Raw genomic sequence first — 144,179 nt, 5'->3', positions numbered from 1 at the left:
AATCATGCTCCCTTACGAAATACGTCATTCAAAGCTCTCATAGTATCACAATGATTCCGAAAAATATGAGCGTTTCTCAAAGTACAGACAAAATACAGTTTCATAAGTGTGAAGTTACCCAACTGTGTATTGCGTAAACATGTGTCACTGATGTAGTAAAAAGAATGTTTGTTTCTCTGTCAAATAATCAGATAGCTGTGTAATTCTGTGTTAGAGAAATATGGTACCGATGTGTAAAGTTGTATAAGCAAATACCATATTAGCTAGGGTTCCTTGTGGTTGCCACACACATGGTACACAAAGTAAGCGTGTACCCCCCTGAGGATTAATGTAATTATACCCTCAGGTGTTACAGATTACAGCAATGGAATGAAATGTATCACACAAAACTTTCTTTGTAATTCAAAAAATATTTAAAAATAAGTGTTTTAAGTATAAGATTAATCACTCAAATGCGTGTACTGTAGCGCGAAACTGTGCGTCTTGTAACATAATCTCTGTGGAAGTGTCGTAGTTATCGTCCTCCGAAAGCTAAGTTCTGCAGAAGTCAATGTACTTACCTCATGATAAACAAAAGTGAAATGCTTTGCGTATAGATATCATAGTTATTATGGTTATTGGCGTGATGAAGAAAGTACTGTACAGTAACGTATTGTTGTGCCACAAAAAGGCTGTCTCATTGTTGCTATACCACAAAAGTTACTAATAAAACATGTTTTGATTTCCAGAAGAATTCAGAAAACTGTGCAGATATAAAACAGATACACCGCAAAAGCAACATTGTAAATTGTCACTCCTTAGTAGCGTCGTGATAAAAATCGTGTAGCTGTCATATAAACTAACTATTGTCTCATCTGGTATCTCACAGAAAGTACTTTAAATCCGGAATGTATTTTCAAGTAAACCAAAATGTTGCATTAAAATCTCATTAGCAGTACTGGTAAATGTTCTAATCGTACAACTAACAAGCAAGAATGTACACACACAATTACACTGTGTCGTCCGTTCGCAATAACAATGCATTCGTAATTTCTGTTTAAATAATTTCTCTTGGTTCTTGGCTGGATATTGAACTTCAAACATTGTTGCATGGTAACAGTTTCTAAAGCATACTAGTAACGTGAAGTGAAACGTTTTATGGCAAAGACAAAGTTAAAAGGCAGATTATCTGTCAATAAATGGTTTTACATGAGAAATGTGGTGTAAACCTTTACTCTTCCTAGTACGCAGAGTTTCAACTTCAACGCAATTATCATGTGGTATACGTCGGATTCTGTAAGGTCCATTGTAAACTAGAAAGAATTTGTGACTCAAGTGTTTCTTCTTATGTGACAATGAATGAGCTTTAATGAGAACTTTCTGACCAATATACAATTTCTTTGCATTTGCTTTACCGTGTAGTTTTCTCCTTTTGTCTGCTGCAGATTTTATATTTTTAAGAGCCAAATCAATTATGTCTTTGTGTCGAAGTTTACGTGTATTTGGGAAAGGTACAAGCTCTCTGATTCTGTTCGGTGGTTCTTCATTCTTTAGTACAAGAGTAGGTGGTAAAGCAGTGGAATCATGAGGCATTTCATTCAGCACATTTTGAAATAAGTGTAAATATCTGTCCCAATGCTGATGCTTTCTGTGACAATAAAGTCTGCAAAGCTTATTGATTTCTTTCATAATCCGTTCAGACGGGTTACAATGTGGTGAGTACAATGAAATAAAAACAGGTTTGATTTTATGGTTGCGAAGCATGCGTGACCAAACAGCAGATCTGAATTGCGGTCCGTTATCTGAAATGACTTTGCTAACGTGTCCAACTTCACGTAAGAAATTTTTAACAAAGGCGTTGGATACAGACCGTCCAGTGGCTTTACGTAACGGTGTGAAAGAAACAAATTTTGAAGTAAGTTCAACAGCGACTAGAACGTACGAAAATCTATTAGATGTTCTGACAAGCGGTCCCAAGAGATCAACAGCCGCAAATTCTTTTAATTTAGAAGGAATAATAGGAAACAACGGAGCACGATGTGAGACAGTAGATGGTTTCGCCTTTTGACAAAGTTTACAAATAGACAAGACTCTTCGAATTCTTTTTTCCATATTGTTAAAATAACAAGTCGTTCGAAGAATATGATAACATTTTCGTGGGCCAAAATGTGCGTAGCTGAAATGAATGTACCAAATGAGCTTATTAACAAAATCGTCAGGAATGCAAAGTACCCATAGCTTGTCATCAACAGTGCAGCGTTTGAAGAGTATGTTGTTTCTAACCAGGTAATAATGCCGAATCTGTGTGTGTGTCTTTTCATGCCATTTGCTCTTGATGTCTTTCCAAATCGGATCTTTATCTTGTTCATGAGCAATGTCCTTTAAAGATGTGGTGATGAAGTTTTCAAAGGCGACTTTCTGAATGTAAAGAATACTGAAATTTTTCTCGAGGTTGCCTTCTGTGGTACTTTTCTCAAGCCCAGCCGGTGCGCGTGACAGTGCGTCCGCAACAATGTTCTCCTTGCCGGGAATGTAGACTATTGTGAAGCGGAATTCTTGCAGAAACAATGCCCAACGTTTTAACCTGTCATGATTTAATTTTGAAGACATAAGAAATTGTAATGCACGATGATCACTGTACACTTTTACGTGCTTACCAGAAAGAAAGAAACGGAATTTGTTAAATGCCCAAACGATAGCTAAAGCTTCTAATTCAGTAACGGAATAATTTTTTTCAGATTTTGTTAGCACTCGGCTAGCAAAAGCAATGGTTTTCTGAATGGTAGTGTCATTTTCTATGGCTTCTTGAAATAAATGGGCACCAAGACCGACTTTAGAAGAATCCGTGCTAAGGCAGAAATCTTGTGACAGATCTGGATGAGCTAAGATTGGCGCGTGAAGTAACGCTTCTTTCAAAGAATTGAATTCCAACTGTGCTTGTTCGTCCCAGTTCCAAATAGTATTTTTTTCAGTGAGAGAACAAAGTTTTGGTGTAACAAGAATTTGCATATTCAGAAAACGACGGTAAAAATTTACGAGACCTAGAAAACTGCAGACTTGTCTTTTTGTGGATGGAACTGGAATGGCTCTGATTGCTTCTAACTTTTCAGGATCCGGCTGAATGCCTTCAGAAGAAATAATATGTCCCAAAAACTTCACCTTTGTCCTACTGAATTCAGACTTTTCCAAGTTAACTGTAATTTCAGATTCTGCAAAAATACGTAACAAACTGTTGAGGATGCGATTATGTAGTTCCCATGAAGCTTCTGCTATTAGAATATCGTCCACATATAAGGTGATGTGACGTTTTAAGAACTCAGGTAATATCGAATTTAGCCCGCGAATGAATGCTGCTGAAGAAATGTTCAAACCAAAGGGAAGTTTCCGAAACTGATAACAAACGCCGAAACAAAGGAAAGCTGTGTATTTTCTACATTCTGGATGAAGTTCGATCTGATAAAAGCTGGATCGGAGATCAATGGAAGACAACACTTTTACACCATTAAAATTTTGAAGAAGTTCTTCCAACGTTTGCGGCCTGTCGGTTTCAGGAATAATGATCGTATTGATTTGTCTCGAATCTAAGACAAGCCTGATCGATCCATTTTTCTTCTCAACAACATGTAATGGATTGTTGTATGAGCTTACTGCAGGCTCAATAATGCCCTCATTAAGCATAGATTGTATTTCTGTTCTAACACGGTCCCTATAATGCGCCGGAATTACGTATGGTCTAACACAAAATTTAGTATGCTCACGAACACGAAATTGGTATTGAAATCCCTTGATTGTTCCTGTTTTATGAGTAAAAACTGTGGAATGTTCTTGTAAAATCTCAAAAAGGTCCTGCCTATCAGTGTCATTACAATTCTCAATTGTTTGAATTTTATTCTGAATTAACTCATTAATTTCAAATATGCCGTCGATATCATCCCTGTCAGTTCTTGCAGAGTGATTGTTAGTGTCTAGTTCCGTAGAAAATTCCGAATTGTTGTCCAACAGAAGGTAAAGCCGATTGATTTCTTCGTCATGGTTTGAGAGCCAATCTTCAAATTTCAAAGCTATTGACTTACCTTCCTTCTCTAAACCTATTTCAGCATCGTGAAAGTTTAAGATTGCTTTGTATTCATTCAAAAAGTCTACTCCCAGTATAATTTCCGTCGACAATAATGGAACAATAAGAAAGTTCATAGAGAAGCTGTGGCTTTGACAAAAGAATTCTAAGTTGGTTTGTTGGCGTACATCTACACTTTTTCCAAAGATTGCACCTTGTAATTTAATCTTACGTAACGGAAGTGTGGGGCAATCGTTCGATTTGTTGCATTTGCTAAAGGCTGTTTCACTGATTACTGAAATGGGACTGCCAGAGTCAAGTACTGCCGTAAATTTTATGTCATTTACTGTAATGTGAATCACAGGATATGCAATGTTGTTATGTTTTACGTCGTGTTCCTGGAGTAAGATGTCCCTAATGTCTTCCATTTTTACGTAATTACTAGCTACGGCAGCTGCGTCGTTAGTTTCATACGTGCGTTTTGTGGCTGCCTGCGGTATGAGTCATTGCCTATTGTCTCTTTGTTGGCGCGCGTCGTTATTGGGATTTGGAGACCTAACTTCTACAAATTCACCGTGACGAGAGGGCCCTGCTCTGTTTAAATCCCGCCAGTTCTGATGCAATTCAGGTCTGTCGTTACGATCACATCGTCTGTCGTCATGTCGATAGCTCCTGTAGTTTCTTTCTTGTCGGTTAAGTGGTGGAGAATTTCTCCCTGAATCGTAACTGCGCGCTGGACCGTTGCGTCTAAAGTTATTCTGTCTCCCTTGATAATAATTGTTTTGGTTCCCATATTGTCTGTTTCTCTGATTGTCTCTGTGATAGTCATTACCACGGAGAGGTGATCTTTCCCTGTAATTATTACTACTCTGCCAACGGTTGTCATACGGGTGGTGTCTGTTTTGGTCACGATATGTGTTGTGAGAATAGCCTTGTCGTGTCCAGTTATTATTTCTTTCATCGTGGAATTGTGACAGATGTGACCTGTAATTGTTGTGCTCCTGTTTCCGCGTTCCCCGATTGTCAGTGTCAATTTCCAATTCTTGTAACAGACCCTGAAATGCTTCAATGTCGTCTTTGCAACGTCCTGCCAAAATAATATGTCGTAAATGTTCAGGCAGTTTGATTAAGCAAATGCGGATGAGTTCTGAGGGGCTGTATGGGTTTGAAAGATACTGATTCTTATGCAACATGTCTTCAAAATATTTGACAAGACTGGAAAATTCAGATTGTTCAAAGTGTTTCATCATCATGATGCTATGTTTTACACGGTCTTGTGTAGCTTGAGACCAATATGCTGAGAGGAAGGCATGGTAAAACTCTCCTTCACTGTGGCAATCGTGAATTACCGATCGCATTCTTACAGCTGGTTCATTCTCTAAGTAGCCACACATAAATTCTAATCTGTGTTCTAACGACCAGTTGGGAGGAAAACAATGCGAGAATTGATGGAGCCATGCTTGTGGATGAATGTCGTTGCCAGAATTCTTAAATGTTTTGAATTTACGGGTAGTAATGAACAGCTTATAGTCAAAATCATCATGTCGGCGAGTCGCATATCGGTCATTGTTAGGTCGTGTCGGCCGTTCCATCTCAAAATTCGGTGCACATTGCCAATTTCTTTCATAACTTTCGAAATGCCCTGTGTTATTATTTTGTGGTTGTTCCGTATTTCTAAGTCCCTCTTCCCGTATTGGGGCGCGAGTATCCTCTGAAATACGTAATTCTTGTATTACCTGTGTCAGCTGATCTTGTACTTCCCGGATTTCTCTTTGGTGTTGTGTATTAATTTGATTCTGATTTTGTTTGAATTTTCTTATTTGTTCATACTCTTCTGTGTCAGTGAAGGCTACGGGTCTTGTGTCATTCAGATCATCATCTACCTTTGTAGATAAGTTAGTGACCTGATCCGAAAGTTCGGCTACTTTCTCCGATAGTGTACTTATTTCTTCAGTGTGTTTTTCTGAACCAAGTTTCAGAGTATCTACTGTGTCTTTAAAGTTTTCCTGAGTTTTTGCAAGTTGCGTAACCGAATCGGTAGATGCAACTGAGTCAAATTTAGCTTGCAAGGTCTCATGATTTTCATGAACAATAATTTGCAGTTCTTTTATGGCTGCTTCGTGATTCTGTAATGCATTTTCATGCCGCGAAAAAATAGGTTGAAAATGCTCACAAATTTGTGTTTTTACGTCATTACAGACTTTTTGACATTTCGATTCAATGTTATGTAACTCAGTAGTTAAATCTTCACGTGTTTGTTCAAGTGTTTGTTCCAATGAGTCTAACTTTTTAAGATTTTGTTCCACTGTGTCTAACTTTTTGAGATTTTGTTCCACTGTGTCTAACTGTTGCTGTGTTTGTCTCTGATTTTGTTCCAATGTGTCTAACTTTTGCAGCTTTTGCTGTGTTTGTCTCTGATTTTGTTCCATTTGTTGCATTAGTTGTAATAACAATGCATTAGTGTCTGGAATCTGTTCCTCTACTCTTTTCGGCAGTGCATTTGCACCGGCAACATTCACATTTTGACAAGCTGAAAATGTGTCTTGACTTATTTGAGAAAACGGCGAGGACGCAAAACCTGAATCTACAGTATTTGCAATATTGTGTTCTGTCATTCCCGATTCCTGAGGCGAGCTGTTGCCGACCAATTGATCGATAACGCTTCCCTGTTCACTACCTGTTTCACTGTCTACACCATTGTTTGCCGCCCGCTCCATTTCCCTATGCGCAATTACCAAATTACTACTTTGAACATCAGTTAATTCATTACTCGGTGGCGCTAACACACTGCTTTCATTTTCACTGTCATTTCTCAGTTTACTTTGGAGCCTAGTATTACGTTTTTCACACGCCATTATTGTCACAGTATTTCACACGACAACACAGAAAAACACAATTTGAAGATCAAAAATAAGAGAACACATTAACATAGCACTGAAAATAATATCTAGTTAACTGCAAGCGCAGCTGCGAAATACTTGGTGCAAATCTACATGCATGCCACAACTGTTTTACTGTACAACAATGAAAGACTGCAACTACAAAGGAGATTTTCTCTACAATTACGCGCTAGCAATAAACAAAATCTACACTAATTACACAAACTACAACAAAAAATCAGAAGATTCCAGTGAGGTATCCTCGGCTAAGGGTCGACATATGAAACTTCCCCTTTTGAACAATTATACAGGACTGTGCTTAACCTGACACACAATATTTTGTTAGCGCAACGCAATCTGACTATCAAAGATCCCTACAAAAGAATGGCCCTGACTAACATTAAACTATACCTTTCACAAATCACTTACCTCACAAAAATCTTCGCTGCTCAAGCTACTGCAATACAGCGAGCGCCACTACTGCCAGCTAAATAAAAGATTCAAACTATGGAAGGCACTAACTACTGATACGGATAGTTAGCAAATGAAAGATATTAGTAGAGAACAAATAGTGTATTTACCTTGATATCATCATATATAAATATAGCAGTTCATGCCAAATTACAAAACTCCGCCATCTCTCTCCCCACATCCACCACTGCTGGCGGCTCACCTCCAACTGCGCAACGCTACGTGCTGTTCACATCCAGCTGCCGCTGCCCAACACTACAATGGCAGACAACAATGCAAACTAGCCACAGACTGCACACAGCACAGCCAGTGATTTTCATATTGAGCGCTACGTAACGTTGCCAATAAGAAAACATAAACAGCCTACTTACATAGAGAAAACATAAACAGCCTACTTACATAGAGAAAACATAAACAGCCTACTTACATAGAGAAAACATAAACAGCCTACTTACAAGGTGAGGAGGTTGTTGAAAAGAACGTATTAGTAGATTGATTTTTCGAGAAGAGTTTGTGAGTAATAACTGTGGTCATACAAACTATAATGTAGTTACTGAACAGCGGAATATTTATCAACACTGTCGTTACAATTAAACATTACAAATACCTTAATGTGGTTTCATGTTTCATTGCCCTGAATAGCTTGTTCAAAAAAGAAAATAATTGTAATAATAATAATAAATTTATTAGATCTAATTTGCTCTATCGTAACTGATAAGTCGTTGTGGCTCTTCAAGCTTCAAGCGGCAGCCCGTGAAGACTATTTACGGTATGTCGGTGTTTCATGGCAGGAACTACTACGTTCTTTGCGTTGTATTTCTGCGTACGTGTGAGCAAATGTCTCTCTCTCCAACGCTATGTGTAGTGTAATGATTCAGCTTTGTTGTGTGCTCTTACTGCGTAGTAATCCGGGAGGTAATTACAAGTGCACAGTGTTATTTGCCTTTGTCTATGTGGTACTTCATTATTAATGTACTTTAAAAGTGTTTTAAATGTATTTTGGAGTTGACTGCTGTTGATTACTGTACGGTACTCGTATAGGCAATATCCTCTCTAACAGTAATCTAGCTAGTTTGGTCAGCAACAAGTCCGATCACAGGTAATTAAAACTAATTCTCTTTCGCAATGGTGCGATTAGCGTGAAAGCGTGTTAATACGCTGCAGAATAAATTCCTTTCAGCATACTAGTAATAAGGATCCCTCCATGTATGTTAACTTTGGAACCATTTTACACAGTATTCACACTGTCTTATGACTCTACGTGAATTTCGATCAGAAGCCATTTTCTGTAAACATATTCAGTTTTTGCGGGTTAAATTATGTGTAAACCTAACTGAGTAAGTCCATCAGGAATTTTCAGAAAGACTATGAACAGACTTTTGAAAGTATGAGAGCGTGTTTTTCCAATTCAATATACATACAATTTTCAGTAACTGATCTGATGCCGGGCATGTTCAGTACATTATCATAAACACAACAAAGAAATACTAAAATGTAAACTTTCACGGCCGGAAATATCGTGTCCATTATAATTATCCGGGCTGTTATGCCGTGGTCGGTTGATGAATTTTGAGGTGATTCCCAACGTTTCGTCTCCGACTGCGGGAGACATCTTCAAAGGGGTCCGTAGCTTGATGGAAGGTCCAACACACACTGGCTCAGTCAGTAGCGAGCCAGTATGTGTGTTGGACCTTCCATCAAACTACGGACCCCCTTGAAGATGTCTCCCGCAGTCGGAGACGAAACGTTGGGAATCACCTCAGAATTCATCAACCGACCACGGCACAACAGCCCGGATAATTATAATGAACATGACAACAAGAAAAGCAATAGCGAAAGTTTTTAGCTGATAAGAAGTTCAGTAAAAAAATTGTTGAATCGTTTGCGGTTCTGTTAAATTCGATGTGCTGTGAACTGAAGACCTGTCTCTTCATAAGCTATTTCTTATACAGTGAGATGCTGCTCTGGTTTTTAACAGTTGAATGTAATGTATACAACATATCAATTCCAATTTCAATACCATGAATTCTTTTTCAAGAATCATTATCGAGTTCTGGGTAATCAATCGCCTTGAAATTACACAGAAAATTTCATTTTATTATTTAGTTCATATATAGAAAATTTAGTAGGAATAATTGTGAAACTGGGCTAGCTCAGAAAATTCTCCTTAGTGGTATAATCATCTACTTTTGAGTATGGGACGTAGGCCTTTGTGTGAAATGTAGTGTAGCTATGGCCTCCCGTCGGATAGACCATTCGCCTGGTGCAAGTCTTTCGAGTTGACGCCACCTCGGCGACTTGCACTTCGATGGAGATGAAATGATGATAATAAGGGCAACACAACACCCTGTCCGTGAGCGGAGAAAAACTCCGACCAAACCTGGAACAGAACCCGGGCCGTTAGGTATGACATTCCGTCCCGCTGACCACTCAGCTACTAGGGGCGGACACCTAGGCCTATAAAGGAAGGTAACAGGGCATTATATGACATCTGTAATTCATCGTAGCTTTTCGATGAATGCCTGTTACAGAAATGATAATAGTGAAACTAACATAATTGTTAATTATCAACATCTGACTGATGAGGGTTCTAGTAATACACTGAAGGGAAAAAATTGCAACACCAAGAAGGAGCTGTGCAACATAAACGGCAGTTAACAGGCGTGGTTTTACATCTGAAATACATCAAGGTAAAATTAGAAAAGAAGCGGAAAAAGTTGCTCCTTGGTGGTTGTATCTATTCTGTAGTAGAATTTTTATTACTCAAATATGTAAAAGGTGACGGATAGGAATAACTAACTCACATCTGTATATTTAAAAACAAAATGAAGGAAGGAAAAGGAAAAACCCTAGAAATGTTCAGCGAACATGAAAGTAACACATTAACTAATTGACTCTTTTCACTTCACAAGAGAAAAGAGGTTCAAGAAATGTAAATTTATTGGCCTGTCAGCCTCCTCTTCATGCTGCGCAAGATGTTCACTAAAATAAGCATCAATAGACAGAACGAAGTATTATATTTTAATTAGGAAAATTGACAAAATACTAACTGAAGAGTATGTAGCCCAATTGACTAAGTAGCCCAGTTGACTATTAGCAAGTGATGAATGAAAATGGATAATGGAGGATTGTGAATGAATTACCACTGAGTGAAGATTTCGCAGATATTTTAGAAGATTTTGATTCGTCACAATAAAGGATGGCAGCCAAAAACAGTTGCTGCTGCAGCCATGTTTAAAATCTTGATTTTGATTCGCTTTAAACCGTATTGTGATACCTCCAACCGCGGCCGCTACCACCAACTCGCAGTGCCAGCGGCCGAGAAGGCGGAGAGAGCTGGGCACCATGCGGCGAGTGCACGAGGAGGAGGACACTGCTGCCATTCTGCGAGCCGGGCGGACGTCCTCGCCTCCCTGAGGGAGGGACACGCTGCGGAGGGCCTGTCTGACAACGAGGAGCGTGCCGAGAACTGCTGGATACCTGCAGCCATTGTGACGGAACGTCAAGAATGTACACGCGAAAGCATGTGAGTTCTTCTGGCCTGGCAGCAGCCAATTTAGCTGCCTTAGAAAGCAGGAATGTGCCGACAATTTCAGCACGCGACGGGAACAGGAAGGAGCGTACACGTAGCACGGGGAATTCGCAAAGGCAGGCCTATAAAAGAAGTCAGCGTTATTAAGGGGCTCCGGAACGCCCTATACTTGCAATGTTAAAATAACGCTTATACATTACATCTTTCCTCACAAAGTATTTGAGGTAGGAAGTTGAACTTTTTACAGATTATTTATTGGAATATGGGCTACAACGTAAAACAGGGATTTTACAAAATTTTAGTTCAGTTATTAAAGATGATTTTTTTTTCAATTGTAATGAAAATTCACAACATTTTTTTTTGCAATTTTTTATTCATATATTCAAAAATATACAGTTTTTTGGAAAAAGGCTGTGGTAAATTATGCAGAAGGTACTGTGTAACATTTACTGAAAGTTTGAAACAAATATGTGTGGAAGATCCTTAGAAAACATGTAATTAGTATGAGAAAATAAAAGTTTTGGGAATCGAGCGACAAAGATTGGATTAACTTTTTAGTGCATTCCAGGTCCATAGGAAGGATTATCTTCATCCTCTGCAAACTCCTCCTCCAGCTTCCTCTTGTTCCTCCTCCTGTTTACTCTTGCTTGTATTTCTAGACTCTTTACAACCCTGTCTGCAGCCCGAAGGCGTTCCTTGTCTAAAGCAAGCATCGCTCGTTGTTGTGTTCGTAGATTTTGCTACCATTTTCTTCAGTTGCAGTTACTGCAACACTGTTCCAAAAGGTGGTCATGTATGAACACTTATCACATTTCAGTTGTATTTCACTAGCAAGTCTTACGTGCTTTATTGTGGAGAGTTCCAGACCAACTTCACTACAATGAATACATCTTACACAGTTTGAAAAAATTCCTTTGAGAACCGACATATCAAATATTTCATTCACATCCGATTCGCCCGTAAAACATTCATAGTTTTCACTCATTGAACCAAGCTTCTTCTGTGAAGTATTTTCTTTCCCACTTTGACTGCTATGGGCAGGTGTACTTGAGAGGTTACGTTCACTCACTTGGTTATCGTCTTTATTGTTTACAGTAATCACACATACCTTTGGCTTTCCAACATTTCTTCTTTTCTTAAAAGCCTTCAGAGGATTTCTAATAACTTTACTTTTACTCATTATTATACTTCAACAAAACAGAGACTCAAGAAACAGAATTAATTACGAATATTTTCGGGATAACGACAGAGTAAATAAACATGAAACAATCGACAATCACACCAGCGATATATATTGAACCATCACAGGTTAGCCAAAACACATACTTTATCTCACATCACTAAAATGTACCTGATGAACACGGACGTTAATAATAACACCATTTGACAGCAGTTTAACAGCGTCACAGTGGGTCACGCCCATGTAGAACACATTTCAAAAAAAATTTAAAAATAGTTGTAGTCTTCGGAATTGAATAAATTATATATCTATTAAAAGGTAATAGTCTGCAGATTCAGAAAACGCAAAAAAGTAAAAATTGAACTTTTCATGATTTTGAGCCTTTCCCGAGGCCCTTAAGAGGGTGTTTTTCTCGACAGTAAGGACGTTTCTCATAAATCACGAAGGCCAGCAGAATCTGACACGAATCCCAAATACGAGTTTGTCCAGGCCTCATGCAGAGATAGCTGTTACAAAGAAGTGTTGTTTAGCTGCTCTCACAACACCGTCGGAATGCAGGAAAACATTGTAAGAACGTGAAATCGTGCGAAAGATGCGAATTCCCTACACACACACACACCAGCTCACACAAGTTAAGGTATTTCCACCATCCACTGGGATAGGCGTGGCCATGAAACGGCGATCTACCATTCGCCTGCATCGCAAGCTGTGGCCGCCAACGTCACACCGCGGGAGGAGAAAATTTCGAAGAAGAGTTAAGTTGAGAAACGAGTGAGAATGAGATCACAGTCGACGAGACAGCACGGAAGCGAGAGGACATGAGCGCTCTTCCATTCATAGTCAACCTCTGCCTTCCGACACTGTGATACCACAGCTTTCACCACGCACCTGACAACGGTCCGATAAAGCGAGAGATCGTACCTGGGCCTTGCCACTCCGTGACGACTCGCCGTGGCGACGCAGCGACTGCCGCCGATGCCACTATTCGACGAATGATCACGAATAATGGTGAGACGATTCATTCCCCCCTTTCCTTCTATAAGTGAGTCATGTCCAAGTCCAGTCAAATCCACCTTGAGATTTGGTTTGTGGAAGCAGCAGTGATATAAATATATTTTTTTCAGGTTTTAATCACCTATTCATACATCAACCACTTTTCAAATGGTTCAGATGGCTCTGAGCACTATGGGACTGAACTACTGAGGTCATCAGTCCCCTAGAACTTAGAACTACTTAAACCTAACTAACCTAAGGACATCACATACATCCATGCCCGTGGCAGGATTCGAACCTGCGACCGTAGCGGTCACGCGGTTCCAAACTGACGCGCTTTAGTATCTTATTTCATTCAATTACTGATATCAATTATTTGTTGGCTCCCAGTGGGAGGCGATCTCATTGCTAATTTTCATGTTGTGTAATAGAACGGAGTTGAATTTCTGGAATTAATTACGTTTTTCCGCCCAAGTGGGGTAATCTCATTAGTCATCTACCCGTCATTTCATGTCCGACAGCAAAGAACACTTCTCAGTTCACAACAGTATAGCATGCACTAACAGTTGTTGCGAAACAAGACGCTGATTTAGCCTATATTACTACAGTTAATTATGTTTCAATTCTATACCATCAAGACAGTGAGATGTTCAGAATTTAAGGAAGGATCAGGTGAGGGTATTCCGTACCACACAAAATTCTCATAATTTCTTCAGGAAGTTTTGAAATCCCTAGCCAGGGAAACCGAAGGAATGGAACATTCGTGAACTAATATTGCTTTGATAAGACTGTTTGCCTTTAGTGAAAATAAACGTGAACGATTCACGAAATATCAACGTACGAGTTCGAAAGTGAGTCTAAAAACAACTAGAATGACACTAAAATAATGTTCAAAGAACGCTCTGCACAGAAAGGTACACGTGTAAGATATTAAATCCGTTTCAGGAGTATGTATTTTGGATAGTTAAAGATGACTGGATTCGTAGTGAAGGATGTGAAACGAAGAACGAAGGAAGCGCGGAGTTTTCTTAGCAAATTAAACAGAGATTTTAGAACAGAGCGTCCCAATATGCAAATTTATACACGGTGTGTATTACAAAATTTACCTTACGGTTCTGGGAAATGGACTTATATCGTGTAAAACCATTCAAAAGCTGTGGGTTGATCAGTGAGAAATCGAGAGGTCTAAGTGGAAGATTAACAGGAAAGACAGGAAGAAAGGGAGAAGGCAATTATTGCTTAGCATCCCGTCGACAACGAAGTCAGTAGAGACTGAGCACAAGCTCGGATTATGGAACGATGGGGAAAGAAACAGTGCCCTTTTAGAAGAACCATCATGGTATTTGGCGGGAGAGATATAGAGAAATTACCGAAAATCAGAATCAGGATGGGCGGATGCAGTTTTTAACCGTCGTCCTTTCGAATACGAGTAAAGTGCGCTGACCACTGCGCCACATCGCTCGGTCAGATGGAGGAACACATAGTAATGTCAGGCATTATTACTAACGTAATGAAATTGAAGTGGAGGTAGACGGGTCACGTAGCCAAGCGAGTGAGCCATAAAAGGAGCAATGACGTTTTCATTTTAATATTCCACGAGAAAAGAGAAGACCGACTGGACGAAATAACGGTACATTAATCGGTAATATTATACTGCATGCAGGAATAGAGTGAATGAGCGCTATTGACATCATAATGCGTTGCCTATAGCCTACCCAGTGCCAATGTGTCGTCAAAAAGACCACTCTGAAACACCAGACTCAAGGCAAATGCGTCACGAAAATTACCTCTTGCATTGTGACCGCCGAATCAAACTCGTGAAACTTTTTTTTATAGAAGCCAACAAATACCATTAAGGAGTATTACACTACCTGATCACAAGTATCCAGCATTGTGCTGCCACCTACTCCCAAATACACCATATCAGCGACCGCAGTAGTCAATAGACGTCGTAAGAGAGAAGAATGAGGCGCTCCGTGGAACTCATGGACTTCGAACGTGGCCAGGTGACTGGTTGTCACTTGTGTCATACGTCTACTCGCGAGAGCTACACACTCATAAACATCCCTAGGTCCACTGTTACCAATGTGAGGGAGAAGTGGAAACATAAAGGGGTACGTACACCACAAAAGCGTAGAGGTCGACCTTATCTGTTCACTGACAGAGACCGCTGACAGTTGAGGAGGGTCGCAGTGTGTAATAGACATACATCTATCCATACTATCACACAGGAATTCCAAAGTGCATCAGGATCCGCTGCAAGTTGAAAGGTGGCTACAATGAGGCACAGCGCAAGAGATTACGTAGCTTTTATAGTTGCAGGGGACTTAATTAATCAATTGTGTTAACGAAAATTTCTTGTCATTCTTTATTTTTATTTTATGCAGTCAGATTGGGAGCTAATACTACTCAGGGACAACCGGTTACGAGACTTCGCAACTAGTCACACAGCTACTAAATTTACTGCATTTTATTTAAGCCCCATGTAAAGTACTCTGACAGTTAGACGGAACGTGAGAAAACTTGGATTTCGTGGTCGAGAGGCTGCTCATAAGCTACACATCAAGCCGGTAAATGCCAAATGAAACCTCACTTTGTGTAAGGAGCGTAAGCATAGGACGATTGAACAGTGGAAAAATGCTGTGTAGAGAGACGAATCACGGTGCAGAGTGTGGCGATCCGATGGCAGGGTGTGGGTGTGGGTATGGCGAATGCCTGGCGAACGTCATCTGCCAGCGCGTGTAGTGCCAACAGTAAAATTCGGAGGCGATGGTGTTAGACTGTGGTCGTGTTTCTCATTGAGGGGACTTTCACCCCTTGTTGTATGGCGTGGCACTATCACAGCACGGGTCGACATTGATGTTTTAAGCACCTTCTGGCTTTCCACTGTTGAAGAGCAACTCGTAGATGGCGACTGCATCTTTCAACACGATCGAGCATCTGTTCATAATGCACGGTGCATGGCGGAGTGGTTACACAATAACATCTCTATATTGGACTGGCCTGCACAGAGTCCTGACATGAATCCTATAGTACACCTATGGGATATTTTGGAACTCCGACTTCGTGTCAGGCCTCACCGACCGACATCGATACCTTTCCACAGTGCAGCACTCCGTGAAGCGTGGGTGCCACTCCCCAGTAACTCTTCCAGCGCCTGACTGGACGTATGCCGGCGAGAGAGGAAGATGTCATCAAGTCTATGGTTTGGCCAACACCATACTGAATTCCAGCATTACCAATGGAGGGCGTCACGAACTTGTAATTCATTTTCAGCCAGGTGTCCGGATACTTTTGATCACATAGTGAAGGCCGCGAATGTAAGACTTCGTAGATCCTTGAAGACTCCTCTGCAAGGTGCCTCATGCAGTTTCTTACTGTTCGCTTCTTCTGCATCAAATTTTACTTCTCTTCATGTAAAATGTTTCATAAGATAATTGTATAAAACAAAAGGGATGTAAGATATATAAAATGAGGCAACGTCTTTGTAATGAAGTAAACACCATCACAATTAGTGCCCGTGATGACAGGAATGCCCATAAGAAATATGCGGGAACGAATCAGTAGGGCATTGTGACGCAATACAGCAGAACACAATGTCCTATTAGGAACATTTGCCTGACTGCGTACATGTGGACATGGTAATTGTGACAGGGAAAAACATTTTTTTAGCATCACCAGTCTTCTGACTGGTTCTGTAGGGCAGGATATGAATTCCTCTCTTCTACCAATTTAATCTCAAAATAGCACTTCTAACCTACGAGTATAATTATTTGTCGTGCGTATCCTAATTTTTGTCTTCTCCTACACTTTTATCCCTTACAGCTCCCTCTAGTACCACGGAAGTTGTTCTCTAATGTTTCGAAACGCGTTTCATTATCTTGATCCTTCTTCATGACAGTGTTCTCCACATGCGAGTTTCTTCGCCGAACTGCAGTGAAACTCCTATTTCTGTATCAACCCCCCTCATTTTTACTTTCTTTGCGTAACGCCACATCTCAAACGCCTAAATTATCTTCATTTCTGTTACTGTCACAGTCTATGATTCACTGGCATACAATCTTGTACACCAAACGTACTTTCTCGGACGTTGAGTCTTCATTTTCAATACTGGGAGACTTGTCTTTGGCAGGAGCGCCCTCTTTGCCTATGTTAAACTGTTATCACTATTCTCCTTGCTCCATTCACCATGCGTTATTTTGCTTGCAGTGCAGTAGAATTCTTGACCTACGTCTACTTCGTGGTCCGCTAATTTGATGATTAGTTTATCGTTAATCACACTTCTGCAGCTCCTCGTTACTTTCATTGTCCTTCGGTTTGTTCTCAACGAATATTCTATACTAATTAGATCATTTAATTCAACACGGCCTGTAGCTCATCTTCACTTCCACTAAGAATGGCAACATCACCAAATCTCATCCCTGGTCTCATTTTAATTCCACTGGTAGAATTTTCGTTGATTTCAGTCATCCTTCTTTGACGCGTATACGCAGAGCAGTAGCAGCGAGAGAATTCATCTCTGCTTACAGGATTTTGAATCCGAGCACTTCATTCGTTGGCTAATCTTCCTCTCGTCTTTACAGTCCTTTGACAGACCCCTCCCGGAAATCCGAAATGGAGAGTACTCAGGAACGTTTGGAGGGCTCATCACGGCACATATTCAGTGTCAGGTCTCATGTCCTGTGGATACGCATAGTGTGTCTTTAATGCAGTGGTTTCCTCGACGTACTGCTTCCCCGTGTCATCGATCATTGCCCCAGAAAGGCTGAAGGATCAGCAGTTTCCAACCCCAAAGGGTTAGAAGTTGCCATGAAACTGTGTCAACTCTTCCACCCTCTTTGAGAAGACCGTGAGCAGTACGACAGTACCCCTTGTACTGGGAGTCTTTGGCTGCCATTGCTGATAATTTTTATTCAGAATAGAAGCAATGACTGTGCTGGAACCCAGGACCCATGAAGCTTTCATTAGTAGTTAAAGACTCATCTGGGAATTGATAGTCGAGGTGACCGGCCACCAGCTCCGACTTCCGCACCATCCGTGAAGAACGGTAGGTATTATATAGAAAACAGTTGCTGGTTGCAGAATGCTCTTGATTAACTTAACGACGCGTTTCGCCCGGATAGGGCATCATCAGGCTATGTTACAAAGTCATGACGATGCCCTATTCGCCCGAAACGCGTCGTTCTTAAGTTAATGAGTAATGTTCTACAACATACGACTTGTTTTCGAATTGTACCCATAGAAGGTTGCTCTACCAATACTCCAAGATGTACTGGAATAATTTTTAGAATGGTTGGTGTTGTTTCAGATACATTATAATGCTTTTCCATTACTTTAGGACATTTACTGTTTAATATTTTTTTTTTACAAAAAGTAGCGTGCTGTCTTAGATTTCACTTGTTTCATAACTTACGCGATATAAGATTTATGTTCGGTAAACACCATGTGGTGTTTATATTTTCGTGTGTGTACCCGCCCGACATTTGCAATTTGGCAGCGCTTTTAATTGGAGTTCTTACGTTATTACAGTTTAAGCGTGTGTTAGCGTTTGTTTAGTTTACTGTAAAGGCGCGTCACATCTGATAAACGTCGATTTTCTCGTAGATTAGTTAGTATATAAGGTGGGTCGATTGGACTTTGGGGGGTGGGGGGGGCAATAAAGTATGGTATGGGGCTCTCCCGTGGAGTTCTAGAGTTTTGGGCTGAGATAGGTAGATCATGGAACAAGGAAGAATAATTTGCACCCTTCAGGCAGAATTAGGAATGGCTTATTTTGAAATGGATAGGTTGAAAGGGTGAAGAGAGAATGGGAGTTGAGGAAAGGTGACACATAATAAGCGAAAGAAGAAAACTTAAAAAATCGCCTTTCAGGTTCCGGTTGTCAATTAGTTTGACTTGTTACCTGAAATAGGAGGAGAGCCTCAACCAGCTTTTTAGAAAATCAGAGTGCAGCAGTCTGGTTGGAACAGCTTTAAGGCTCGGTCGATAGACAAGACCAGTAGAGATAAAAGTGTCTTGCTGTTAGTTAGCAAACACAGGAGAGAGGTACGCCAAATGCTACAGAGAATGCTGGATGTACAATACGAGGTCACAGGCAAAGTGATACCTAGTGCCAAACTTAGCCAGGTGACAGAGGACACAGGGGCTTCGTGCAGAGATTTTGATGTAAAAGATCAGATTCTTACGGTGGGAGAAACTGCAAACAGTCTGGATAGCAGCTTAGAGTACAGTACCATAGGTGACGTCGAGAACATAGCCGCACCAACAGCACTTATTCATGTGGGGTCTGTGGTGATTTTGCAGCACCATGGCCATACCCGGTTCTACACATTTGTCAGGCACGTACAGAAAGAAGTGATACAAAGTCTCATAACTGTGCTGTAATTGTTGCAGCAATTCGGAGATGGAGATACACAAATCACGGTCTGCACCTTACTATGAGAGAGAAGGACATATTACCCGCGCTTCTTACAGGAAATGTAACGGGGTGCGCAATCACACAAAGCAAATTTCTATGATTATTGGTGCCAGAAGCGCACGTTTATTAGGGTAGATAGGTTGTAGATAGACAGTCTTGAAAGAAATTAGAACAGAACAGGACCATTATATATATATATATATATATATATATATATATATATATATATATATATATATATATATATATGTTTTCAAAATATAATGATAGTTTGTTCCGTCAAAACACCAGTAGACGAAAAACAAAGTAGACGAGCTTCTCGTATGTCTTGAAGACGTGAAAAATTCTGAAGTGACAGATTTTCCGTACCTCTCTGAATACCGTGTAACCACGGCGATAGACTAATTAAATATTCATATAAACGATTATGAACTAGCATCTGTATTGTGTAGAGCTAACGTGGAAATTGGAAGAGTAGCAACATCTGTAAAAGATAGACACAAAGTAAAATATACTGAAACAAGAATTTTTTATGTAGATTAGAACGTACAAGCATGTTGTTTTTTTATAATTGCCTCGGGTTCAGCGGCCAGAGTCAGTCGACATAAAAGTCTTCTGGGTAAGGTACCGCGTCATAGTGCATAAACCTACTGCTGCTGGACAAAATACCAACGTTTCGGTCACGGTTGCACGGTAGACCCAGAAAAAGGCCACTGCAACCGTGGCCGAAACGTTGGTTTTTTGTCCAGCAGCAGTAGTTTTATACACTATGACGCGGTACCTTACCCAGACAAGTTTTAGGTAGGATGTTATTTTCAGTTGTTACTGCAAACTGTTCCTCATGTAATTGTAACAATATATAGATCCCCCTGCACCAAAATTACCGGTATGTATTAGCTCGAACTAGGTATGTAGTAGCTCATATTAAAAATCTAGATGAATTACTAAGCAACATGTCAGATAAGTAGAGACAGTTAATACTATATGGAGATTTAAATGCAGGTTTCTTAAGAGAGTCTAACAAACAAAATGAATGGGAATAACTATTTGGCTGTTTCAAGCTGATTTCAGTGGTTAATTTTCCAACACACATGCAGCAAGACAGCATTCACTTGGTGGATGATATTTTTATAGACAGCGCTCAGAATGAAACAATTTATATGTATTCCATTATTAACAGTATACCTAACCATGGTGTACAATTAGCTCTTTGGAATGTTCATAAAGACAGGTCAGGCTTATTTATGAGAACTCGATCTAGTGGTTTCAGAATACCATAAAAGTGGCGATGTGATGAGGTATATATAGGAAAAGAACCTAATGTGAAATGTAAGAGGCTTCATAAAAAATTTTAGTCAGTATATGAAAGTAGCCTTACTAAAACTTAACTAGGGAGTCTACTAAAATAAATGTAAGCCAAGGATAACTGAAGTTAACACAATTTCATGTATGAGGAAAATGGAAATTTATAAAGTGACCATAATAACTGAGACCTCAGCAGTAATTTCATTACAGAAATAATGCTGTACTGTTCGAAGGAAGCTCATTAAATATCCAAAAATAAGCACATTCTGAAAGTAATTAATAATATAAGTACTGAGATTAAAACTGTATGGAATATTGTGAAACAGGAGCCAAGACAACCAGTCATTGTGAAAGATTCCATTGCTATCAAACTAAATGACAGTGTTGTGATTCGAAATTCGCAATGTGCCAGTATTTTTACAATCACTTTTTAAGTACTAAAGGGAAAATAGAATTAAATGGTATAGCTGAACAGGCAAGACCATAAATTTGAGATGTTATTCCACAAAACATTATACAATCAGATGTATCCTTCTCTGAAATTAATAGAAGTCTGAAAATTTTAAATAATAGAAGCTCACAAACCCTTGATGAGACTTTGAAAAGTGGTTCTAGCGTAATAAGTAATGTCCTTCGCTACACATGAATTCCATTCTTAACACAGAGAAGCTTTTAACACAGATTGAAATTTGTAATTGTAAAACTTCTTTATAAGAAGGGTGACAAGAAAAACTTGAACAATTGCTGTCCAGTTTCCTTACAGACAACTTTTTGCAAAATATTCGAGAAAGTAATACAGAGTAAAAAGAGTAATTTCACAGTTATGTAGGAACAATTCACTTAGCACATCACAGTTTAGATTCGAGATGGGTTACTCTATTGAGAAAGTCATTTGTACGTTCAACAACCATCTATAATGAATTCAGCAAAAATTACGAGTCTTAAATAATGAAGTTTCGCAATCTGGTACTTTTCGTTATCTTTACAAGGCTTTTTATTGCACAGACAAATTTACTCTCTTTAAAAAAGACATGTTTCATGGGACTGACGGCTTTACACATAATTGGTTTGAATCATATTTAACAAAGAGAATGTAAGAAAATTGTGCTGAGTAATGAAAACAATATTGGAAACCGAAAAAATCTTAGTGACTGTGGATATATCATAAGGGAGTCCACAAGGATCAACTTTTGGTCTACTCCTTTTCTTTATACGTGTAAATAATTAGCCACTTAACATTCATCAAGCAGAATTTGTCGTTTTGGGTGGCGATACTTGTGTTAAATAAATCCCATTGGAGAGAAAGCAGCAGTGGGGATTTTCAATGATGATTTTGGAAGAAATGTTAAGTGGTTCGCAGAATATGGACTTCCCTTTAATTTTGAGAAAATATCCTGCATTTTGTTCTGTGCATGAAATAAAGTCATATCAACTACAGATGCAGCATGTGAACAGAAATCAGTAAAGAGTGCAGAATGCTCCAAATTTCTGGGTGTATGTACTGATGAAAACTGCAACTAGGAGAAGCATGTTACTGAACTGCTCAAGAAATAAAGTTCAGATGCATTTGCTCTACAAGCAATTGCTAGTGTTGGTAACAAATGAATCAACCTTCTAATATTTACGAGGGTCATTCAATAGCTAATGAGACAGATTGGTCTGGAGAAAAAAGCGTTTATGTTTACAAAACAATACTTCTTCTGCTTTTCAACTTAATCCCCTTTAACATTTATGCACTTGTTCCAGCGGGCTACAGGCTTCATATTCCAGAAGCAAAGAACTCTTTATCTTGATGTTTGAACCAATTCCTCACAAACTTTTTCACGACCTTGTCCTGGAACCTCTTCCCATGTAATGCCTCCTTCAGTGCACCAGACAAATGTAAATCACTGGGTTCTAAATCAGGACTCTAATGGGGATAAGGTGGTACTTCCCAGCATATTGTGTCGATGGTTTCACAGGTTAGTTGACCAATATCAGGACTTGCGTTGTCTTCCTGGGGAATCACCCCTCTCCTCTGAGATCCACGGCGTCTCTCTCTCATCGCTGGCCTCACCTCGTTTAAAATCAAATCTGAGTAATATTGGCAGATCATTGTACACTGCTCTTCGAGATAATCACAAAAAACTGGATCTTGAACATCCCAAAGCGCCGTCAACATGACTTTTCCTAGTGATGATAGGGTTTTGAATATTTTGTTGACAGGTGAGTTAGTGTGCTTCCACTCCATCACAAGTTAAAAATTGGTTGAGGAAGTGCTCACCTTCTCTTTCAAAACGTTCCTTTAGCTCTCTGCACACTCTCAAACTTGTTTCCTTGTGTAGCCCTGTCAACTCCTTCTGGAAGCATCTTGCACATGTTTTGTTGCACTTCAGCTTGTTAAAGATAAAATTATGATCTAGTACTAGTACTAACTAGAACCTTATCAACTGACATTTCCATAGTCACAACGGCGGTCGGCGCGAATAATGTCATCAATTCGACTTTCAATCGAGGGAGTTGAAATTGCAACTGGTCGGCCAGAACAATGTTCGTCAGTCGCTGAGTCGAGACGATTTTTGAACTGCTCCACCCACTCGTAAAAATTTGCATGACGCATACAACCTTTACCATAAGCTTTATACATTCAACAGTAAATATTGACTGGTTTCTCGCTTCAGCAAGTAACAAACTAACAACAGAACGTTGTTCAACTAATGTGAACGTTTCAAGCAGACTAGCCATCTTCCAATGTAATTTTCAGGTTATTAACAAAACAATGTTGATACATCAGCTGATCAAGCCATAAAGTACCAAACTTGCGCTAGTAACAGTTTTTTCCTCCGACCAATTTGTCTCTTTAATTACTGTATGATCATCGTATATTCCAAATTTCCACACAGTAATGTCTTACTGAACTATTTTCTGGGTGAATTCACCAATTAGAAAAACAATGCTGATTGCACAAGAGTGAGCAGACCACTTTCTTTTCCACCCTGTAAGAAATTTTTCTTTCTATTGTGATTTCCGCGTCAGTGAGGCCATTTCCCACTACGATCTGAACAACCAAGTCAGCTCCCTTCTGAATCCCATTTTTATTGCAACCTAGCTTAGCCACCCGATAAAACATTGATGTAAAAAGAACATGTTTTTGAGCTGGTAGGTGGCATGAATCAATTGGTGGCTGTTGACTTAAGACATATATCAGTTTTGTAACAGTAAGTCCTCCTCCGGTGATTGGTAAGTGCAAAAAATTGAGAGGATCCTCTACTTTGATTTCATGAGTGAACTCGATATTTTTAAGTAAAAAGTTATGAATATCCGCTAGATCCTGAACATCATTTTCACAAGTATGAAAATGTCATCGAAAAATCTGTAGTAGATTGTAATCTTTTCGCAAACTCTAGTGTACTCTATAAAAATTACGAAAGGTTCTGAAAGAATGCCTGAAAATCTTAAATCCAATGCAAGGCTGTCTTTCCAGTCATAAAGTTTCTTATTAAATGTAAAATAAGTAAAAGGTAAGGATACGTTAACTAACTGCAATAGCTCAACTGCATACCAGAGATCTACTTTTCCGAATTGCATAAAATTATTATACATTATTTCTAAAGGTTCATCAACTGGGACTTTCATATAAACATTCTTAATGTGAAAGGATACAAGAAATACATTTTCAGGCAACACTGTGTTTTCAAAATATTTACCATCCCGAAGCGATTTTGGACGCTGTACGATTTTAAAACGTAAAATATTCTTCAATTTTAGCTTGACAAAAACTATTAACAAGGTAATCCGCATTTTTGCAAGGGCTAACTACAGGGCCAAAAGGTGTTTTCTTTATGGAGCATGATTTGCGTTCTACTTCCGTAAGACAATTAAATTATAGCCTGGTAAAAAGTAAGGTGTTGCTCTCTGAGGGTGACAAGAGTTCCACCTTGTTCTCAATATCGTTGCAAATTACATTTACAAAAAATAAAAAAAAAAAGACAATGAAACCGTACAGCAAATAAGCAACCACTTGCGGCTTTTGATAATGATGTTAGGAATGTTATTGATAGTTCTCCTGCATTTCTATATACTAAATGGGTAAAGAAAAGTGCCAATGTTACGAGCACAAATCAGTTCCACAAAGAATACCACGCTATTCGCCTTGTAACTAGCGTTTGCAAAAGTCCAAATTATTTCGAAAATAGCTTTTGTCAAGATAAAATTTGAGAAATGTTTACGTTTCAAAAATTGTACAGTGTAAGAAATAGGTTTGAGATGGTAAAAATTTTACTAAACACAGTGTTCCCTGAAAATTCACTTCTTGTATCCTTTCATATTACGAATATTTATATGAATGGGACAACTGATGAAACACGAGAAATAATTTATAACAGTTTTATGCATTTCGGGAAAGTAGATCTCATGTATGTTTCTGAGGTATTGCAGTTAGTTAACAAATCCTTATCTTTAAATTGTTTGACGCATAATAAGGAAACTTCTGACCAGAAGCATGATCTTCAAAGCGATCAAGTACTTCAGATAACTCTTCAGAAACTTTTGTAAAAGTATTAGAGAGAAAATTGGTTGTTTTGTACGCTACAGTATGCGAAAAGGTTACTGCGTATCGTGGGGATGTCGACGACATCTTCATAGTTTAGTCAGGCGACGAAAGTGACGTTCATTAACTAGAAAACACTCTTGATTCCTTACACAACAATTAGGAGTTCATTCATGGAACAGAAGTGGAGGTTTCAATTAAATTTTTAGAATTACAAATCACCTAAACAATAGACAGTGTTAAAATTGATCAAATCGTAAACCAACTGCTACGAATTTGACTATATCGTAAGATTTATGCCATCCACAAGCTCAAAGTGTGCACTTTTTCCATCAGTGTTTTATCGGGTAGCTTAACTACGTTGCTCTAAAGATGTGATCCAGAAGGAAACTGACTTGATTGTACAGGTCGGAGTGGTAAATGGCTTCACTGGCGGGGAAATCACGATAGGAAGAAAAAACTCTTAAAGAGCAGAAAAGAAAGTGGTGGTTAACAAGGAGGCAGGAAAATATATTTCGTTGTCATACTACCCACCCATGTATGGTGAGATTGCAGATGTCTTCCACAAATATAATACAGGGTGATTCAAAAAGAATACCACATCTTTAGGAATTTAAAACTCTGCAACGACAAAAGGCAGAGCTAAGCACAATCTGTCGGCGAATTAAGGGAGCTATAAAGTTTCATTTAGTTGTAGATTTGTTCGCTTGAGGCGCTGTTGACTAAGCGTCAGTTGATGCTAAGATGGCGACCGCTCAACAGAAAGCTTTTTGTGTTATTGAGTACGGCAGAAGTGAATCGACGACAGTTGTTCAGCGTGGTGTTAAACCTCCTGATAGGTGGTGTATTAAACGTTGGTATAAACAGTTTACAGAGAATGGGTGTTTGTGCAAAGGGAAAAGTTCTGGACGGCCGAGAACGAGTGATGAAAATGTAGCACGCATCCAGCAAGCATTTGTTCGCATCCCAGGAAAATCGACTCGCAGAGCTAGCAGAGAGCTGCAAATTCCACAATCAACTGTATGGAGAGTCCTACGAAAAAGGTTAGTTATGAAACCTGAACATCAAATACCCGAGGCGATGGATCGGCCGCCAGGCAGCCTGTGACAGAGCACTTCATCATTGGCCTCCAAGAAGCCCTGATCTTACCCCCTGCGATTTTTTCTTATGTGGGTATGTTAAGGATATGGTGTTTCGGCCACCTCTCCCAGCCACCATTGATAATTTGAAACGAGAAATAACAGCAGCTATCCAAACTGTTACGCCTGATATGCTACAGAGAGTGTGGAACGAGTTGGAGTATCGGGTTGATATTGCTCGAGTGTCTGGAGGGGGCCATATTGAACATCTCTGAACTTGTTTTTGAGTGAAAAAAAACCTTTTTAAATACTCTTTGTAATGATGTATAACAGAAGGTTATATTATGTTTCTTTCATTAAATACACGTTTTTAAAGTTGTGGTATTCTTTTTGAATCACCCTGTATTACAGGGGACTTCGAACGAATAATAAATTGGGACATTGCTGCGACATAGATGCTGTAGAGTAGTTATAAGATTTTCTGGAGTTCCTGCAAAAGTATTACACCCGGCAAACTGCAAGGGATTTTGTGTTAGATTTCGTAAACGTGGATACGCAAGTAGTGGAAATGCTTGAAATATCATTTAGAGGAGAACCAAAATCAGCTTAAGATATTGAAAACGGCATGGTAATAAATGTATAGTACTGGGCATTTTAGAACTAACTGAAATATGTAACTAATCAGGTAGGGCCGCAGATTTAAAGCAATCGTAGGTGGTTACTTGCCTTTTTGCAGTGGTTTTTTGCGTGTAAGAAAGAACTATGAGAATCCTCACCCGGCTATTCCTGCTTTTAACATTCTCTGCCTTTCATGTATTTCTTAGTAGCCACACGTAATTTTATTAGCAAATACTTTCGCTTAAGACATGCTGCAAACGTGAAGATGACCTGTTTGTCTAATCAAACCTGCAGTATTACATTGTGTTTTACTGCTGACTTTCTTGCACAACTGTGCTGGTCAAAACGAAATGATTACTTTAATAAATTTTCTTTTATTGAAAAATAGTTATTTTAACTGTGTATCGCATGTAATTCTCTCTAATGAGGTTATTGACAAGTCGTACCGAATGTGGTTCTATATGACGCTGTTGTTAATGGAATGTCTTTTATTATTATACTGTTTCTACAATTGACTTTGTTACATATCAGTGCTGAATGAGCATTCATTATTTTATAGTAGCGTTTCGATTTTACACGTGATCAAGAGTGCTGTCCTCTAGCGATATGAGCTTAGGCTATAGTTCCTTTAGTGGTTCCTTGGCATTGTAAATTCAGTCACCTACTGGTTACGTCTGCTGCTTGTATACGACAACACATGTTTTGCTTGACATTTATACAGGCATTATATAATGGTTATGTCAATGCATATAATTACTTTAGATGGCATGTACTTGGTTTTTTAAAAATTGTGTATAATTAGTTTGATTAAAGGTTTATACAACTTCATTTATTTAGTAAAGCTGTGTTGTATGATCTCAATATTTGCATCCGATGGTGGACTATACCCAAAACGTGTCAGGAGCACAGTAAAGGAATGATTACGATATGTATCTGTATTACGTACGTGGCCTACCAGCAATTTAAATTCACTTTCATAGCTACCCTTTACTGTATGTAGTTTGTAAAACAAAAATGCACGCAGTTTCTAAGACGTAGCACAAACTTGAGCCCGGCCAGGCCTCACGCGGAGGCAGTCGTTTCAAAAACGAGCTGTGTGTCTGCTTTGACAGCATCTAAGGGACTCAGTAAAACATCGGAATAAATTGCTACCAATGCTGCGAACAACATTGAGAGTAAAAACTTGAGGCAGACGCTAAATGTCGAGCTACACACCACTGCCCACAAGAGAAAAAAAATACATCCTTCACTGAGAGGCATGATCGACCAGTCACTGACGAGACAGAAAGATTCGCTTCAGAGAGAGGTTCGTAGTGAAGAAGTTCATTCGGTGAGACAGCGTGGAAGCAAAACGTAATGCGGCCTCTTTCCATCCACCACCTACATCCACCGCCCGAAAGATCAGTATTGCGGCCCCGGCTACAAAACTCACGGCGATCTGTCTACGCGGACGACGTTCCGATAACTCGCTGCTCATCCACCGGGCACCGTGGAGAGAGGCCAAGGCTCCACCTCAGAGCTCCGTGACAACTTGTTATACCGACCCAGCGTCTGCAGCCGACACCATCACAAGATGAATGATCACGAAAAACGGTGAGATGATTCATCCCACACTCCTTCCCCTTAATAACTGAGACGTATATACGCCAAATCAAAAGTGCCCTGATATTTGTATACTACTGGCCATTACAATTGCTACACCACGCAGATGACGTGCTACACACGCGAAATTTAACCGACAGGAAATAGATGCTGTGATATGAAATGATTAGCTTAACAGAGCATTCACACAAGGTTGGCGCCGGTGACGACACCTACAACGTGCTGACATGAGGAAAGTATCCAACCGATTTCTCATACACAAACAGCAGTTGACCGATGTTGCCTGGTGAAAAGTTGTTGTGATGCCTTGTGTAAGGGGGAGAAATGCGTACCATCAAGTTTCAGACTTTGATAAACGTCGGATTGTAGCCTATCGCGATTGCGGTTTATCGTATCGCGACATTGCTGCTCGCGTTGGTCGAGATCCAATAACTGTTAGCAGACCATGGAATCGATGGGTTCAGGAGGGTAATACGGAACGCTGTACTGGATCCACAAGGCCTCGTATTAGTAGCAGTCGAGATGACAGGCATCTTATCCGCATGGCTGTAACGGATCGTCCAGCCACGTCTTGATCCCTGAGTCAACAGATGGGGACGTTTGCAAGACAACAACCATCTGTACGAACAGTTCGACGACGTTTGCAGCAGCATGGACAATCAGCTCGGAGATCATGGCTTCGGTAACCCTTGACGCTGCATCACAGACAGGAGTGCCTACGATAGTGTACTCAACGACGAACCTGGGTGCACGAATGGCAAAATGTTATTTTTTCGGAAGAATCCAGGTTCTGTTTACGGCATCATGTCGTTTGCATCCGTCTTTCGCGACATCGCGGCGAACGCACATTGTAAACGTGTATTCGTCATCGCCATACTGGCGTATCACCCGGCGTGATGGTATGTGGTGCCATTGGTTACACTTCTCGGTCACTTCTACATCGACATCTACATTTATACTCCGCAAGCCACCCAACGGTGTGTGGCGGAGGGCACTTTACGTGCCACTGTCATTACCTCCCTTTCCTGTTCCAGTCGCGTATGGTTCGCGGGAAGAACGACTGTCTGAAAGCCTCCATGCGCGCTCTAATCTCTCTAATTTTACATTCGTGATCTCCTCGGGAGTTGTAAGTAGGGGGAAGCAATATATTCGATACCTCATCCAGAAACGCACCCTCTCGAAACCTGGCGAGCAAGCTACACCGCGATGCAGAGCGCCTCTCTTGCAGAGTCTGCCACTTGAGTTTGTTAAACATCTCCGTAACGCTATCACGGTTACCAAATAACCCTGTGACGAAACGCGCCGCTCTTCTTTGGGTCTTCTCTATCTCCTCCGTCAACCCGATCTGGTACGGATCCCACACTGATGAGCAATACTCAAGTGTAGGTCGTAAGAGTGTTTTGTAAGCCACCTCCTTTGTTGATGGACTACATTTTCTCAGGACTCTCCCAATGAATCTCAACCTGGTACCCGCCTTACCAACAATTAATTTTATATGATCGTTCCACTTCAAATCGTTCCGCACGCATACTCCCAGATATTTTACAGAAGTAACTGCTGCCAGTGTTTGTTCCGCTATCATATAATCATACAATAAAGGATCCTTCTTTCTATGTATTCGCAATACATTACATTTGTCTATGTTAAGGGTCAGTTGCCACTCCGTGCACCAAGTGCCTATCCGCTGCAGATCTTCCTGCATTTCGCTACAATTTTCTAATGCTGCAACTTCTCTGTATACTACAGCATCATCCGCGAAAAGCCGCATGGGACTTCCGACGCTATCTACTAGGTCATTTATATATATTGTGAAAAGCAATGGTCCCATAACACTCCCCTGTGGCACTCCAGAGGTTACTTTAACGTCTGTAGACGTCTCTCCAATGATAACAACATGCTGTGTTCTGTTTGCTAAAAACTCTTCAATCCAGCCACACAGCTGGTCTGATATTCCGTAGGCTCTTACTTTGTTTATCAGGCGACGATGCGGAACTGTATCGAACGCCTTCTTCGCATTGGCAACCTTTCAACAGTGGACGTAACATATCAGATGTGTTACGACCCTTGGCTCTACCCTTCATTCGATCCCTGCAGAACCGTACATTTCAGCAGGATAATGTACGACCGCATGTTGCAGGTCCTGTACGGGCCTTTCTGGATACAGGAAATGTCCGACTGCTGCCCTGTCCAGCACATTCTTCAGATCTCTCACCATTTGAAAACGTTCGGTCAATGGTGGCCGAGCAATTGACTCATCACAACAGGCTACGCCAGTCACTACTCTTGATGAATTGTGGTATCGTGTTGAAGCTGCATGGGCAGCTGTACCTGTACACGCAAACCAGTCTCTGTTTGACTCAATGCCCAGACGTATCAAGACGGTTATTACGACCGGAGGTGGTTGTTATGGGTACTTATTTCTCAGGATCTATGCACCCCAGCTGCGTGAAAATGTAATCACGTGTCAGTTCTAGCATAATATATTTTTCCAAAAAATACCCGTTTATCATCTGCTTTTTTTCCTGGTGCAGCAATTTTAATGGCCAGTAGTGTATTTCCGTTTCTATGTAAAATGCATTGTAATAAACGCAAACATTTCAAATGATAATCATATCGAAACCCTTAGCTGCCGGTAGGTGTTGTTGTATACATCAATGGAGACAGCTGAAAATGTGTGCCCCGACCGGGACACGAACACGGGATCTTCTGCTAACATGGCAGACGCTATATCCATTTGAGCCACCGAAGGCACAAAGGATAGTGCGAATGCAAGGACTTATCCCTTGCACACGTCCCGTGAGACCCACATTCCAAACTGTCTACAAGTTACATTCGTAGTGTTCCTAATATATATTTGCCCATTCACTCATTACCCGCGCCAGAGTAAGCTGACGAGTCCCTTAGGAGTTCGGGCAAAGCGTGCGCATTCGCAGAAAAGAAGGCCAATGACCGGGTAGTCTTTAATTATATGAAGATAGTATCTCTGCATGTTATAATACTATAACGAATCTATTCCACTCGTACATCAATCGTCTTTTCTCATAACCTGTTGATATTTTACTTCACTAAGTTACTGATGTCTCTTAAGTAGTGGCACCCTGGATGGGGGGATCGCATTGGTAATTCACATACCATGTGGTAGCACCGAGTTTTCGAAGGACTCTCTACGTTTTGACGCCCAACATAGGGCAAAATAATCACTAATCCGCAATTCATTTTATTCAAAGGAATAAAAGAATTCTCAATTCTCTATATTTGTGGCTCCCAGCGTTAGGCGATCTCATTAAAATCTGCGTAGTGTTTTAAGCAAAAGATCAAACAACTTTCAGTTCACAACATTGTCCATTTTTAAAACTAGCAGTGGGTCAAATATGAGTTCAATTTGCACGAATAAATTTTTTCATCATTTGGCCAATAACTGTTGGACAGACAAGAAAGCCAGTTTTAAATTTAACTTAAAATCATTTTTTCTGGACAGCACCTTCTTTTCCGCGGACGAATTTTTTTTAAACAACTGGTAACCTGTAAAATAACTTGGTTGTTAAGTGTAGTTTTATGAACGAGGTAAAAGAATAGGTTTTTCATTAATATCAGCACCTATCACATACACATTATTTGTAAGCTGACTCGTCTCACATCTTGTCGATAAATGGACCGTTCAAATGTTTTATAGAACACGTAAGAAACTAACCAATATCATGAGCCCGGTAGCTGGATAAGGCTAGAACAACTTAAGTATATAAAACGGTAGTAGCTCTTTAGGGCAATGATATTTCCTTAATAATATCTGTCGGACGCTTCATTTTTATGTCTACGGTTTCTACTGTGCAAATACTTTATGAACATTGACACTGTAAAACAACCAGAGCAATTCGTTTTTCTTTTTCTTCACGGTACTCGTTTTCTTTTATTGAATAAAAACATCGCAAGTGGTGCACTTTTCTCGTAAGTTTGATGCTTCCAGTGAGGTCCTGACATTTGTGCACCCGTTTCACAGGAATTTCCTCTGTGGAACAGTTCCAATATATATATATATAAATAGTACAGGAAGATAGACTGCGCGTGATGCACAGAAAAGATAACATAGTTGACAATGAAGTCTTATTGTGTGGCAACACGATATGAATGGCCAGTAATACAGACACTGAGCTCAGGAGGTTCGCCGAGAAGTGAGATGAAATTCTGTTTCTTTAACATTCTCCTTACTCTTTGCAGGCATTCTTCTGAGTTGCTCACTATACAAAAAGTAAACCATGTGAAACTGAACTTCTTCAGTGTACTGTCTGTATGTTGACACTATGAAAACATCTTATCCAGATGACTCACAACGAATTTGACAAGTTGTATATTATTGACTGTTTCACCATTGCTGTCTGCTTCAGGTTGTATTAGACCACTTCCCACTGTGGTTTCAAATCTTTCACATCGGCTGCCAGTATCATCCATTCCTTTCTGTTGTTATGCCAGGAACAGAAAACACGCAAGATGGATGCCGTTAATGCAACAACATATAAGTATTCGATTTGAGTTCTGCTGTCTATACAAACAAAGGCTCTGTAGAAGGATCGTGATATTAATGATTTGAGATGGTACTATCATATTCGAGTAACGAGCATTTTTACTTCTTTGTAGGGGCCGGCTGGAGTGGCCGAGCGTTTCTAGGCGCTACAGTCTGTAACCGCGCGACCGTTGCGGAAGCAGGTTCGATTCCTGACTCGGGCATGGATGTGTGAGATGTCCTTACGTTAGTTAGGGTTAAGTAGTTCTAAGTTCTAGGGGACTGATGACCTCAGAAGTTAAGTGCTCAGAGCCATTTGAACAATTTTTTCTTTGTAGGCTAAATTAATTTGGAAATATGACGCAGAATTAGTTTATTTGAGAAAACCGTTTCACTGTGGAAGGTCCGCTGTAGTACCCTCCTTAAATAGTCGTACGAGTGACAAAATGGCTGCCATCGAAATTAGTTACCATGGAATCCAAAAGCAACTGAAATCGTTCAAAGAAGGGAACGCCACAGAACTTGACAACATACCGGTACGATTGTACACAGAGAATGCCAAAGAAACTGCCACTCTTTTAGGAACAGCTTACCGTAGGTACCTGGAAGAGGGAAGTGCTCTTGATGATTGCAAAAATGCAATGGTCATTCCCGTCTTGAGGAGGAGTCGTTGAACAGACGAAAAAAGCGATAGGCCTATAACATGACGTTAGTCTGTTGGAGAATTTTCGATCGTGTTTTACGCTGGCATGTTATAATATTTCTGGAGGCCGAAATTCTCTGGTGTAAGAATCAACATGAGTTCTGAAGACTAAGAAACCCAGCCCATTCCGCACGTCCACGAGGTACAGAAGGCCGTAGATACTGGACTTTAGCTGCCGTCTTGATTGACTTTCGGAAGGGGTTCGATACATTTCATCACTGCCTCCTTACGAACAAAATACGTTTATGTGGATATCAGACCAGCTGTATGAATGGATCGAACTGTTTCTAGCAACCAGAACACAGTACGTTGTTTCCAGCGAAGAGAGGTCTTCAGACGTAAAATTAACTGCGGCCGTACTCCAAGGGAGTGTCATAAGTCCTTCGCTTTCCATAATACATAATAATTACATAGTAGACCACGTCCGGAATTCAGTGGAGTTTTTCGCGAATGATGCTGTTGTATACAAAGAAGTTGCAACGTTACCAAATTGAAGCGTAATTCAGGAAGAGCTGGAGAGTATCGATGATTGGCGCAGAGAGTGGAAGTTGACCCTAATTACAGACAAGTGCAACTTACTTCGAATACATTGGCAGAAAGGCCATTGTCAAGGAATATTTGTACGGAGGCATTTAAAGTGGAAAAAATCCATAAAATTAATCGCTAGTAAGCCAGATGCCAGACTGAGATTCGGTGGAAGAATCCCTAGGAAAGCAACCCCTCAAAGAAGAATGTAGCTTAGAAATCCCTCGTTCGAGCAATACTTGAATATTGCTCGTTAGAGTGGGATCCGTACCAGACAGGATTTTAGAAAGATGAGAGAAGATCGGAACAAGAGCAGCCCATTTTGCTACATTTTTATTTAGTAAGCAGGAAACGTTACGTGGATGATCAACCAGCTCCAGTGGAAGACGCTCCAAAAGAGGTGTTGTGCATTGCCGTGTAGTTTACTGTTGAGGTTCCAAGAGTATGCTTTCCTAGAAAAGTGAATCAGTATATTGCTTTTTTCTACATATATCTCACGAAACGGCCGAGAGGAGAAAATTAGGGACATTCGAGCCACACCGAGGCTTAACGGTGACGTTCTACCCACGAACCAGTCGTGACTGGAAGAAGAAATAGGTGAAGTTTCAGTAGTACACGAAGTAACCCCTGCCACACATCGCAAGGTGACTTGCAGAGAGCAGTTTCTGCATTTACATTTATACTCTACAAGTCACGTTGTGATTTGTACCACTGCACTGTCACTTAATACACATCCACCCATCCTGTCGCGGTCGCGAATGATGGATAGGAAAAACCATTGTTGGTAAGCTTCCGTGTGAGCTTCTAATCTCTAAAATACTACTTTCATGGTCTTTTCGATGGATACACGCTGATGGAACAAATATGTCGGTTAATTCTTCTAGGAACGTAACCCCTCGGACTTTTAAGTGTAAACCACTGGGTGATGTGAAACGTATGTTGGAGCTGGCTGCCCATCTTCTTGACGGTTACTACACGAGCCTATGACGAAACGCACTGCTCTTTGGATTTTCTATATTTGCTCAACCAGCTGTATATATTAACTTTTCAAATAGATAAGTAATAAATATCGGTCTATCGATAGTTTCACAAGCCACATCCTTCGGTAGCAACTGCGTTTCATTAGAATTATTCCACTGAATCTCACTCAGATATCTCTACTACAATTAGTTGTACCTTGCCGCTCCATTTGAAATCATACCGTCGGCGTACACCCAGATATTTAATATATGTGACTGCTTACAGTGCGATTGTACGCCAATCGTGTAATCGTATAACAATAAATGGTCTTTCTCTTCGCCTATCGGGAATACGTTACACTCACACTCACACTCACACACACACACACGCAGACACACACACACACACACACACACACACACACACACACGCACGCACGCACGCACACGCGCACTTCCCTTGTTACGTGTGACCTGCCAATCCCTAAACGAAGCGTCGCTCACCTGCATGTATTCCTGCATTTCGCTATAATTCTTTTACCGCGCGCGGCGGAATTTGAATCCGCGCCAGACGGAATGGAAGTCGAAGACCGCTAGAGGTCTCTGCACCACCGCGCCGTAAGTCGTGGCGACGCGCGCCACCTGACCCACATTTAGTGTGAGGGCGCCACAGTGGAACACCTGGTCCCGGAGGCGAATAGCGGCGCCCCCGATGATGTATTTAAGCGCCTGTCTCTCACTCAGCCAGCTTCTGTTTTAACTTTCCGCATTTTTCCGCCATTTTACACTTTAGGTTGCCGTTTCATCGCCTGTTTTTCTTGTTTCTTTTCTTCTTCTGTTTTTAAAATAAAAGTCTGTAGGCTGTAGAGCAGCGTACTAGGCTGCTGCTAGCCCGCCCCCTTCGGGGGGAATTGAAAATCAATAAAGGAAAAAAAAACTCAGCCAGCCAGTCTAATCTTGCGTGCGTCTCTGGACATATCGCCTTGCATTAGACAGCGTATTTACTTTCTTGTTCGGTATACGAGTGGACGTGGTTTTCTTCTGATTCTGTTGCTACGGTCTTGTTGTTGTTCGTCAGGCCCTTCACTGGTCGTGTCCGTCCTTTTCCGATTATATTTCTGTTCGCTGGCCGCTCCGTGGGTCCTGCCGCACTTTCCGTCACGTCAACCCCGCGACCGTTCCGGAACAGTTACGACAGTAATTTTCTAGCGTTGCGACTTCTCTATATACGACAGCATCATATATTATCTACTTCATGGAATTTCCAATGCTCTACACAAATTCGGTTGCCTTGTTTGTTTCACATAAGACATTTTACATTGAAAATACCTCGATAATTAAGACATCCCTAACACCCTTACGTGTCCGGGCGGAGAGTGTGGAATGGGTGAGGTCACAAAAATCGAGTACGAGCTATGTAAGTCTCGAATTTACAGTTTTCGCTGTTAGAGGAACAATCACGAGTACCTGTAACAACAGAAATGTGATTGCCAGTAGGAAGCTTAGACATGAAATTTGTAACGTAGAAACGTTGGGAGAAGTTTCTACTAAACTTGGTACACATGTGTCAACACTTCATAAAAGAAGGTGAAAAGCCCAGAAGACATGGACGGATGACAAGGTAACTTCATCCAAGTACTAAAAAACACTAATGGCCAACGTTTGAATGATTAGAGTTCCAATTTCCGTGACAAGTAGAACGGTCACAAGAGTGCTGTATTGTTGTTCGTTTTTAGTGTTGTTAACAAGCCTGATAGGGTATATAAGGGGCGTGAATAGTGTCAAATATTGACTGATCACCGTGAATAATATGGAGATCTCGTAGACTCGTGTGATCCAGTATTATCCTTATCTGACGGAGTGACTCTCCAAAAGTCCGTGGGAGGAAGCTCTCACGACTCGTTTTTGTGGAGTTACAGAATACACATTGCTATTCTATACCGGTAAAAATACTAGTTATGAGTATTGTATTTGTGTGCATCAGTGGAAATATATGTTAACTTTTAAAATGAAGGCTATGGTTTAACAACGGACGATGTAGTCCGAAACTTGTCACTATAAATAAAAAATAATTGAACCCAACTGTCATGGAAATGAAAAAAAATACGTACACTTTTATCACAGTGTGTTCAGTCTGTTCTGTCAGGGTACAGTACAGCACAAATGCATACCTGTTTAACTGCTGTTAGCGTTAAAAGTTTCGACCACCATTTCACGACGGTCAGTAAAACGATGCAGCATCGACTGTCCTACGTTTTCTCTTATTCCAGGAGTTCGGAGTACTACTTCCACAGCTGCGACAGTCCAAGCAACCAGATCCATTGGTGTCATGTCTGGTGACGGAGGTAGCCGTGGAACAACATCCCCGTGACCAGTCGGTTGTCGTCCGCACCGTGCCTCAGTGTGGATCCCTAACATTGAATGTGCGGGGGTCCCAATCATGTTGAAACCACATAAGATAACTAATTATCAGCAACACATCTTCTAGAACATATGGGAGCACATCTTGGAGAACTTCTGTGCACGACTCCGATCAGTGTCACAGGAAGAAGTAAAGGTCCAGTCACAAACTCGTTGACATTATCAGTCTATTCATTCGCAGTAGTTCTGTTGATAGGCTCCACACACCAGTGTTTGTGGATTTTAGTCATCCCATTCATGGTTATTCCTACAATTGTGCCTGCTCCTCTTGTGCATCATCTATATCTGCGTCTACATAGATGCTCTGCAAATCCAATTTAAGTGCCTAGTAAGAGGGGTCATCGAACCACCTTCACAATAATTCTCCGTTATTCCAATCTCGTACCTTTCCGTGCGAGCTCTGATTTCCCTTATTTGATTACGATGATCGTTTCTTCCTATGTAGGTCGGCGTCAACAAAATATTTTTCCATTCGGAGGACAGTGTTAGTGACTGAAATTTCGTGAGAAGATTCTGCTGCAACGAAAAACGCATTTCTTTTAATGATGTCCAACCCAGATATTGTATCATTTCAGTGACATTCCCGCCCCTATTTCGCTATAATACTAAACGTGCTGCCCTTCTTTGAACTATTTCTATCTAATCCGTCAGTCCTATTTGGTAAGGATCCCACACCGCGCAGCAGTATTCTGATAGAGGACGGACAAGCGTAGTGTAGGCAGTCTCCTTAGTAGAATTGTTACATTTTCTAAGTGTCCTGTCAATAAAACTCAGTCTTTGGTTAGCCTTCCCCACAACATTTACTATGTGTTCCTTCGAGTTTAAGTTGTTCATAATTGTAATTCCCAGATATTTAGTTGATTTACGGCCTTTAGATTTGACTGATTTATTGTGTAACCAAAGTTTAACGGATTGGTTATGGCACTCATGCGGATGACCCCAGACTTTTATTTATTTATTGTCAACTACCTATTTTTCCACCATATAGATATCATTTCTGAGTCGTTCTGTAATTTGTTTTGATCTTCTGATGGCTTTAATAGTCGATAAACGACATCATCATCAGCAAATAACGTAAGACAGCTGCTAAGATTACATTTTATAGATAAGGAACAGCAAAGGGCCTATAACATTACCTTGGCGAACGCCAGAAATTAAAATCCGTTTTACTCGATGACTTTCCGTCAGTTACTACAGACTGCGACCTCTCTGACAGGAAATCACGAATCCAGTCACATAACTGAGACGATATTCCATAAGCACGCCATTTTACTACAAACCGCTTGTGTGGTACAGTGTCAAAAGCCTTCTGGAGATGCTGAATCAATTTGAAATCCTTTGTCAATAGCTCTCGACACCTCATGTGAGTAAGGAGCTAGTTGTGTATCACAAGAACGATGTTTTCTAAATCCGTGTCGACTGTGCGTCAATAGACAGTTCTGTTCGAGGTAATTCATAATGTTCGAACATTTGTACCCCACAAGCCACCGTAATCTACACCTAATAGGCATGAGAAACGAAGCGAGAACGAGTATATCGTTCGGGGTGCATGCTTGACAAACGAAGGTAGCGCTGTTACATCTGTGCTCCCACCCCCCCCCCCCCCCATTCCCCCCCCGCTTCCTTCGTTACTAGTCCTTTCTTACCATTAATACCGAAGATGAGTACACGATCTTGCTCTTGTAAAGTGGCACTGACCAGGTTCAATGACGTATTGCCGAGATCAAATGGCTTTTAACGAGGCTGTTTTTTGTGAGATTGTAGACGGTGTGAGACGAAAATCAATTGATGCAAAACACACAATTGGAAATGTGTCCCATTAGAGGAGGAGTGATATCTCAAATAAGTTTCACGATCCAGTTCACACTTCAGACAAAAGCATAAGAAATTTCGTCCAGTATAAATAAAATGGTTGCATTCTTGTCTGCTCCTCCTCCACCATGGGCAGACGTATGTGCTGCCTCTAACGAGACCTGGGCACAGAGCAAAGTCTCTGTTGTATCACTGTGACGAAAATGCGCAATATTTCTGTACTCATTTGGTTATGTCAGCTTGCGTTTATGAGCTAACAGCGAGTTGTGTAGCCTATTACTCGTTCCTATAATTTATTTTAATAGTTAGTCACCATTTAGAGATGTATTTCATCCTCATGTCAAGTTGTCTGTCGTTGCAGACTCGGTAACGCCTCGGGAATGTCTGTATGTCAACGTAGTTCTTAGACATTCACTAAACAGATATTAAGCATTAAAATAAATTTAAAGCTGTCTTCGAAACATGTATGTGTAAACATAACAATATTCACTGCTAACCTATCAGTCGGTGAATTGGTACACAACCTGCTTCTTTCGTTTAGGCAAGCCGGATGTTTTGTGACTTGCACTTGAGGATGGTTATAAAGCCGAAATCTTGACTATGTGAAACAAATTATAGTAGTTTACACGTTAATGGCTCAAAATTCTTCCAGAGTGTATGTAGCGGGAATGCCGCGAGTCCGCGAACTCGTTTTCTCGATCTCCTTTCTGAACGAATGGAGACCAAGTGTACCCACCGACAGACTAAGGTGGCGAGTGGATTGCGGTGAAGACTCACGAGAAGAGTAGTCTACGGACACACGGAAGCGGCGAGTTCTCAGATAACACCACAGGTCTCACTAGCGAGTTTAAAGTGAGTAGAAGAAGTTCGTTTCTGATCTCTACATTTATATCGTAAAATAAAATATGAAGAGTCAGAGAAAGCGTATGAGGCTATTGAAAGGGTAATACGATATGTGAAGGGCGATGAAAATCTAACACTCCTGGGAGACTGGAATGCAATTGTAGGGGAAGGAGCGGAAGAAAAGGTTACAGGAGAATATGGGCTTGGGACAAGGAGTGAGAAAGGAGAAAGACTGAGTTCTGTAACTAGTTTCAGCTAGTAATAGCGAATACTCTGTCCCAGAACCACAAGAGGTGGAGGTATACTTGGAAAAGGCCGGGTGAATACGGGAAAATTTCAGTTAGATTACATCGTGGTCAGACAGAGATTCCGGATTCACATACTGGATTGTAAGGCGTACCCAGGAGCAGATATAGACTCAGATGACAATATAGTAGTGATGAAGAGCAGACTGAAGTTTAATACATCAATCAGGAAGAATCAATACGCAAAGACATGGAGTAAGGTAGTACTATGGAATGTCAAGATGCGGTTGAAGTTCTCTAAGGATAGCGATACAGCAATAACGAATAGCTCAGTAGGCAGTACAGTTGAAGAGAAATGGACAGCTCTGAAAAGGGCCATCACAGAACTTGGGAAAGAAAACATAGGTACAAAGAGGGTAACTGCGAAGAAACCATGGGTAACAGAAGACATACTTCAATTGATTGATGACAGAAGGAAGTAGAGAAATGTTTCGGGAAACTGAGGAATACAGAAATACAAGTCACTCAGGAATGAAATAAATTGGAAGTGTAGGGAAGCTAAGACGAAATGGCTGCAGGAAAAATATGAAGACATCGAAAAGGAATGATTGTCTGAAGGACATACTCAGCATACAGGATAGACAAAACAACCTTCGGTGATATTAAAAGTACTGTGCGATTCTCAAACGACGAAATGTTTGTACGATTCTCTTATGTGAAGGATTTCTTAAATGAGGGATTTAAAACTTTTGCTTTCGTTTTGATGTCTTTAACTGCCACACCAGACTGGCCGATGGAGGCCTCAGACCTGCTTAGTGATTTTTCATAGGACCAGAATTTTCTCAGGTTCTTGGCCAGACGGTGGTAGTGGTTGTATGCTTCGCGCATACATATGTTCACAGACGAGCGAATATCTACTAACATTTCCTGTCGTCATTTGCAATTTCTCTTTTGGTCCGGAAGTGCGACAGCTTTGATTCCTGAGCACTTTCCGAATTTCGTTGCTAAACCACCGTGGGTCCTTTCCGTTCTTAAACCACTTACTAGGCACTAAACTGTCAGGAGCACGATTAGCTTTGTGCATAACTCCTCTATTTTCATCATACTGGAACTAGGTGACTACAATTCATTGTCTTAGTGAGACGCTAACAACTACGTATCAGCTCTTTGCAGCAGATACACTCTCCTAGCCTTCATGACTGATTTATTAACTTCCGTAACGATAATCGCTACGGTGACCTCATGATCATTAATCCCGGTCTTTATGCTGACATCATCGGTAAGGTCCGGGCATTGTAGCTACAATATCTGAGATATTCCCATTGTGTGTGGGCTGCTGAACTAGCTGCTCAAAACAGTTTTCGGAAAACGTGTTCAAAAATATTTCGCAAGACACACACCTGCAGTGAATCAGCAGACGTCCTAGTCTACACTCGGTAGTTTAAAAGTCGTCTCCAACCAGCACAGTGTGATGTGGCTATTTACGCGCTACTTGCTGTGGACTTTCTTTGAATAACTTTAGAATTGTCACAGCGGAGTCTGGTGACCGCTAAAAACATACAACAACTGACTTTGTTTCACCTATACCTGTTATACGCGACCAGATAACCTCATTGTCACTCTCAGTATCAGTCTAAATAGAGACATTATTTTTGTCAACTGTAATGAATACTTCTCCCCCTATGGCGTCTAATCTGTCCTTCCGCTAAAGGTTCGATGACTCGCTCAATATCTGTGACTTTTATGTTTCGGGTTTTAGACACCTATCGGTCCCAAGAATGATATGATCGTGAGAAATTTCCTGGAGGGCAGTATAATGGGGAACTTTGTTACGAACAAGTCAACAATTTACTGATAACATTTTTACAGTCGAATTAACTTTACTCTGAACGCGATCTGACTTCCCTTTCTGCAATCGCTCGTGGCAACCTATTTGTACGTTCACTATGCTCTGTTCGTCCTATTTGGTACGTTTCCCCCACACTTGAACGATTTTGCAGGCTGTGTTGCATGAGTGATTTGTAACTCTCTCATCTGCATTCTGACTGGTTTATCCTGATGTCCTGTCTACGAGCTGCTATATCCCCCATACGATACGATATTTCTTCGGTGCTTCTAGTGCAAAAACTTACATTTTTGAACATTTAAGGAAGTTGCCAATCTTAACGCCACTTCTAAATCTTCTCAATGCCTGACTGAAGATTGGTGCAGATTGTTTCAGTCTCTTATTCATTACAGATAAAGTCTGGCGTAACAATTAATGTTGTCTACCAGGTCATTAATATACCACTAATTGCCCCTTCCTCAACACAACGCCCCCCCCCCCAAACACACACACACACATCAAAATATTCTCTTATCAGCTAGAGGCGAAAAGTATGGTGGAAGACGACTGTCTGTTTTTGCTGACATGGTCAATTCGTGAGGCTTACGGGGTGATTCGGTTAAGACGCAATACACCTTTACTCTCCAGAAGAGAATCAGATTTCAGACAGTTACAGAACCAGAACGTCCTGTTATCGTGATACACTCTCGTATCACCCAAGATATTGAAGCAATTATCGTATTCTAAAATTTAACGGAGTTATTTTGAATGGAATCCGGAAGCTCGTGAAATGATGCGTACAGTGATTGAACGCTTGTTAAAGGATGCTTCGAAACTTTTTGAAAAAGCATAAAAATTGGGAGGTCTGATGGGCGAAGCTCTCTACTGCAGTACGAACACCGCTAAGCGGATGTCGCAGGTAACTATCTATTGTACTACAGCGGAATTTTGAAACGTGAGTCCTCTACTACATGGTTGACATAACAAGTCCTTCTGGGTAGTAACCACCCCTTTTGATTTCCGTGAGTTCGCCAGCTGTGGAATGTAAACGTATAGTCTTGCATACCAAAAAATTTCAGAATTAGATCGTGCTCCATCTTCATCCCGAAAAAGCGTAATTACGAAGTTCCAAGAAGCGACTTTGCCTTCCACGTTGAAACGCAAAACACTGAATCAAAAATTTCTCTGACGATTCGATAGCACGTAGTGCTCCAGTAGAATGTATTGCTGGGTGTCCGCCCGATTTGACTCCTTTTCCGCTAACATTCTCTGTGTTTGGAACACTCAAAGACAAACGCACCAGACGATACATACCAGCTGTAACGAAACGTGCCCTGCTATGTTTCACACAATCTCATTTTTTCATCTATCTATGCTGTATGAAGTCGTGTTCAGAGCAAATACGCCATATTCTAGTAATCTCGACTTTTTCTCGTGATTCCCCTTCTTAGCAGTTTCTGAAATTCAATTAAGAATTCTTGCAGTCTTATCTCTTAATTTTAGCCCACTTCGTAGATACTTTTGCTGGAAGCTGCAGTGCCAACTTCACAACAATCGTCGTATTACTGCACTAGACTTAATATGAGCTTTCGAATTCTGTCAAAAAAGACTATTAAATAAAATACTTCCTGTAGCATACCAACTGATACAAGAGAGAAAAATATTTGCTTTTAACGTAGACGTAGTCCTTAATATTTTCGGTTGGCAGTGAGTTCAGTGATTAATCGCTGTTGGTGTAATGAAACGTAATTAGTGTTTCACCAGCATCTGCTCTTTCTGTGTATTGCTATTTCCTTTGTGTTGCGCTGGAGATAGCGTCACTGTGCATGAAAAGATTCATGGATTTACCCATATTTTATATAGTAGCTGAGGCTCCAGTGTTGCCGTGGTGTTTATATATTTTAACCTTGTATCTTCTATTAGTCCTTCTCCTCCTTCCTCTCTCTCCCCTGTCTTTCTCTCTCTCTATCGCTCTCCGCTGATTCTATCTCTCTTCTCTTCCCTTCCCCCTCATTATCCATATCCTCATCCTCCCTTCTTGTCCATTAACTCCTCCCAATTCCTCTGTCCATCACTCCTTCATAATTCGTATCCCTATTCTAGGAGGCTAATGGTTCATACTAAACTCCATCCGAACGGGAGTCGGAAGGCCCAACGGTACCGACCGGCCGCCGTGTCATCCTCAGCCCATAGGCGTCTCTGAATGCTGACATGGAGGAGCATGAGGTCAGCACATCGCTCTTCCGACCTATCAGTTTACGAGACCGGAGCCGTCAATACTCAATCAAATAGCTCCTCAGTTTGCCTCACAAGGGCTGAGTGCAACCCTCTTGCCAACAGCGTTCGACAGACTGGATGGTCTCCCATCCAAGTGGTAGCCCAGCCAGACAGCGCTTAACTTCGGTGATCTGACGGGAACCGGTGTTACCAGTGCGGCAGGACCGTTGGCCCGTTAGTGGTTCATACCACCACTGTATTTCTCTCCAGACAGTAAGCAATATGTATACCAAGTTTGCTTGGAATCGATCCAGAGGGAGATGTGAAACATTCATACAGACACACACACACACACATACACATATGTGTATATATATATATATATATATATATATATATATATATATATATATATATATATATATATCGTGTGTGTGTGTGTGTGTGTGTGTGTGTATGTGACGCATACCTCTCAAATTAGGAACGGATCTGTACAAATAACATAATTGTAAGAAAGTGAGGTATAGTAGTCAGTCAGTTCTCCGTAAAACGTCTCAAAAGTCAAAAAGATCATTTGTTTCAAACGTTAAACAAAATAGTAAGCTACGTAAGAAGTAGGGCCAAGAGTTGGGCAAGTGTTTTAGTTTTTGCAGTAATGAATTATCTAGATTATTAATAAGTAAAACGAGTTCTTGTAACCAAATAACAAACTAGTAGCATGCATGTCTGTTGAAATTACGTTTTTAAAAATTAAGTCTGACTCTTCTGGGCGAAAACAAGTCTAGTATCTCTCCAAAAAACAAAATTTTCAGATATAGGTTTTAATATATTATGGTATTATGATTTGCATTTAGGAAGATACAGGTCTTACTTTGGCTTTTATTTACATTTACTATAATCTAAACTACAAAAAACATTACTTTCCAAATAATTACACACACAAAAAAGAAACAGGATTTTAATTACACATATCATTTACTGAATATTAAAGTCACTTATATTTATAAGGTAACGTCTTTGGTTTTCTCCTGTGCGAAACTTTAGCAGTATTTGAGCGACCAGTTCTTCACTGAATGAATTTCTTTTGTGTACATTTTCGTTTATGTAATTGTATAAAAACTCTATTACCTCTATTTCAGTAGTGGTTTCTTAGTGGTCTTAATCTTCTTTGCGTTTCATTTCAGTTATTAACGAATGATTGTGACATATTTTTTTCTGTACTTACTGTGGTTGTTCAAACATTATGAAATGCGAACCGAATAACTCCCAGTTGCTTTAGGTAAGAAGTTGCTGGCGAAGGTCAGAAATGTAAATGAAACGTTGCATTGCTTGAAAGAGTACAGAGACATTGCTGAAGCCTAGCATTATGCTGTATGTTCTTAAGTTCATAGTCACGGTGCTTAGTGAACTAAATACATTATGAGAGAGTTTTGAGGGTATCATAGAACAGCAATAACTGGGAAGTACGTATGCGGAATATCCAGGTCAATCAGGAAGTCTCTCGCGTGTCTAGAGACTTGACTTGTTTAATCAAACGTTATCTTTTAAGTGCTTCTTTTATGAAAATATGCATAATGCATTTTATCCATAAAAATTTAGGTATATATTTGATCAAAGAAACACACAAAAATCTGTATTTTTACATGCTTCAGATGTACATTTTTGATTGGAGAGCTAGGAACATTTTTATGGTTACGCTCAAAACTTGGTGATTGTAATAGAAATAAATGCCACATTAGATCAGTCAAGCCATTCATCTGTCGACTTACAGAAGTAATTATGCTCTGTGTCATGAACAAAAAATAACAACAAGTACACAACAACATTTTCTTACAAAAAACAACTGTGTTATTTGTAACAACTGCAAAGAAGTAACATTCATGTTGAAGACATTTGTACAAAAACACAAGGGAAACACATTTTATTGAAGTCTTTCACTGCTACAATTATTAAATATACATGGACGCAGGGCATTTAAAACTAGGGTGACTTTGGGTATGGCGCTCATTTACAAGTGCAAACCTTTAACGAAACCCGCATCCCGACTTCTCTTCTCTCACCAGTCTGCAAATCGTACGTTCTCTTTCGTAGAAAATATATTCTGTTTACAGTCAAAATTTTATTTACACTTACAAAACATTCAATACATTTCATTATAAATGTACTGGCAAACACAGTTTGTACAAAAGGTACATTTATTGCACTGTGCTACATGCATTATAAAATAAGGACTGTCATGTATGGGATCCTGACTTCATACCACTATGTAAAAAAAGATTTCCCTTTCCTCGTTAGTGTCAGAAAATTGTACCCTGTGTGACACTGCTACGTCCTTTTTTGCAAATTTATTTCGAGAACAAAACGGTCTGTTCCGAAGAGAGTCAAAGTTGATCATCGTTGTCCCACAGTGCAGAATCCTTGCTTATTTTAACACTTTTCCTATGTTTACATTCATATCAAGTCTGTTATCGTATATGTCAGATTCAACACTTCAAAGACTCTAGTACATTTAGCCTGTTCTACACATGAACAAGCATCTTACCAAAGATTCGTGTTAATGTCAAAGAATATTTACAGGGTAAAAAACACAGTTCAGTATTTAGATGTTAATACGTACACAGGCTATCACAGATGTGATTAATACCTAGGTACCATTTCTATATTAGACACTCATTTACACACAGGTGAGAGTAACGATTTCCTTCGTATTTTACATTTGTGATTAATAGAAAAGTCTACAGTGACAGAAAAGTTCGTCCTATATAGGGAAATGACACAATCTTACGCACAACACTATTTTCATAGCAAGAAATTTATCTTTGGCGTCAGTGTATGACATGAGTTGAAAGCATAGTAGCTTAAATGTTTGCCATTGAGAAGAAAAAATCAGTCACCGTCATCTTGATACTGGTTACTCGCAATAAATTTTCAAAAACTCAAATAAGACTAATAATACAATCTCCAGTTATAGAACAGACGTTATTTCTCCACTGCTGTCTCTGGTTGACGACTGCTGATAAAATCTTTTTCCTGTACATCGCGTTCACTAAAAACGCTATCTCCAAAATCTCGATGCTTGTTGCATACGTAAAATTGTACCCCACACTATATTAAAGCAGTTACACACTGTGCAAAGTTTTGTTGGTGATGAATGAAAGTAAGAGCAAAATAAGTCGACGGGGTTGTCATGTGATTGAACAAACAAAGTTATGGAAAGATGAATCCAGTGTTAGCTCCTAATATTAGACCGTATTTAACGAAGATACAGGGAACGCAGATGTTTCATTACACATCTCACTACAGAGAACTGGGCGCTAGTTCGTCTTATGAAGCGAGTGGAATGCTACATTTGCACTTTAACGGGTTAGTAACAGCAAAATTATTTCAGCACAACAAAAACAAAACTATAATGTTGCCTATTAATTTAGTTGGTAGCTGTCTGGAGTAACGACTGAAAACTATGGAACCTGATGCTATAACTATAACGAAAACGCAAGTTCTTAACAACCTTCCACATGTAATAATTTCCCTGAAATTAGGCGAGGAAAAATAACCTTCTTCGTAATGTTAATTGGTAAGTGTTTCATCCAAATAACGAACGCGAAAGAATTAATGTGGTAGTGCGGTGCGACGCAACCAGTTTCTTATAAGCAATTCCTGACAAATACGCCTTTTACACAGCAAAAGGAGACAGCATTGGTGGAGACTCTACATCATTAATCCGCCGCATATGTGGTGAGATAGATAATGTTGTGGAATGAGTTGTTGCGAATGAATGCTATTTACAGCTATTGCCCTCTCGTTCAAATAGAAAATAAAACTTCAATGCTGGACTTAAGACCCTCTCAAACGAAAGAATGATAGTTAAGCAATATTTCGGATATGTCATGTAGATACTAATGAGGTTCTTGGTAACAGTCAGCGATGATGAATCAGGGTTTTACCGACAACTGTAGGAATCCGAAAAGTTGTCTTGACATGGTAGTTGTCTAGCGATGGAAATAATGAAGCTAGTATTATTTGGCAATACTTACATATTTCACAGCTCCATTTCAGACAGAACAAAAGAGCAGTCTCCAGTTCACATCCACACCTTCCTATTGTCTGTTACTGAAATCAGCAACTACGTGTCAGCACAGAGATGGAACAATGTTACGTATTTTACCACTACTGAGTAACAGATGAAACATGAACACAGTCAACAAAAACACTATAAGTTTCAAAGAGTTTCTTCTCAGTTTTTTTTTAAGATTTTTCTTACTATTGTCTCTCCGAGGAGCGTAATGTTACCTGTTGATTGAAAACTGTTTCAGATTGAAATTTATTACTGAAGTTTTAGATATGAGGAGGTTTATGTTCGCAGGTAGGTGAAGGGTAGCGCAACAATGCCAAAAGCAATGGAACGAATAGAAGCCGGTGGTGCCTCATTATTTTTGCAAAGAAATATAGGTGTTAGGGTCTCTTTCTAGATTTATCCATTACAGAAAAGTACATGAAAAGCAACATTTTCGTTATTCATAAATGTGAGTGGAACAACAGCATACTGTGAGAATAACAGGACATATAATAAACTGTATCAAATTATCTGATCCACAATATTTAAATGGTGAAGAAAGTATGCTCTTCATGTGCGCATTACTGCTGACAAATGTAAGTAGAAAAGAAATGAGGTGGAATATCGGATAATTCGTGAGATAACTCGATGACGTGGTTCTCAGGATATGAAGAATGTTTGATATTATGACAGTGTAGACCCCATTGGAAGCGTCAGCGGAAGAAATTACTAGCCCTGAATTTAGTAAGAAATGTTAAGTTCAAGTTATCTGTTGTGCTTCGAATGTATCACATTAGTCAGTAGCAAGTAATCTCAAATGTAAGGCTAGAGAGTACTGTACAATACACAAACTCTTTTGCCATATTGCACTCTGAATTTAACGTATAATATCATAAAATACGCTCTTGTTGGTCGCCAGTCTCTTCCACCGACCGCCTCAGATTTCTCATCACTCTCACTAACACAGTGTATTCGAAGGGAGGGGAAACGTAACCCCATGCCTAGATATAAGACGACTATGCAACGACAATCGACCAGTCGAAGGCGGTGCATAAAGGGACAAGTGAGATGTATCCTCAGGACACGACTCTTGCGGCTGTTGATGGTGAATTTCCATAACTGAATTATGTGGAACGACCTCTGTACTCCAATAGAGGAAACCTCTGTGGTCATAACCGAGGGCAAATGAAAGTTAACGCCATGGCAGTCATTCGGGCGTACTGAACGACTAGGGAGGAGAAAGACGCTTGAGAGACACTGTGTGATTACTTTATGTCGCCTCCAGCTGCTCCCCTGTCAGTGTCAGAGACGGTCATCAGTGCTATGTTGCGTCGGAGGGGATGTCTCTGCGGTAAGTGATCACAGGGCGACGTTGTCCCCCTTGCAGAAGTCGACGGCGTCGTCGAAGCGCCAGCGTAATTCGCCGGCCACCGGCACGCTGGAGCGACGCCTCGCCGCCGCTGCCGCCGCCGACGCCGCCCTCGGCTGCTGACGTCACATATCGGACCCGTCCGCGCCGTCGCCCACGTAGCCCTCGTCAGGGGACTCTGTGAGACAGTGGGCGGCGGTCACTGCCCTCTGCAGGGGCGGCTTGGCCCCGGCGCCGCCCCCGGTGTTGTTGGAAGCGTCGCCCACGGCGGTGGACGACGAAGTAGCCACCGGGGGCGGCACCACGACTCCCGCCGCGTCGGGGACGGAAGGAGACACCGTCGGAGACAGAGTCGCGCCGTTGGGCAGCTCGCCGTTTGTCTGCGAGCCGACGCAGTGCGTCGTTTCGCCTTTGTAGGGCGCCGGCGGCGAGGGCAGGTACGGAGCGTCCTGGTACGATCTGCGAGCACCAGGAAAAAGTGTGTTTCATGACTGCGCCGAACAATAAAAAACTATGCTACAGTGCAGTTATGGTGGCCACGCTTCTTCCGTAGCATGCTGCTATTGACAATTCGCGTACCTACCCGGATATAAGATGAACATCAACAAAAGCAAAACGAGAATAATGGAATGTAGTCGAATTAAGTCGGGTGATGCTCAGGGATTTATATTAGGAAATAAGACACTTAAAGTAGTAAAGGAGTTTTGCTCTTTGGGGAGCAAAATAACTGATGATGGGCAAAGTAGAGAGGTTATAAAATGTAGACTAGCAATGGCAAGGAAAGCGTTTCTAAAGAAGAGAAATTTGTTAACATCCAGTATTTAAGTGTCAGGAAGTCGTTTCTGAAAGTAGTTGTATGGAGTGTAGCCATGTATGGAAGTGAAACAAGGTGGATAAAATAGTTTAGACATGAAGAGAATAGAAGTTTTCGAAATGTGGTGTTACAGAAGAATGCTGAAGATTAGATGGGTAGATCACTTAACTAATGAAGAAGTATAGAATAGTATTGGGGAGAAGAGAAGTTTGTGGCACAACTTGACTAGAAGAATGGATCGGTTGGTAGGAAATATTCTGAGGCATCAAGGGATCACCAATTTAGTATTGGAGGGCAGTGTGGAGGGTAAGAATCGAAGAAGGAGACCAAGAGATGAATACACCAAGCAGTTTCAGAAGGATGTAGGTTGCAGTAGGTACTGGGAGATGATGAAGCTTGCACAGGATATGAGTGGCATGGAGAGCTGCATCAAGCCAATATCAGGACTGAAGATCACATCAACAACCAGTACATTCACAACCTCGGCTTTAAAGTCGAGTGTCTTTTCCGTATCGGGTACATTACATGAGATTAGCCTTGCTTTTAGGGTATTAATTTTAAATAGGTTCCTTAATACGTAACTATTACGGGGCCCTTAATTTGGTTGGTACGCTTTAATGTCTACGCAAGGCATAAGATATATAAGTGATGCATTGTGGCTGATGATCAATATTCTATAAGAACTTAGTTATTCAACATTTTACGTCTCAGTTTTACACCCACACCGCCGTTTCTTAGGGGTGAAGCAATATTTTAAAGTTTTGCCTGAAATGTACTGTTACATTATTATCCTAATATTTAATACTGACATTTCCTTTAACTTAATTTTGAGACGTAAGACAATCGAGTTCCACAATGTGATAAAAGCCATATGTGTGCACAATAATATACAAACTGTGTCAACATATGGGCTTTCTGTGAATATAGAGCTTTGTTACCAATTACTCAAAGACATGTACTTCTAATATGTATGCGTTACCTCTAATTTATGTCCGATTGTGTACAGTGGTTTTATGCCTGTCTGTGTGGTTTATCTGATTTTCCTATACGTGTTTTAAACCTGCCTGTGTGATTTTGTTCATGATGAACTTTCGTGTCTTGCATATTGTATTTTGTTTTCTTTGATTTGCGACTTTATGTAATGGATTGCACATGACTGTGTAGTTTACTACTATTTAGTGTCTCACTTCATGTAATTTTTTCATACCTGTATGCCCGGTTTTATTAAAGTTGAAGTTAATCATCTATCGCTTTAATAATGTCGGAGTTCCATATCTCGCAGTATCGTATTAAGTTGTTTGTAAAAATATTTGTCTATGGAGCTATTTGTTGGTGTCTCGAAACTTTTTTTTTTGTATTACTAGCGTCGTAGAGACGTTCAAAGTTTGTTTCATCGGGTTGCCGAGTATGGCGCTGGAATGATGACATATAGGCGCCTTTCGTCTTCCGCTACAAGTTGTAGCTTGAATATCTTCGTGTAAATATTTTTGCTTGTATTTGAAATACGTATTATGTAGGGTTTGTTACCATATGTGATAAACTGAAAAAAGAGAGGCAAAATGTGAATTAAAGCTGCTGCTACAGGGGGCACTTCCGATAAGCGCTCCCAGTTCTACTCTTCCCAATACCTTACGCAAATACGATGTCTCATTTGGGTGCAAAAGTTAAGCCCGGCAGTGCTTTACAAGACGTGTTTAACTAGAATTAACAGTCACGTGGCCGTCGTAATGCATACGAGGGCAGTTCAATAAGTAATGCAACACATTTTTTTCTGAAACAGGGGTTGTTTTATTCACCGTTGAAATACACCAGGTTATTCCCCAATCTTTTAGCTACACAACACTATTTTTCAACGTAATCTCCATTCAATGCTACGGCCTTACGCCACCTTGAAATGAGGGCCTGTATGCCTGCACGGTACCATTCCACTGGTCGATGTCGGAGCCAACGTCGTACTGCATCAATAACTTCTTCATCATCCGCGTAGTGCCTCCCACAGATTGCGTCCTTCATTGGGCCAAACATATAGAAATCCGACGGTGCGAGATCGGGGCTGTAGGGTGCATGAGGAAGAACAGTTCACTGAAGTTTTGTGAGCTCCTCTCGGGTGCGAAGACTTGTGTGAGGTCTTGCGTTGTCATGAAGAAGGAGAAGTTCGTTCAGATTTTTGTGCCTACGAACACGCGGAAGTCGTTTCTTCAATTTGTGAAGAGTAGCACAATACACTTCAGAGTTGATCGTTTGACCATGGGGAAGGACATCGAACAGAATAACCCCTTCAGCGTCCCAGAAGACTGTAACCATGACTTTACCGGCTGAGGGTATGGCTTTAAACTTTTTCTTGGTAGGGGAGTGGGTGTGGCGCCACTCCATTGATTGCCGTTTTGTTTCAGGTTCGAAGTGATGAACCCATGTTTCATCGCCTGTAACAATCTTTGACAAGAAATTGTCACCCTCAGCCACATGACGAGCAAGCAATTCCGCACAGATGGTTCTCCTTTGCTCTTTATGGTGTTCGGTTAGACAACGAGGGACCCAGCGGGAACAAACCTTTGAATAACCCAACTGGTGAACAATTGTGACAGCACTACCAACAGAGATGTCAAGTTGAGCACTGAGTTGTTTGATGGTGATCCATCGATCATCTCGAACGAGTGTGTTCGCACGCTCCGCCATTGCAGGAGTCACAGCTGTGCACGGCCGGCCCGCACGCGGGAGATCAGACAGTCTTGCTTGACCTTGCGGCGATGATGACACACGCTTTGCCCAACGACTCACCGTGCTTTTGTCCACTTCCAGATCACCGTAGACATTCTGCAAGCGCCTATGAATATCTGAGATGCCCTGGTTTTCCGCCAAAAGAAACTCGATCACTGCCTGTTGTTTGCAACACACATCCGTTACAGACGCCATTTTAACAGCTCAGTACAGCGCTGCCACCTGTCGGAAGTCAATGAAACTATACGAGACGAAGCGGGAATGTTTGAAAACATTCCACAAGAAATTTCCGGTTTTTTCAACCAAAATTGGCTGAGAAAAAAAGTGTGTTGCATTACTTATTGAACTGCCCTCGTAGTATTCCATAGCTTAGTGGCAAATACTAATTACCATCAGTTATCTTTGTACTGTGACACTGTTTTGTAGAGTACAGAGTACTTACTACTTGTTTTCCCTTCTTTTTAGGATGATTTGGTAATGAGCTTAGGCTCGAAACAAGTCATGAATAAAGAAAGTTAACATTGTATCTTCGATGGTTTTTTGCAATTTGTTGTATAATTTGGAAAATTCGTTGCCGTTGGTCGTAGCCAATCGGATTATATGCGCTAGCCATTGACAATCGCTCAATTAAATAATCTTGATTGTCACAGATATTTGGTGTTCTTACGAATATGTCGCAATTTCCGTGGTGGTGGTTAGGGTGGGACCTGAGATCACAACGAGCTACAAATGAGTTTACAGTCACTTTTAACACAAACTTTCACAATTTTTCCGTAATATATCACGATTTCCGAGATGGAGGTTTGGTTGGAACCTAACTGCTTTGGTTGCATAAAATGACATTTATCTTCATTTACAAAGCATAGGAAACGACGAATGAGGAAAGTGATTGGGTATCGACATCCGAATCACGATTTCGCGTGCTCACCTCCCATCATTCATCACGCAAACCGTTACTAACGCAATGGAAAAGTCACAGACGCCGAATGTGGACATTTAATGAAGTGTCATATTTGTCGCAAACAGCTACAAAGCACTACTTTCTTCATATGTTACTTTAACTATGTTCATCATCAGAACGCTGCATTATATTTAAAGTTCGAACGTAAATCAGCAGTTGAATGCTGGGAAAACCATAATGCTCAGCGGTGGAAACATTAAAAATGAAAGTTTTTTTAAAGGAAATCAAAATCGAACATAAATTCCAGTTGTGGCTGTGTAATAAACTTACTTACTTATGTACTTTTGTATATATGTACTATATACTTATAGTAAATGTGATCAAGCTGCTTTGAAGGCTTCCGTTACATTTATGTGTAGCATGAAGTACTGAATACACACACCTGTCTCACTATTTTGCATGGTTTTTAACCATAGTCGCAGCTGCACAGAGTTAAAAGTGAATCACCATTTGCACTAACGAACTGAACAGCCAGACTTCACGCTAATGCCACATGTTCCACCTGCACTAAAGGCTATCAAACAAGCTAAAAACGTGTTGTTTGCATTTTCTATCATAGATGAGTTGAAGAGGGAGAAAATAATATCGATAAGCTACCGGAAATAAGAAATGAATAGCCGAAATTTGTTAATATTTAAGTTTAGTTTGATACTGACAGAATTTTAATCCATACCTGTTACATATCAGAAAGAAGTCACCTTGTATCTTCATACTATAAGTGCTAAATTGATGTCTTTTTCGGTGTTTTTACTTGCATTTGGTATTACATATTGTTGAAAATAGTGAGTATTTAAAAATAAGGTAGAGCAGTAAGACGTTACGAGGGTTCCGCTATTGTATGACTGGGTACGTCATAAGTCCCACTGCATTATTAAATACCCATATATTTAAGCGCTTTCACGGTAGTGTACCACGCCATTCAATGAATTCAAAAGCCAATAAACGATAGGTACTGTAAATACTATTCAGATATGTGACGATGAACAATACGTTAGAAACCTGTACTGGACAGGAACGGAAAATCTATGAAAGAGAAATGTCGAGAAGTTAGTAGTTGGTACTGACTCTGTAACATATAATACAACGATGAAATCCTCATAATCTCATCAACCGCCAAGACTGACAACACAGCTACTAATATGCACTGTTACATATCTTTCGCGTGCGTGTGAGTGAGTGTGTGTGTGTGTGTGTGTGTGTGTGTGTGTGTGTGCGTGGGCGTGTGCGTGGGCGCGAGCGCCCGCGCGTTTGTTGTGCATCTGTGCTTGCAAAGTCCTGAAAAGTTTAAATACTGTCCGGCGAAATACGCAATTTTTCAAAAGCAGCGTACAGTGCAAATATATATTTCAGATGTAAGTAACACAAAACTAATTCAATTCTTATCTTAGGATATTGTTTACGGTATTGCAAATCCATGTTTGGTATATTTACAAAAAAAAACCAGTAAGTTTTCTTACATCGTTTTCTGTTATAGAACTTTCGCCACAGCCGGTGAACAACTATATGCGAATTAACCTGTTGGTTGGAACTAGTAGTGGCACTGTTCATCGATGATAAATAGCATTTTAATAGTAGCTGGTCGATGTTTACACTTTATTGTATGAATCAACCAGCATTTTCAAACAGCCACGGTCTCACCATCTTGATTGTCGGCAACTTGCAAAAGTATGTTATGAAGAGCCAAACAAGCGAAAAACTGGAAAACAGTTATGTTGAATTTCTTGCGCTGCATTACATACTGAAGTGACAAAAGTCATGGGATACGTCTTAAAATAGTGTCGGACCTTCTTTTGCCAGTCGATGTGGCATGGACTCAACTTGTTAGAAGTCCCGTGCAGAAATACTGAGAATGCTACCTCTATAGCCATTCATAATCGCGGATTTGTTCCAATGTAGCATTTTGCTCACAAACTTACCTCTCGATTACGTCCCATAAACGTTCAATAGGATTCATGTCAGACGTCTGGCTGGTGAAATTACTCGCTCGAACTGTTCAAACCAATTGCGAACTACTGTGGCCTGGTGACATGTTTGGAAACATGAAGTCCATAAATGGCTTCAAGAGGTCTCCAAAAGGCAGAACATAACCGTTTTCTGTCAATGATCTGTTCATTTGAACTAGAGGACCCAGTCCATCCCACGGAGCCATCACCAGCTTGCAGAGTGCCTTGTTGACAACTTGGGGCCATGATTTTGTGGAGTCTGCGCCACACTCGAACCCTACCATCTGCTCTTATCAAATCAAATCGGGACTCACCTGACCAGGACACGGTTTTCCAGTCGTCCAGGGTGCAACCTAGATGGTCAATAGCCCAGGAGAGGCTCTGCAGGCGATGTCGTGCTGTTAGCAAAGGCACTCACGTCGGCCGTCAGCTGCCACAATCGATTAACGACAAGAATTCACGGCACTGTCCAAACGGATACGTTCGTCGTCCAACATTGGTGTCCGCGGTTATTTCGAATACTGCTTCTTGTCTTTGAGAACTGACAGCTCCACGAAGACGTATCTGTTCTCGGTCGTTAAGCGAAGACCGTCGGCCACTGTGCTGTCCGCGGTGAGAGGTAATGTCTGAAACTCGTGTATGGCAGATGTGTTGCCAGTGCAGGATTTTGTGCGCGAACTGACCTTTCGATTATTTCCCACAGCTGTTCGATGGGATCCATATCAGGTGGTCTGGGTGGTTAAATTATTCGCTCCGCTATGGCGGAGTTCCCTAACGATTCCCGAAATGGCGTATCCCAAGCATCTACCTTCAATTACCATTCCGCGTTCAAAGTCTGTTAATTCCTAAGGTTTTGAACACGGCTGCGTGATCAGCGACCTTTTACAAACTAAACTTAAAGCAAATAGCAGTGGTCGGTGGTAAAAAAGGAGTCTTTTGACCAAGGTTTCGGCACGGCTATAAGTGCCTTCATCAGAAGTATAACACTCAAACTCGCATGTCACGTATAAAACTATATATCAAGCGATAAAGTTTTAGTCACAAAACTTTTAAAGCAGAATACATGCAAGGAAAGCGACTATGGGCTGCTTATACGCGTCGAGCTACGGTAGTGTCAGACACTGATGGCAGTTTGAGTGTTTTGCTTCTGATGAAGGCACTGATAGCGGTGCCGAAACTTAGGTCAAAAGACCCTTTTTTTGCAACCGAGGACTGCTATTACTTTAATATTATTCTCTTAATTCCAATTATGCGGCCATAATCACATCAGATACTTTTCGCAAGCATAACCTCCGTACAAATGACAGTTCCGCAAGTGCATTGTCCGTTTACACACTACTGGCCATTAAAATTGCTACACCAAAAAGAAATGCAGATGATAAACGGGTATTCATTGTATAAATATATTATACTAGAACTGCCATGATATTACATTTTCACACAATTTGAGTGCATAGATCCTGAGAAATTAGTACCCAGAACAACCACCTCCGGCCGTAATAACGGCCTTGATACGCCTGGGCATTGAGTCAAACAGAGCTTGGACGGCGTGTACAGGTACAGCTGCCCATGCAGCTGCAACACGATACCAGAGTTCTTCAAGAGTAGTGGCTGGCGTATTGTGACGAGCCAGTTGCTCGGCCACTATTGACCAGACGTTTTCAGTGGGTGAGAGATCTGGAGAATGTGCTGGCCAGGGCAGCAGTCGAACATTATCTGCATCCAGAGAGGCCCGTACAGGGCCTCCAACATGCGGTCGTGCATTATCCCGCTGAAATGTAGGGTTTCGCAGGGATCGAATGAAGGCTAGAGCCATCGGTCGTACGACATCTGAAATGCAACGTCCACTGTTCAAAGTGCCGTCAATGCGAACAAGAGGTGACCGAGACGTGTAACTAATGGCACCCCATACAATCACGCCGGGTGATACGCCAGTATGGCGATGACGAATACACACTTCCAATGTCCGTTCACCGCGATGTCGCCAAACAGGGATGCGACCATCATCATGCTGTAAACACAACCTGGATTCATCTGAAAAAATGACGTTTTTCCGTTCGTGCACCCAGGTTCGTTGTTGAGTACACCATCGTGGGCGCTCCTGTCTGTGATGCAGCGTCAAGGGTATCTGTCGACTCAGGGATCGAGACGTGTCTGCACGATCCGTAACAGCCATGCGGATAAGATGCCTGTCACCTCGACTACTAGAGATACGAGGCCGCTGGGATCGAGCACGGCGTTCCGTATTACCGTCCTGAACCTAGCGATTCCATATTCTGCCAACAGTCATTCGATCTCGACCAACGCGAGCATCAATGTCGCGAGACGATAAACCGCAATCGCGATAGGCTATAATCCGACCTTTATCAAAGTCGGAATCGTGATGGTACGCATTTCTCCTCCTTACACAAGGTATCACAACAACGTTTCACCAGGCTAAGTCGGTCAACTGGTGTTTGTGTATGAGAAATCGGTTGCAAACTTTCCTCATCTCAGCACGTTGTAGGTGTCGCCACCGGTGCGAACCTTGTGTGAATGCTCTGAAAAGCTAACCATTGGCATAACACAGCGTCTTCTTCCTGTAGGTTCAATTTCGCGTCTGTAGCACGTCATCTTCGTGGTGCAGCAATTTTAATGGCCTGTAGTGTACCTTATGCACGCGATACTACCGCCATCTGTATATGTGCATATTGTTATTCCATGACTTTTGTCACCTCGCAGTAATGAGCACGGTTATCTGGGCGGGTTGTAAGAGGATTGAACAATTGATACGGAACCTGTAGCGGTGCTAATTATCCCTCAAAAGTATCACTATAAACAGTGGCAGAAAGGTATTTCCACTTTGTTTTAAGAAGCAATCGCCATTTTCACACATCCACGATCTCACCATGTTCATTTCCGACAAAGTTGTTGTTGTGGTCTTCAGTCCTGAAACTGGTTTGATGCAGCTGTCCATGCTATTCTATCCTATGCAAGCTTCTTCATCTCCCAGTACCTACTGCAACCTACATCCTTCTGAAACTGCTTGGTGTATTCATCTCTTGGTCTCCCTCTACAATTTTTATCCTCCACGCTGCCCTCCAATACTAAATTGATGATCCCTTGATGCCTCAGAACATGTCCTACCAACCGATCCGACAAAGTATCACTTGTAAAAGTATTGATCCAAGAACCAAACAAGCAGAAAAGAGGGGAACTCTTGGGTTGAAGTTGTAGCACTGGACTGCAGGTGGCAGGCAGAGGAGCGGCAGTGAGTGTGTGGTGAGCAGTAATCAGACCCACCCTGCGGAGTCCTGCGCGGGGCCTGGGAAGGGCGGCAATGCGGGTGCCGGCGCCGGGTACCCCTCCAGCGTGTAGCGCACGTCGGGCGGGCTGTAGTGCAGGTCGTAGGCGGTGCGCGCCAGGAACTCCGCCTCGCGAGAGAAGCGCGCCGACGGCGTCGCAGCCCCCACCGACCTGTACACACACAGCAAAAACGCCGACACTGGTCAAGCACTGTCTACCTCAAGCTGCTCCACAGGCCTTGGCTCATGCATGGTGGAGTGTGACCAACACCTCGATAAATTTCGTTGTTGAAAAGCTGAATGGCGTATGCTGAGTTTGTGTTATATTGAGGTACTGGTAATGCCTTACGTATGCTGAGTTTGTGTTATATTGAGGTACTGGTAATGCCTTAAACAAACTTATTCATAGTAGTGAATGAAACCACATAACTGTGATGGTTATGTGTGTTTCCTGTCACCGAGTGCGAGCTGAGGTGACCAGCGTTGTATACACTATCTTATCAAAAGTGTGTGGACACCTGTAGGTGAAACAAGCGCTGTATCGCTTGCGAGATACAGAGGCGAGCGAGCGTTCCGGGACCTGCCCCGTTCACTGCTAGTAGCGCCACGTCACCATAACGTGTCTGCGCGTAACGCACAAGTATTGCACCGTAATTAAGTAGAAAATTAATGTAATAACGTTTTAATGTCAAGTCTTAAAGTAATTAAATCTATAGTTTTCACAATAACGCCGTTTCAATAAAATGACGCAAAGTAATTAAATCAATAGTTCTCATAATAACACCGTTTTAGGAAAATATCGCTAAATCATAAAGCTAGAAGGCCAGAATTTGGTCATAATGAGAAAATGCATATCAAAAATAGATGGTGCAAGTTTCAACAAGACAGAATAAAAATTATAGTCTGAATCCACGTTTTTAAGAAAAATTGAAGGAGCTAAGTATTGGGCTTAGAAATGTAAAAATTTGTATGATGCTTCAGTTCAACGTAAAAATAATAACCTATAGACCTCGTAAAGCTGCCTCTAACAGTTTTCGAGTAATTTAATGAAAACCAAATTTTTAGCTAAAACATACAAATTCCTAGTAGATTAAGTAACTGTAATTTTAATGCTAGAAAATTTTGGCTACAGCACACGGGAAAACTTATTAAGTAATGAAGCTATAACAAACTTCAGGACAGATATATTTATAATAACCAACACAAGGTTTTCTGAAGTTATAGTTCAGAGGAAACAGCCTACCATTAGTACCACTCTAAAAATTCTAGAAGGCAAAGTTTTTATGCAAGAGAAGTGAAATTTATTCTGTAATTTCAACCAACTTACCATAAAGCATCTAAAAATTAAGAAAAATCTAAATTAATTCTATAACTTTGTTATTAAAGATTATGTGTCCGAGAAAGCGGCCGTTTAGGGGCTGCTGCCGTGTGCATAAGGCCGATGACAGCTTGTGTTCTCTTGGACGTCCGCGAAAAAGGTTCGCTTCGCATTCAGCCCCTTTACGTTCCACGTCTGTTAAACGCAGGATTGCGCTCTGCCTCGGATGACGTCAGAGACGGCCTATGAAAAAAAGCGTATTTTCTGTAATAATACAAATACTTTCAGAAACGACTTCCTGACACTTAAATCTATACTCGATGTTAACAAATTTCTCTTCTTCAGAAACGATTTCCTTGATATTGCCAGTCTACATTTTATATCCTCTCTACGTCGACCATCATCAGTTAATTTACTCCCTAAATAGCAAAACTCCTTTACTACTTTAAGTGTCTCATTTCCTAATCTAATTCCCTCAGCATCACCCGATTTAATTTGACTACATTCCATTATCCTCGTTTTGCTTTTGTTGATGTTCATCTTATATCCTCCTTTCAAGACACTGTCCATTCCGTTGAACTGCTCTTCCAAGTCCTTTGCTGTCTCTGATAGAATTACAATGTCATCGGCAAACCTCAAAGTTTTTACTTCTTCTCCATGAATTTTAATACCTACTCCGAATTTTTCTTTTGTTTCCTTTACTGCTTGCTCAATATACAGATTGAATAACATTGGGGAGAGGCTACAACCCTGTCTCACTCCTTTCCCAACCACTGCTTCCCTTTCTTGCCCCTCGACTCTTATAACTGCCATCTGGTTTCTATACAAATTGTAAATAGCCTTCCGCTCCCAGGCTTCCACTAGCCAGAAATAATCAACACTTCAAACTACCGTGGCACTGACATCCCGAGTGGCAAAATGTAGTGTGTATTCGGACGAGCCCCGCTTCATCTTGTTTTTCACTGTGCGCCGCCTACGCGTTAGACGCTACCGTAGTGAATTCAATCGGGCACATTGTATTATTGAGCTGGTTAGCGCGAAAACCTCACGTATGATGATTTCGGATGATGATGATGATGGTCATAGGTGAGAGCGCTCAACATCACGATCATCAGCGCCCTGACGAAAAGGCAGCATGCCAATCTCATGGATGGGAATGATGGCTGCCTCCACATGAGGAGCAGTTTAATATGCATTAAAGTCTGCCCCCCTTCACCACCTATTTAGGGATGAAGCCTGACAGCTCACTAAATGTCGCAATTTTTGCAGCACTAGAATCAGTTCGGCGAGGATGGTGGCCGGATATCCATCGAAACTGAGGGCTGCTCTGATATCAGTATACAAGACATGCGTCGCCAAAATATGCTGGACTGATAGTGGCATACCAAAAGCCTCACAGAGTTGTCGATCCTCCCGACAGAGGAGGAAGCCTCGTGTTAATGTGACATCAGATGCGCAGCGTGGTAAGCAGAACCTCCTTGCAGCGGTGAAGCTAACATTAAGTCCGCCATGGCTGTGTGGTAGATTTGGACAACCGCAGTTTGTTTTCTGTCATCTTCAACCATTCAGTCTCCCATGCGTGATTCTCCTGTCAGAAAATAAGATGACGGTGTTCAACGGGCTGGGACATTGACGGCAACACCATCCCTACATCCTTCCTTGTCCGCTTTGTGCCCATGTCGTTTTCCTGTATCCCACTGTGGCCAGGTAGATAGCAAAAGCTCACATCCTTGCCACGGTGTTGGAGCAGCTGTAGGGAGTCATGGATGAGCTGAATCAACTGGTCTACTGGATACATTTGGTGAAGTGCCTATAATAGACTGAGCGTGTATGAACGGACAAGAAAACTCGTATTGTGATGTCTGTGAATCATCTCCATTGCCATCATAATGCCATAGAGTTCTGCATCATAATTTAAAAACGGTGGCTGAAGACGTACTTTGAAAACCCTAGCAGGGAAAACGGTGGAACAACTGATGACATTCTCTTGCTGGGATCCATCTGCAGAAACAACAATAAAACTGTGGTAAGTACTTAAAATGGAATAAAATAAAGTTGTAGAAACGTAATCTGCAGTATATGTTTTCTTGTACCGCGTCAAGCTTAAAATCACTTTGCACTTCTGAATACAACAAAGCGTCAACGCCTTGCATCCATGGCTATGTATTCAGACATCTGATAAAATACAGCTGATTTGGGACATCTCTGCCTATAATATGCTACTCGTATCTCCCCAGCTCTGTACTGAGAGCAATCTGAATAGCAATCGCTATCAGTGAGGTTTTGGAACCGAGACATTGTCTCCCTACGCAGGCAGCTCTACATGCCATATTTCAGCAGGTGATGAAGAATGTGTAAGACTTCTTCGATGAACGACACGTACCACTTCTTCCCTGGCCAGCACGTTCGCATGATATGTCGGCCACCGGACATGCCCGAGACAAGTAGTATGTAATAAGGGCAGGACAATCAGTTACGTTTACTGGTTTTATTCGCATGCATAAGGTTTCAGCGTTACCATCTTCAGGCGCCTCTAGGACTCTGGGTGATCACTTTGATACCGGGAACCACCATCATACTTTTTGCAGAAGGTCTAAAGAAAGCGGCGTCTGCCAAACTTCTGATCAACCGGGGTGACAACTGGCTTAAGATTCAAATAGGGACCTGAATATGTACTGTAACCCCGAAACCGGTACCATATGAACAAAACTAGTAAATACAGCTAATAGTTCAAGTGGCTCTGACCACTATGGGACTTAACATCTGAGGTCATCAGTGCCCTAGAACTTAGAACTACTTAAACCTAACTAACCTACAGACATCACGCACATCCACGCCCGAGGCAGGATTCGAACCTGCGACCGTAGCGGTCGCGCGGTTCCAGACTGAAGCGCCTAGAACCGCTCGGCCACACCGGCCAGCACACAGCTAATAGTGTTAGCCTTATTACACATATGACACAATAACAGTAACTATTGTCCAACAACCACCAGAGGAAGGATGTACGGAGATTGTCTGGGATATGGTCAGTAGGCAATATTTCGTCCACAACAGTCTGTAGGCACAACCGAAAGTTTGTGGATGCGTCTACAAACCACGTGGAAGTCTGTTTGGAAACGGTGTATCACTAATAGTTAGACTGCCTCAAGAGGAACGTCTGTCTATGCAATTTATTGCCGCCACCCCAGAAAAGTCGCCCGACCTTAGATACTCGAGCAAAGCCATGGCTGTTTGATAGCTACACATGATTTCAACAAGGAGCTAGCGGTTTCAGTCGTCATCAGCCATCTACAGATGATAATTAGGAAGATGTAGTTTATTTCAAAATACGTTCGAGAGGGGCGGAGTCCTATTTCATGTAGTTTACCTCTAGTAGCCACTTTAGTACACTGTTTTACACCGCTGAGTTCGTAGTCTCACACACTGAGAAGACCACATTATCAGTGTTCTTTCCTCAGTGATTGGGACTAAACTGCATTTTCCTTTTCATGACCTGAAGATGGCCTGTAACGGCGGAAACAGATAATTTCTTGTTCAAATCGTACTAAACTGTGTCGGAAAATAAACGAGTATTAAGAAATCATTTCAGCGGTAACTGACGTCTTCATTACATTTTCCTAAACTACTGTATATGTTTGACGTATTCCAACAATGAGCAATATGCTACCTATTTGAGAGTGTTATCACTCCGTCTTCACATATCCATTTAGTTATCTAGTCAATTAGCTACGGAATCCAGGTAGCAAAAGAGGAACTTTCTCAGAGAATGTATACTGTGCAACCTCACAACAGATGTACTGACTGGAAAGAATGATACTGACTGGAAAGAACGACATTTATGTCTAGGTGGAGACAGTTTATTTTCGATAATAGTTTAATTAGGCGTGACAATCATATTTATATCCAACAGATTTCGTCGGAAACAAATGTGTTTGTAGTGAACAATAACACTGTATTCATATACATTGGCGATCACCTGTCTTATAAACTGTCTGTTGAGTTACATGCCTCGCAACACCGTTTGTTTGGCGGACATCAATAACTATCCTGACATCAGTGTATCTGTTGTCGTCTAGCACAGTATAAGTTCCTTGTGTATGATTTGATCGCTGAATTCCATAGCTGATTGAATGGATTGTAAAACTTATATCTGAAGATAGAGCTATAAGACTCGGAAGTCTGTGACACTGCAGACGTAAGCAGCAAACATGAAGCCAGCTGACTGGAAGACGTCATCCACATTTTATTAGTAAACTGAGATGGAGGCCCTAGAACTACACCTGGACGACAATGGATTACTTAAAATTACTAATCAGTCGGAAGTTACAACGACACTGAAGTATTCATGCGAGTTTCGTCCTAAACAGAGTTTTCTACTTATTAGCTATCGTCTCTTTTAGTGTGATCATAGTATCCGCTAGAGACTACCTTGTTATCGGCAATAATAATCGAGGCTTCGCACCGAATATTACATGTAGTTCACTAGTAACCAAAGTAGCGAATTATTTTTCATATTTGTTTAATAAAATGTGTAGTATGGCAACAAAACATCACCTTGGCTGTGGTTGGCTAGCCATTTCCGTGACTATTAATTGTAGCATGTTCCAACGTTCAGTACATCACAACATGCAGTTTGATATAGTCTTCGGGAGCGGCAGAGTAACATTCGATATAGTGACGTTGTAGTAGCAGCCTTTGGGCGCAATTTTCCATACCACACAGATCATACACGAATATGCCACAACCCATATTCTTTTCGTGTAACTGCCGCAACGCTCGGTCTCGATTTCAGTAGAACTCCACTGAATCCTAGGGTTAAAGCGAAATAAAATAAATTGTTACAGCAAAGGGGAAACCTGACTTATTACACTAGGAGTCAATGCGGGACCCATTGTCCTCTATCTTGAGGTGTGTAATAAATGGCAAAAGAATGGAAACCGCCCAAAAAATGATTTAAAACAATGACAGTACCCTGTTAATTATAACTTGTAAGATGTTCCTTTCATTTCAATAGGTTTTGAAACTACAGTATTAGGTGACACCTGAAATTGTTAGTAACACTCCAATGCGGACAGCAGCGTTCAGTTATAAGAAATAAACATTTATTATGGAAAATGTTCCTCAGTAACCTGCGAAGGGAGGACTTCGGAAACATCTGACTCTCTGCAGTCAATTGCGCCTTGTTAAGCGAAGCTTTTGGACACTGGAAAAGACCACGCACCATGTTCAGTACTCGCTATTGCAGTGTCGGTCATCCTGTTAACGTGAGAAAGTTTTGTGTAACCGCAGCAGCAAGTACATTTTCCATATTGTCTGGTTCCCAGGCGCTGTATCCAACTTCTGTCGTCTATAACAAACTCTGGTGCTTGGCACTGACCCTTGACATTTCATCCGAACTACAGTGAACGTGAAACACTTTAAAACAAATCTGTTATGTTAGAGAGGCACTCAGACAGGAATAGCGTTATGAAGTTACCAGTGGATGCGCTCGAAAAATTACACATGCGTACTTCAAAACGTGTGCATCAAACATAATATAAGAGGCAGCTTATTCGCACGTACTCAGCCTTTTAGTAAATGACAACAGTCATAATCATTCTCTTTTTTCTGTATCGAAAGCTAATTTTTCTACTGTGTTGTCTACAGACGCATGATACGATTCTAATCCCAGTCGACAGGTAAATGTTTCCGTATGCATGATGTGTTTTTTTATTAAAAGTGTTGTAAAAAATTTAAGGAAAGAATTATTTTCAACAAGGACATAAACCTACAATTTGTTTCATAAAGAAAGACCTGATTTCGACAATTTATATTATTGATGGACACATGTTACAAAAGAATGCACATTACAAAAGATCACAAAATTATGTAAAAAGAATTCCTACATTGTTATTTTCTATGTCAGTGACATTACCCGTTCGAGTACTACCAATACCCATAGCTAAATCTTTGTGAACCTGTATATGGGATTGCTTCATGGACAGAAATCTGTTTTTGAGCTAATGGAGTTACGAAAGTACATTTCTTCATGCATTCTTACATAAAAAAGTCGTGTTAGTTCTTGTCTGTAAATACTGAATGTCGAGGATCTAGGGGTGTCTCAGGATTATACGTACCCTACGTAGTGCTGAGGCAGTACATAGTAGCGATATTATCGTGACTTACTTGAGATTGACTACCAGAATACTTAATACTTTTTTAATACATTTAACAAGCACTTAGGAAAACGTTTGTAATATCGCTTCTTTTCTTCAGTTGGGGTGCTACATATATTGTAGTGTTTGCGCAAAGGTTGGTTAAAAATCACGTAAATACCATATCCGTCTAGTTGTACCAGATCGGTGGTTGTTAATCAGTCACATGGATGATATTTGTGTCGCCCAACTGCTTGTCTTGCAAACTACAGTACTGTGCGGTAAGCAATACGAACATTAGGCCTATTGCAGGTACGTCTACTGGACATACATTGCTTCTAAATTTAAATCGTTGCTTACCTAGAAAATTGGTGAGTTGCTTCTTCTTCGCCGGCAAAGTGAGATTATAAACTGTTTCTTCCCACTGACTTTTTTCGACCTACTGATTTGAATTTAAATCGAATACACAGCCTCTCACGGTATCAGTTTCGATGTTCTGTATCAAACGCCACGTTGTGAAAGCAACTCACAAACTCAGTTCTGAATGTGGTTGCTAATGTGAGAGTGCAATCATGACTTGCACCAAACCATCCGACTGGTTCCCTCTTTGTTGTTCAGTTGTTCACCGAGAGTGCACCTCTTGCATTTCGGTTCTTGAAAACTCACTTGTGGCAATTAGATGTGTAACCAGCCATACTACACAAACTTTAATGTTTCCTGGTTGTTGTCGACTAAATTATTACTAACCCGTCGACAGCGCATGAGAGACCTTGCTATTGGTTCGAACTCTTCAATACCATGCGTTGTGTCGTCCGAACAAGACACAGCCAGGTAAAAAGAACCACAGGCGCAAAGATGCGAGCTGTTGCCAATTTCGCGAGTTCCACCAGCACCAAGGGCGTTGAGGATGAAGAATCGACTTCGCTTCGGGCAGTTGCTGGCGAGTACAATCCGCCAATGACCGGACGAAATGGTTCAAATGGCTCTGAGCGCTATGGGACTTTACATCTATGGTCATCAGTCCCCTAGAACTTAGAACTACTTAAACCTAACCAACCTAAGGACAGCACACAGCACCCAGCCATCACGAGGCAGAGAAAATCCCTGACCCCGCCGGGAATCGAACCCGGGATGACCGGACGACAACGGACAGAAGCCTACTCGGAAGATAGGAGAGCAGCTCTCGCCCACTTGGTTATATATCATCGTCCAGGGCTGACATACAAGGGAATGGTCCATTAAGACATGTCGAAATCTACCCTGAAATTTTTACACAGAAATAAGACAACGAATGAAATACACTGTTAAAAGTTTAGCTACTAAGACGCACTGCAAATATTAAAATGAAATCTGAAAATTGTCAGTTTCGTAGCGCGCCTGGCGGCGGTAGAAATGTAGATGTAAAGGACGTTTCAGCTTACTGTTCGTTGATAGTTTCTCTGGCACTACAGAACGCAGTTACTATTTTCTCGAATTAACCACTCAAGTAACATCTATCACACATTATCAGTTGCTTTTTTCCAGTATTTCTAAGTACTGACAATACCGATAAAGCTGAATTAATATTATTGTGCTTTCGAAATGCATGCCTGCTAATTATACCTTTCTCTTCTTTAAGTTTCACAGTACTGTAGAATCCAATTAACGTTCTCAATTTAGCAGTGCTGCAATGTGAAGAACGTGGTTTCCAGCCGAAATCACCTACTTCTCCTGAGGACGAGCATATGTGTCATTTGTTAGTTGATTTCCTTGACATTCATTCGAAAGGTATCGCCATTTCGTTTGAAATCGGGGATATGATAGAAGAAACAGATAATAACTGTCACGATTCCATGAATTAAGGTTTGGACGACGTCAGTTGTGCCATTAACAGTTCTGAAGAAGAATACCTTCCAAGCCTAAGAAAACACATACTACAACAGCTTTCAGTGACAAAGAAAAGTCAGTGAAATATTGGTTAAACGAGGGAGGGAAGAAACGCTTGAAGCTACGCAGTGTGCAAACGCGTTTTTGCTTCGTAAAATCGTAGCGTGAACTGTACAAGTGGAAGAATAAATTACATGTATTAAGAAATATGCACAAAAAGGAAACACGAGACCATCAGAATGTAAAACTGTTCTAAAGATTTAGAACTTCTCGGGGAATCTGGCATGATTATTGCTAATTTCCAGGCTTCGTCGACATAGCTACGCAGGTTCAAGAAATGGTACAGAATAGGAAGTCTAAAAATTACCAAGCATACGTCACGTAAACATGTACAGCGGCTGCCAGTGATTGACAATGCTGTAGAGAAATTCATAGATGACTAAAGACGAAACTTGCTGTTATCCCCGCAACTGCTGTTTACAACGATTTCGTGAGAGAACTCCGTGCACACAGCACCACAGCACTTTACCATTTTCGGCTGGAAAAAAGACGGAGTCGGTTGGCCAATCAATGAAAGAAATGACACATTCATATACCATAATGCCAGTGATACGTATGAGTGGTTTACTGTTAACGCAGCTGCACATCTGTCTTGAAGAACGGCAAGGCAAATTAGAACAAAAAAATGGTCTATCTAGTTGTAAAAATCTTGTAATCAAGTATCAAAATCTGGAAAAATGCGAAAGAATAATTTTCAACATTTCGTTCGAAACGTGTCCTACCTTCTGCAGAAATTGATTCATTGCTTTTGTTGTATTCACGGTCTGGACATAACAGCGCCTCTGTTTTTGTGGAGTACGACGAAAAATCTATAGATTTAATGTGGATTCCACCTGGAACTGCTAGTGCGATTCAACCTCTCGATAAAGAATTTTTTCCAACGTTTCAGGAAAATATCAGACAACATAATTTCCCATACCTCTCTCTCATTTCAGGTTCATCAGCGGAACAGGATCCTTAAGTTCCAGTCATGTGTGCATTATCAATTTTCTTCTTCACGCTTTACGAATTTGATCAGGTATACCTGGTATGCACCGCAGTATGCAGAACAACGTCCGGGTAGCAGTTACTTCTGTAAAATATCTGGGAGTATGCGTGCGGAACGATTTGAAGTGGAATGATCATATAAAATTAATTGTTGGTAAGGCGGGTACCAGGTTGAGATTCATTGGGAGAGTGCTTAGAAAATGTAGTCCATCAACAAAGGAGGTGGCTTACAAAACACTCGTTCGACCTATACTTGAGTATTGCTCATCAGTGTGGGATCCGTACCAGATCGGTTTGACGGAGGAGATAGAGAAGATCCAAAGAAGTGCGGCGCGTTTCGTCACAGGGTTATTTGGTAACCGTGATAGCGTTACGGAGATGTTTAATAAACTCAAGTGGCAGACTCTGCAAGAGAGGCGCTCTGCATCGCGGTGTAGCTTGCTCGCCAGGTTTCGAGAGGGTGCGTTTCTGGATGAGGTATCGAATATATTGCTTCCCCCTACTTACACCTCCCGAGGAGATCACGAATGTAAAATTAGAGAGATTAGAGCGCGCACGGAGGCTTTCAGACAGTCGTTCTTCCCGCGAACCATACGCGACTGGAACAGGAAAGGGAGGTAATGACAGTGGCACGTAAAGTGCCCTCCGCCCCACACCGTTGGGTGGTTTGCGGAGTATAAATGTAGATGTAGATGTAGACCATTTCTGACTCCACCCCAGTTCTGCGTAAATAAAACTAGTGGTTACTACGAAATGCCTGAGTGCATCAGGTTTTCCTTCGTACAGTGTGCCTGGTTCAAGAAAAAATGTTTGTTTTTGTCACTCAATAGACACTTCACATTTTTGTTACGACTACAGGGAATAAACAAGGAACTGTTTCACTGGTAGTCAAATGTACAACGTTCAAACATTATTATAAGGAATGGTCTAGAGGAATTGCTGTAAAATTTTGTACAACAAAGCACATTTCATTTCAACAAATTACAAGTCCTCAGTGGTGGAAGTCGTCTGTGACATCAGACTCTGCCATGATTTTATTTTCTCTCCTAGCCACATTCGTCACAATTACATGTGGAAGAATTGAACTGCGGATATGAAGTTATTCAAAAAAATGTTTGTATAGTTTAATCTAGAAAACAAGCTTACAAGCTGGAGCAATAGGGAATTCAGTCTGGTGTAGCCGGTAGGCCTCTTGCGGCTCTTTCAATTGGACTCTTCTGCAGCTACCTTCCCCAGTTACCTAATCGGAAATTGGAAACCTGGAGCTTAGCGTGGAATCCGAACCACACGTCTTTAGTGGCCACTCCAAAATCTGTGAGAAGTGAATGCGGTTAAAAGTCATAGTGAAAAAGTTTTGGTCGGGATGGGATTTGATCGCACGCTATCTGGATCACGAAGCTTGCGCTTTGCCGCTAGACAATTTTTGTTTTAGAGAAAACAAAAACAAAAAAGAGGATGACCATTAGACCTTACACACCTAGTGGAAACGCTAGCTGTGTAACATCTTGATATGATGCCCGACGTCAGTAATTAGTGTTCTGTTTATACATTTCCCCTCAATGGTAATTAAAAGCCAAGGAAAAATGGCAGCCGACATACTAGGGACGTTGTGGACCAGTGCTAAGGAGAGATAGCGTTGCAATTCCGTGTAGAGTGATTCGCCGAATCGCACGGTACGCGGGTAGGGCTGTACAAAACGTTATTATAAGCTGCCCTTAGCGTGGCAAGAATGTGTAACTCCAATATTCCTTACAAAATACTTGCTATGCTTCTTAGCAGCTAAGATTTTGGCAGCATATTTCTTTCGTTGTTTTTTCACGTAAAGAATTTCAGGTTAGGTTTGGCCATGTCTTGTAGGCCCATTCCCTTGTTAGACAGTGATCTCTTGAAGTGAACACACAGTAGTCGTAAATTGCATTTGCTATGTACTGTGAAGTTTACCTAAGATTATCTGCACTAAGCAATTGAGGTCCTCTTTGTGTTATATTACTAGCAGTGTTCTAGACTTTATATTTCAACTAGATAAGTAGATCTTTCAATTCATTTGTATGACGTTGTTACTAATTTGATGGAGTGTTGTAAAAACCTTCGTTCTCCTAACCTGTTACCTGATCTGGGGATACAGCTGTGTAATAGTGGTAGGGAGAAATTCTCTCAGCGATGGACTGCTCCGAAAGCCGTTTCAGGAGCTCACAAACTCGGTCTCCACAGAAGCAGCAACGAGGCCTTTACAAAACTGGCGACGAGGGTTTACAAAACCATGTACGTGACGGACGTCACGTGGCTTCACTGGACGTTCGCACTCTTGTGGTGGAAATAAAGGCAACTGAGTGGTTCGCAGCAGGATGCCCTCTTTGCTCTAGATGTGTGGCAAATATGGGAACATTGTCCTGGTTGAGTATTTAAATAACTTGGTGAGATGAAACTTCCTGGCAGATTAAAACTGTGTGTCGGACCGAGACTCGAACTGGGAACCTTTGCCTTTCGCGGGCAAGTGCTCTACAAACTGAGATACCCAAGCACGACTCACGTCGCGTCCTCACAGTTTACTTCTGCCAGTACCTCGTCTCCTACCTTCCAAACTTTACAGGAGCTCTCCTGCAAACCTTGCAGAACTAGCACTCCTGAAAGAAAGGATATTTCGGAGACATGGCTTAGCCACAGCCTGAGGGATGTTTCTAGAACGAAATTTTCACTCTACAGCGGAGTGTGCGCTGATATGAAACTTCCTGGCAGATTAAAACTGTGTGCCGGACCGAGACTCGAGTTCGAGTTTTAATCTGCCAGGAAGTTTCATATCAGCGCACACTCCGCTGTAGAGTGAAAATTTCATTCTAGAAACTTGGTGAGATGAATATTTTAAGATTTCGAGTATACTTCTACCCATATTTGTAGGCAGGATAGTCAATGTAGAAGTTAGAAAATTAAGGAAGACTTTCAGAACTACAAAAAATTGAAACTACTGAGCTGCTGTGCTGCTTGAGACTTTCCAGAAGGAATAACTGCTTTAGTAGTTCAGGAGCGTCGCGTTACAGTGTGTATGTTTTGTGTAATATACATTTTTTTAGATTTTTATCTCCATTTTTACAGTCACCCCCTTCTGTACGCTCTTTTCCATAATGTTCCCCCTTTTTATATATATGTTCAGCTATATTGTCTCCTTCATGTTGTTTGAAATGTCTTCTTGTTATGTACTTTCTGTCTCTCGGCTGAAGAGCAGCGCCTATGCTGTTGCCAGCCCTTCCAGGATGGGGAATTGAAATTCAGTAATGCGAAAAAACCAGCAACACGTCAATAAGCACCTGAAGATGACGACAAGTGGTCTTGTTGAAATATTTTGCAGCTTTCACAACTTTATCCGACGCGACGACCGTCAACCAATGAAGCTCATGAACTGCTGAAACTTTCAGCGTACCAACTTGTAGGCCGCTATTCAGAAGTCTACAATATGACCCACTTTGTGCCACAGTGTAAAAATATGCATGTATTTGATGCTGTCGCTAAAAAGTCAATTAGTCAGCCCTATTTAACTGAGCAAAACTGGCACACCTTAAGGCTATCTGTCTCTTCGTAGATATTCTGTCTTTTCAGACTGGTGCTACTAGTGCGAATGTGTTGCGCCATCTGGGGGAATAATCCAAAGATACAGACAAGTAGCACATTTGATGGCAATCAACCTCTTTCTCCTTTTTTTTCTTTCTTTTTTTTGAAATACGCCGCACACAGTTGCTTTTGCGGAGCGGGTGTTATCGTACTTTACACTGTAGATATAGAAACGATAAATGCACAGACTGGCATCTAAGGGCGTTTCTCTAAGACTGAAGGCTACGGTCGATCTATCGACACATACTTCCTTCCCTGAGTGCTCTTTATTTCGTAATTTATAATGATCTATGGACAGGTCACAGAGCACTTGTAATTACATAATAAAACATGGGCAAATAGCACGCTAGAAAACGTTTAAGTTTTATAAAGATTTTTCAATTTGCTTCCATTTTTACCATATATCTACTTATAGTTAAAATGACGTCATTCCTCGTGAAATACATAAACTTAAAATTTGGTGTACATCCTGTCACACAAGGAATGTTACTAATGTCAGGCCAAGCAATTGTAGATTGGAAATGGGAAAAGCTGACACTGCGAAAATGTCAAAATGTAAGAAAACAGAAGCATACAATGACGGATTCAAATTACAAACAGCGTTATTCGAAGGAATGCCATTTATGACAGCTTTACATCATTTGTAACGTCTGACAGAAGACGCATTGCAAAATTTATAACAAGTTTGCAAGTAAAAAGTAATAACCTAAAAATTTATTTAAAGATGTAACTCCCATGCTTCACTTCCAAAGAATCACTGATTGTGCGGGACATCACCTCACATATTTATGAACACTACCAAGGAATACAGCATTGACATCACTGGCACAACGAGAAATAAAATTGGCTCTGTTTAAATCAGCTGCCGTCCTTTTCTTCAGCTTTTAATTTATTGGTCTGTGGAAGTCGAGGAATATTCCCTGGAATGTGAAGAGCATGCTGTTCGGAACCCAAAATTAAACGATTTTTTTTTTTATTATGTCACTGTGTTGCACAACATCTAATTAAATTCAGAGTTCAACTTAGCCTACATTGTGTTGTGGCGGTTGTTTTTGAGCAAAGCATTTCCTTTCCAGAACGAGATATTCACTCGGCAGCGGAGTGTGCGCTGATATGAAACTTACTCCTGTCAGATTAAAACTGTGTGCTGGACCGAGACTTCAATTCGAGACGTTTGCCTATCGGGGGCAAGTGCTCTACCATCTCAGGTTTTTTTTTATTTTTTTTTTTATACAGAATGCAGCTAACCCTCTGACCGAACACGCTGAGCTACCGTGGCGGCACGTATTGATGTTATTAGTCGGTTAATATCATCTTAATATTTGAGCGTTTTGTCACCCAAGGTGGTACACGTTGCACCGATGGGGACAATACGCTGAAGTCCATCTGAGCTACCCAAGCACGACTCACGCCCCGTCCTCACAGCTTCACTTCTCCCAATAACTCGTCTCCTACCTCCCAAATTTTACAGAACCTCTCCTGCGAACCTTGCAGAAATAGCACTCCTGAAAGAAAGGATGTTGCGGAGACATGGCTTAGCCACAGCCTGGGGGATGTTTCCAGAATGAGATTTTCACTCTGCAGCGGAGTGTGCGCTGATATGAAACTTCCTGGCAGATTAAAACTGTGTGCCGGACCGAGACTCGAAATCGTGACCTTTGCCTTTCGCGGGTGGGTGCTCTATCACTTGCCCGCGAAAGGCAAAGGTCCCATATTCGAATCTCGGTCCGGCACACAGTTTTAATCTGCCAGGAAGTTTCAGCATTTCCTTTGTTTCTTACATATGGCTTTCTTTGACTTGTAGCTCATTACCCTTCTTTATGTTTCTAATCTTGCCTGTCCTTCGCATCAAAACACTGAACACAAAAGTTTCACGTCGGTGGTAACGAAAATGACGTAAACTTGAGAAAAGCTGTTTATTATATGTTTGCACTGCAGTTAGAACCGTGCGGAAATTCATCATTGGTCGTGTCACGAACAAAGCAATTTACCTGCGCCAAAGATAGTGGAGATATTTCATAGTACAAGCAGGCTCATCTGGTACGGGGTTCCCGGGTTCGATTCCCGGCGGGGTCAGGGATTTTCTCTGCCTCGTGATGGCTGGGTGTTGTGTGCTGTCCTTAGGTTCGTTAGGTTTAATTAGTTCTAAGTTCTAGGCGACTGATGACCTCAGCAGTTGAGTCGCATAGTGCTCAGAGCCATTTGAACCAACCATCTGGTACGTCCAACGTACCTCAAATTATTAGCCATGGCAAGTAGAGCCGAAGTTGCACGTTGCAATACAGGCTTAAGACGAGGTATCAACAGTTACAAGATAGAAATAATACTGGCAACTGCGATGCGTTTGCACCGTGTGGCGCACTGACCTGCTGTGCGGCAGCGTGCGGTACATGAAGGGGTGGTGCGGGGGCGGCACGGCGGCGGCGTGCGGGGGCGGCGGAGGCACGCGCGGCAGCCCGAAGTCCAGCGGGTAGCCGTCCGGGTCGTGGTAGGGGTCGAGCGCGCCCGGCGACGGGTGCACGTCCGCGGTGTGGTGCTGGTGCGGATGGCCGTGGCCGTGAGGCAGCTGGTGGTGGTGGCGCAGCGGGTGCAGCGGCACCACGTTCTCCATCGCCTCCTGGTAGCTGCCGCTCTCGCCTGCACACGTCCCTGTCCACGTCAGGGGTCACCTTCACAGTCAGCGTCTAGAGCTAGAGTCAAAACTACTGTTCTTGCAATGCCAGAGTGTCACTAAACACTCAGTTTTGACAGTGAAATGGTGAATTCGTGGTAACTATTGTTTATGGGACAGGTGACTGACTAACAAGGCAAGTAACTCCAGAAAATAACGGTAGCCATCACAGCTGGTGAAGTAAAATCCCGGCTGAAAGACCTAGGTATTAAGCAGGGCCGACAAAAACATATTTACCCCCCCCCCCCCCCGCCCCCCTCCAGTAGACCTCAAACTAACATCGCTTCTAGCCTCAATGATGAAGGCAGTTTGGCGAGGAAGAGTCTGCAAAATCACGGTATATTGATAATTTTTACTTATGGATCGTCTGACGGCAACTGAATAAAACACAATTTTAGTTCCATACGTGCTTCGCCTTTATTTTCTGTAAGGCATCATCAGTGGCAGGTTGCGTAGATAATTTATTACATATTACGCTCCTGTTGCATTTTTGTGTTGCTCTTCTTCTTATGAATGCCAATTTGAACTGAACGCTTGTTTCAATGCAATGTCCATAAGTAAAAATTATCAATATACCGCGATATTACACGCAACTGCGGAAGACAGGACAACAACAGTTGGAGAGTCTGCAAGTTTATCCAAGTAGGCCACATCCAAGTTAAGGCGTTCATAGCAGATTTGGTCTTGTACAAGTACCAACGTTAGGTGTTGTTGATTGCTGCTTTTGATCTATTGTTAGACGAGGGCTATTCGGAAAGTAAGGAACGATAGGTCGCGAAATGGAAACCACAGTGAGAATCAAAACTATTTTACTTACAACGGTTAGCTACACCTTCCAGCTACTTCTCTACAAAGTCGCCACTCAGACTTAGACATCTGTCATAGCGGTTTGCCAACTTTTAAATTCCCTCGATATACAAGACAGCCGCCTGTGCTTTTCGACAATTTTCTACTCTAGATTGCAGCTCGCTGTCTTCATAGCCAGCGGTACATCTGAGCAGAGATGAACCACAGGGGTAGCCAATTACGGGCTGTATTGTGCGTGATCAAACACTTCCCATAAAAAACGCTGCAGGAGCACCTTCATTGCCCCTGCAGAGTGCGGCCGAGAATTGTCACGTCGAACGAACCGCATGACAGTTATGTTTGGCGGATTGCATGGATTCAGGAGAAATCTTTCGCCAGGCCCTCATACTTGGCGGGAGAGACTAATTTCTAGCCATCTTTACGTTCTCTCTGTGATCTCAGAACTGAAAAGAGCGACATGATGCGATCGACGGGAGTGCCTAACGCATCTGTGCAAAGCTACATCAGATTTTCACTGTATTTTTCAATTCGCAACCGATAGTTCCTTACTTTCCGAATAACCCTCGTAAGTAGTCTCAGACATTTCTATGGGATTAACATCAGGTTATTTGGTGAGCCACTGAAGATGCGATAACTTACCAAAGATGTGGGTTAATTCAGCAACATACACTTTGCAGACCCGTCGAAATCTTGGAGGACAAAAGTGTTCACAGAACACATCGTGAAGATACAGAACAGAGAGTAACTGATGGTCACTGATAATGTTGAAATGAACATGCGTGAGCTCATATCGAGGTACAAAAAACACCTCAAAAATGTGACAACCACCTGTGGACTGAACAGTAACCTTTCACAACCTGTTGGTTGAAGGACCGCATGGGCTACCATTGCTGTCGATGCCTTGCATCGATTGAAGAGAAACAAAATCGTGACTCGTCGGATACATCTGCAGGCCTTCAGTCAGCTGTGTGGAGTTTTTGTTTTGACCGTTTGAATGAGAATGTACTCCTTAAAACGCCATTGTCAGCAATGTTCTTTTGCGAGACAGTACAATCGCGACGTTTATCTCGAAATATTCAGAATTTTTCTCGGGAACTGAATGATATAAACGACAACACGAGTTCCTGTCTCGTGCGAAACGGACAGTCAATGACAAGGCATAACACTTTTCTCCAGTCCCTGTCGGTTAGGATATTTTTACGACCACTGTTCTTATGCAGCGTTACATCGCTACGAGTGGTACACAATTCTCTGCAGACTCGTTTGATAGTCTTCACTGGTACACCAACAAATCGAGCTAATCAGTCACAGTGTGATCATCGGCACGTCCAAATACATTACCTCTTTTCTACAATTTTTTCACGTGTTCATGCGCTTGTTCCATAAAACTGACTGGCACACGCTTATCACCTCTCTGCTACGACTTACATGGGCAGTGAAATACCATCTACAGTGCTAGAATGTGAAAAACGAGTTCTTTTAGGAGGGAACTAACGTTTATTCCGATGGGTTCATGAAGGCTAAAGCTTAAGTTCTGCGTAACCCTAACCGCTACGTACAGTAATGGTGGAATTCATCTGCTTAAACTTGTTTGAGATACCAGTTTTTCAGAAGCGTGGACGGGAGATTATTTACGGCATCTCGTTGTCGAAGCACTTATTACAGAAGGATGGTAAGCTTCGTTTCGACGTTCGAGGGAGCTAAACCGACCGGTTTCTTTCCCATATATTCATAAACGTAAGACTGCCTTCAGAGAATGTTGGAAGGAACGTTCGTGGTGAAACCAGAAGTATCATTATACAAACAGGATCTCGCAAAGACGAGGTTTCTGTTAGGCAAGCTTCTAGTGAATCTCGATGACCGGATGACTTTCCGGTACAAGTTACTACACAAAGAATCTAACTAATACTTCAACAGAAATACGACTTCTTAGTCGCAATATAGGCTAATGAAAAACCTTGTCTAAAGGACTGCTTAAGAATTGTTGTTTTACAGGTAGGGTGAAGCCTAACATATCTCCCAGCGTACCTTATCAAATGCACTGTGACGAGTTTATACTATCTCTGCCAAATGAATCCACGCCAGCCAGTTAATGTGTCCTGAGGCCATCATAGCTTAAACAAAAATTCAGAGAACTTGAATGCTGAGTTTATATGTTATCAATACATCTGCTTCAGCTCTTAGAGATTGTATAACGCTCTATCCACGCTGTGTTTCTCCCTCCTGAATGATTTTCGTAAGACCACAGCAAAGCTGTTGTCATACCTAACGGAACAGTTTGGAGGTATATAACTAAAACTACATTCTTAATGGATTGTATCCAGCAAATAAGTTATCCGCTATAGCATGACAATTATCTACTAAATCGGTGATGAAATTTTCAACAAATTTGTAATCAACTCTGAGGGATCTTCTTTACACAGCAACTAAGTTTGCGGCTATGGATTTTAATATAATTTATACAAATTCAGAAGAAAAGCTATTGGGAACAACGGGTGTAAGTAACGACACATAGTCCTGCGCTTTGAAATCGAAGGATTAAAGCTTAAGAATTGGTAGCGGCGAGCTGCGGGAAGACGTACGGACGTCGGGCATAACCTGGTCCGCAAGTTCCCGGCATAATCTGCAAGCTTAAATTTTACTGCAGCTCGACGATAGCCTGTACGGATTGGAGGCAATATCACCCTGGCTGGAATTCTGTAAGTCACACCTCCTTCACACCTGAGTAAAGTTCAGTGTTGTTTTCTTATTTTGGGTTCTTGACATCCTAAGGCCAATTCTCTGTTACATAGTATTTGACGTGCTATAGTAACTTGCCTATGAGTGGTTGAGTACATGATCATCGGTTAGTGTACGGCTCCAGGCCATATGTCGTTCAAGTGTACGAGTATTCCCTGTTATAAGTTCCATGGACGGAATTAAATTATAGCATAATTTGTGTGGGATGCCAAGCAACCTTTGTAGATGAGTATGCTTGAGTTATTGCATCAGATAGCGCCGATAATTTCGCTTCTAAGTTATAGTAACTTCAAGGAGTGTTAAACTTATAACTTGTATCGGTAGTCCCCACTCATTGTGAAACTTGGCCGCTCGTTCCCTGTTCGCTGGGACAGCCGTTTGCTGTAGCTCTCAGCTTACATTGAATTTTGGGCAATTGTATTTTTATTAAGGGTCATTGTCAGCTTTCCTGCTGGTCTGTACCGGTTGGGACTTACATTTAAATCGCATGTATTCTCAACTGAACTTGTATTTTGAACAATTGTAATTTTATTTAAGGGTCATTTTCAATGTTCTGTTGAAGTGTCTCGTTTGGGATTTATATTTAAATTTTATACTTTTCCAGTTTGTTTTACGAGACTGCGTATTTTATTGATTAAGGGATTTTCTGATCAAATTTTATATATTGTTAAGCAGCCTTCCAACAGTCACAATCAGTGGCGTGACTTGTCATTCTCATATTTATTTGTGAGGTACCACAGTGGTAATCACAGTTTGTTCGCGGATTTTCTTTCTTAGGAAAAGAACGGGTTCTACTTATTTTCCTTTGAATGGGATGTACATAGTCACAAAAGAAAAATGTAATCTATCTGTCAAGGCTAACTCTACATTTTGCAGATCAACAATTTATAACATCTACTTCTTAATTTATCATCAAAATATAACACATCTGACTAAGGACACACTCCACTATTGGTCAAAGGAAGCGACAAGATAGTATAAAAATTCTTAACAAACGGTAAACACCATATAGCAAATCAAAAATGTGGCATGTATATTAAGCCACTTTGTGGAACTAGATGCAAAGCGTGAAACAGAAACTTGATATGATGAATTGCTAAATAAAATGAGCGCAATAAAGTTAAGAAAAGAAAGTGTGTTAAAATTTTATAAAACAATTTCCTTACCATATTTTGTGCAAAGAAATGTGACATGGACATTAACAAAATTTAACACTTCAGTACAAGAAATTTCGAAATGCATTTCTTGAGGTATCTTGTAGGATATAATCAGCATGATAAGAAAAGATATGATACAATGGGCACATTATTAACAATTTTCGCAATAACAGAGGGAACAGCCCGTCTTTAGAGTAACGAGAGGGAAGAGGGTTATCACGATTAACATGATAGATTACCAAAGAAATTTCACAATTTTAACTCGCAGGGAAGAAGGAATATAATACAACTGAAGACTAGATAGAAAGATTTATCAATGTCTTTACATGAAGGAGTCGTCCTGGAGGAAAAAGAAAAGTTCGGTTAGGCAGGAGAATTTAGAGGAGTTTGTATTTGCATCGGTTCCACTTCATCGGTACATACGCAGATCGAACACGTTTAACAGGTTTTCGCATAATAACGACTGCCAGCACCCTCTGTGAACATAGACGAAATAAAAAAAAAACTTTCTAATATCCTGTTCAGTGCCACCCTTCAGGAGTGGAAAACATTTAAATGTAAGAAAGGGCTGACAGCAAAAACGGCGTGGGTCCACAGATGCCACGCTGTTTGGTACGACACAGAAAATATGATAATTACAAAACCTAGTCAAACCAAGCTATGTCTATACATAAAAAATCGATTTGTCTTGCATTCTGGTAAAATAGATAACGTAATTCTAACATTTCCTGGACGATGAATATTCTGTACTGATCGCATTCATCACTTACCAGTGTCACCCTTACTATTCCATTCGCCATCACTAACTAGGGCGCTGTCGACGGAACGTTATACTCTAATTCAGTCCTTCCTTCCTTACGACATTCGATTGTTGCCTGTCTAAGATGAAAACTGAAGTCTGCCGAAAAAAGACCTCTTTATATTTGAGTTGCTCGCTCACAGTATCGATAATGTTAATCTCAAAGAAAAACGTATCACTGTGTACCAGAAGGAGGGGAAGTTTATTGGTCCAATTGATGGGGTTTTCTACATTTAAATTAAATTATTCAAATTTATTGTGAATCTAAATCTATAAATCGTTATGATACGCTATGTCTGAGATCTCTATTTTCTTGTGAGGTTTTTTCATGATTGATCTCAATACAGTACCACAGGAACCCACGGAACAACCTGACACATCGACTCTATGCAAAATCAACTCAGGATTATCAAATTTTCGTATAATAGATGAAGTATTTAATCGACATCTTTGTTCATGCTTGCGTTACGATAATACTTTAACCTACACAAATCTAGAATAGCTTCAACAGAATAACTGGCAGAGTTAAAATCACAAAGTAATAAGTCGGTATCCACCGAAATGATTAGCCATCTCCACAGTCAAATGACAGTCGGACGCACATGATATAAACGTCAGGAAGTTAGTTGTTCTGATAACGAAAAGATAACTTCCAAAAACGAGCATTGGCCTGTGATTACGTCTTTCTATGAGAGACCCGTTCTCCAAGTAGGGCTGGACGAGTAACTTTCGCAGGAGAGCTGGTATGAATTTGGAATGACGGAAAGAGGGAAGACGCACGTGCATAGCTGAAGTTGTGAAATTAGTTTGTGTGACTTGCCAAGGTAGCTCAAGTGGTACCCGTTTTCCATATTAAATACATCAGTCTAAGCTCAATTGTGAGTTGCACTACAACCTCTCAGGAGGTTTAATGATTGACATTCAATAAATTTTACTTTGACATGTTCTGAGTTAATTGAGCATTTCTGCATCAGTAAAATACTTTAGTATATTCTTCTTGTACTTTACTTTGCGGTGCTCTTGCTATGCAAAAGCTTCAAATAGGTAGTATCTTCGACAGGTAGTCATCACCCTCCACAAACCATTCATTTCCACGTAAAGAAACAATTAACAACCTGTTTCAGTTTTGAAATGGACGTTCAACAACTTCTTTTTTCCCAGCAAAAAATTAAGGAAACAATGACTGCATGATTAATCGTACCAGCAAACGACAGCGATGAGTATTAAGAAAAAATACTGAGAAATTAACTATCGTTAACAGTTGCAAATATATTCAAAATCACTACATGTATGTTAGAGCACAAGTATATTACTTTCTACAGTCTTATTTGTTAGGTTGATGTACTGCCCCTCCAACTCAGCAAATTCAGATGAATGCCATGAATTATCAAAGTCCTTAACTACATTTTATAAGATTTAAAACGACCGCAACTTGGCTTCCAGCATAGCTGAATTGTGGTCGAATCATGTGAATTGTTAACCACCACTAAACGTCGATGTTCCTCGCGATACCTGGTGCTGACTGATCTGAATCAGACATGGAACAGGAGAACGACTGTCACTCTGTGCACCTAGGGATGGTGACACTTTCCAACCGGCAACTGCTGCTGGGTGCAACAGATGGTGCCACAAATTGTTTAAAGCTAGTTTAATACTACCCCTTACGTGCTTTCCCAAGATCTTTGGAAGAGATACAGCAAGGTGGCTATAAAGCAACTGAGTAGATGGAAAACATGAACCATATCTTCGATTACTGTTTCTTTATAATATAATTGATTGTCATTGCTAATGTAGAGGCACACAGAATAAGGTGGCCGCTACATGCACAGCCGGCATGGCAAGCATTGTGGGGGCAGTAGTGGTGGGCGTTACAGGCAGACGCTGTTGGGGAGGTGATGGCTAGCTGGAGGGGAAATGCCATTCTAAACTAAAGCCTACACTGACATTTTTTGTAAATGTTATTTGGAGCCGTTCTGCGTCCACACCTTCATGGTGACCATTTAAAAAGATCTGTCGAATATGCTTTTGTTAATCTGTGTAAAATGTATTCCTCTGAAAAAGGCAGAGATTTATTCATGCCTGGCTCCTTAACTAAATGTAACTTTCGGGGAAGTGCCATGAGTAGCGAATTTTGAGTAAAACTTAGATTTTTTTTGCCACATTAAAATTTGCTTCTTTTGGCAAATCACAGCGGAGTTTACATTGCGTTGCCTCACTAATATTATGAGCAGACGTCATTTCGGGGAAGCTCTAAAACAGTGATTTATTAAGATTACTGTATGAGATACTGAGGAACAGTAAGGTCAGTGGTGGTGATAAAACAGATCTCTGGAACAAAAATAAACGTGTGATGTCTTCACTTATGTTGTTCAGGAACACACAGCACTTCTCGTTTCACCAGCTATCAATGGCTCTTAAAAATCCCAGTCTTTCATTGAAAAAAAAAAATCTGTACTTATTGCAATAACGAAGATTTGCACGATAACCGTGTGGCAAACTTTACCATTGGCCATTAAATTTGCTACACCAAGAAGGAATGCAGACGATAAACGGGTATTCATTGGACAAATATATTATACTAGAACTGACATGTGATTACATTTTCACGCAATTTGGGTGCATAGATCCTGAGAAATCAGTACCCAGAACAACTACATCTGGCCGTAATAACGGCCTTGATACGCCTGGGCATTGAGTCAAACAGAGCTTGGATGGCGTGTACAGGTACAGCTGCCCATGCAGCTTCAACACGATACCACAGTTCATCCAGAGTAGTGACTGGCACATTGTGACGAGCCAGTTGCTTGGCAACCATTGACCAGACGCTTTCAATTGGTGAGAGATATGGAGAATGTGCTGGCCAGGGGAGCAGTCCAACATTTTCTGTATCCAGAAATGCCCGTACAGGACCTGCAACATGCGGTCGTGCATTATCCTGTGGAAATGTAGTGTTTCGCGGGGATCGAATGAAGGGTAGAGCCACGGGTCGTAACACCTCTGAAATGTAACGTCCACTGTTCGAAGTGCCATCAATCCGAACAAGAGGTGACCGAGACGTGTAACCAATGGCACCCCATACCATCACGCCGGTGGATAAGCCAGTATGGCGATGACGAATACACGCTTCCAATGTGCGTTCACCGCGATGTCGCTAAACACGTCTGCGACCATCAAGATGCTGTAAACAGACCTGGATTCATTCGATAAAAATGACGTTTTGCCATTCGTGCACACAGGTTCGTCGTTGAGTACACCATCGCAGGCTGTCCTGTCTGTGATTCAGCGTCAAGGGTAACCACAGCCATGGTCTCCGAGCTGATAGTCCATGCTGCTGCAAACTTCGTCAAACTGTTCGTGCAGATGGTTGTTGTCTTGCAAACGTCGCCATCTGTTGACTCAGGGATCGAGACGTGGCTGCACAATCCGTTACAGCCATGCAGATAAGATGCCTGTCATCACGACTTCTAGTGATACGAGGCCGTTGGGATCCAGCACGGCGTTCCGTATTACCCTCCTGAACCCACCGATACCATTTTCTGCTAACAGTTATTGGATCTCGACCAACGCGAGCAGCAATGTCACGATGCGATAAACCGCAATCGCGATAGGCTACAATCCGACCTTTATCAACGTCGGAAACGTGATGGTACGCATTTCTCCTTCTCACACAAGCCATCACAACAGAGTTCCACCAGGTAACGCCGGTCAACTGCTGTTTGTGTATGAGAAATCGATCGGAAACATTCCTCATGTCAGCACGTTGTAGGTGTCGCCACCGCGCCAACCTTGTGTGAATGCTCTGAAAAGCTAATCATTTGCGTATCACAGCATCTTCTTCCTGTCGGTTAAATTTCGCGTCTGTAGCACGCCATCTTCGCGGTGTAGCAATTTTTATGACCAGTAGTGTACTCTCTTCTTTAAGTGCTCTGCAAAACTCTCATTTCGATACTGCAACCCGTTTCAGAAATACCTGGAATGCTGTGGATATTTCACTCTGGCTTTATCGCTGGATCGTAAATATTTGCTACACTATTTCAGTTTTCTCTAGAGTGGTCACAGAGAGAGGCCTCCACTCAAGTCTGATGAAAAGGTCACTACGTTAGCTAAACTTCACATGCGCCACCATATTACGTAATATGCACCAAACACAAAATGATAGCGATCTATATTTTTCATTGCAAACATTTTTGAGTTTCGCACAGTGTCTTACTTCCGCGCAAATCTCACAACAGCTATGACTCTTAACGAAGTGACGGACACATCATCATGAAGCTGACATATAAAGCGACAAGAGACTCAAAATCAATTTTTTTTAATGAATAATTTCTGTAAAATAGTTTGAAAAATGTTGCGTTACATGCTTCTCGATTCTGCCGTCGCCGACCGGTCGAAAGGGGTTGCGCAATGTCGGCCTTCTCTTCCGAACAAACGAATGAGCTCGCCCAGAACTTTGGACGACAATTGGTCACTGCGCATCAGGCACCGGGTTCTCTTCGGACTCCACTTGTGATTGCCTAAAAGTACCTAACGCTAAACAAAATATCATTTTTTGTCATATAAATAAGAAGTAAATTCTGTCTTTTGAAACTGAATACTTTATTGGTGTGTACCAAACAAGTCTCATCTATTTGTGATAGACAAATTCAGTAGTGTATATACAGGGTGGTCGGAAAATGTCTGAAACGCTCGTAGGGGTGCTGCAGGGCAGGCTGCACCGTGACATAAATGTTAAGAAAAAATTCGATACGTTGCACCATTTCCGAGTTATTAAGCACTGAATGTAGCCAATCGGGGCATCGCGCGCTCACACTCAAGCGGCCTGCCAGGGGCGGTGTTGCCCAACGAGTGCTTTGTCTCGTTAGCTGAAACTTGAATTCGCGCGCGCAACGACCTTATTGGCTAACATCAATGCTAAATAACTCGGAAATGGCGCAACGTATCGCATTTTTTTCTTAACATTCATGTCTCAGTACAATCTGCCTTACAACATCACGACAAGCGTTTCAGACATTATGTGACCACCCTGCATAAAAGAAAGTTATTGAATTTTATGCTGATAAGATATCTGCAGTGCTTCTGGCATTTCATTTAACTACTCGTTTCTATTTAAAATTATTTAACTGTGTGACACCTGAATTGGAAGAACCGGGTACTAAAGAAATTTTCAATACACTCATCTGGTATGCGCTGAAGTGTATGAAAAGGACATAAAAACAAATTAAATGTAAAAGAACCTCATAAAAATAGGATTGTAAATGGTTACATATTTAAATGAGCCTTCGAAGACCGCTACAAATCTGGTATTGAAATAAGAATAATTAAATTATTTTCTTGTGTATTGTAGACCACTGAAGATGCCTCTCCCCAATAAGCGAAACGTGTTTGGTGCACACAAATAAAATATTTTTATACAAAAACCGAATTTTTTCTTATTTATATGAAGGTTGATAACCGAAATAGCAACTGATGCAAAATAACTCCAAATATTAACATTTATAATCAATATTCAGAACTAATAGGTTCTTGACGTCTGTGTGAATAATTCGTGCACATCCTTCACGAATTTATAACAGGCGTTATTCCGCCTCCACTGGACGTTGGACAAAGATTTATAACGACATGTCACCTTTAAACTGTTCACAGTAAATACATCTCAAAGACACACCCATCCTTTCAGAACTCTAAAGTACACTGCAAGAAGCAGGTTGAGGGACTTTTATTTGCCTTACCTCCAGCCTCCTCCCCGCCGTCTCCGTCCCCGCGATGCCTCTCCTTGCCGATGCTCTCGGTGTCGTTGATGAGGTCCGGGTTAGCCTCCAGCGCGTATGACCTCATGGAGTGGGGGCTGCCAGCGAGGCAGGGGTTGGCCGCTCCGCCGCTGCCGCCTCCGGCTGCCGCCAGCGACATCATGACGTCGTGTTGCAGCGGCGGCAGGGCGTGCGACCGTCCGTCCGCCCCCGCCCCCATCAGCAGCGCGCCGTTGGCCTTGGCCGGGGGCGGCACCACCCCCGCTGTTCCCTCTGGGGCGCGCGCGCCGCCCAGGCCCCCGGCGCCGCCCAGCCTCGTGATGGGGTTGAGAGGGGCGCCCTTACCTTGCTGCAGGGCAACCACCTTGCTGCGCTCCTTCTTCCGGCGGCGCATGCGCCTCCGTCGGCAACGTACCGCGCACGCCACCACGCCGATCAGCAAGAAGAGCACTATTACTGATATGGAGCACGCTATCGTTATTACGTACTCGTAAGGGAACGGCGGCGGCCCGACAATGGGTTCCTCCCTCACGATTATACGTATAGTGTAGTTGGAATGGCTCTTCCCAGCTGGATTCTCAGCCACACAGACAAAAGTGCCGTTGTCTTCTGTGTTGGTATTGAAGATGAACAGCTCACTCTTCTTTTCTTCTGAACCTTCCTCTACGAAGTAGTACAGGTGAACACCAGGAGCCACTAGTGAATCGTTCTGAAGTATCCTCCCTTGAAACCACCACGACACTCGAGCCTCTGGTATCGCAGACACCCTACACAAGAGTGAAACGTTCTTACCCTCAGCAATCTCAAGATACAGGGTCGTGGGGGAGACATCTGGGAGACAAGCGAGATCGTTCAAGTCCAGTGTCTTTATGAGCTCCCCTTTCAGCCGCCCAGGTGATGTACATTTGGGCTCTTCTGTATGTGGAACCTTATACGTCACCAGCCACGCCCTCAGGTCAGTTAGCCTGCAGTCACACTGCCAAGGATTCTGGTGCAGATAAATCTCGTGAAGGGTACTCGGGAGAGTGTCGGTACCCCTGATGTTGTTGAGACGGTTCCCATCCAACTTGAGCCACTCCAGATTATCTAGACCAGAAAAAGCTCCAGGTTCCACAGTTTCAATTTCACAGTCAGACAATTCTAACGTCGTCAGAAACGGCAAGGATTTGAAAGCGCCCGCTTCCAAAGATCGGATGGGGTTCCCATTCATGATGAGCCTCATGAGCGAAGGATAGTCACTGAAGGTTGCTGTGGGCACGTAGCGCAGCTGGTTCTGAGACAGGTCCAGCTCCACCAGATTGGTCAGTCCTTTGAAGGCGCGGTCGTCTATCTGAACGATGCGGCAACGGGCCAGGTAGATGCGCTGCAGGTTGATAATGCCCATCCTCTGGAAGCGTTCCCTGGGAAGCGACTGCAGGTTGTTCCCTGAGAACTCCAGCACCTGCGTACCTGGGTCTATTCCGTCTGGGATGGTGATGAGACCTTCGCCGATGCACTCCACGGTCTGTTTGCCGCCCTTCCACATGCACTTGCACGCGGACGGGCAGGCGGCGGCCAAGTGGTGTTCCAGGGAGATCAACAGCACGAAAACGGCGAGCAGCAGCAGAGGCAGCGGGGGCGGCGGAGGCGGCGGCGGCGGCGGCGATGGCCGCAGCATGGCGGCTCCACGAGCCGGCTCACCTTTCCACGGACGGGCCTCTCATGGCCGCCGCATGCGGCGGAGTGTCAGTGGGATTCCTCAACTCACGGTGTCTTCAGAACTCAAAGGAGAGCCACTTCAGATGATCCACTGACGTCTATGGTGCTTTCAACTGCCATTTTCGTGAGCAGTCCACAGGGACCACATCACGACGAATGTTACATTCTTTCTAGTACCAGAGATACAAAGCTTCCAAAACTACAGTCCGTCAATACATAAGAACCTGAGATACCGTGAGGGCCCAGGAGGAGGAGGGACACTTATTCCTGCACAACATCGTCATAACTTCGAAAGGCTGCTGTCTCAGATGAATTCACAGGATGATGTCTTACAACAGTTCGCAGATGACGTTGTTGTGATGTCCTTTTCTTTTGCAGCATTATTTCTACCTTTCTACACCAAAAACACAGCTCTCCACAACTAGTTCCGCTCACACACTGTCGTATCGAAATAAGCCACTCGACCCACCTTATAAATCCACTTTTCGGGGAAAAGATGGAAAAGCTTCAGAGATTACATTGCTCCAGGCACCTGCGAACAAAAAAAAAAGAAAAAGAAAATATTGAAATAAGCAACTTCTCAGCAACACTACACAACACATAGTAAATAGTATACACGTAATAGGACAATAGTTACTATGTAAACAGTTAAATTTATATTAAACGGTATAAAAGCAATTTTTTGATTCTTATTGGATCCGAGAAATATAAAATGAATTCAAAGTCAGCTTGAATCTCACAAGAACTCTGAAATATTTTGCGCTGATGTTCGTCCAAGCCAAGACGACAGGAAAATTTCGACACACAAATTCCCCCCATGTAATGTGCACAGAGTCTAGACCCATCGAGATGTCAAGCGATCTGCTCTCTTATGATTTCTCTACTTCATTGATGGATAGTGTATTTTCGGATGCTCTGCAATGTTCCTGACTCCTCTCATCTGTATAGCATTTCGACGACCGACCCATCCGCCTTCCCCACGAGATACGAGCTGTGTTATCTTACGCGTACTGGCTGCCTGCACTCTAGCCAGACTGCACTATTATTGGCGTAGCGCCATTATCTACGGCCGAGTTCTGTTTCTAGCGCCCGCTACGCTCTTAGTGGTGCTCATTTGTTTCTCGGAGCCCTCGAAATGCATTTGATCCCATGCTTTCGTCAACATAGATTCTTTGATGTAATGTTAAATACGCTCTAGATGTTCAAAAGTGGGGTATGAACCACCTGCGAATGTGGCATGCTTTTTGTGGCGTAGACTATCACAACAACCGAACAAAGGTAACTAGGGACTGCAGTGACACACTCGATTGAAACAAACAGCAAATCGGCAATCATCGAGCACTGCCTCAAACTTAATCATGAAACGAAACTCGACGAGTCAAGGACCCTGGTGCAAAAGTAGAATTTGCTTGACAGCGTAATTAAGCGTTCTATTGAACTGAAGAACTTTTAAAATCTAAAGTACCGTTATTCAGATTTTAATTTAAACAAGACTTTCGTCTGGTGCAGTGACTCAGCAGAGTTGTAAAACACTGTGTTAATGAAACTTTCATTAAATAACAGTGCGAGCTCCGAAAAACAAATGAGCGTAAAGGTTGTAGCGGTCGGCGAGAATCGAGCGTATGCATAAAAAGCGTAACGACAACGACAGAATCTATATCGAACATTACTTACTGCATGCTAGCTTCCGAAAGAAGACGTACGCGACAGAGAACTGCCAGAGGCTTCAGGATATGACAAAACACTGCTGTCTGCCACAGAGACGCATGAAATGCACAGTCACAGACATGACAAACCGCGGCAAATTACATCAACAGAACAACGTGCATGTATGCTTTGTAGGAATAAAAGCCGTCCTGACGCCCGCTGTGGCCGAGCGATTCTAGGCGCTTCAGTCCGCAACCGCGCGACTGCTAGGTCTCAGGTTCGAATCCTGCCTCGGGCATGGATGTGTGTGTTGCCCTTAGGTTAGTTGGGTTTAAGTAGTTCTAAGTTATAGTGGACTAATGACCTTAGATGTTAAGTCCCATAGTGCTCAGAGCCATTTGACAAGCCGTCCTGCCAACTGGAGAGTGTACCCAGAGTACCAAAGGCGTTATAACCTTACACCACCACCACAAAATTTCGACGCAAGACTGCAGCACCTAGCCACTTAATTAAACCCCAATGACCGACTATAACTGAAGACAGTCGAGACCGACATTCAACACAAAGACAGAATGCACACACTTACGCACATGCCACAGACACACAATCGACAAACGAGTACGGAATTAATAATGACACTTCCATTGGTAGCTCATTGAGACAGAAGAAGACACTTATAGTCACAAGAATAACACCTGACACGACTGGAAAGATCAAGAGTACAGCGGACAAAATTTGATCAGCCATGGACACAATGAGCAAATTTATGGCCCTCTGCGACGAAATAATGTTTCTATTTGACAAGATACTTTCCCAAATCCCGGGAAAGGAGCTATGTGACGAGCCACCGAACAATGTCGTCTATGAATCCTTGGGGTCGATTCAGCCTGCCCTTCAAGATCAGTTAACAGATAAAAAAATCTTTAAGATATATTTATTGCGACTCAATGCACGTAAGTCGGATGAACGATGGGCACGTCTGTGTAGCCACAGCAGGGAAAGTTTGCGACAAATATGAAAGAAAGATAAACGTGGTAGAGAAAAAAAGTAGTATGATTGAGACACATCCTTAAATATAAAACATTACATACAAATAAAAATGTGCAACAAACAAGTGAAATCCACAGATTTCTAGAAACACAATGCACAAATTACAAAATTGCAGATTCCACAATTAATGTAGAATAGGAATTAAGTAAAATAGTAAGATAAAAAGAGTATGAAGTGTTATTTATTCTGTCACAAACTAAACACAAAAATATACACGTTCCAAGGTTTACCGACGAATGTGAGACGCTTTTCATAATCGTTTACTGTAAAATAAATTTATTGAGCCATAAAATGTATATCATTATAATACGATACAGCTCTCTCTTCCTCTGTCATCCTCTCTATCTGTCTCGCTCTATCTCTCTCTCTCTGTCTCTCTCTCTCTCTCTCTCTCTCTCTCTCTCTCTCTCTCTCTCTCTCTCTCTCGCCCCCCCCCTCTCTCTCACTGTCTCGCACATACACACACACACACACACACACACACACACACACACACACACACACACACAGACACGCGCGCACAATATATCACTTGGAATTATTCCTAATGTCGATAGCATTTCTGTTGAATTATTCCCAAAGAAATAGAACAATATGGTTCCAGAGACCTGCTCAAGTCTCAACAACTTCATGATACACCATGCAAGTGGAAGCGACGAATGTCACATCATAGATATTTCACACTTCAAGAGGTCTCTGGAACGATATAGTTTCATCTAATTTGAGCCCCTACGTCTGAGCAGCAATCCCCCACTTCCTTCGACGTTGAAGTGTTACTCCAATGTAGCTGAAGAGCCTCTCCGTTGCTATTCGAGTTCAGGGGGAAAACAGAGTGGGCTGAGGCGTGAATGGGAATCTGGATGACGTTGTTTAGAGCTACTGCCCAAGGTGGCATAGTGGTTAGTGGCTAGTACACCAGCCTATTAGCAGGAGACGTTGATTCGAATCCCGACTTTGGTACAGATTTTCATTCTTCACTTCAGTCTGCATATATACATCACACTCCTTAATGTTTATGCAAAGGATTACGAAATATGCTGCTGTGATCTACTGTTTGACTACCTAGACGACGCAGGCTTTCGTACACCCCTATATTGGCAACCAGAGCACGGTTATTCCAAGCAGTAAACAAAACAGCGTTCGTGCTGAACTCTATTCGCGTGCCACCCCAAGAACAAAGAACATGGCTTGTTAACGTGATGGAGAGTGCTTGCGTCAGTCGCCAGCGATTTGCCTTCGGTGACACGTTTGCCGCTTTGCTGCTCTGCCAATTACGTCGTCCGATTTAACGAATTCTAATCGCTACCGCCGTTTCCAATTATCGGCGTCGCCTGGATTCGCAGGTGCCTTATTATTCGATATCCGAAATCCGATTACAGCAATATTCATTACATAGGACCGGTCGCACTTAGCAGGGCCGCGACGGGCCGCTCTGATTTGAGGCAATGCACGGGCCAGCGGATTTTCCTAACGACCACCTGGCACTGCTTTTACTGCAGAGTCGGTACGAGCATACTTTCCTTTGCTACGATCGGCTACACCATTTGTGGATGGCGCTCCCGAGAATATTTTTAAATAACACAGTCGATTGAAAATATTTACAGTTTTTATTATTCCTTGTTAATATTCACTTACACTGAAATATTTCTTTAGGGGACCCTCGCACGCTCAATATTTACTGCACAATGTATTGAAGGGTATTTTGTTGAAAATACTATCACTCGCTCAATATACACTGACGGAAGAAATATCAAAACAACAAGATGATGTTGGGCGACATAAACGAAGGTTGGTAAGCGTGTTTCTAGTGAGAACGCAAATAAGGTTTGTTTTAAATACGCGCAGTAACGATTGTCAGTTAGTAACCAAGAGTGGACGTGGTGACGCGATGTTAGCCAAGAATGCCTTTAAGGTGACAAAGATCTCGTGTTTCTTGTCTTGCGCAAGGCGTTCGATACAGTTCCCCACAGTCGTTTCATGATCAAAGTAAGAACATATGGACGATCAGGCCAATTGTGTGATTGGATTGAAGTGTTCCTAGATAACAGAACGCAGCATGCCATTCTCAATGGAGAGAAGTCTTCCAAAGTAACTGTGATTTCAGGTGTGCCGCAGGGGAGTATCGTTGGATCGTTGCTATTCACAATATACATAAATCACCTTGTGGTTAATATCGGAAGTTCACTGAGGCTTTTTGCGGATGATGCTGCAGTATATCGAGAGGTTGTAACAATGGAAAATTGTACTGAAATGCAGGGGGATCTGCAACGAATAGACGCATGGTGCAGGGAATGGCAATTGAATCACAATGTAGATAAGTGTAATGTGCTGCGAATACATAGAAAGAAATATTATTTATCATTTAGCTACAATATAGCAGATCAGCAACTGGAAGCAGTTAATTTCATAAATTATCTGGGAGTAGGCATTAGGAGTGTTTGAAAATGGAATGGTCATATAAAGTTGATCGTCGGTAAAGCAGGTGCCAGACAGATTCATTGGAAGAATCCTAAGGAAATGCAATCCGAAAACAAAGGAAGTATGTTACAAAAAAATGGTTCAAATGGCTCTGAGCACTATGGGACTTAACATCTGAGGTCATCAGTCCCCTAGAACTTAGAACTACTTAAACCTAACTAACCTAAGGACATCACACACATCCATGCCCGTGGCAGGATTCGAACCTGCGACCGTAGCAGTCGCGCGGTTCCGGACTACAGCGCCTAGAACCGAATGGCCACCGCGGGCGGCTAAATATGTTACAGTACACTTGTTCGCCCACTGCTTGAATATTGCTCACCAGTATGGGATCCGTACCAGGTAGGGTTGATAGAACAGATAGAGAAGATCCAACGGGTAGCAGCGCCCTTCGTTGCAGGATCATTTAGTAATCGCGAGAGCGTTACGGAGATGGCAGATAAACTCCAGTGGAAGACTCTGCAGGAGAGACGCTCAGTAGCTCGGTACGGGCTTTTCTTGAAGTTTTGAGAACATACCTTCACCGAGGAGTCAAGCAGTATATTGCTCTCCTACGTATATCTCGCGAAGAGACCATGAGGATAAAATCAGAGAGATCAGAGCCCACACAGAGACATACCGACAATCCTTCTTTTCACGAACAATACGAGACCGGAATAGAAAGGAGAACCGATAGAGGTACTCAAAGTACCCTCCGCCAAACACTGTCAGGTGGCTTGCGGAGTATGGATATAGATGTAGATATAGAAGTCGGCATTATCAACACCCCACTGAGTTTGAACGATGTCGTGTAATCCGAGGAGCTGGATGTTCCTGCTGGTATATTGCAGAAAATCTTGGTAGGAATGTAAACATTGTACAGGACTGCTGGCAGCTGCGGTCACGAGAATGTACGGCCTTAAGAAGACGAGGCAAAGGACGGCCACGTGGCACTGCTCAGAGGGGAGACAATAGTGTTCGGCGTTTCGCTGCGGCGCATTGTACTGCATCTGCGGCAGTAATTTAGCAGTAGTTGGCACCACAGTGACACAAGGCACTGCTACAAATCGGTTACTTCGAGGACAGCCCCAAGCCAGAAGCCCCGTAGGGTGCACTGCACTGACTGCAAACCACCGGAATTAGCGAGTTCAGTGGTGTCAAGTGAGAGCTAGTTGTAGGGCAAGGTGGAGGTATGCTGAGTTTTCTGATAAAAGCCATGTTGGTTAAAAAGAGGCCGATCGAGGAGGAGCTGCAACCAACATGCGTGCTAGTCACGCTGGACCAAAACCCGGAGCCATACTCTGGACTGTGATTTCCTGTGACAGCAGGAGCGCTCTCGTGGTTATCCGAGCATCCTGGCTACAAATTTGTACGTCAGTCTAGTGAGTCGACCTGCCGTGCTGCCATTCATGGACAACATTCCAAGGGCTGCTTTCTAAAAGGATAGTGCTCGTCCCAAATATTGTGGTTTTAACCCAACATGCTCTACAGTGTTTCGACATGTTGCCTTGGCCTGGACAATCCGAAGATCTGTCTCTAATCGAAAACTTATGGGACATTCTAGGACGACGACTCCAGCGACATCCGCAAACAGCATTAACCGTCCCTGTATTCACCGACCTAGTGGAACAGCCACGGAACTCCATCTTACAAACTGACACCAACACCCTCTATGCATGTTTGCACGCTTGCATTCAACTTCTGGTGGTTGCACCGGTCATTCATGTACCTGCATTTCACATTTCCAGTGGTATGTCTCGTGCTTAGATTAGCCAATGTTCTTGCAATGTTAACCAATCAAATATATTATCTAAACAAATATATTCGCGAAATTTCATTATTATTTATTCATTAATTTTTTTTTATGTTGCGATTTTGTGATTTTTCTCGTCAGTGTATTATATCGTGAGCGGGTAGTATTGCGCAGTAAACGTCATTTCCTGCCATTATCGAGAGAAATTCAATTTGTTCCGAACGATTTTCCGCAAAGAACCTAAAAAATATAAGTGTCACTAGTTCAGGAAGCACTGTAGAGGATTTATATTAAACGACCATCCATTACTTAAAGAAATGAAATTTCTGACTGTTTAGGAATAGCCAGATACCTCGTTGTCCACGGGAAGTTAAAGATCGTGATGTCATGACAGCAAGCGTTTTTTTCCCTTCTTTTCTTGTAGTTGTTCTATGAATTGATAAATAAAATCAGGTCATATGTTCAGTGTGCATACATGTTTGTATTTCCTTCTTACTACATTTGTTACACCACAGAAGTAAGGTCATTCAACCTCTCAATCCACGATCCGTAAATTACCGTTTTATTTACTTTGGAACAGTTGTTACGGTACAGTAACATACAGAACATAGCACATATACACGTTAAATTGCACAGTTCGGTTAATTTGTAATTAATTGTTCTTGTGGCTTACGAATATATATGCAGTAGTGAATGAGTCCCAATCCGTACGAAATATTTATCGGAAGCTTTTCAGACTTATTTCCCACTTTTTGCTTTATCTGTGGTTATCTGTGGTTCCGTTTTGTTGGAAAAAAAAACCTCAATCGCGGAGCGCCGACGTGGTCGCAACAGTGTTATAAATGGCGCGTTCCGTGCATAAATACTGCGCAATAATATTGTGCCGTTGTTGGCCTCACATTTTTACGCAATATATTCACACAATATCATTGCGCAATAGATGATGAGAATCTGAGAGCCCTTTATTCGTAGATGTGGATACGTAATAATTTTTTTGTGTCTCCTGTGTTAGTGCCCAAGATTTGTTCCCCCAAGACTGTCTCCGTCCGTATAAACACATCTAATTTATAGAAAGTCTCTTTAAACACACAGTTGTGTGATTTTTTGTTAGAATCAGTCACTTCGTCATATTTCTAAGATATGATTCGAAACTGACTGCAACAGAAGTAAACTGATAAATAGAGTCTAGAAATTCTTAACAGTTTTTTGTCATAGCTTTTTAAAATTTGAAGTGTTTACCTATGAGTGACTATCAGGAGCGACCTAGAAGTGGAATGACCACATAAAACAAATATTAGGAAAAGCATATGCCAGACTATTATTCACTGGAAGAACCTTAAGAAAATGTAATTCATCCGTGAAAGCAATGACCTATAGCAATGACCTATATGGCCGATTCTTGAGTTTTGATAATGAATGTGGGAGCCTTACCAGGTAGGATGAACACAAGAGACAAGTGATATCAAACAAAGAGCGACGAGTTTCATCATGTGGTAATTTAACCGGCGCGAGAGAATACGGAGATGCTCAACAAATTCCTGTGGCACACGCTACATGAGAGGCGTTGTGCAACACGGAGAGGTTTACTATTGAAATTCCTGGAGACTACGTCCAAGGAAGAGTTCTCCCACACACGTCTCGTGAAATGACCAAAACGAGAAAGTCCGAGAAATTAGCGCTAAAACGGATTTTACTCAATAATCTCTCTTCCCACGCGCCATTTGTGAATGAAACAGGAAGGAGAGGATCAGACAGCGCTACAAGAACTACCTTCTGACAAACACGCTTAGGTGTCTTCTGATGTATAAATTCTGACCTAGAGTTATTTATGTCTTGTTATTTCCTCTTATTATCAAGTCCATCAATTTTTAAATATAAAGCACGAATTTATAAATCGTATAAAACATCAAATTATGTGCTGTGCGTAAAACAGAATTACTTTTATAACAGAATTAAGTGTATTTGTGATCGTTAGTGTTTCAATAACTTCCTGACACGTTTCGGCCACTGTCAGTCTAAAAAAAAAGATTTGAAATAGAATTCGGGTTTTTAAACTCAGCGTTACATAAAACACAATGTATTTATTTTCTGTTTACCCAGTCATGTTCCGACACCCATACGTCGTATTCTGAGGGTTTCGACTTATTTCTAAAACTGTATTTCTTGTGAAAATGGATTTCTAATCGTCAAGAAGATGGTGAGACACAATATCCCTAACAACTTTATTGGATATGCCATTCGTTTACTTAAAGACACAGAAATTTTCATTAAAGTTGGTAACAGCAGCATCGAACCAAAGAAGACGAGTACTGAATCACGTAAGGGTCAGTTCTCTCATCGATACTGTTTCATATTTACACCTTCAATATGCACACTGTTTTTGACATCAACATTAAAGTACAAAGGAACGGTGATGATTTGTGTATACGTGCAATAAGCGACAGCTGAGGAGAACGACAGTGTAAAATGGACGCACCCTACTGGCTGGAAGACAAAGGACTAACAATTTCACGGACCACGTCTGCTGTGAGCGTCTACACCAGACATCGGAGGCAAGACGTCCTGTCTATGACGCTAGGAGCAAATGCTCTTCTGGTGAAACCAGTCTAGAAATATCTTAGGCAGCACACCGACAGTAAATCAAGTAGTAGCGAAATATGAGAAAAACATTAAGTATTAAGAGCATTGGCAGTCGTGCAATAGGGCGCGGACTATTAAACACACAATTACGTATATTTTGACATAGTGCGGTCGCGTCTGGACTACGGAAGCAAATTCTGCGGATTGGCGAAGGGCGCGTTACTGCAAAACATAATACGATACAATAAACAAGTTTTGGTGCCGTGAAGTCAACCGCAACAAATGCAGTACTTCCGCGAACTAACTAACCACACCTGTAGTGAGCAGCAAGAATATGAGCATAAAATTCCTAACGAAGGGAGCTGATTTGCAGAGGACGGTTTGTTGTCTTGCATCTTGTATAGGCATGCGTATTCAAATACAGAGATATGCATACAGGCAGAATACGGCGCTGCGGTCGGCAACGCCTGAAAAAGACAAAAAGTGTCTGGCGCAGATGTTAGATCGGTAACTGCTGTTACAAAGGCTGGTTATCAATTGTTAAGTGAGTTGGAACGTGGTGTTATAATCGGTGCACGAGCGATGGGATACAGCATCTCCGAGTTAGCGATGAAGTGGCTATTTTGCAGTACGACCATTTCACGAATGTACCGTGGATATCAGTAATCCGGTAAACCATCAAATCCCCGACATCGCTGCGGCCGGAAAAAGATCCTGCAAGAACTGGACCAACGACGACTGAAGAGAATCGTTCTACGTGACAGAAGTGCAACTCTTCCGCAAATTGTTGCAGATTTCTATGATGGGCCATCAACAAGTGTCAGCTTGCGAACCATTCAACGAATCATCATCGATATGTGCTTTCGGAGCCGAAAGCCCTCTCGTGTATCCTTCATGACTGTACGGCACAAAGCTTTACGGCTAGTCTGGGCCCGTCAACACCGAAATAGGACTGTTAACGACTGGAAGCAAGTTGCCTGGTCGGACGAGTCTCGTTTCAAATTGTATAGAGCGGAATGACGTGTACGGGTATGGAGAGAACCACATGAACCGTGGACCCTGCATGTCAGCAGGGAACTGTTCAGTCTGGTGAAGGCTCTGTAATGGTGTGGGTAATACGCAGTTGAAGTGATACTGGACCTCTGATACGTCTACATACGACTCCGACAGGTGACACGATTGTCCATTTTGCATTTCAACGGTCTTTGGCAATTCCAACAGGACAATGCATTATGCCACACGTCCAGAATTGCTACAGAGTGGCCTCAGGTACGCTCTTCTGAGTTTAACCAATTCCGTTGGCCATCAGACTCCCCAAACATGAACATTAATGAGTATATCTGGAATGTCTTGCAAAGTGATGTTCAGAAGAGATCTCCACCCCCTCGTACTCTTACCGATTTATGGACTGCCCTTCAGGATTCATGGTGTTACTTACCTCCAGCGCTACCTCAGGCATCAGTCGAGTCCATGCCAAGTCGTTGTGCAACAATTCTGAGAGCTCGCTGGGGCCCTACACGGTATTAGGCAGGTGTAGCAGTTTCTTTGGCTCTTCGGTGTACTGTATGTTACATGTTTAATTATTGATCCTGTGAGAATTAGGCTGCAATTTATGGAGGCAGCACCAGACTTTCGAGTACCCATCTCCGTCCGGCGACTACTTGTTTTCGATCAATGTTACGTATGTATTTTCGTTGAAGTTGACGTGAGATTTAGTCTGCCATCTTCGTCAACTATTTCAAGTCACGCTTTGTGCGAGCTGCGAGCCAAAAATTCCACAGACGAGGATAATCCACACAGACTCCTCAAATAACCAGGAGGAATACCTAAGCGCGAGCGTGATTCAAGCAAAAGCAGCCAAGGGAAAAAAACTAAAATTACGGAAGAGCTTACGGCCATCTGTGAAATCCTTAAGTACTGCTATAAGATTTCGAAGGAAAACTTTGTTATCTTCTCGATCTCTAATCCAGCACTCACTCTCCTTAAGTATGTCTATCGTGGGCATAAAAGCTACCCGTTAGCCGACGATATGACAGCATACGTAAATTAACTGCAAAATAATGGCCACAGAATCTCCATGTATTGGATTAAAGAGTACAACAACGTACTGGGCACTGAGGCCATTGACACTCTAAGTAAGCAATGACCTCAAGAGACTATACATTCACTCTAGTTGAGGATCTGTTGTCGACTTACAGGAAGATGAATCTGACTGAGTGGTCCAAAGAATGACAAGCTTCCCAAGCAAATCAAGGGAAACACTATGACCAGGTAACACCAGTACAGCGTTGGTACTATCGACTTTAGCGTTCGCTAAAATTTACCACAACGCAGTTGAAGTTCAATCACTGTCGATCAGCACAGCACCTACACGGTATACGCACGATATCATCCACCTTGATGACGGCGGCGAAGTGAAAGTTACAATGTAGATACCATTTGCACGCGTCAGCCGGTAGGATCTCACATCAAAATTGCAAAAAAAAAGTTACGAGGATCGGTGCCAACATTACTGGCAACCACAGACATCGCAGTAGTCACTAACTATTGACACCAAGGACAACTCCGAAAGTATGATAGGAGCTGAAATATTAGCGGGACTAGTTTCATGGGACAACGGGGACCATAATGTGACGTTGGTTATTTGTTGGTAGGTGGAGTCGCTTCAGAAATATGAAGGTCGATTTTGTTTTTTTAAAATGGGATGCTGAAGTTTGGTACTTATTTTCTGATTGCGTCTATCGAGTCGAATCCAATGATGTGTAACAGTAAGGTCTTTGAAGGTTAAAGAACGTCAAAAAAGTGACATTAACGTCCATTTACAGAAGGCTGCTTTCTTCTTATGGTGGACTGAGTGGTATTCCTTATCACTCCCGCACTTATCGAAGCATATGCTCTGACAATTCTCTCTCGCATACCTTCAGGTGTAGTTGGAACGTCTTTATAAACAATGTCTTTTACGAATCCCCACAAGAGAAAATCCAGAGGTGTCCAGTACGGCGAACGAGCCGGCTACGACACATCTCCTCAACGTCCAATCCAACGATTTGGGAATTGTCTCTGCAACTTATTTCCAGCCATCAGCGGAAAATGTGCCGGACACCCATCGTGTTGATATCACATTCTGTTTCTTGTTGCTAAAGGTACTTCTTCCAATAGCAGACCTAATGTTTCTTGCAGTAATGTGGTGTAATTTCTACCAGTTAGGTTTCCTTCGATGAATAGGGGCCTATTATTATGTCCTACAGAATCCCACACCATATATTTACCGACCACGGTTTTTGGTGAGCAACATGCCGCAGCCAACATGGATTGTTGCCCAATAATGCATGGTATGCAAATTAACATTTCCATGGTTCGTGAACATAGCCTCGTCAGTAAATAAAATCAAATTAATAAATGTGTCAATGTGTCATCCCTCTGAATCTGAAGTTGAGCCCATCGGCTGAATTCAGTACGACGCATACAATCCGTACCAGTTAATTCTTGGTGGAGGCTGATATGGTAAGGATGATATTTACGGCGATGCAGAACACGAACAACACTACTCTGGCTCATTCCAGATTCCCTTGGGATATGACACCAACTAACACAAGGTACCAATTCCCTTTTCCTCGTTAGTAACTTTCTTTTGCCGGATATGTTTCCGATGCGTTAAAGTTCCAGTTGTTCCCAGTTTATCATAAACATATTTAAATGAACGACGTGTAGGATGAGTACGTTGAGGATATCTTTCAGCGTTTAAGTCTCTACCTCCAGTAAATTTCGTTAGCGTTCTCCGTAAATGAGAAGCATATCGACTTGTGCTTCGAATGAATATATCCTTTACACTTGCTTGATTCGACGATACTAGTCCTACCGTTCCTGTTAGTGTTGTACTGCCAAACTGTCGAATGGTGTTTACATGCTAATGGCACGTTAGATGGATACACCGTATTAGGCAAATATTTACTGTTTGCACGATATACAAGAGAATTATCAGAGCATTTGCGTCGATAAGTGCAGAAGTAATATGGAATGCCACTCAATGCATGATAAAAGATTGCAGCACTGCATTTATACCAACCGTCATCACTTCGAACACCTTATGTAAATGGACGTTCATGCCACCTTTGTGGCCTTCGTTGACCTTCAAATGGCTCTGAGCACTATGGGACTTAACATCTATGGTCATCAGTCCCCTAGAACTTAGAACTACTTAAACCTAACTAACCTAAGGACATCACACAACACCCAGTCATCGTTGACCTTCACAGGCCTTACTGTTACACATCATTGGATTCGTCTCGATAGCCGCTATCAGAAAATAAGTTCCAAACTATAGCATCCCATTTAAGAAACCAAAATTGACCTTCATATCTCTGAAGCGATCCCACCTAGAAACAAAAAACCAAAGTCATGTTACGGCCCCTACTTTCCAATGCAACATTTGTCCCGCAAACTTTTCACCTACTATCATACTTTCGGAGTTATTCTTGGTGGCAATAGTTAGTGACTCAACCTGTATAAAAAACTTGCTCCATTCTGTCGGAAGCGATTACAGAAATGTGTACTACCTGACGTGAACTAAACAACTTTTATGCAATCTCAGTATCTTATTTCAAGTTTTGGTACCCATACGTGTTGTCATTATGACTTACTCACGTGAATGGCTGTATGGGGAAAACTCGAAGGCCAATAAAACAAAACAAAACAAAATAAACGCTATTTGGTTTCTTTGTCCGTAATTTACAGACATTCTTTTTTTCGTTCATCATAACTTATACCTCTTATTCTTGTGGCCCTTTCTTCCTGTCCGCTTCTTTCAAAAATCATTACTATTGGGAATAGTGGTGGCAGCAGTAGTAGTAATAGTAGTAGCAGTAGTAGCAGAGTTGCCAGTAGTAGTAGTGCAGCAATTAATAGTATTACCACTTTTTTCGGTTTACATCGTAGTTTATCTCATCTATGTACTTATTTCCCAATCACTGTACATCTATATCTATATCTACATCCATACTCTGCAAGCCAACGGTTGGTGCGTGGCGGAGGGTACTTTTAAGTATCTCTATCGGTTCTCCCTTCTGTTCGAGTCTCGTATTATACGTGGAACGAAAGATTGTCGGTATACCCCAGTGTGGGCTCTAATCTCTCTGATTTTATCCTAATGGTCTCTTCGCGAGATATACATAGGATGGAGCAATATACTGCTAGACACCTCGGTGAAGGTATGTTCTCGAATCTTCAACAAAAGCCCGTACCGAGCTACTGAGCATCTCTCCTGCAGAGTCTCCCACTGGAGTTTATCATCCCCGTAACGCTTTCGCGATTACTAAACGTTCCTGTAACGAAGTGCGCTGCTCTCCGTTGGATCTTCTCTCTCTCTTCTGTCCACCCTATCTGGTACGGATCCCACACCAGTGAGCAGTATTCAAGTAGTGGGCGAACAAGCGTACTGTAACCTACTTTCTTTGGTTTAGGACTGCATTCCCTTAGGATTCTTCCAATGAATCTCAGTATGGCATCTGCTTTACCGACAGTTAATTTTCTATCGTCATTCCATTTTAAATCACTCCTAATGCCTACTCCCAGATAATTTATGAAATTAACTGCTTCCAGTTGCTGACCTGCTATATTGTAGCTAAATGATAAATAATATTTCTTTCTATGTATTCGCAGCACATTACACTTATCTACATTGTGATTCAGTTGCCATTCCCTGCACCATGCGTCAATTCGTTGCAGATCCCCCTGCATTTCAGTACAATTTTCCATTGTTATAACCTCTCGATATACAACAGCATCATCCGCAAAAAGCATCACTGAACTTCCGATGTTATCCACAAGGTCATTTATATATGTGTGAATAGCAACGGTCCTACGACACTGCCCTGCAGCACACCTGAAATCACTCTTACTTCGGAAGTCTTCTCTCCATTGAGAATGACATGCTGCGTTCTGTTATCTAGGAACTCTTCAATCCAATCACACAATTGGTCTGATAGTCCATGTGTTCTTACTTTGTTCATTCAACGACTGTGGGGAACTGTATCAACGCCTTGTGGAAGTCAAGAGACTATAGTTGTCACTATTCATTTAGCTGACATTGTATATAAACCTTCGTCTTTAAATTTTTTAATTTATTTTGACCATCTTGTTGGAAGAAGTGAAGCATCAGATCGAAGTTTCTCGGCATGACTTCCTTGGGTGGATAAAGAATAATATTAAATGAAACAGAAACATTGTCCTGCATATGCAATTATGCCGTAGTTAGAGAAGCAGTAGAGATTAAAACGTGTGTGAATAGCTCCAACAGGCACAGCGGCAACATAATCGTAGTGGCAAGTACAAGTGAACTCTGGATGCTGAAAAGATGCAGAGAAATGTACTGAACTGTTTGCGTTCTCACAAAAGCGATTGCACCACTGAGTTACGATAAGGGGAGGTGGCGCTACACATTTACGTTATACGTTGTTTTGAAGTGGGTGACGCCATGTTAGATGCCCCAAAACAATGACAGACGATTGCTTCTTCTTCGTAATTTCTGTAGCGTGCGGGCAACACTTTTAAACAGAAAATGTTACAGTGCTTCCATGCATAATACAGTGTTAGGAAGGCATTTTCAGGTGTTTTTCCCAAAAAAATGGTTCAAATGGCTCTGAGCACTATGGGACTCAACTGCTGAGGTCATTAGTCCCCTAGAACTTAGAACTAGTTAAACCTAACTAACCTAAGGACATCACAAACATCCATGCCCGAGGCAGGATTCGAACCTGCGACCGTAGCGGTCTTGCGGTTCCAGACTGCAGCGCCTTTAACCGCACGGCCACTTCGGCCGGCGTGTTTTTCCCCTTTTTTGCCTTAAGTGCTTATTTGATCCAGTAATACAACGCATTTCGTGTCGCTAACGTAACATGATTTCTTCATACATTTCAAACAACAAAGGACTGAAGTACGTGATATGAAAAGACTTCTTTCGTAATACAGTAATTTTTTTAATACGGACTGCCGAACCATGTTCGGTGCATTTTCTCTTTTGGAAATGCTGAGAACATATAATGTGTGAGTAAAAGGTTTGTGGGCGTTGCTGCAGTCTATTTGCTACGTCCGATGTGGTTATATAAGCACCGATATGTAAGCAAACTACTGGTGTGGCATTCACGTCTTAACGACTTGCATGTGGTGAATGTGGAAACGTGACTAATGGCGACATTACTACGAAATGCGTCCAAACAGGATCAACGCTCTGTTATTCTTTTCTAGGATGCCGACGACAAACACCGGTAGACGTCCGTCGGAGAACGAAGAATTTGTGTGAGGCAACATGTCTGTCGGAAAGGGAATGGAATGGTGCGCCGAGTTTCGTGCTGGGCGCGTTTCGACACAAGAAACCGGTCGATGTCGAAGTCCAGCCTCATCCATTAAGGGCAACTAAAGTCGGTGACGCTCGAGCGTCCGTCCTAAAATCCCGATCTCTCTCCACGCGATTATCATGCCTCTGCTCCCATATAGAAGGGCCTTAAGGGTCGATGATTTCTGTTGGACGAGTATGTACAGCAGATAGTTACGGGCTCCTTCACGCAACAGGACACGATGTTTTACCAAATGGGTACCTTCAACCTGGTGTGTCATTGGTATGATTGCCTCAGTGCTAATGACAACTGGCATATCGATTCCGGACTGTATGGCCTTCGAAGGGAAACTTCTTGCTGGCCCCTTACATTTTGCTATATTTAGTCGGTTTCCAGCCATTCCTTCTCGCAGTGTTTACCCAGAGAGATTCTCGAGTTGCGCTGATGGGAAACCTGAAGTCAAATGACGGAAACAATACCAGTATGTTAAAAGTAAATATCGCTACAAAAATTCATGCATATAAAAATAAACATCGTTTGAACGAGGCCACTTGTTAATGAAACGTCATTCCTTTATCTTTAAGTGTATACGATAATCAGAATGATTGCCACACAAGTAAATGACATAAGCTGGCATTTTTTGTGTCAAGACTTGCACCATTAGCCAATGGTTGGAATACGTAACATGGTGGATGTCGTCCTTATATTTGTGACGTAATGACAGTCCCCCTTCTACTTCCACGGCTAGCATCATCAATGGCGATACGGTCACTACTTCTGGTAGTGTGAGACAACGCTAGATAGCTATCAATCATAAGTGATCTACCTACTACAAACGATTACCGCTACAACAGCTATGACAGTTCGTCATTCCCGACGTAGGTGATGGTGGGGATCGTCGACAACTCGAGATTTTAGCGAGATATAAGCCTAGAAATTGTTATAAAAGAGTTGAAAATCCCAGATTTGTTGTGAAAAACGGTGCAATAGCCCCAACATGTCAAAGTGAAATGAAGGTCTGTTTCCCTGCTGCCCTTATCACATGAGCAACTTCAATGAAATATTACAACGTCTACCTTACCGTGGGAAATTAAAATGTACGTTATCGAAAATTTATACAGACGTGCGTCATGAAGGCTGCAGTTAATCTATTCACCTACTACTATATCCGAATCAGAATAACAACGTGATTGATGTCTAGCTGTTTACACGGCTACTACCATAGCAACAGCCAATGAGAAAACTCGCTTGGCCGCACTTCATATTCCGTTCACCGTTGTCAAATGTCTCTGCTACTGCAGGTAACGGCTACAGTGTCCAGTTGTAGACAACACACGCGGCCGGTACCGTAAACAGTTGTGATCCGTTTCTCTGTGTGCTTATTTCCTCTGGGCGGCGAGCTTATTTTGAGCTACAGAATGCTTGAAGGCTGCAGCGGAAAAATGTGATTTCTTAACGGAAAATTCTGTGATTTGCTCACGTTTTGCGTGGCGAGACACATGAGTATGAATGCGCCGTGTGGGAGTATTTCGAGAATGAGTGAGATACACTGTGAATCTATTGACTCTCACAAATGTAGTCGAAAGAACTGGATAAGCGTTGAAGATGCATAAGGACACTGTCGACAAAGTTTGTAAGGAGATATACTGTGCAGAAGGGAAAGAGCGTGGTTCATTCTAACTACGGACACTCGGGAAGGTAGAAGGACAGAACCACAAGTAAAAAAAACTGGACCCTTTTCCTGTTGCTGTTCGTCACCACAAATATGGATATTACAAGAGAAAAGAAAATCCATCTATAAAAATAAGCTGTGCGTTACTCTTCGCTATGCAGAGTTATTTAGTGGCAGCAAGACTCCTTTGTTAATGGTTGTGAGAGCCCTGATTTAGGTGCAAAAAATTAATACACGGGAAATTGTGATGAAGAGAGGTGACATCGTAGCGTGATATTGTTAGTTTTTAAGAGGTATCATTAATGTGCCGTTTGAAAACATTCTGTTGCTCAACGAGACCTGGATCAACACCGGTCATTCCATCACAAAGGACTGGAAATTATAGCACAAGTGGAAGTTCTGCTGTTCCTTTGGATAAGGGCGTTTGAATTATTGTCTTGCATACTGTCCGGTTTAGTTCCTAAGTTCCTCCTTGTTCAGATACCGAAGGCAATAAGCGACCACGAGGGGGAAATGAACGAGAACCACGACAGTTTTCTGAAGCGGTTCAAGGAACAATTAATGGAAAATATAAATCGGCTGTCTATCATTGTAATGGATAATGAACCATAGCATTCAGTTATCAAACTGTTACATGAAGCAATAGTACAAATAACGCCAGAGAACGCGAGTAGCGTTATACGCCACACAGAAACGGTCGTTAAAGAAGCACAGAAAAGTAAAGTAAGTGTAGAAAGTAATACTGATAATATAATTATATACACTCACGCTCATAAATTAAGGATAATTGCAGAATGTGATGCCACACAACGTGGCACTACAGAAAAATGGCGCCAATAGCGTAGTCACATAGAGAACACTCACAACACTGATCTGTAAGACCACGGTATTGGTGATTAAGTTGAGGAAACCGCCCCGAAACACATGTGCTACAAAACACCATTGTTTTCTGCGCATGTATCCCGACATCAATATGGGATATGATCACCATACACACGTATACAGGCCGCACAACGGGTTGGCATACTGCGGATGAGGTGGTCGAGCAGCTGCTCCCATTCTTGCACCAGTGCCTGTCGGAGCTCCTGAAGTGTTGTAGGGGAATGAAGACTTGCAGCGATACGTCGACCGAGAGCATCCCAGACGTGCTCGATGGGGTTTAGGTCTGGAGAACAGGCAGGCCACTATTCGCCTAGTATCTTCTGTTTCAAGGAACTCCTCCACGATGGCAGCTCGGTGGGGCCGTGCGTTATCATCCATCAGAAGTAAGGTGGAACCCAATGCACCCCTGAGAAGGCGGACACACTGGTGCAAAATGACGCCCCAATACACGTGACCTGTTACAGTTCGTCTGTCAAAGACATACAGGGGTGTAGTGCGCCAATCATAATCCCACTCCACACCATCAAACCACGACCTCCATACAGTTCCCTTGCAATGACGTTAATGGGTTGGTATCTGATTCCTAGTTCACGCCAGATGAAAACCCGGTGAGAATCACTGTTGAGACTATACCTGGACTCGCCCGTGAACATAACCTAGGACCACTGTTCCAATGACCATGTACTGTGTTCTTGACACCAAGCTTTACGGGCTCTTCTGTGACTAGGGGTCAGTGGAATGCACCTTGCGGGTCTCCAGCCGAATGAATCATGTCTGTTCAGTCGTCTGTAGACGGTGTGTCTGGAGACAATTGTTCCAGTGGCTGCGGTTAGGTCCCAAGCGAGGCTACCCGCAGTACTCCGTGGCCGTCTGCGGGCACTGATGGTGAAATATCGGTCTTCTTGTAGTGTTGTACACTGTGGACGTCCCGTAATGTAGCGCCTGGACACGTTTCCTGGCTGCTGGAATCGTTGCCATAATCCTGAATCTTGAGATCACGCTTTTTGGCACACGGAGAGCCCGTGCTACGACCTGCTTTCTTAGTCCAGCCTCCATTCGCCCTAGTATTCTACCCCTCATAACGTCATCAATATGTGTTGTTTGAGCCATTTTCAATACACAGTCTCCATTATCATGTCTGAAAACGTCTGCACACTTCTCGCTGCACCGTACTCTGACATGCACCAACACACCTCTGCATATGCGGACTGCCGCCAGCGCCACTGTGAGACGAACGCAGGTCAAATGCACCGCATAGTCATACCCCGAGGTGGTTTAAACCCGCAAACCGCCCACCAGAGCGTTGTTTCACCATGTATCATCAATATCCAAAATTTATGAGCATGAGCGTATTTGGACAATTCCAGTGACTCTTCCGCGGACCAAAGCCCATAATGGTAACGTCGAGGATGACAGTGGTTTAGAACAGGCATGTACCCTTTGCCATAATTCGTCTTTATTTTTGTGTTTATGTTTCATAATTTCGACTGAATGGAGTGTATTGCACTTGCACAATAACCCTCATCCAATCATTAAGGAATACTCCTCTGTACAAATATGACACTCTAAATGCCCATTACAGTGATTGGTAATTATTTAAGCAGTTGTACTATTTTAATATTGTTTGACATTGTATTTACATGAACGATTCAGATATATTGTAGCATCCCTATCGTAACGAATACGACAACTGAACGTCATTAGTCCTTATTATTGTAAACGACAGTGCGCTAGCTGTTGCTTTTGTTGCGATATACAAATCCACTGAAGCGCCAAAGAAACAGATATAGGCATGCGTATTCAAATACAGAGAGATGCAAACAGCCAGAAAACGGCGCTGTGGTCTGCGACGCCTGTATAAGACACCAAGGGCCTGGCGCAGTTGTTAGATGTGTTACTGCTGCTACAATGGCAGGTTATCAAGATGCAAGTGAGTTTGAACGTGGTATTATAGTCGGCGCACGAGCGATGGGACACAGAATCACCGACCTAGCGATCAAGTGGGGATTTTCAAGTACGACTGTTTCACGAGTGTGCAATTAATGTCAGGAATCCGGTAAAACATCAAATCTGCGACATTGGCGCGGCTGGAAAAAGATCCTGCAAGAACGGGACCAATAACCACTGAAGAGAATCGTTCAATGTGACAGAAGTGCAACTCTTTCGCAAATTGCTGTTTTTTCCATGCTGGGCCATCAACAAGTGTCAGCGTGCGAACTATACGCAGAAACATCATCGATGTATGCTTTCCGACCGAAGACCCACTACTGTACCATTGATGACTGCAAGACACAAAGCTTTACGCCTCGCCTTGGACGGTCAACACCGAAATTGGACTGTTGATGACAGGAAACATTTTGCCTGGTCGGACGAGCCTCGTTTCAAATTGTATCGAGTAGATGGACGTGTACGGGTATGGAGACAACCTCATGAATCCATGAAGCCTAGACCCTGCATGTCGGCAGGGGCTGCTCAAGACGATGGAGGCTCTGTAATGGTGTGGGGAACGTGCAGTTGAAGAGATATGGGACCCATGACACGTCTAGATACGACTCTGATAGGCGACACGTACGTAAGCATCCCGTCCGTTCACCATGCTTTACATTCATGTCCATTGCGCATTCCGGCAGACTTGGGCAATTCCAGCAGGACAATGCGACACCTCGCACGTCCAGAAATGCTACAGAGTGCCTCCAGGAACTCTCTTCTGAGTTTAAACACTTCCCCTGGCCACCAAACTCGCCAGACATCAACAATATTGACCACATCTGGGAAGCCCTGCAACGTGCTGTTCAGAAGAGATCTCCACCCCCTCGTACTCCTATGGTTTTATGGGCAGGCCTGTGGGATTCCTGGTGCCAATTCCCTCCAGCACTGCTTCAGACTTTAGCCGAGTCCATGTCACGTCGTGTTGCGGCATTTCTGCATGCCCGCAGGGGCCCTACACGATATTAGGCATGCGTCCTAGTTTCCGCGGCTCTTCAGTACAATAGGAACACGGTATCATTTTATACACTGGAGTGCTTTTGTTAAGCCACAAGGATATTACGATTCTGTACAGCGAACTCCGTACCGTACATGAAAAGGAGGCGTGAGAAGGTAGTCCAGTATGGAACCGCATAGCTGTTGTTGCTACAGCCCCGTTGCGCTTGCGCGCACCGACGAACCAACAACATCGCCCCCTTCGAGGCTGGACTGCGCTTTCCTGAGTTAATCACTTTGTTATTACAATGAAATGAACACCCTTAGCTCCTTACAGGCGTTGACATGTCAACGGGGACAGATGAAGATGTGTGCTCCGACAGGGACTCGAACCCGGGATCTCCTGCTTACATGGCAGACGCTCTATCCATCTGAGCCACCGAGGACACAGAGGATAGCGTGACTGCAGGGATTTATCTCTGGCACGCCTCCCGCGAAACCTACATTCTCAACGTATTGTCCCGCACTACATTCGTAGTGCCCCCGCCCATTATACTCATTACTCGCGGCGCGTTGCCGATTCCCGTAAGAGTTCGGACATGTCCGAAAGAACAGATACCATCTTAGTAAATATACACTTTGTTATTATCATCCGTGTATGTTGTTCGGAAGCTACTGAAGTGGTTGAAGGGCGTTTGTGTAAACAACTTGCACTGAATTCGCCTGGAGAATTTGCAATCAACGCTTGTGGCTCGAAAATGGTCCTTCTGTTTTTAGTGACAAGATAAACATTGTTGCTAACTATGTTATGAGAAGCTCCACAGCTCCTAACGTTTCCGACAACTACCTTAACTAAGTCTGTGAACTGTTCTGGAGAGATCAAGGTAGGACTGGTTCAAATGGCTCTGAGCACTACGGGAGTCAACTGCTGAGGTCATTAGTCCCCTAGAACTTAGAACTAGTTAAACCTAACTAACCTAAGGACATCACAAACATCCATGCCCGAGGCAGGATTCGAACCTGCGACCGTAGCGGTCTTGCGGTTCCAGACTACAGCGCCTTTAACCGCACGGCCACTTCGGCCGGCCGTAGGACTGGTATTGTAATATGGAGATGCTATTAACTGAGGTGATGACGATTTAGAATCTAAGGTATTCTGATTCAATAGCAACGATTTGAAGATTTTGGTACAAAACACTTCACTAGAATTTGCCGAAATCGTGCACATAGTGTCACGAAAAGCAGAACATCAAGTTGACGCTTTACCAATACCGTGTTCAAAACTACTTCTTACAATGTTGCTTCGCACATTGTTTCTAATCACTAACCTCTTCGAAAATCTGCTGAAGGGGTTCGCGGAAACACTATACGTCGGTACCACGTGCGTTGGCCCACGCGTCCGGCGACCGACTGCGTTCGAGTGGCGCCTGGCCTGTGTAAGTAAGTGCCGCGAATCGTGCATCCGCCGCAGCAGTGGTAGCCCTTACGTCACACTCCGCTAAAAGCACGCTGGAAGACGGCACGCACACAAGGCATGCGCCTCAGCGGCCGATATCCCGGTTCAGCGGGATGGCGACTCGTCCCGCTGTTTACTGTTTTTGCGCTATAAGTCTTCGTACAAGTGGATTGGGCGCTCGACCCGGCCGGCAAGCAGTCGTCAAGGCGAGCGCGCAGTTAAATGCTCGGCCATTCCGGGAACCGCCAGCTGATGTCATCGGGCATGTGACCGAGATAGCAGCACTCAGCCTTCCAGTACCATTCCGTGTATGGCTGCCAGGTACCGAAATGGAAAATCCGGACTCAGCGACACATTTAGTCCAATATTTTGCCGGACCACCTATCTCTCACTACCCAGAACGCAACGTCCTGACTGACTGACTAACTGACTGACTAGACTCATCTTCGCAAAGCACATACCAATAAGGACAGAAATTTGAAATTTAAAGATGGTGTGGATCTTATACTCTAAGTGTCGTTTATGAACAAATTTTTCGAAATTTCCGCCTTAATGGTGTGAAATATGGGATGAAGCTTTTCTTTAAAAAATGTCGCTATTAAGGCTATTTTGAAGCTACACCTACGAAAATTAGTTTTGGTTTCTCGGAAAATTTAACCCTATGGTGGTGAAATAGTGGGTGAAACCATATTACTAGAGTACTACTAAATTATTTTTAAAGCTACATCAATGAGCATTGTAATTTGACTTCTCGGTTACAAGTTACAAAAAAAAATTAAAATAAAAAAACCTATGTCAGTGTTTTTGAAATTGAATCCTTAATGCGATGAAATAGGAGGTGAAACGTTTTACGAAAATATTTCATTTCGAAAGCTTTCTTAAAGTTAAAGCCTTGAACATTTGCATTTGGCTTCTAGATTAGACATGACAAAATTGGTGTTTCACTGTTTTTTGAAATTCTTCCCCTAAGGGAGTAAAACAGGGTCAGACTGATTCACTTACGCATCCCAAAACCACCATGGAGAGGGTGCATAGACATCGTTTAAGAAGGGACTGTGCAAAATTCCACTCCTAAGGGGAAGGTTCAGGGGATGAAAAGCTTTTTGAAAGTGTGTAGCTATTAAGGGAATTTTGAAGACATAACTATGAAAACTGGTATTTGATGTCTCAATTATAAAATAAAAAATTCGTGTTTTAGCAGTTTTGGAAATTCTATTACTAGAGGAGTAAAATAGCGGGTGAAGGTTTTTTTGGAAATAAATAATTATTTACATCCACGACAGTTGGTATCTGACATCTCGGTTAGAAACTAAAAAAAATACGTGTTTCAGTGTTTCTGGAAATTCAACCCCTAAGGGTGTGCAATAGATTCAAATGGTTCAAATGGCTCTGAGCTCTATGGCACTTAACATCTGAGGTCATCTGTCCCCAAGAACTTAGAACTGCTTAAACCTAACTAACTTAAGGACATCACACACATCCGTGCCCGACACAGGATTCGAACCTGCGACCGTAGCAGTCGCGCGGTTCCGGACCGAAGCACCTACAACCGCTCGGCCACCGGCTGTGTAATAGAGGATGAAATTTTTAAGAAAATATTTCGCTACACTAAAAACATTTTAAAGGGAAATCAGTGAAAATTGGCATTTTACTGCTCGGTTACATGCAAAGAAATATTTTTTAGGGAAAGAAAGTTGCTTTGGTAGCATCTCCATAAGAATTCGAAATTCAAGATTAACAAAAACTTAGGACTCTAGCTATTAGAATCGCTCGGTGGCCAGAAGTACATTCGGGAAAGACCACTCTTAAATGGCCTTAATTAGTGTGAAAAACTTAGAAGGTGTTGCAGTTTGTGAACAACATAAAAATTCAGTCAAATAAAAACAATTAAAAAGAATTTGTGCAGCCCATATAGTCTACGCGAGCGAGCGGGCCCTATGCTAGTATTAAACAAAAATCGACTAAGCTGAGTATTTTCAGCTGTTTATTAATAATCAATTACGGACGGTTTTTTCCGTGATCAATCTTAAATGTGCTTAAACTACAAAAAATCAAGCAGTAAATAGCATTACAATGTCGCAACTATGATAGTTACTAGACGCTCAGGCTTCTTGATTTCTCCATCCTCCTCCTAAGATAATATTACATTAAAGTAAGCTAAGAATTCTTTTTTTTTTTAATTTAAGAAACCATCTTTTTTTTCTGGGACGTAAAACTTTGGTCATGTCAACTGTACAGCGTGATCGAGAACGAATTACCCTTTTCCACGGATCGGAAAATCTTTACTAACACAGGTCCTCATGATTTAGAAATGCAGGCGTGTAAGTGGGTCTTTAAAGTCTCATGCTGTTTATAAAAGATCCTTTCACACAGATGAGCTACGTCTTTATCGGAAGACTGGTGTAGAGGAGACGTAAAGCTGTTCGCAAAGAGTTCTCCAGTACAGCAACAGGAATATCGGCGAATTCTCTACGGATGTTGTCCTCCAGCACCTGGGTGATAGGGAGGCGATTATCTAACACTCTGGACTTAGTGTTCCACCAGAAACAGAAGTCAACAGCCGTCATATCGGGTTAACTGACGCCCATACGCGATCGCTGTTTTCCCTTGTACTCACATTTCACGGTCGTCCAGAAGACTTGACGTCACGCACAGACCCATCCTTGCGCCACTATCCAACTCTGTACAATATAGCCATCTGGGACGTGTCTGCAATGGTTTAATCTTCGGAAAGTTCGTCGGCTCACTACTGTAGACTTTGTTTCAATGTACAGGTCTTCCACACCAACGGCCTTGCCGTGGTGGTTACACCGGTTCCCGACCGATCACCGAAGCTAAGAGTTGTCGGGCTGGGCTGGAACTCGGATGGGTGCCCATCCGGACTGCCGAGAGCTATAGACAAGCGGGGTACTCTCAACCCTTGTGAAGCAAACAGAGGAGTCACTTAATTGAGAAGCAGCGGCTCCGCTCTCGTAAATTGACATACGGCCGGCAGAGCGGTGTGTTGATCACATGCCCCTCCATATCCGCATCCAGTGACGCATGAGGCCTGAGGATGACATGGCGGCCGGTCGGTTCGTCGGGCCTTCCAAGGCCTGTTCGGACGGAGTTTAGTAGCTAGTTTTTAAAGGTCTTCCACACTCCACGTCTCCATCATAGCTGAATTTCCCACTCACTTGCAATGCTGCTAGCTTGTCACTGACTACCTCACCGCGCAACCGCATTCACAATCGCCAAGTGAAACGAGGCATTCTTTCTGGTTTACCCTGCACTTAAACAGAAAGACCAATAATCTGTAGTTAAATACTAATATTTCTCATTTCAACCTACTCGACCAAGAATGTTATTTTGTTTCATTTAATTTAATTCTGAACTACACAACAACAGCAACAACATCTTTGTGGTTGGGTCGGACTGCAACTTATTGCATTCCTTTTTCAATTGGGTTTTTATGAAAGAGAACACACCTTAGATGTTGGTATTATGGCCTGAAATTGCAAAGTAAGCCCCGTAAAGGCAGGGTCATCTTTTTCATTTTTATGTATTTCTCGACATTATGCCAACTGCACGTTCTTATTTTTTTTCTTTTATGATATAGTGTATTTCCTAATTCATTGACATAACACTCCAGTACTATTGAAGGTTTAGCAGTGTCACACTCTACACGTCTGTATGGAACACTAAGTAACGTGTTCATTTCGAATAAAGATAGGAACTGGACGTACAGTATGTCTCACCTAGGCTGCTGACAAGATTCGCTGCCAGTAACCGTAAAACTACCTTCTCCAGCGATGTCACTATTATGCATGTTTCTGTCCCAATCCATGCCGATAGATTTTTTGTGATTTTCAGTTTCCTGGCCCGTCAAACTATCTCTCCTTCAGCAGTCATTATACACTTAAAAGGCGTCCGCTGTGGCCGAGCTGTTCCAGGCCCTTCAGTGCGGAATCACGCTGCTGCTACGTTCGCAGGTTCGGATCCTGCCTCGGGTGTGTATGTGTGATATCCTTAGGTTAGTTAGGTTTAAGTACTTCTGAGTCTAGGGAACTGATGACCTAAGATGTAAGTCCCATAGTGATTAGAGCCATTTGAAACATTTACACTTAAAAAAATAAAACAATAAGACTTTTCCAGTGGTTAACATGTTTGGTTATTAACGGAGAGGTCCGTAATTCGATTCCTGGTGACAAACAAAGTTTTCGTGTGGGAAATGTCTGCAAGAAGGTTTACTGTGCTTTTTAAACTCAACCGAAAAGGTGCGTCAATAAAACAGCAGCGAAATTTATGAGTAGGTCGTCGAAGTAGCGTTATGTCGTAAGACTTTCACCGGGCTTCGTAACACACGTTTGAATATTAGCAGGAAAATCATCAGAGGCTATTTATTCAGTTTAGGGGCAGAAATACTTGACACACCACTACTAAGGATCTTATTTTTGCAAGACTCCACAACAGATTTACAGGATGTAGTATCAGACCATTCCTGCGGCCGTTGAAACTAAGCCCTATTTTATAATGGTACGCATGCAGCAACTAACAGACAAACCCAAAAACATCAACGGATGTTAAGAGATTAATAAGACCGTAATTTTCCTTCTCAATAAGATATAAAAATTTTGACAGAGATAGTATTGATTTAGGCCCTGATAATTTTGTTTGACTCTGCTGAATTCGGCTGTGAGCTTAGCAAATTTAGCCGCCTACATCAGGGACAGAGGGGTCAAAGTATCTGGTAAACATCTGTCCTTGTATCTCATATTGCACAAAGCATTTCAGTGTAAGTACAGTTACTGTTATTAATCAATCAACAGCTCACACAGACAGCAGAAGAACACTTCATCAAGCAATTACAGTGTCACAATCGCGGGAGCGCTGAGGATGGCAGCAGTCTGGAACAGATTACAGTCGGCACTAAGTATTCCGACTGGCGCCAGCTTTTAACGATCAGTACTTGCGAGACGGCGGCTGACTTAGATCTCATCTACTGAGGACTCGTAAAATACAAATTTACAAGCTTACCAATTATTAACGAAATCAATCAGTTCTTGTCCTGCCCAAGGTGCTACCCCGCATCTCAGTACTCGCTCCTCAGTATAAAGGTTTCACGGCCGCTGGTCGTGACGGAACGGCAGCAGTCTGTTGGGAACCAAATTTTGTCAATGAGTCGTAGAGTGAAATTAAACAGGAAACAAAACTACCGTTCCGTAGAACTTTCAACCGTGCGAGGTGGCGCAGTAATTTGCACACTGTACTCACATTCGAGAGGACGACCGTTCAAAACCGCGTCCGGCCATCCTGATTTAGGTTTCCCATGATTTCCCTAAATCGCTTAAAGCAAATGTCGGAATGGCCGACTTCCTTCCCCCATCCTTCCCTAAACCAATGAGACCTATGACCTCGCTGCTTGGTCCCCTCCCTCAAACCAACCAACCAACCATAAAATTCCGGCCGTGCAGCCGCATCTATTTCACTTCTTCTTCTTTTGATATTTATGCTGTATACAGCCCAGCCATCATCAGAGTGAGCCAGTTGACTCAGTTAATAACCTGGCTCATAGTGATGATGGCTGGACGGAATACAGCCGAAATATCAGAAGAAGAAATGAAATTTATGCTGCTGCACGCCAGAAATTTCATGGAACAATCACTGTGCCGTGAAGATACGAATATTAACAAATAAACTATTGTTTGACAACATTCTTCGCACATCATAAGTTCGCAATATAGAATGTGTGAATCCCCGGTTCCTTAAAATAGATCACTGGCCGCTTTCATTTGGATGTCTCATTTTTTCGTGAAAATTTAATGTGGTATGGTCTCTTTACAAATCATTTCTTTCGTCCGCACATGATCATACGCTGATTCTGGCACGTTTTAAAATCAAGTCACAGAGATGGCACCATTTTACTCAATCAATACAATTCTTCTGCGTTTTGAGGCAATTTTGTCAGGTAATATTCCAACGTTTCGGCGACTATTGTAAGGCACCTTCCTCAGGGTGTAATGGTAACTGCTGAACGAGCGCTAGTTTGGTTACTTATATAGTATAGAGGAGTGCTGTCATTGGATATGAGGGTGGAGGAGGATGGGTATTAGGTGTTCTTTTATTGGACGTTTCACTGCGAGTTGTCATTGGCGCAAATAGGTGTTTTCCATTGGAGTTTCCTTTATTGCTTATCATTGGTGAATATCGGCGAATAGGAAACTGAGCGGCGACTGCAGCGATAGCGTTGTTCACTATCTGACTAGTATCGACTAAAGTGCGTCAGCACGCTGTGAACCCTCCACCGCTGTGGCCTACCGCACGGCTGTTACTTTGCGGGAGTTGTCCTTCCGCAAAATGTGTCACTGCTGGCAGCCAAGACTCTAGAAGTCGGTACCAGTCTTCTCTATTCATATTGTCGGGTCGCTTGGCTGTTCCTAAAGCTTCTCTAATGTACCTCCTCAAACTAGCGGAACAGCCGTTTAGTTTGAGGAGGAAGATATGTAACGCTGCAGTCCTTTGTAACCGTTGTCATTCAAGGCAAAACATTTCAGATTATTAGATCGCGTCATGTTCAAATTAAACAGTCGACGTTTAGAGCCCTTTGTTGGTATCAATGTTCAGCTGACTGGGACTACCAGAATATTCTAGGAAGGTACCAGAAGAGGGGTCGTAACATCAAAGAACTGATGCGTAATTTGATGCTGCCTGACTAGGAGAGTTGACATTCTATTGTTTAACCATTGCTTCTCAACATTCGCTTGCACCTTCTGTCACCTTCTCTGTCAGCAATGTCACACTTTCTCGCTCTAGTTGTCAGTAAAATTAATGACGTTAACTGGGGGTTGTGGAAGTTACCTGAAATTTTTTTATCCACGACCACTTTCGGGCTTCCACAGCAAGATTGCAACATGCGCTACTTTCATTTGCAAAGTGACTGTATTTATACATATGATGAAGATATTTCCCGTCACGACCGTATAACCGATTCGTATTTTTCAGCAATACATGAAAGAGAATTAGAGGCCAGTGTTTAGTAACGTTTCATAACGAGGAGTCAGCGTCCCAGCAACATTGGTCTCACCACTAAATACCAACCAAACCTGGTAGAGCGGCCGGCAGCGCGTTACACTGTAGACCAAGTCGCAGAATTTGGCGTTCATGTACTCCGAAAGAAATGGTATCTTCTGCACAAGTGAGTACCTAACCTTCGTGTCTCGCCTTCCTGATATTTCTCGCCATCCTGATTTCTATCCAGAGCAAGCATCATTTCGAAAACCCATCTCGTCTAACAATTCAGTCGAGTTTTCATTCTCAAGATGGATTACCACTTCAGCACTACAGGGTAATGTGACAATCAAAATCTAAAATTTATACGTCGCCACCACTATTCCATGAAGTGCCTTCTCCGTATTGGACACAGAGAAGCAATGCCAATTCACGTGAGTAGAATGAACTAAAAACACTTATTGTGTTGTACAGAAATGCGCATGAAGATGTGGAGTACATACAAATTAAGGCAGTAACCACTTGTAAATAGTTGTCTTTTCTGAACCTGTCTTTTAAACCCAATTTATTTGGTGACGTTAGTATCTTTCCTAACCTGCAAGTAACATACATAATTGAACGAAAGGAAATTTTTTTCTCTACAGGCGGAGTATATTGAGTTGTAGTGCCTGTACTGAGATCAGGAATAAATGAATTTCAGAGAGTTTCTGTATTTTTAATCTTTTTTTATCAATTTTATGATTCTTAGTATCATATTTGGTGTTCGATTTCCCAGTGCGGCGGGTACTTCGTGTGCTCTACGAGTTTCTAAACTGAAATTGAAACTGATTATCTGTTCTCAGTTTTGTGCTATTATATCATTAAACATTCTGAAAACTGGTAACATTTTAAAACTTCTTTTATCATGTAAATATCAACTTTCGATTAGTAATTATTATGTCATTTTCTGTAGTAGATTTACTTTCTACGTTTAACAGATATTACCAACTGCAAATTTGAAGAGCATTTGAATATAAAAAAGAAGATGATTTTTCCAGTTTTACTCTTTGTGGTCGTCACTTTTGGTCTAATTTGTGTACTTTCGATTTCCTTTTAACTTGTATTCCATCCGCAACTGGTGCAGTAGCTGAAACGTCCCCAGGCAGGGAATATTTTTCATTTAATAGTGCAAAGGCGTGAGTGGAGAAGACGTCAGCTGCGACATTATTGCTAGTATGTGTCTGTAAGAATTTCTTACGTTCCTTATTTTGTGAATAATGGCTTCCAGATTAATATCCTTCTCTCTGGCATTCAGATTTTTGCAACAAACAGAAGTATCCTTATATTCAAGAACTAGGAGGTATATTAAAGTTGTGAAGATTCGGTTATTGTCCTTCACGTAAACCCGGTGATTGTATAAGTGTTTCATTTACAATTATACATATGATGAATCACGACCTAAATGAGTTTCTCTAGTCTTAACGTCTTAGCACCAGCAGACAGAAGAACTGGACTGGGCGTTTCCTACCAAGAAGGAAATTATGACCACGAGACAAGAGATAAAGCTTTAATCAGTTTCCACCGAAGTCATAATTCCTAATTGCACAAAGCAGGAATCCAGAGCCCGCAGCTACGACGTCCAATAGACGACGCGTGGCTCTAAAACGAGGTTCTGTGAAATGAGTGCAACCATATCTTTCTATGAATTCGCAACCATTTGAGCTAACTCAGACAGTATTATGACACGTAAGGACAATACACGGGACTGCTTTGTTATGGCATATCAGCAACAAAAGATCCATACCGTTTAAAGTGTGACATGCGAGGGGGCCACCAAAGCTGATTTCGTCGAAATTAGTTGTATATACACGGCTTGGCCAGAAACGAAAGTGACAGCATGGGATCTCCAGATGGCCATGCGTTTAGAAAACACAGCGTTTTTGACCCCAGTCTGCCTCTGCGACAGCCATTTGTATTACATCAGCGGCTGGTACTGCGGAAGGAATACTAAACAGTAATTGGAGGGTCTTGGGATGGAGACCATCAGCGGGAAGCATTTTTTTTTCTTCAGTATCTTACCTATATGCACAGCAAATAACCAGAAATATTGCTCAGTATATAGCATTTATTAATAGTTTCAAGAAATGCTATAAAACGAAAGACAATGATATATTTGGAATTGGAAATAAATTTCAGAGAAGCGATTGTCAGGAAAACAGGAGAACTTCTGCAATTTTACAGTTGACTTACATATTCTGGGGTGATATGCACAGCAGAAACTGGGGAACGCGTAATTCTCTTAGCATCTTCCATACTTTATGAGCTCCGCATTTTTACAATTACTTAATTTTTTCAAAGTTTCTGTAGAAAAAAAAGGAAACTTGTTTTACGTTCTCATCGCAGAGTTTGGCAGCAAACTACTTGTTACGCATAATTCCGCCAAATATTGAGGAGGACAGCTGGAGATGTACAATGGAATGTGTTTTGATGCAGTCTTCTCGCGATGTAATTTGTTTGTCTCTTTCCATGGGTCGATTTTACCTGCACGGTGAACCTACTGCTCGCGCGTATCTGCTTACAGTTTCTCCAAGGTCAGAATGAAACTAAAGTTTTAACTATAGTCCCTTCTTGGAAACTGACTTCCAAAGTCCTCGTCGACCCTCTAAGAACAATACTTTCTTGGAAATTTACAATAGCAGATTTGCCTCTGGCTTTCCTTTTCATACATTTATACTAATATTATAAATACAGTACAATGAGGATTATATCGGTTATTTGTGGAGCAAGAAAAGTAAAAATTGAAGATAACAAAATGGATTCCTCAGACCGTTTCGACACGACGACCCACCGCTGTGCCAAAATCTCCTTGGCGATTACATTAACATGAATGGAAAAGAAAAGTGAAGATCTATTAGACGACGATCATTTTGGCTTTAGGAAAGGTAAAGGCACCAGAGAGGCAGTTCTGACGTTGTGGCTGATAATGAAAGCAAGGCTGAAGAAAAATCAAGAGGAAGCCATAAGAATGGGAGACGAAGAACGATGTGCTCGGATTAGAAAGCGTGTAAGACACGGATAAAAGAAAGTTTCAAAAGTGGAATTAAAATTCAGGGTGATAGGATATCAATGATAAGATTCGCTGATGGCATTACTATCCCCAGTGAAGAAGAACGACAGGACCCCGTGAATGAAATGAACAAACTAATGACTACAGAATCTGGATTGAGAGTAAATCGAAGAAAGATGAAAGTAATGAGGAGTAGCAGAAATGAGAACAGCGAGAAACTTATGATCAGAAATGGCAATCACGATGTAAATGAAGCTAAGGAATTCTCCTCCTACCGAGGAACCAAAATAACCAATGGTGCACGGAGTAAGGAGGACATTAAAAGCAGACTAGCAGGGTCAAAAAGTGCATTCCTGGCCGAGAGAAATCTACTAATATCAAACATAAGCCTTAATTTGAGGAACGAATTTCTGAGAATGTACGTTTGGGGCACAGCATTGTATGGTAGTGAAACATGGACTGTGTGAATCCGGAATGGAAGAGAATCGTACCGTTTGAGTTGTATTGATACAGAAAAATGTTGAAAACCACATGTACTGATAATATATGGAATGAGCGGGTTCTCGAGAGGGTCGGAGGGTAAATGAATATGTATACTGACAAGAAGAAGGGGCAGGATGATAGGACATCTGTTAAGACATCGGGGAATAACTTCCTTGGTACTGGAGGGTGACAGACTGTGAAAACTGTAGGTGAAGGCAGAGATCGGAATACATCCAGCAAATAACTGAGCACGTAGGTTGCAAGAGATTCTCTGATATGGTAAGATTGGCACAGGAGAAGAATTCATGGCGATCCGCATAAAACGAGTCAGATGACTAATGACTGAAATAAGAAGAGAAACAGATTAAAGATAACCTCGTATCTCGTCCGATCCGCATCAAAAATGCTATTTTTTCTTAAACGCTTGACCATCTGTAGCTCCCACTTCTGTCACTTTCATTTGTCGCCAAGTCTTGCATAAACAGTGACGTCCAAAAGTAAAGCCAAAATGGTAATTTTGGAAGGTTGAGTTTATTTTGATACAAAACAGTAAAAACAGGAGATAAATAGAAACAATGTAAATAACACAGAACATAATCAACTGCAATATGCGTAACAGCAGATAAAAATGTTTTCAACTTAAAGGATTTTCACACACATTTTGACAACTTGTTAATGTGCTCAATATAGGCTGTGACCACCTCTGGCACCAACATAGGCTTGGCAATGAGGGGACATTCTGATAATGACGTCATCAATCTCATGTTGAGGCACTAACGCCCATTCTACCTGCAGAGCCGCTACCAAATCATGGAGAGTGGTTGGTGGATGCTGACGTTATGCAACCCATCTTGCTAGCGCATTTCAGACATGCTTCTCAATAAACGAATTTTTAGATATGAAGTGGTAACTGTAAAAGGAAAAGAAAAGTATTAATTATTCTGTCTAAAGAAAACTTACGTTAAAGTGACACGTTCCACATAATTACGAAATGTCGTATTCATGATCTATAGAACAAGTATTAATGTACGTATGTATGATCTATGGGATTCAAATCTGGAGGGCGAGCAGGCCACGCCATGCGTGCAACATTGTCCGTTTCAATAAAAAAACAACCACCCGCTGTTAATCAGTATGAGTTCCGGGCACACAGCACTTCACAACAACGGTGCATGGGATGCCAAGATCTCCACACGGTATCTGACAGTAGTTAGATCTTGCTTATTCATACGCAGAAGAGTTGTTCGAGACGTCAAAATAATTGCAGCCCACACCATTAGGGATCCTCGTAGATATCGATATCTTTCCATAATTTTTGGGGCCCTAAATCGTGTTCCACGTGCCTTCCAGATGCGAATCCGTCGAGAGTCACTCATCTGTGAAAAGAACACAGTGCAAACGTCCAAGTGTGATGCCGACGGCTCCTGTCTAGACTTTCCCTACTATGAAGACACGCCAGAGGTAAACAGAGAGAAGGTCATCGACGCTGAAGGCCATTCTGCTGAAGTCTTCTGTGAACCGTTTGTCGCGCTACAACACGTCCATGGGATGCTGCGAGGTCAGACAGCAAATGCAGTGCAGTACAAAGGCGGTGCCCTTTACAGTCCAATAACGGTCCACTCTTTGTGATGTCATACGTGGTCAGCCCTGTCCTGGTCTTCAGGATACAGTTTCGGTTTCTGTATACTGTCGCCTCAACCGAGAAACAACACAACGATTCACATTAAGCCATCGGGCTGCATTAGTTTGCAACTCTCCTGCCTCCATTCTTCCTACGGCTCTCCCCTGCAGACAGTCTGTAGGCGTCTTCTCTTTGCCGTACTGTACCGTTTGTGATAGTGTACACATCGATTGTGGGTGTGGGACTGCCCCGTAATCAACACCGCGCTTGATAGGTTCCCTGATGTCACTGCTGGCGTGGTTGTCGGTTGATCTGTATGCCATATTCTGTACAGAACATGATCTTAACGACGTCTGTTGACAGTTTGCATGACTATATCGTGAATTAGGCACAGGACAGCGAAATTGGTGATTACCAGTAGGCGCGGTCCTCTCGCTAGGCGATTAGTTACACTGGACTATACCTGTTGAGAATGGTGGAAAAGAGACGAATACTTGAAATTTGTGGCGTCTTGATTTGACTGGTGTTTTCATGAATTAGCTTTATTCAGTAACCTAGACCTTAGACATGAGGTTCTCTTTGCACAAGCTTGTACACTTGATACACCTTCCAGAATAGCATATTTACATTCCACAGTGGTTTCTGTTGGCAGTAATGATAGTAAAATCCACAACATTAAATTCCTTGTAAGGATATCGAAGAGGGTTAGATGCTTGGAACAGTCTGTATACGAGTTCGTTTCGAAGCGACAAAACTGACGATGTTATTGAAGATGGAAAGCTTTGGTAGTGTACTTATAAGATGTGGACCAATTGTTCGCCAGCAATGTACATTTCGCCTCCTTTCTAACTGACAGCAGTGGAACACAACAAGTCTTCTGGAGAGTGAGATTCTGCCCTTACATTTCGGAGGATGTTGGTTTACGTCGCCGTCTGACAATCAAAATTTTAAGGTGTTTCCATAAACTCGTTCCGGGACGTGAGGATATAGTTCCTGTGAAAAAAAAGCCTGATTTCATTTCTCAAGTCTACCCCAGCTTAAGCTCCAAGTGTAAAATTTTTATTGTCAATGGTCCGCTCAACTCTAACCTTCTTCTCTTTCCTGCTACTGTGAAATCCGTCACACATTTTGTTACAAAGTGGCGTGTTCCTGCTGAAATTAATACACTACTGGTCGTTAAAATTGCTATACCAACAAGAAATGCAGATGATAAACGGGTATTCATTGGACAAATTTATTATACTAGAAGTGACATGTGATTACATTTTCACGCAATTTCGGTGCATAGATCCTGAGAAATCAGTACCCATAACAACCACCTCAGGCTGTAATTATGGCCTTGATACGCCTGGGCATTGAGTCAAACAGAGCTTGGATGCCCATGCAGCTTCAACACGATACCACAGTCCATCACGAGTTCTGGTGTATTGTGACGAGCCAGTTGCTCGGCCACCATTGGCCACATGTTTTCAGTTGGTGAGAGATCTGCAGAATGTGCTGGCCGGGGGAGCAATCGAACATTTTCTGTATCCAGAATGGCCCGTACAGGACATGCAAGATGCGGTCGTGCATTATCCTACTGAGATGTAGGATTTCACAGGGATCGAATGAAGGGTAGAGCCATGGGTCGTAACACATCTGAAATGTAACGTCCACTGTTCAAAGTTCCGTCAATGCGAACAAGAGGTGACTGAGTCGTGTAACCAATGACACCTCATTCCATCACGCCTGTTAATACGCCAGTATGGCGATGACGAATACACGCTTCCAAAGTGCGTTCACCGGGATGTCGCCAAACACGGATGCGACGATCATGATGCCGTAAACAGAACCTGGATTCATCCGAAAATATGACGTTTTGCTATTCGTGCAGCCAGGTTCGTCGTTGAGTACACCACTGCAGGCGCTCCTGTCTGTGACGTAGCGTCAAGGGTAACCGCAGCCATGGTTTCCGAGCTTATAGTCCATGCTGCTGCAAACGTCGTCGAACCGTTCGTGCGGATGGCTGTTGTCTTGCAAACGTCCCCATCTGTTGACTCAGGGATCGAGACGTGGCTGCACGATCCGTTACAGCCATGCGGATAAGATGCCTGTAAGCTTGACTGCTAGTGATACGAGGCCGTTGGTATCCAGCGCCGGCCGGAGTGGCCGAGCGGTTAAAGGCGCTACTGTCTGGAACCGCACGACCACTACGGTCGCAGGTTCGAATCCTGCCTCGGGCATGGATGTGTGTGATGTCCTTAGGTTAGTTAGGTTTAAGTAGTTCTAAGTTCTAGGGGACTTATGACCACAGCAGTTGAGTCCATTAGTGCTCAGAGCCATTTGAAACATTTGGTATCTAGCACAGCGTTCCGTATTACCTTTTGAACCCACCGATTCCAAATTCTGCTAACAGTCATTGGATCTCGACCAACGCGAGCAGCAATGTCGCGATAGGATAAACCGCAGTCACGATAGGCTACAATCCGACCTTTATCAAAGTCGGAAACGTGATGTTACGTACTTCTCCTCCTTACACGAGGCATCACAACAACGTATCAGCAGGCAACGCCGATCAACTGCTGTTAGTGTATAAGAAATCGCTTGGAAACTTTCCTCATGTCGGCACGTTGTAGGTGTCGCTACCGACGCCAACCTTGTGTGAATGCTCTGAAAAGCCAATCATTTGCATATCACAGCATCGTCTTCCTGTCGGTTAAATTTCGCGTCTGTAGCACGTCATCTTCGTGGTGTAACAATTTTAATAGCGAGTAGTGTAATATACCTCACGGATGTCGTCCCGTAGAAGTTGTAAGGCACACTAGCTAAAAGATTCCGCGATGAAAGGCTGTAAATTTTTCCACAGAACTCATACAGCAGTCTGTTTTATACGCTATGCTAGAAGAGTAAATGGGTGCGTCTGTAGCGAAGTCGCTAGCCATGTTGGTGATTCAAGTTCAATCCCACCTTTAAGTAAGTTTTAATTTTGTTTTTAATTATTTTACAGGTTAAAACAACTTTAAAATAAAGAATTTTAATTTATTTATGAAATGACTGTAGCAGCTTGTTAACCTGAAATGTGAATTACAATAAATATTTTCTTTTTAAAAAGTTGAATAATTTCGAATTCATTTTCAATGGAAGCAATTTAAAGCTCTAATTACTATTACCATTAAAAGACGATAATACAAGCTGTGGAGTGGTTGAAATCATTCATTGCAAATGCCGGCCAGAATGGCCGAGCGGTCCTAGGCGCTACAGTCTGGAACCGCGCGACAGCGACGGTCGCAGGTTCGAATCCTGCCTCGGGCATGGATGTGTGTGATGTCCTTAGGTTAGTTAGGTTTAAGTTGTTCTAAGTTCTAGGGGACTGATGACCTCAGAAGTTAAGTCCCATAATGCTCAGAGCCATTTCATTGCAAGTATTAGAAAACTGTATCTAAGAGGAAGATTAGAGTACACCGAGGTGGCAGATGTCGTGGGATACCTCCTAATATCGTGTCGGTCCTCCTTTTGCCTGTTGTAGTGTAGCAAATCGACATGGTATGGTGACATGGGGCACTGTCATCCATAATAGTTCCATCGTTGTCTGGGAACATGACGTCAACAAATGGCTGCAAATGGTCTTCCAGTAGCCAAACATTCCGGGTAAACACGGCCCACACCGTTATGAAGTCATCACCAGCTTACATAGTGCGTTGTTGACAGTTTGGGTCCATGGCTTCGTGGGGTCTGCATACACTGCCACCCCACCATCAGGCTCTTACCTGGGACTCATCTGACCAGCCCACGTTTTTCCAGTCGTCCAGGGTATAGACGATATGGCCCATGGAACTAATCGACCAATAGTCCTTACCTGCTACAGTACCACATATATGTTTGTACTCATTTTTATTCCTCTATAATCTTGAAGTGACATGCCAGTTTAGTCTTGACTTTCGCAAACAGTGGCGTTCTCTGTACTGTGACATACTGTCGGAATTTTTAAAATGTCTTTAATTAAAAGTGTTTGTTAATGAAGACATGGCGAAAGTATCAGAAGTTGCTAATGAAATCAGTAAAGGGTCATTATACAGTTAAACGTCGAAGGGGTGGTTAAAAGATGTGTAAACGCCTTGTTCAGCATTGCGACGTCTGTTTTTATAGACAGGTGAAAAATGTAATAAGGCATATACAAAATAGCGCTTATCTGACTGAAAATAATAGAGAAAGAAATTCCCGTGGAGAATGTATAAAAACAGGATCATTAGTTCATCATCAACTTTCGGTGCTAATTTGTAATGAAATGATCCGGTATACCTGGTACATTTCCAGGCTCTCTGATGAAAGAGACGTTTCATAAACTTTAACGGAGTATTTTTTGCACCGTATATTTTCTAAAGTTTGTTCCTGTATACAGTCGTCCTTCATCACTTGTGCAGGATGGTTCAAATGGCTCTGACCACTATGGGACTTAACATCTTTGGTCATCAGTCCCCTAGAACTTTGAACTACTTAAACCTAAGTAACCTAAGGACATCACACAACACCCAGTCATCACGAGTCAGAGAAAATCCCTGACCCCGCCGGGAATCGAACCCGGGAACCCGGGCGCGGGAACCTGTGCAGGATGTCAAAACCTTTTTTTTTTTCAATGTTTTTATGAAAGGTATCATTCTGGTGGTTGTATGTAAAATACGAGACTGAAAAATAGGCGAGATCGTAAAACGTTTTAGATAAATAAAACCCTGCCCAAAATTTTGTTGCAGTGTTAATTAAAGATGTAATTTACCACCATTAAAATGCACTTGGTATTATTCGACTTTTTGAAAATAAAAACTTAATTGAAATTCATATTTTCTGTGATTAGCTCTAAAAGTCATCACATAAATTAAACAAAATGCTTTACGATTTAACTGAGACTATTTTGGGCCATTTACTGTATTTAAAAGATTTTATAATTTTTGAAATTATTAAATAAAACGAAGTAAAAAATTATCCACAGGTAGGATCGAACGTAAATCGTCCCGTTGGAAAGCGAGTACGCTGAATGCGCAGCCATTTCATTGTGCTACCTAAGCACCTAAAATTAACCGGTATGTGAAGAAAGTCCAAAATTTTAGATCCCTGAATTTATTTGTGAGAACTAGCAGGCATAACGCATTACTAAGCAGAAATACAACACAGTGGAAGCCGAAAATTCCTGGCAGACATCTGTATGCTGATGGTGTGTGCACTCAAGCCAGCTAGTTGCCGAACGCCAACTAGTTTAAATCGGACTACAGTGCGGCAGTCACTACTGCGGAGTGCAGGGTCGTGGCGCGAACAAGCTTCCAGAGTTCCTGCTCCGTGAGTTGCCAGCGCAGTGGCAATTCCACATGTTTACTCAGCCTACCGCCAGAGTAGCAGGTGGCTACGCCGAGGGCGGCCGCGGCAAACAATGGCGCTAAGGACGCGTGCGCCCGTTGCCACGGCAACCGCACTAGAGCGGCGCGCCTCTCGTGCTGCCCCGCGGGCTGCCCGCGTAAATACGGGGGGCACCGCTCACCCGCTAATGAGGGCGGCAGCCCCCGGCGGCGCGCCTTCGCGGAAATGTCTCGCAGGACGCACCGACCCTACGGACGCCTCCCTGCAGTCGCAGTAATCTTTGTGATGCTGAATATGTTATCAAACTGGAAATAATTCGGACGCCTAGAGAAAGAAGACAATTGCTACAACATTAATTATTCAGGAGACATTGATAAGGTCGTGTAACCTCCTCGAAAAAAACAAGTAGCGACAATGCTAGTGTTCCTCCTCCTCCTCCTCCTCCTCCTCCTCTCTCTCTCTCTCTCTCTCTCTCTCTCTCTCTCTCTGCCTCTCTCTCTCGCTTTTCATCAGTTCTCAGAATGGTTTGATGCTGCCTGAGTGTTGGTTATTCGATATTATTCTCATGGCCACTTCGCCATTGGTAGTCCCTTCCTGGATATCCGAAGGAGGGACTAATTAGGAAACTTTGGTCAATTGAGAGATAATCTTGACTCATTTTCTACTATAGGCCACATCTTCTGTGGATGTACATCAAATGTAGTTAATTCACGCGTTTCCGTCTTGTAGGGGCAGTTTGCAACCAAGGGAAATATAGTGTCTCGAACCTCCGTTTGCTCCTTCACCCTCTTTGACAAGTTACTGGGCACCACCTGCCTCTTTTGTTGATGATTTTGACACATAGCTAGCTCATTACCTTTGGCTGCGGCTGTGTATGTGATGTACATTGCACACAACTCCTCCATCTTCTCCCTATCCTTCCCCCCTCACCTTTCTGTCCATCTCCCACTTTCTCTATCTTCTCCTCCTCCTCTCTTCGCCCTTTGCCTACTCCCTGCTCCCAGTCCATTTCTTCCTTCTCTCTGTCCTCCTCCTTTGTCTCTATGACTATCTTCTCCTTCCCCTACTCTCCATCTGTCTACTCCTTCACGCTCTGTCCATCTCTTGCTCTACCCTCTCTCTGTTAATCTCCTCTTCCCCCTCACTCTTTTACTTACCCCTCATACCTCTCTCCGTCTACCACCAGACAACCATCTCTTCTTTCCCAATCTCTGTCCATCTCCTCCTTCACTCTGTCTCTGTCCATCTTCTTCTTGAACTCAGTCTCTATATCTCCTCCTCTTAGTCTCCTCTTCCCCACTCTCTATCCATCTCCCTGCACTCGCTCTGTCCATATCCTCCCTGTTCTCTATCCACCTTCTGACCCGTCCCTCTGTTCATCTCCTCCTCCATCATCTCTCTGTCTATCTCTTGCACTCCTCCTCTCTACTAATCTTCTCTTCCACCTTACTCTTTCTGTCCCCTACAACGCCATGTCTATGTCGTCCTCCCCTTTTACTCATCTCCTCCTCCCCTCTCCCTGTCTTTCTTCTGCTACTTCCTGTTGACCCTCTATTTGTCTACCTCCTCCTCCCCTTGTCTCTGTTCATGTCCACGACCTCTCTCTGTCCATATCTTCCTCCAGCCTTTCTATCTAATCCCCATCTTCTGTTCACACCATTTTCACCTCTGCCCTCAACCTAATTGTAGGCGATTCTTTTGCCCACAGCACTTTGCAGACAGCAAGTGGTATGAGAATCAAGTTTGGCTCTGTTGCCCACAGCATATTCCTGACAGTAAGTGGTATGTGAATCAAGTTTGACTGAAGTCGATTCAGTGGCTGAGGAAGACATGTGTGCTACAGAACGACAGAATGATACTGACGAGCTTCGAGGGGCTGTTTTGAGTATCGTTAGGAACATATTGAGGATAGGAACCCACGTCCAGAAACGCCATCCAAAGAAGCTAAAGAACGTCAAGTTACAGGCGCTAGCGACTGCCACTAGATCAGCAGCAAACGTGACTTTGTAGGAGGACGAACCATAGGCGAAAACGCTGATGATATTGTTTATTATTTAATGATCGGCTATGGAGAAGATGGAGCTAGGTGCTGCATAGACCGAGCCTGTGTCCTATGAACGTGATGCTCTGTTGTTTCGTCGCATGGCGGTTTTCGACACGGATTTAAATCCGCTGTTTATGTCCATCCTGTACATCGGAAAACACTGGAGATTTTAGAGGTTTCTCGGAAAAAAGTAAACTGCGGATAGAAACCTGTGTCCGAAACCATCGTCCACGAAGGCAACTGAGCATCGCTTTCATAGGATATAAGGCCTGTCTACGTAGCAGCTAGCTACATCTTCTCCAATGTCGATCGTGGCAATCCGTCTCAATCACTGAACAACAAACTACATTGCGAGGCGTTCCCCCTGCAGGTCATCAGTGTACTAAGTCACATTTCCTGTGGAACGGGTGACCTAGCGGCAAGAACTGGAACCCGTGACTTCGACGCCCTCTGAAATATAATCCTAATCCACTGAATCGATTTCAGACAAACCACGTCTTGACTCGAGAGTACTGTGGGCGTTAGAACCACCTACTATTAGTGTGAGGGTGGGAGTGAAAATGCTATCACCTAAGAGTTCAGAGAGGGAAGGAGGACGAGGAGGGGGAGCAGAGGGACAGATAGAACATGGTGGAAGATACGAACAGAGTGAGGGGGAGGAGGTGGACAGAGAGAGGGTGGAGGAAGAGAGAAAATATGTAAAATGTTGAAACGCCACCTTAGAAAAATTTCTGAATTACTGTGCTGATGAACCTCTTACGTTATTTGATTTTCAAACAGCTGAGCAGAACTGAACATACTCAGACATTTCTCTCTTTAGTTATTCTTATCAACTCTAAACTGACACACAACATTTTTAGCGCAACGCAATCTGACTTCCAATAATCTCTACAAAAGAATGGCCCTGACTGACAATAACATATACATTTCATGAATCACTTACCTCACAAAAATCTTCTATTACTCGAACTACTGCAATACAGCGAGCGCCAATTCTGCCAGCTAAATAAAAGATTCGAACTACTGAAAGCGCCAACTACTGATAGGCATAGTTAGCAAATGAAAGATTTTGATTGAGAACAAACAATGCATTTACCTTAATAGTGTTCAAAAGTCATATATATATATATATATATATCAGTTCATGACATTCAGTCTTGCAAATTTACTCTTTCTGATGGACAAACGTCCAGATCATCCGCTCTCAAAACTCCGCCATCTCACTCCCCACATTCACCACTGCTACGGCTCACCTCCAACTGCGCAACGCTACGCGCTGTTAACAGCCAACTGCCCAATACTACAATAGCGAATATTTCAACAATGCAAACCAGCCACACACCGCACACAGCACAGTCAGTGATTTTCATACAGATGGCTATGTGCTGTTTCCAACATAAAAACCTAAACAGCCTACTTACATCTAAACAGCCTACTTACAATGTGTTTAAGGAGTGTTTTGGATCGAGCCTGGGTCCCAGAACGTTGTGATTATTACCCAAAGACACACACTTTAGGCCAGGTTGACTTATACTTCTTTTCTACGTATTCATTCGTCAAAGTGGTACAATTTCCCACCAATGTATGACTCCAAGGGAGCATTGATAATACAGTCTGAATTTTTCCTGTTCGGGAAACGCTCCACCTCAAAAACCTCCTTGGCCCCATTACATAAACGCCAGCCACGCAACAGTTCAGTTGAGAAAAACTATGATGTCACTAGGAGCCGAGTGAGGAAAACGCAGCTGTTGAAGCAAACTTAGACAGATCAAAGATACAGCGTGTGTTACTGTGACCTGTGATCAATGAGCGGAATGGATAGTTGTGCAGCAAAACATTGGTTTAGCGAGTTTCCCTTGGCGCTTCGTCTTGACAACCTCCTGGGACCTCGTCAGGAGGGTTCGGTACTTTGAACTGTAGCGACTTGCTCCTTATGAGCTTCATCTCGATGTCAGTTCCAGAAAGCATGCAGGGCACTTTATCCGATGGTCGTTTTTCGGAGATGTTGAATCCACATTACTCAACTGTTTCCATTGTTCCTATGCCTCGGAGTTATAGTGATAAACATCGTACTCATTAATGGTGAGTAGGCTACTACAAAAGTTGGTCAGACACGGCGGCGCCAACATCTCCACCGTTGCTCAGTTTCGTGTGATTTTAGAATGGGTGCGAGCAGCCGCTCGACCTAGGGTGTGGCGAATTCCCCCTAGTTCAAAATGTCGCGCAGGACATTGAAAACTGATCGATGACTGGTTTCTACGTTTCTTCATTCACCTCGACTGCAATATGCTGGTCTTAGAGCATCGGAGCTTTATTTCTCTTACGACTTCTTGACAAAGAGACTGCGCTCCAGTTTGTTCTCTGTCATTTAGACCAGTGTGTCATATGACTGTGCATTGTTTCTCTCCTTTTACACCAACATAGTATGGATTGTTGCAGTGTTGCTCCTGTCCAGTTACAGAAAACGTATCAACAACTCATCGTTTTTTCCAATGACGATTTTGTTTTTGGTCCTATAGTGGCGTGCTGCAGCACTGCAGTTTGGTTCAAAATGGTTCAAATGGCTCTCAGCACTATGGGACTTAACTTCTAAGGTCATCAGTCCACTAGAACTTAGAGCTACTAAAACCTAATTAACCTAAGGACATCACACACATACATACCCGAGGTAGGATTCGAACCTGTGACCGTAGCGGTCGCGCGGTTCCAAGCTGTGGCGCCTAGAACCCCTCGGCCACCCCGGCCGGCAAAATTTCATTCTGCAGCTTGGAAATTTCATTATCTACAAGGACTGCTGATCAGTAACTGCAAACGAACAAGAAAATAATTACATAACCTTAGTTTTTAGAGACGAGAATCAAAATCACATCACTACTCGTTGTATAAGGTAGTCAATTTAACTCTAACAGTTATAACAGCTCTTAATTTTCATATTGCAGCAAAAGAAAGACGTGGTTTATTGCTTAAAGTCTTTTCTACGCGCCTAAAAAAAACAACGGTCCTTAGCAACATTATTTTGTGTGTGAGTGAGTGAGTATGTGTGTGTGTGTGTGTGTGTGTGTGTGTGTGTGTGTGTGTGTGTGTGTTTGACGGAATAACAGATATGAGATGAAGTTAGTGAGATAACTCTCTTACAGACCTAACAAAAATTTGTGATATAAAACATCTGGTATGGGGATTTTGGCACCGCTGTTGCGCATGAGTGGTGTGCCCAGTGGCAGTTCACTTCAGTCGCTGTCGAGAATGGCGCAAACATCATGCGTCCTCTGGGGCGGTGGCGCAAATGTTCATGAAATGTGACGCAAACTTCCGGACAGCAAGCTGTTCAAAATGCCTCAGCATCCCCAAATTCCGTGTATTTTTATTGTAGACAGTAAAAGTGGCAGCATCGGTCGTAAGTGTTTTGAAGCCATTTATCACAGCAAACCTATTTCAGTCACTGTATGGCCATCTTCAGTACAAATAATAAAATCTTGAAGACTCATGTAATAAAAGCAAATATTAGAATTTCAAAGAGGAGTGGTAGGGCACGTGGTGTCGTTTGCTGATTTGCGGTCTTGTTTGTCTTTCGCCGTTGGTGAGTGTTGATGGATGCACTTGTGTCGAGTGCCAGTGTGGCACTTCACTATTTCAGTGGACACGTTATAATTTCCACGACTATGTGTACTTTAACACTTTTACGGCATGTCAAGCAGCAGTGAACCGTAATTAGTAGCTACAGCTGATGCTTGTATCCATGAGTAACAGACCTGTTGCATGTTTTTGGCATTGGTTATTCAGACTAGCTAATTTTAGTATACGTAGTGATTGATGGTGCGAAACTGCACTTTCGAACTTCAAATGTCAGTTGTTGATCTTCGTGAATTACTTCGAGGTTATAGTAACTTTGCCCACATGTGTTACTGTATTCGATGCTTTGCTAACACTACTATACAAATTAATTATTGTTTAATGTTTTTCTTATTATTATTTTGGATCCGCAGTTCATGTTAGGCATAAGGTCTTGGTACGTCGTGGTGCAAAAGCTAAAGCGCCTCTACACCCTAGTGCTTGCACATATTCTGCTATCTGCAGTTGTCTGAATTTTTATTACGAGCTCCAAGCTCGTTTAGTTGTTTCTCTCGTTCGATTCATTGAGTGTCAAAAGAAAGGCGGTTAGTTACAGTCATCCCGGGTAGCAGTTTATAAGGAATTAGCCGAATTTGCAGCTTGAAATGCCATACCTTATACGATTACACACCAGTAAAGAATAAATCGTTAAAACACCAGATGTAAGTTTTGGAGCTGTACTAAAAGTAGCTCAGTTATTTGAGACAGCGCCAGCAGAACAAAGGGTGTTATATATCAAAGTATAAAGCTTTGTACTTAGACCGTCGTAGAACAATGAAGCAATGCCGTATAGTGCCACAATTAGTAAAGACTTAGGTAGTTCCAAAACCTTATGAACATCCGTAAATGCTGAGAGAGTACGTTGCCGATAAGGTTCAGCAGACACGGTTTCGCGTACCATTCCTTCAAAAAATTTGTGACAGACAAGATATTTGTATATTAGACGAGATACTCTATGGTGTGAATAGTGGGAATTGACTATGGATAATGAAAAATTTGAATTAATCCACATGAATACTCAAAAGGAATCCTTTAAATTTCGTTTACACGTAAGTTCATGCAGTGTGAAGCCTGTAAATCCAACTAAATACTTAGCAAGGTCAGTGTTGATATGTTGTATAATTTTTATTAGCTGAGTCGCACATAATAAATTTGATAACGAGATTCGATCGTTATCGGGCTTTCTCATATCAAAATATTTACAGGAACAGCTAAGCTAAGGGGACACTTGGTCAATTGGCTGTTAACAACTCAAGGAAATGTCAGCTTCGCAGTGACACCTGTAACATGAGTAAATCGTAGGTGCATACCAGCACTGATTTCGTGTACTGTCACTGTCACTAGACAGCATAGCTATTGTTCATGTCACTTTGAAAGTACTAGAAGAATGTTGTCTGAACTTACGATTTACTCATGTTACAAGTATGAGTGCAAAGCTGACATTCCCTTGCGTTGTTAACACCCGGCTGACGACGTTTCCTCTTATCTTAGACACTGATGCATATATTTTAATCTGAAGACGACTGGTAACCGTCGAAACTAGCTATCAAATTTCTTATACTCCATCTTGGCTAGCAAATATTTTACAAAAATTAATATTCTTTGAAATAATGGAGCGAGTCTCTACACTTTCAGTGTCAGGTAACTATAGATGCTTAAGGATTACAGTGGTAAATAACTTAAACTAGAGCGATCACTTATTTAATGTCGTAGCGAAAGCGAATGAGAGACTGCGATTTATAGGCACAACACTTAGAATATGCAGCAGTCTATTAAAAAGACTACCTGCAATTCTCTTGTCCGCCTTCTTCTAGATACGGCTGTGCCGTATAGATTCCGCTTCAGATGGGACTAACAGACAACGTGGAAACAGTTTAAAGAAGGTATCAAATTTTTTTAAAGCTATATAGTGGAGACAATGCCGCAGATATGATACACGAGGAGGGATGGCAGTCATTAAAACAAAGACGTTTCTCGCTGTGGCAGGATATTTTCACCAAATTTCAGTCGCCAGCTTCCTCCTCTGAATTTGAGAACGTTTCCTTGGCGCCCACCTACGTGGGGAGTAATGGTCGTTGTAACAAAATAGGAGGAATCACAGCTCGCACTGAAAGATTTAAGTGATCTTTTTGTCTTCGCGCTATTCGAGAGTGGATCGCTAGAGAGGTGGTTTATGAACACTCTGAGAGGTATTTCATTGTAAAGAGTACAATATGCTTCTAGATACATATCCCTATGGTAGCGAGAACTTAGCGCTACATTTCTGACGTAGTGCTAGACTATTACAACTAGCAGAGACGCAAATACTGCCAACATTGAAATGCAGCATTCCACGCTTTCAACAAGAGCGGACACAAGACCTCAGTTTGTGTGGGACATTGGGTGGCAACCGCAGAACATAAAGCGCCATACCACAGCTTCAGTTCGGAACTCACAACAGCTGCGGGAACTCCCAGAAAGTTATCTATACTGTAGAACTGGACATCAATGCTAGCAAAGGGGAGTTTCAGGTAGACTCGAACGAAACACCGGCACGTTTAACCACCCGATCCCTCATTGAGCAAATCAACACAGCGGCAATTGGAGCCATACAGTGAACTAACGACACCACAAAGAGGCCAAATCATGGAATAAGCTGAGCGGAAAAATGCATGTAGAGCACTACCTTTGTTAGCTTACCCTTTCTGGACATGAAGCACTTTGTTTCCACATAGAAGAGAATACACACACTATGTAATCAAAAGTACCCGGAAAACACCAGAAACACATGTTTTTCATATTAGGTGCATTTTGCTGCCACCTACTGCCTCCTACTCCATATCAGCGACCTCATTATTCATTAGATATCGTGAGAGAGCGGAATGGGGCGCTCCGCGGAACTCACAGACTTCGAACGTAGACAGGTGATTGGCGGTCACTTGTGTCATACGTCTGTACGTGAGATTTCAACATTCCTAAACATTACTACGTCCACTGTTCCCGATGTGACAGTGAAGTGGAAACGTGAATGGACACGTATAGCATAAAAGCGTACAGGCCGACCTCGTCTGTTGATTGACAAGAGACAGCCGACAGTTGAAGAAGGTCGTAATGTGTAATAAGCAGACATCTGTCCTGATCATCACACAGGAATTCAAAACTGCATCAGGATACACTGCAAGTTCTATGACATTTAGGCGGGAGGTGAGAAAACTTTGATTTCATGGTCGAGCGGCTGCTCATAAACCACGCATCGCACCAGTAAATGCGAAACGACCCCTTGCTTGGTGTAAGGAGCGTAAACATCGGACGATTGAACAGTGGGAAAAAGTTTTGTGGAGTGTCAAATCACGTTACACAATGTGGCGATCCGATGGTAGGAGTTGGGTATGACGAATGCCCGGTGAACGTCATCTGCCAGTGTATGTAGTGCCAACAGTAAAACTCTGCACCGATGGTGTTATGGTGTGGTCGTGTTTTTCATGGAGGGGACTTGGACCCCTTGTTCTTTTGCGTGACACTATCACAGCACAGGTCCACATCGATGTTTTAAGCACCTTCTTGCTTCCCAAAGTTGAAGAGCAATTCGAGGATTGAGATTGCATCTTTCAACACGATCGAGCACCTGGTCATAATGCACGGTCTGTGGCGGAGTGGTTACACGACAATAACATCCCTGTAACGGGCTGACGCGCACAGAGGCCTGACCTGACTCTTATAGAACACCTTTGGGATGTTTAGGAACGACGACTTCGTGCCAGGCCCCACCAACCGACATCGATACCTCTCGTCAGTGTAGCACTCTCTGAAGTATGGGTTGTCACTCTCAAGAAACCTTCCAGCACCTGATTGAACATATGCCTCCGAGAGTGGTAGCTGTCCTCAAGGGAAAGGGTGGGCCAACAACATACTGAATTCCAGCATTGCCAGTGGAGGGTTCCACGAACTTGTAAGTCATTTTCAGCCAGATGTCCGGATACTTTTGATCATATTGTGTACGTTATACCTTTTGCTTACTGCGGACTTGACAGCGTATCGCTATAAGGACCTTCACTATTGGTATTACGGCTACTACTACTACTACCTACTAATGACACGTAGGTCGTTTTACTCTTTCCGGTCTCTGACACTGTTTCTATTGAGTTTTCTGATAACGAATAAGCAGTTTGAATTGCATACTTGTTGTCATATCACATTTCCATTTTGAAATTTTACATACCTATGATTAGGATGTAGAGTACCAAGTCTTCCATCTTATAGTTTAAAAGTTTTCTTGTTATTTTAACCTTTTGATGGCATAATTACGACATATACTTTATCAATAGGTTAACCACTTTTGGACCCTTCTCATTTTTTATATCCACACTAGCCTAGTTTCCGCTGCTTCGCTTGCATAGATTGTATGGTTGGCACAGACAATTTTCTTCTTTTTCTTTGATAGACTTTGTATGTTATGTCCATCGCTAAGTGTACACACTGTATGCCTGTACATGACTGCCACCGCTGCATAATTAAACTGTCTGAGCAGGTTCAATTTAATTCCATATAGCGAGTTAAATAGAAGGAAGAGAGAAATCGGGAAGTGAGTCTGTAGTCATTAACGCCATGGTTACACCCGGTACTGAGTTCTCTCACCTACAATGGATATACCTGTAAACAGAATCGCTTTTAAAAATGGTGCCTATTTTGTCATCAATTATCATTAGTTTGCGTAGTAGTTACAACAATTCTTTTTATAAACATGTACTAGGGCTAATGAAGAATTAATATTTTAAAAATGTGTTTCCTTTGTATGAAAGTTTGATAAAGCCTATTTCTAGCAGCGACTTTTAAATAGCTTTCTTGACGTGGTTAACAAACTGCAATGTGTTCCTAACTTTTCATGCTAATTAAGGCCACAGAGGCATGGTCTTTTTCGAATGTACTTCTGGCCAAAAAAAGATTCTGCTTACATAATGAAGTATTTTCATAAAGCTTTTCATCCTCTATTTCATCTCCTTAGAGACTGACTTTCCACAAACGCGGAACATAATTTTTTTTTAATTCTGACCGTACATCAAATATGAAGTTTCACAGGTGTAGCTTTAAAAGTGCTTGAGCAGATATTTAATAACAATTTATTTTTAAAGAAATATAGAATTTCCACACACTATTTCACCCCCTCACGAGTTGAATTCCCAGAAGTGCTGAACGTTGAGTATATTTATGTCCGAGAAATGAAATACCACTTTTCGTAGTTCTAGCTTCCAAATTGCCTTAGCAGCGGCATATTTTCAAAAAACAAATCATCCCCTACTTCAGCCCTTTCGGAATGGAATCTCAAAAAATCAATTCTTAAACGATGCCTACTCTATAACATGACCACCCTTTTCAAATTTCAAGTTTCTGTTCTTAGTGGTTTGTGCTGGGTGATAATAAGCCAGTCAGTCAGGGAATTTCCTTTCATACATAGAGATAATAAACATAAGTTGTGGAACCTTTGTATCTGGTCGCTTCATACTTCAAACGTGTTCATATCTTATTGATCTGGCCAAAATATGATTTCATTTATCTACAGGTAGTATCCTTATTCACTGCAATTCGTGTTCTTAATACTGGTGTAAATTTGTTGTTTAAGGCCTGGTGGCGACAGATTATGTCGCCGAAACCGATAGCCTACAAAATAAAATGGACATGAACATACAACCTAAGTCTTTTTTATATTTATTACATGCATATCGGCTGCTGTCCCGCCATTCCACATAGCAAGGAATCGATGCACCTAAGTTAAACTAAAAGTAGTAGTTGGTTTTAGTTGTTTGTGAAGGAAAACAACTGACGATGGCCGAAGTAGAAAGGATATAAAATACAGACTGGTTGTAAAAAGAAAAGCATTTCTCAAGATGAGGGAGCTACTGACATCTAATATTAATTAACCTATTAGGGAGTCTTTCGTCAGGTATTTGTCTGGAATGTCGCCTTGTGCGGAAGGAAATTATGGAATAATGAGCAGTTTGGACAAGAGGCACAATATAAGCCTTTAAAATGTAGTACTGTAGAAGAATGCTGAACATTAGATGGGTAGATCGAATGACTGACGATCGATTCCCATACTGGTATTAAAATACGGATCAATCATGAAAAAAGAGTCAATACTTTATAATTTTCCCCGAGTGAGACATGTTATCCTGCAGCAACCAAGTGTACCGTTCGTGTTCTTGGCAACGAATTCCGACGTTATGTGGCATCTGATCTACATAATATGTCTTGCCACATTGGCAGGATATGTGATAGACCTCGGGGTTCTGTAATCCGAGATCATCTTTGACAACATAAAGCGATGCACGTTTTTTAACTGGTGGGCGACAGACGGTACCCATTTAGTGGTTCCAGAGGATTCATCTCATCTTTCGGGATAAATGAGCCACAAAATGGAATAAACGAATAGCTGCATCTTCCATAGGTTGCTACTCTGTTACCGCCGGTTCCACAGTGGGTACAGGACGTAGGGCTCTCCGAATTTTCCCCACTGCTTGTAGCTCTTCTTGCGGAACATGCAGAGCAACAACGAAGATGCCACCAGCTACGCGTCCCAGGACACAAGCTGAGGATAAACCAATTGGTAGATGGGAGAAGGAGCGGAGAGGATGCAAAGAGCGCGAGCGGTGGAAAGAGCGGTTGGTCGGAGGGAGAAAGAGAAGAGATAAAAGCGGCACGCCAACTTCAAAGTAGTCGGTTAATCGGCGCAACTGGTGGTGACAACGTGACCGCTTGACGAAAAATTGTACCCATTTTTATTCTGAAATCTTCTCATAAATACTGAGTGCATATTTGGCAATGTTTAGTCAGTTTCTAATCTTCTCACAGAGACTATGAGATCAAAAGTATCCAGACACCTGACTGAAAATGATTCACCAGTCCCTGGCGCCCTCCATCGGTAAAACTGGTATTCAGTACGGTGTTAGCCCACCCTTAACCTTGATGTCAGCATTCACTCTCGCAGGCATACACTGAATCAGGTGCTGGAAGGTTTCTTGGTTAATGGCACGGAGTGCTCCACTGAGGAGAGATATCTATGTCGGTCGGTGAGGCCTGGCACGAAGTCGGCCTTCCAAAACATCCCAAAGATGTTCTATAGAACTCAGGTCAGGGCTCTGTGCACGCCAGTCCATTACAGGGGTGTTATTGTCCTGTAAACACTCCGCCACGGGCCGTGCACTATGAAAAGGTGCTCGATCGCGTAGAAATATACTATCCATACTCGAATTGCTCTCAGCACTGGGAAGCAAGAAAGTACTTAAAACGTCAAAGAAGGCCTGTCCTGTGATAGTGTCACGGAAAACAACAAGGGAAGCAAGCCTCCTTCGTGAAAAATACGACCGTACCATAACACCATGACCTCCGAATTTTACTGTTGGCACCACACACACTGGCACATGAAGTTCACCGGGCATTCGCCATACCCACCACCCTGCCATCGGATAGCCACATTGTGTACCGTGATCCGTCACGTTTTTCCATTGTCCAATCGTCCAATGTTTACGCTCCTTAAACCAAGAGAGGCGATGTTTTGCATTTACTGGCGTGATGTGTGGCTTATGAGCAGCCGCTCGACCATGAAATACTAGTTTTCTTATCTCCTGCCTAACTGTCATAGTACTTGCAGTGGATCCTGATGCAGTCTGGAATTCCTGTGTGATGGGTCTGGATTGATGTCTGCCTATCACACATTAGGACTCTCTTCAACTGTCGGCGGTCTATGACAGTCAACAGACGATTTCGGTCGGTACTCTTTTGTGCTGTATGTGTCCCTCCACGTTTCCACTTTACTGTCACATCGGGAAGAGTGGACCTAGGGATGCTTAGGGATGTGGAAATCACACGTATAGACGTATGACACAAGCGACACCCAATCACCTAACTATGTTCGAAATCCGTGAG

The 144,179-nt window shown here is 42.1% G+C and overlaps 1 protein-coding gene across 1 annotated transcript; it reads right to left on the bottom strand.

The window, feature by feature from the left end:
- Positions 1–45,589: 45,589 nt before the first annotated feature.
- LOC124619988 (leucine-rich repeat-containing protein 24) lies at positions 45,590–113,135 on the bottom strand. Its single transcript, XM_047146652.1, has 6 exons — positions 113,038–113,135; positions 87,700–89,947; positions 76,354–76,434; positions 76,164–76,224; positions 59,828–60,001; positions 45,590–50,568 (listed from the first exon to the last, which is right to left on the bottom strand). Exons 2-6 carry the CDS (start codon positions 89,372–89,374, stop codon positions 50,235–50,237), a joined length of 2,325 nt encoding a protein of 774 aa, XP_047002608.1. The 5' UTR covers positions 89,375–89,947; positions 113,038–113,135; the 3' UTR covers positions 45,590–50,234.
- Between the last annotated feature and the right edge of the window lie 31,044 nt (positions 113,136–144,179).

The sequence above is a fragment of the Schistocerca americana genome, chromosome 6 (genome assembly GCF_021461395.2).
Source record: "Schistocerca americana isolate TAMUIC-IGC-003095 chromosome 6, iqSchAmer2.1, whole genome shotgun sequence".
NCBI classification, from domain to species: Eukaryota; Metazoa; Arthropoda; class Insecta; order Orthoptera; family Acrididae; genus Schistocerca; species Schistocerca americana.
The sequence above is the reverse complement of the archived record's forward strand: the minus strand, read 5'-3'. Positions and strand labels throughout refer to the sequence as shown.

What these genes read in the sequence shown, in the direction of transcription:
- LOC124619988 (XM_047146652.1), bottom strand. Translation starts at nt 89,374, where the DNA reads ATGCTGCGGCCATCGCCGCCGCCGCCGCCGCCTCCGCCGCCCCCGCTG. An exon ending in CCACCACCAGCTGCCTCACG is followed by an intron (nt 76,225 to 76,353) that starts GCCACGGCCATC and finishes CGCCGCCCCCGC; the next exon opens with ACGCCGCCGCCGTGCCGCCC. An exon ending in CGCACGCTGCCGCACAGCAG is followed by an intron (nt 60,002 to 76,163) that starts GTCAGTGCGCCA and finishes GTGTGTGTACAG; the next exon opens with GTCGGTGGGGGCTGCGACGC.